Genomic DNA, 144179 nt, shown 5'->3' on the forward strand with positions numbered 1-144179 from the left:
TTTGTACATTACATGTGGACAAATGGACAAATTTTTTGTATTTTCTTTTGAAAGTAAATCAAATGAGGCCCAGAATTCTTTGAAAAATCCCTCAATAGGTATGTGATAGATGTACCGAGCTTTTTTAACCCATATAAAAAGACTGTCGATATTTTTTACTTCTCCAAGTTAAGTGTTGAAGTGCAATTTTACGTAAAATTTACTAATTTTAGAAAAGTAAAATTTTTATTGTTGAGCTTTTCATGTAAATTGTATATTTAGAAACCTTTTTCAGATCTTGAACCCATAATTAAGACGTTTCATGAAATTTTGATGTCATACACAAAATTTATGCTTCATTTACTAGAATCCTGATGTGAGTCGGCAGTCTTTTTATAGGGGTTAAAAGATCTTGGTACATCTATCAATACCTATTGAGGGATTTTTCAAAGAAGTTTGGGCCTGCTTAACAAAAGAAAATAGAAGAAATTTGTCCATATGCACAAATTAGTTGTAGAAGATGGCAATGGAAAGACACCTTCAGACCTTCATTTAACTCTATACTATTTTTTATCAACTCATATTGAGTGTTTGTCATAATTCCCTAAAACCATTTTCTATTTAGATAGCTAACATAGTGTTGAGATGTTTTTTACAAAAGCCACAAAAGTGGCTGATTTTTTATATGAATATTGCTAACCAAAATAGCCTCAGAGTCAAGAACGGATTGGGATCAGAAGTTACATTGGACACATTATGGGCCAATAGGATTTGCTTAAAAAACCTCGATAGAAACAACACCGTACAACATGGTGTTCAGTCTTAATGCTATATTGCCTATAGGATTCCTAATCCCAATGCTAAAAGCAGCCAAACAACTCAAGTGGATAGGCCATGAAATGTCTTCAAGAATAAATGACCTTGAAAAGCTAGATGAGCTTCGGTTGAGATCAGTAGCTTCCATCTATGCGCAAAAACAAAGACAAATAGAGTTTTTTGATAAGCATGTACGATCAAAGGAATTCAAAACATGCAATTATGTTCTGATTTACACCTTAAAATAACATGCTAAGAAACTTAAAAAGAGAGGGACAAGACTTATCACCAAGTGGGGCCGTCAAGCTTGCTACATTGGATGTTAAAGAAATGCCCAACTTGATTAGTGGATGTCAACTAAAAAAAATTCATCTACCACTAACCCCAAATATGTTCTAAAATACACAAGGAAAAGAAATGGACACAAGAGAAACAGCAGATTGTTGCAGAAGCACAAGGAGAGGCCAAGGAAGGAATAGCAAAATGCAGGCTTCTTTGATAGTGACAACAGCATGGACCACCTTTAAAGATCAATGCCATTCAAGTAACAGACTTTGACACAAAGAACATGCAGGATCCCAAAAAATTGTTGTCAAATTAGGACACAATCAAGTGGAGGCGAGAACAATGCTTGATTCAGGTGCTCAAGGTAACCTGATCTCCTACAACCTTTACAAGCCACTTCAAGTTGACAATCAGCAGTTAGAGGAGACAAACCAAAATCTCCATAGTTATTCAGAACACTCCATCAAGGTAATGGGATGGACAGTGCTCATGGTACAAGTTAACCAATATGTCTATCCGCATAAATTTTATGTCGTAGAAGATAAGAACAAACATCATGCCTTATTGCTAGGGCAACCTTGGCAGTGAAGGTATAATGTACAACTTGACCAGAGCTACAATACAATTAATATCCAATCTGCTTCACAAAAATAGAAAGTTCCTTTTGCCACAATAACTACAGACAAACCATCAGTAATGCCCCCGGTGGATAAAGATAAGCAACCCTTAAAAATTACCATTGTCCAACAATGGGTTCCAAAGAGACCTACAATGCAGGAAAAGCAAGTCAGTATGGAAAAAACTCTTACCCATGACGTGAGTTTGATGAGTCATAAGCAATCAATGGGAATTCATGACAGTGTGCCACAATGAACCCCCTCTACTTTGCACAACAAAGCTATCAAACAGATATGGATCAGAAAAGATAAGGTCGTAAGGTTTGAGAAAAGTCAATTCACGGACATTTCTCCAAAGACCTCCACTACAAACTGCAAGCAGAAACCAAATTTTCTCCTCAAGCGAATATGGGTATCGAAGCAATTACTTATGGCCCAAAGTAAGCTTGCAAAAATATGGATTCCAAAACAACAATCTAAGGAACTCTCCGAAGTACACGCCTTCAACAAAAAACCGAAAGCATGTTCCAATCCAACCATACCCACAGTTCAAATATGGATACCTTAACTGCAAACGACCATAGCTACAAAGCTAATGAATAGTCACATGGTTTCACCAGCTCTGTTGTCTATCAAAGAAAGAGTAAACATACTGGAGAGCTTATTGTTTCACCACTCTCACCAAGGTCATCCTTTCACAAGAAGCTTAAACATGGAATGCAAATAAGCATCATGCTTATACCTTCCTCTTGCACTGCATTAATGTCTTTATGCATTTCTTGAGTATACATATAGGGCCACATTACATGACCTGCATTAGCACCTTCTCAATTCCCAAGAAGAGCACATACCCTCGGGTGATACACCGTCGTCCAAGAGGACTTCTACTAGGATGGGGGGAATCATTCTCAATGCGGACCCAAGTGGTAAAAAGGGCACTGTTTTTCATGGCTTTGCTGGTTTTTTGTGTTTGATTACGAGTTTTTTGGTAAACTCGAGTATATATACCCTTAATTAATATGCTAAAATAAGAGACAAAGGAAAAACACCAAAGATGACCCTCTAGGTGTGTCTATATATGTAAAAATTACAGTTTTCATGCTAAAAATTTGAGAAAACGAAGTAATCCAGCCAAAAATACTACAAATAGATGTATATAGTGCTTTATTATACTATTATGTAATTATCTTGATTTATGGGTTTTTTTGGATCAAGTTAGCTATTTTCCTTTATTTTTGTTAGTTTTTCAAAAAAACAAAGAAAAATAGAAAACGTAGGTGAAATAGTGATATGGTGACCAAAGAAAAATATGGGAGTCATCAGTAAGTGAACAACTTATGGTGAAGACGGGATGCAAGTATGAGAAAAGTTGCGGAAAGCCAATTTGGCCAGTTTTTTGGACAAAATGACAAATTTTTCGAAAACAAAGCAAACGGAGTCCAAAGGAAGAGATTTTTGAACCTAAAGTACATTTTGCAACAAGATATAAGCACATGTTAATTTTGGTAACAAGTGGTCCGGAAACCCCGAGATAAGTTTATTTGGGCCACTTATTAGCTCATTTTCACTATTCACAAAAGTGAGAGAGAGCTTGAGAGACCTAGAGTGCATGGACCTTCTACGACTCTGTATGATGCACACAACACATCGATTGGCACCATACATGAGAGGTAGACTCGTTACCATGTGCTCTTATTGTTCTATACTCTCTTTGTTGCGAAAAACTTCAAAAAATGGCAATGTGGCATCGCGGGAAAGAAACCAAAACGGGGCTGTAACACTTCAACCACTGACCCGGTAGATACAAGACTTGACATTGAAGTGCGTGTGTGGGAGCGTGTGTGAGTGTGTGCAACAATGGAGAAGAGAGGAGAGGAGGAGACCTTGTGTTTGCAGAGGCTAAAACTCACTCTCTACATGTGGTCCCCCTTATTCTATTATGTACATAATGAAAAGTATAGTGGGTGGGCACATGGCCTAACCGGCCACATGGGGTTTTACCCCAACAACCTCCCACATAAAGGCCAATGTGGCCGTGAGAGAGAAAAGCAAACCGTACAAAACCTGTACAAGGCCATCACAAGTATGACCTCAGCCAACGCCCACTGGCTCACTGAATCTGTGTGCATGCAGGTCTAATTGTAGAGGAAGTATAGAGCGATCGACACCATACTCCTCACCAAAGCCGCACACATCCTACAGGTATCTCACCATACACTGCAAAGTGCCCCTATGCTCAAGCCCAATGTCAGTCACTGCACGACTAATTGTTCCCATTGCAAATGCACCTATCGCAAATGCAATCTCGGAACTCGAGATCAGTATCTCGTACATGAGACTCCCAAATGCTGATGCAATCCTAGCTATATCTGCCAATTTGACCATCTCAGTCAAATCTGGCTCAGAACTTCACTCATGGAAATCACTCTGACACCCAAACTCCGATCCTTGGAATCCATCCTTGTGTCCATCGCATGTCACATGCGTACCAAGAGCATATGTTTGTCCTGAACCCTGTGTGGTAAGAGCAATGCCTAGCTCTAACTCACTCACATCAGCCTCTAGCCTAAGCATATCCATGAATGACTAAATCACGGTTGAATCCTTAACACTTATGCCATCCATATTCGTCATCATATCCACGAATGACATGTCTTACTGCACAACTATCTACACAATTGGCTCAACATGCTCACAAACTAGAGCATCATGCAACCATTCTGTAAAGGAGACATGCCTCGTCTCTCTGCATGGCTGCGTACTCACAAAGATTGTGCCATCTTTCACATGACGTACTCATACCACATGAATCGTGCCAACACTAGCACCTTTAGCTATGACTAGCTGTCCACGATGCAATCTGAAAATGTGCTCGTCCAACACTACCTGGCATTCGTTGTCTTGTAATTGACTCTGTTAACCCTCACGGCACACGGACACCCCATCACCTACGACGGACGTGTATTATGTATTTGGTAGAGTCAGGTACCGGGCTTGTCGGTCCAATAGGGAAAGGTAGAGTGATCGTCGATGAGAGGCGCACTTTAACTTGGACATTCAAGGGATTAGTTGGTTAAGCATGGGCGCCCAAGTGTGAATGGGGTGAGCTCCTATAAAAGCCAACTAAACCTAATTTTTACTCATTCTCTCATTTGTGCAATTGAAGAGTGCTCTTGCTCCATCTCCATCTTCTTCTTCTTCACCTCCTTGTGTGTGTGTGTGTGAGAGAGAGAGAGAGAGAGAGGGAGAGTGTGTGTGCGATCGAGCATTACGAAGGCACGACGGCGGCGAAGCGGTTGAGCGCGGCACGACTGCAGCTTCTTCTTCATCGCGGCGAGGAATCCACCACGAAGGCGAGCGTAGAGCGGTGAGTGACACACCCTTTGTTTTCTTGAGCTTGCTAGTTTAGGCTTGTTGTGTGCTTGGAGCCGTTTGTGGCTCGCATACGGTGTATTGGCAAGTCCCTTGCTTCGACAGTGCGGCAAGGAGCGCACATTTTTGGCGCCGCTGCCGGGGATATGCCCTACACTAAGCTCGGTTAGCACTTTACGCTTCCTTGTGGTGCAATTTCTATCATAGGAAAGGCAGGGAAGGAGTGTGTGGAGATTTCTGTTTTTTGCGTTTTCTGCATTTGCTGTCAAGTTTTAATTTCTGTTATTGTCTGCGTTTTTTCAATTTCTGCAATTTCTGCATTTTCAAGTTCGGCGTTTTCAATTTCTGCAATTTTCTGCATTTCTGCATTTTTTTTAATTTTCTGCATATCTGCGTTTTCTACAATTTCTGCGTTTTTTCTGCAATTTCTGCAATTTCTGCATTTCTGCGTTTTTCAATTTTCTGCATATCTGCGTTTTTTCAATTTCTGCGTTTTCTGAAATTTCTGCATATCTGCGTTTTCTGCAATTTTTGCATATCTGCGTTTTCAATTTCTGTATTTTTTGCACCTAAAAAAAATAAAAAAAATCAGGGGGAAAAAAAATTAAAAAATAAAAAAAATAAAAAATCGGAAATCAAAAACGCGAGCGAGCGGCTAAATTTTTCGAAAATAAAAAACGTGACTCTTAAAACGGACGGGTTGGTTTGTATAAAAGGTAGATCGGGATCGTTTTCCCAAGCCCAAGCCCAAGCCCAAGCCCAGGCCCAGGCCCAGGCCTCAGTCCTATGATATATACTAGACTCACTCTTATATATATACCCTACTCCCTCAAGAGAGAATGAGAGCATGTGGGACAAGTCCTCCACTCTCCTCCTTTCTCTTCCCACTTGCACCCTTAGACTTTCTAGTTTGGGCCTAGTTCCCTACTGGAAATTGACAGTTTTAGGGATTCCGAGGGCATAGAGTGACCAAACGGAGGGCTGTAAAGCACGGCACGACCCTCTGACCGATACGCTCGTTTCGAGCTATCACACGGCCCATTCCACGACACGCTCTAAAAAATCTAGCAAAAAAACAAACAAAAAACACGCTAAAAACTAGTCACAAGGCCTCCTAGAGCAGCTTTTTGACACCTTAGGGTATCAAAAGCACATGCACTTACACTCTGGCGGGTGCTAGAACACGAGCATATTGAGGGTGCCTCTGTTCATACGGACACCCATTACCCATCCACGATAAGCTCTAGACCCTCAGCGGGGACACAAGGTAGCACCACCCAAGACCCTAAAATAGCCGCTAGTGATTCCTCCTCCGACTCAGAAATCATGGAAGCATACCCTACCCAAAACACTGAGAGAGAAGGCCATGCACCTCCCGAAGCTCCACAGCCTAGTACTAGTATGTTTAGCCGTTTCATGGAAACATTAGGTAGAGCTACTCGCTCGGAACCTGATGCAAATGAAGCACACGAAGGGGGTGGGGAAGTGGACTCTCCTTTCACATCGCACGTGGACCCCACACCCCCAAAGAGTGTCCATGTGGATATCCTACCAACTTCTTACCAAGAAGGCCCTGTTGAGCTGCCTCCTTCAGAAGTTCCCTCTAGAGTACCGTTGGTGACAAGTAAAACCACGGGGAGCAACATTGCTTCTACCTCACAAGAAACCATTAACACGTCGACTCTAGAAGGATTGTTCATTAATGATCATTGGACATACGACCTCCACACTGAGGTGTTGACGGATCTACACTCTGGCCACGCCTACCATGTAGGATGGATAGAGATTGTACAATCCACCTCTAGTGCCACGAGCATCGAAGATCAACAGAAAATGATCTGTAATGTTATCCATGGCATTATTCAATCAGAAAGGCAAAACCGAGGGGTAAATATACTCTCAACTGGCCCCATGAGATTTTTGGATACGAGCAAGGCTCAACAGCCTACTCTATCACAAATGGAGACTCCTCTAATGAGCCCCATGGACCCATCTTACGTCATTTCACCTGGGGTCTCTATGCAATCTGAGCCTCCGAGCGAAAACTTTAGCTTCCCTAACTTGGCTCAACCCTCTATTAAGGAAAACCCAGTGCTCACTCCAGGGATAAGCCTGACAGAGAATGTACCGATGATATCTACGGTTAGCGCAGTGCCACTACCTAGTGTCGTAGTACCTAATATGGGGCCTCGACCGTATGTGCCTCTAGCCCCTTATGCACACATGGCCCCCACACCTCCAATTGTACCACTTGCTTATGCTCCTCGAGTGCCGCTCCCTAGCTCTTATCCGAGTGGACCTATGCCCGGTTATGTTCCATATCCTGCATCATCTACACATATGCCAAGACCGGTACCCATCCCTCTCCCACATATGATTCCAAGAGTACCTCCACCGGCCCTACCTCCTCACATAGGTGACTTGGCAGCGTTTGCTCAAACCATAGGTCGATCTATCGCGGAAAATATGCGTCACGCATCTGATAGAGAGCCTAGAAGTAAGGCAGTACAAATTGCCAAACTCACGCAAAAATTCAATGGGGACGAAGATGCTAGAAAACACATTGAAGTGTTTGAACAAGTATGTGATTCCTTAGGGGAACGCAACGAACTACATAAGTGCAATGCCTTAAGCTTGACATTAAGTGGGAAGGCTGGAGATTGGTATAGGACCCTAAGGGTGGACGAGAAAACAATCTACCCTACCCTTCGAAGGTTGTTTCTAAAGGAGTACATACGAGAAGGTGTGCTTTGGGGTGTAGCATCTCAGCTACAGAAGGCCGAACGTAAGGAAGGAGAGTCAGTAAGGGACTTCATTAGTCGTCTAAAGCACTTAAACTCTCGTTGCCCTGTAAATGAGCGCTTCAACAATAACCAACTGCTTGATCGATTCATTCGAGGGTTGAGGAATGAAGGAATCTATAATGGACTAGTGATTAGAGGTATCACAACCTGGGAAGATGTCACTGCCAATGCAATCCAATTAGAGGACAACTTGATGATAGCAGGCATGAGGGTGTCTACTGACACGAGATCCACTAGCTCACAAGCCATTGAGTATGAACCCATGACTGCAAAGCCCATTGCCAATGAGCCAAAGGTATTTGAGACATTCTTGACAGACCTCACCAAGGCAATCCAAGAGTCTCTTAAGGATAATCGACCCCCTCAAAATAGTCACATGTATCCAAGAAGGGAGCAACAATGGTGTTCCATTTGCTTAGGTCCACATAGCACTAGTGAGTGCCCTACGTTTAGAGTAAAATTTAATGGAACTTGCAACGCATGTGGTAGGTATGGTCACCAAGCTAAGGATTGTTTAATGATCAAACGTATGATGGCAAATAGACCACCTGTAGCCTGGACGGATGCGCCTCGAGCTCCTGTATTGATGCCTACTCCACCTGTTGAGCAACTACCGCAACACATGGTCCCTAGATCTCAAAATGTTGTACAAGCTACACCGCTACCACCTCCTGTGCTAGGACCGCAGCCCCCGCATCCAAGAGTCGCCCCTATGAACCAAGTGGGTTGCGAGCCATCAAATGCTTATGCAGATGGCTGTGAGGAGGAAATAGACACTAGTATTGCCTACGGACTTGATACATTGGAAGAGTGTCCTATATACTACATGGAAGATTGTTGGGGACAAGTCAAGCCGGTTTATCAAGCTGCTGCTCTCGCATCCAGAGGTCAAAATATCAACACCCAGGCTAGGAGGCCACCTCTTCAATGCTACGAGTGTGGTGGACCACATCGAGTAGCGGAGTGCCCTATTAGGCTGCAAAAGAATGCTGCACAGATGCAAATGAATCAAGGGAGCACGTCTGCAATGCCAATACTCACATGTAATCGTTGTGGCATAGATCACTTGATTGCCCAATGCCCCTATAACCCAAATGCGCCTAAAATCACACCCCTGAATTTGGTCGAAATTGCTAGTGTGACATCGCCAATACCACCCGTCGCACCCGCTTATGCGATTACACGGTCCATGCTTCAAGGGCCAGGACATATCCTCGAAGAGAGAGATACCGCGTCAGTTATCCAAGCAAAGAAAAAGAAGACACGAAGGAAGAAGTCGCAGAATACGGAAAATTCAAAGCCAAGTTCCAAAACAAACATAGGAACAGGAGATGACCCCGTGTATATGAATGACCTCGAGGATGATTCAGATTCAGTCGAGACAATGGAGACTAGAACCAATACCACAAAGGGAAAGACCGACAAGGAAAACCGTAACATGGAACCAAATGAAAACCGAATAAGAGAAAACCATAAAGAGCCTCTGAAAACACCACAAGTGTTTCCAAATCCAATCCAAGACCCCCAAGATAAACCGCAGGGGCAAAAAGGGAAGAATCGTAAAAAGAAGATTGGGACGTACCCAAACCCTGTAGACGAGATTGAGCAGGTGAAACATCTAAGAGGTTTAGTGGAGGAGACTCAAAGGAAACTAGAACCAGAACCCATGCAGGTCAAAATTCATGACACAGTGTTTCCCACGCAAGTTCATCCACCCCACATGAACCATAGACCGTTAGCCATATCTAGTATCATCCAAGAAGGGAGTGAGGACAGGACATCAGAAAGTGAGCATACACCCTTCTTGTTGGAAAGGATGTTTAACGAAGGAATACCTGATCCCATTGAGGAATATGAGATTCCATCCTCACCAGTTCCTAGTCAAGGACCTACACCCTGCAAAACGCCAATGAATGTTGCCAAACTAGTGGACTTCATGTCTTCTGAGGTTCGAACCACGATCATAGCAAAGCTGTATGGAGATCCTGAGTTATTCCTTGCACTTCGAGCATTCCTTAACGGAGAGCTACGAACGGGATTACCGCAGTTTGCGCAACCAAATAGGCCTGACTCGATTATGATTGATGAGGAAAATCATGTGCAATCACTTGACTTAGATGGACACGAGTCTGTGATCGAGGTACCCATTAACGAATTAGGGCAGTATTTTGAAGGCGACGAGTCTAATGCGACCCTACCCATCACTACCAAGGGATTAACTATAAAGGGAATTCTTGATGGTGGTGCGGGAGTTAGCATCGTTACAAAAGACTGTTGGGAATCCATGGGAAAACCCCGCCTCAGTGTTACTAACATTGTGGTAAAGATGGCAAATGGTACCATAGCCAAACCTATGGGGATGCTCAAGGATCTTAAGATCAAAGTTCTAGGACACAAGGTACGACATACGTTCATTGTAATGGATTTCTCTAAACACCTTATGTCATATGAAATGATTTTAGGACGACCATTCATGAGGGAAGCACAAATGGTTCACGATTGGTCTAAAAATCATGTCTATTTGCAATTCCAAGACTCTGTCCTTAGAGTGGATTTGGTGACTGGTAAGGTACACCCCTTAGGGAGTAAAACCATTATTGATCATCGCTCTGACACCACAGTTCACTCGGCCCCACTACAATATTGTTACACTTGTAAGAAGGATACAGACATTGGCCAAGATTCTCCTTATATGGATGTGTTACCGGGTATGACGGAATCAGGCAATGTGGATTGGGTCCACCTAGCATCAACCATAGACACTTGGGGAAATAGGGGGACGACCTGGGTAACACCTGAGGGGGATGAAATGCCTATACCCTTAAATATGCTACAAGCAATGCATATCGCTTTCGACAAGACTCATCCTAATGTCACGAAAAAAACATACAAGTGGGTCCCTAAAGCTTCTTTAGTGACCATAGCTAGTGCAAAAAAACAGAAGCCTTGTAAGAAACGTACCACTCGCTCCAAGAAAAGTAAGAAAATGTTGCGATGGATCCCTAAACAACTATTGGAAGCCCAAGGCTACTATCAAGGAAATGATCAAATCTGGGTGCCAAAACGTAGATTGTGCTCTTACCTATCACCTGACCCAAGTGAGCCCAATCCCGTAGCTCCAAAACGAATCAATGATCATGGAAAGAAAAAAATCACAGAATGCTACACACCCGCTCCCGAGCTAGTTTGGGTACCAAAGAAAGAACGATTTGTTCCACCTAGCTCAGGAAGGGGGGAGTCCCATGAAGATTCTAGCTCATCATGTAATACATCCATAGAGGTAAAAGCTTCTACACAGTCTCCATCTATAGTAGTGGACCTCCATGAAGCTACAAAAGAATCCACACCTCCCAGTGTTCAAGAATCACCTAATGAACCACTTCAAGTTCGATCCTGGGAGAGTACCTTACCACCGTTGCAACTTGACAAGGCACCTAGGGTAATAGAAAACTACTGGCAAAAATCCTCACCTATTACCAACTGGAACAATTGGTTTCAAAGGGTGGCAAGCTCATTTCAAACAGTATGATCTACCCAAGGAAGGGGGGAGTGTTTGTGGACATCCATTATTCACTTGTTTCCCTCTCAACCTTTTTCCCTGACCTCTATATCTCCAATATTAGGGAATGTACATATAAAGCTTTATACTCACAAAAAACAAAAAAAAAAGAGCAAGAGAAATTAGCAAACGAGTATGCACATAAAAGTCAAAACATTGACTTAGACCTACACATGTCACATTTGGTACAGTGAAACAGAAACCTATGCCATAAAACACCTTTGATCCTCATCACTTGAGTGATGGAGGGTAGGTAAGATTAGTACGATAGAGTGTTTCTGTTTTAGAGTTGAGAGATTAGCGAAGTTCTCTTTTCCCACTGATGTGCCTCCTGGAGGTATTCCTTTTGTTTCCTAGTGTGTACAGGAGCGTGTTGCTATTGATAGGATTTGGACCTTCATGGAACCTTCAAATCAAGCACGACCATCAACACAAACAGGTGTTTCTTGTCCATTAGCATTGCCGTTATCTTTTTGCATCTATGATTGTCTGCTTTGATTGTGATTGGTAGCATAATATTCAGTGCATTTGCTTAGTATCAAACATTTAATTCAATGTAATGTTTTGTCATAGTCACTTGTCTAGGTTTAAAAATCAAGCAGTCCGACTAAGCTAGTTTGACCAAGCTAGGTATTAGAAATTTTCTCTTAATACCATGGGGAATGCCTTCCTAATAAGCAATGGTTACTTAGGTTCTTAATCCGATTTACGCAGCATTGTGTGAAATGTACTAGGGCTTTCTAGTGGGCTTAACCCTATTGACCTTTAGCTTAAGTATTATAAAGGGAGTTTACTAATGTGATGAGCCTGGGGAGGGTAACAGTGTTATATGACCCCCCAAAGTTACAAAATTAAAATGCTGAAAATGAACAAACAAAAAATCAAAGTGCCACAATGTAAAATTTTAAGCTGGAAGAGAAATCTCAGCTTGATTTGGTACTTCACTCACATGTATCGCCTATGGTACTAGAGCCCTAGAGGTTCCCAGTGTGGGCGCTTTTCCTTGAAAAGCAAAAAACCCAAGGCATACAAAATAAGCACACACATCATAATTGAATCAATGTGAAAAGACTTTGGGGGGTCAAAGAAAAAGTAATCAGTCAGGCGATGATTTCATGAGAAATTCCTTTTATGGTAGCTTAACTACAAGGTTTTCTAGATATAGCCTCTAGTCAGCCCTCGAACATGAATACTTGGCTCTCGCGATTAAACAACTTAATTGACCACAGAAAATTAAGAAGCTTACCCATGGTATTAATATTCGATCTCTAGTGCTTTTCGACCGTCAAATTAGCGACCCCAGACTTGTTTAATTTTCTACCTTTACATCTATTTATGCATTTGATTACATTGCAATTTAATGTTCATTGCTATCAAATTGTTTGAAATTCTTTTTCCAATCAATGTGTCTACCTAAAACTGCATATGCTTTTTAAGAGAATGCCATTACTGTGCCAATGTTGTTTGATTTTGCAGTGACTGAAGAAGGCTAAGGACATTCATCTCAAATGCTCTTCCACCTCGACGAACCAGCTTCAACTCAATAGCTTCCGAGGACGGAATCTACATCAGGAAGGGGGGCATGTTAACCCTCACGGCACACGGACACCCCATCACCTACGACGGACGTGTATTATGTATTTGGTAGAGTCAGGTACCGGGCTTGTCGGTCCAATAGGGAAAGGTAGAGTGATCGTCGATGAGAGGCGCACTTTAACTTGGACATTCAAGGGATTAGTTGGTTAAGCATGGGCGCCCAAGTGTGAATGGGGTGAGCTCCTATAAAAGCCAACTAAACCTAATTTTTACTCATTCTCTCATTTGTGCAATTGAAGAGTGCTCTTGCTCCATCTCCATCTTCTTCTTCTTCACCTCCTTGTGTGTGTGTGTGTGTGAGAGAGAGAGAGAGGGAGAGTGTGTGTGCGATCGAGCATTACGAAGGCACGACGGCGGCGAAGCGGTTGAGCGCGGCACGACTGCAGCTTCTTCTTCATCGCGGCGAGGAATCCACCACGAAGGCGAGCGTAGAGCGGTGAGTGACACACCCTTTGTTTTCTTGAGCTTGCTAGTTTAGGCTTGTTGTGTGCTTGGAGCCGTTTGTGGCTCGCATACGGTGTATTGGCAAGTCCCTTGCTTCGACAGTGCGGCAAGGAGCGCACAGACTCACAGAGATCAAGCTATGTGTCAAATCTGGCACATGGCGTACAACTTGCAACACGTATGATACACCACTCGACAACAATAGTCGGACATCCCCTGCACCAACTATGTCATGCATTAAACCATCAGCTAGACACACATGTCCAAGCATACCACTATCATATGTGCTAAACCACTCACTACCCGGCATGACATGAAATCTAGAACTCACATCTAGTATCCAATGCGAAGGTAATGTGTCGTCAAAAACCGACATAAGAAAGTTAAGAGTAAAAATGGAAGCAAAGTCGACATCTCCTTCATGCATAGCCACATACGCTACATCTACTCCCACATCATCCAAAGTGAAAGCATCCCTCTTGTGCTATCTCCTGTGTTGTCTCATCCGTCGAAAACAACACCTACGTACATGCCCTGTATGACCACAATGCCAACACACAACATCTCTATGTCTATGAGATCGTCCTTTGACTGTAGGCATCTCTCTAGACTCATTTGTGCCAAAAGCATTGCACAATATTTGCCATAACTCTCTAGCTATACATGCATCCAAACCAATGCAATAGACAGACTCACCAAGGTGTAATATGATCGTCGAACGTGAAAGCTCATCCAAGTCCTCCCACTCATCGTCAGTCATAGACTTTGGCCTAGCATCCATGCCTTGTAGTGCCAACACTTGGCCCAACTGAATCAATGCATCATGCATACCTGCTTTCCAATGCTCAAATTTTGAACCATCAAATTTTGTATGGAAAAGCACAAACCCTGACAATGATGTACATGCCAAATCCATGGCAATAACTTGTGACAAGACCAAGCACAAATCGATCAACTGACAGTAGCCAAAGCCTGGCTAACTCATACACCAAGTACTATCAAAATACAACATAAGCTGGCATACGCTATCTAAGAGAAGTATCAGCAAATATGGCAATAAATGTAACGAAACAAGTGAGCAAAACTGCTCAAATGATGCCAAAAACCCCGCTCTAATCCAAGAGCACTATGTGGTAATTGATGAAACTATCATCAACAATCTCCCTCCTGAAGAGATTACCACATATATGTCAAATGGCATAATCCGGTGAGCAAACACTCTCACAATGCGATGCCAAGACACTATGCTAAAGCAACCACTGAGTACCAAATGCAATCAAAACACTATTGCAAACCATGCGCATAAACAAATAAACTCGTAAGAAAAATCCAATAGAGTTTCGGTAGTATTTGGCTATCTAACCATAAGAGTCTTACCATACACCGAGCAAATGTTTTCGAGCGAACCAAAAGTCGAGCGAATTTAATGGTTGCAACATACATTTGAAAGAGAAGTCTACACAGAGAGAGAGAGAGAGAGAGAGAGAGAGAGAGAGAGAGAGAGAGAGAGAGAGAGAGAGAGAGAGAGAGAGAGAGAGAGAGAGAGAGAGAGAGAGAAAGAGAGAGAGAGAGAGAGAGAGAGAGAGAGAGAGAGAGAGAGAGAGAGAGACGCAGGAGGGAGGGAGCATTAAGACATCATGGAGCACTTGAAACATGCACTTCTAGAAACATATATAATGAATGTTTCAATGGAAAAACAATTTTGACAATAGTGACATGGGAGACAATCTTGGGCATCTTTGGTTTTGGCATGACTCTACAACATATAAGAGCGTCAACAGCTTTCGTGACAATCTTCAACCGAGAGAGAGAGAGAGAGAGAGAGAGAGAGAGAGAGAGAGAGAGAGAGAGAGAGAGAGAGAGAGAGAGAGAGAGAGAGAGAGAGAGAGAGAGAGAGAGGGGGGGGGGGGGGGAGAACATAGATTGACATGTGTAAAAGAGGAACGACATGTGAGAGATATTTAGTACATGGTTCAGGAGTGACATGCAAGAGGTTGTTTAGTACGTGGTTCGGGAACTGAGCTTCAGTGAGGAAGAGGAAGAGTGAAGTATGTGTAGCAATATCAACAAGTACTTTACCAATTTCCAAAGACCGTATCTCCCTCCTAATACACAAAATTATCCCACTAAAAGACAACAAAATGCCCAAGTCTAGAGGCAGCATGTGTGTTGTACATATTACTATGATGAGTCGCTGACCATTGATGAATAGATTGTGCCTTCATCACTCAATTTAAAGATTATAGCTCTCTCATGTCCATCGCCATATTGATCGACTCCCAAGCTTACACAGAGTGCTCTTGCTCTCCATTATAGCTCTGCAAGGTCAGAAATGCGGTGAGATGCTCTGCAAATCCCCGTAGTATGAGACACAAGGTCTACTCATAGTTGGACAATGCTTGTAGTTTTCAACACGAAAGCTAGCTCTCTCTCTCTTTCTCTCTCTCTCTCTCTCTCTCTCTCTCTCTCTCTCTCTCTCTCTCTCAAAAAGTCAGGGCTATATCTAACTATGTACAAGAGAATCCCCATCAGATGCTAAAAGCAGTTTTGCACGGGCAGGGGTGCGCACACACACACACACACACATAAATGCATACAAGCTACTAGCATAGTAGAACAGGTTTCGGGGCAAAATAGGTGAGTTACTAAGGAAAAATCACACTCAATATCATAACAAAGTTATATAACATGAGGATTTCAACACTCTTAGATGGAGTACTGTAAGATTCTTTAGAGGATCTGATGATCTTACAGCGGATGACTAGCTTGATTTAGATCTTCTCTACATAATAAAACAACCTCCTCCATTAGGAAAGAGGCCTTCATCATGTCGACTGGGTGAATTGTGCTTGCCGATTCAAGTGTTGCAGTTGCTGCTGCCTACTGATCATCCCGGCCAGCATTAATGACGACGCTATACTCAATTGCATTAATTAAATCAAGTGCATTAATTAGGAGTGAGGACGTAGTTATATAGCTTCTAATGTACAAGGAAGCTGTAGTTATCAGTAGCAGACATTAATTATATACCACGTGAGCACGTGGTACTAATTGAATTGGGTGTATTGATGAAAATATATTATTGATGATGATGAATAGCTGGGGTGATCATCGATGCAGCAACCATATTCTGCATCCTTGTTTATCATCATCCGCATGACAATATTGTTGTTTTGAGCTCTGTGTAGAGTGTGCATACTTAGCTCCATCTCGAGTGCTTTTTTCACAAACGACGCATGATCTTTACTGTTGACAGAGTTTGTCTAGAAGCCTTGCACGCAAAAAACTTACTGTCGAAGCCTCTTCAATTGGCAAGCCTCTTTGAGCCTTTTCTGCTCGCATTGGCAAGCAATGCATTAAGGGTAATTTGCCACAACCTTTGCTTGCATTGGAAACCATGCAATAAGGTTAAAACCTGTCGAAACCAATCCGCACTGGCGCGAAACGGTTTCAACAAGGTTTTTATAATTATCATAAGGTCGTCTCCAGCAAAGCAGAGAGGAGCTGGCTGCTGATTACTGGGCCAAGCACGGCAGGCGCAACAAGTAGTTGACGGGGAGTTGACGTAGGCTGTTGCACAACTGCAGCTCCCTTTCATTGCTGGGTCTACGCATCCTGCAAGGGTGATGAGGAGGGGGCTGGGGGGGTTCTCACACTACGGGAACAGACAGGCCAGGGGCCCGAGGGAGGGGAAGGGTGAAAAGGGAGCGAGCACAGGAGATTTGATTTTACACCCGCGTCCAAAGCATCTGATGAGGTCAACCCCCAACGTGGCCATGCGCGTCAACAGTACTCGAATGTAGCCTGTCCGCAAACCCCAAACACTCTTCAACCCCCAAAACTCGAACGAATTTTCCTGAACGCCGCCGCTTGAATATCAAAGTTCTTTATTAAACTCCCCCGACCCTCACGACCCTTCTCCTCCTTGTTCTGTTGTTGAAACCAGTCCGCGCCGGCGCGGACTGGTTTCAACAAAAGACTAGGGAGGGGTAGGGTCATGCGAGTAGGGTCATTTCTTTAAAAAAATGCCAAGCAGACCAGAGATCTCTTTTAGCATGCAATGCCACATGCAAAGAAAACGGTGCATCAGGCAAAGAAAGTGTCACCACAGACATATAATACAATTGCATGCCTCTTGGCCAAACAATGGTGAGGCGCCATGATATTGAGGTGTTGGCAGTGGATGACAGTAGTACAACAACACCTGCAATGTAATGGAAAGCAATGTGAGGGATTTTTTTTTGCCATGATTCAAGGGCCTAGGGCATTGGATTGTAGCCACAGACGTCAGTGTGTAGAAGAAACGATTATGCTCCTGTGATGTTGCTCTTGTTTACGTGCCACTGGAAAGGATCCTGGCAGGCTTTGGAAGCTTTAAATGGCCATTATGTGAGTTAGGCAAGCCTCAATATCCTAGTACCTTGGGTGTTTTTAACAATGAGAGCACTCACAATATAGTAGCTTTCTAGAAATTGTTGCTTCATGACTTTATCTGTGCATCTAGTAGGCAAATACACCTGAGACTTGGGCGTTTTCTATGCAAAAGAGCTTGCCTTTGTCTCTGGGTTGTATCGCTTGTGTTTAATGATGATGATAGACTCATTAGGCAAGAAATTGTCCTCACAAAAAGTGGTTCCAAAAGCATCCTTTTGGATGTCCTTACAAGACACCTCTTCAAGCTTTATTTTATCCTTGAATTTTCAATTAGAAGATCTCGAAAAATTAAGAGGTAGCTTAAAAGCCTATGCTGCACAAGCTGCAGCATTCTTAAGCGAGTTGGGTTCTTTTTGTAATTAGTAAATTTTAGCTTGCCACAACCCTTTTACTACCTCTTATCAAAATACCTTGCCACTTTGCTATTGTCTTGGACTACTCCCTTAAAATATTTCTTACGATCTCATGCATGTCAGCAGCCATATTCACAAATCCAGAGGACAACAATCAAATCCATGACAGCTAGACATGTTAACCTCTCAATCAATTTTACTTGCTTGTACAAGCACCTGCTAAATTCTTTGTTGACTTTTTTGAAAAATCTAGGTGCCACATTTTTGGTGGGCTATTTTTGAGAGGAGATATGCCACATGGCATAGAATTATATATTTTTCAAGTATGAAGAGATTGCTTGTCTCTCGAGTATTCAGTTTTCATAATGGTTTTAAAATCTCAATTACGTCAAGTTTTTTGGTAGTGAAAGTAATGTGCATGTCTTTCACCATTGTTGATCTTGTATCAATTTGCTCGGATTTATCTTCGCTCGGTCTTTTTTGCTCGGTGATTATGAACCCTCTAACCATAATAACCATACATGCCCTAAACGTGCTCAAAACCATGAGCAAATCATACGAAAAATCCGCACTCAAGCATACATGAGCTGCCCCAAAGTCTCAACTCCCTGAACTTGGAAAACAATCATGTAATCCGTAACACAAAGTGCATCAACCACACTCTATAAGCGAGGCATATACTAGCATAAACTTGGACACAAAACAACCAAAATATGGCACAAATTGATACTCAAAACATCTGAAAATCAGCCCATATATACCATTGCAAGGTGAAGAATACCATCCGCCGAAAAGCGCACATCATGTGTATCCACATGGCAATAAAGGAGCATCAAGCATGTACCAAATGTGTAGAAAATGAGCATCCAAATTAGCTGAAAATTCAGCTCATAATCATGCCAAAAATTCTTGCAAAACTCTTTGCAAATCCGTGCACCACACTTTTCGAAATATGCTCAATCGCATAAGGCAATGCACATAACCTGTGATGAAGCCTCTCTCGAATCCTGAGAGTCCACAAGAACGCATACATCCACAAAGTGTTCTCAAGGTATGTGCATAAATGTGTTCAAAATCTCAACCCACACTCCTTTCACTGAGAGCAAAACATCAATGCACAAAACAAGAGAATGACAAGCTCAGACCGAGCTCTCCGAATGTAGCAAATCACCACAATAGGCATACATAATCTTCAATTTTCCGAATACCCTGCAGTCTATCATCCCATATCTTCCAAACCGCTTAGAATTTGCAAAAACTTCCTTCTGCAAAGTTGTAGACCACGTGAAAACGCGTGAAAACGGTTGGGCTGCATAGGGAAGGGACCTAAAATGTGTTGTTTTTACAGGTCAAAATAAATCTGTAAAATTTTGCAGCTGTGTATCCTAGACGTGCAGGCAGTTCGAGTGGCGTATCTCAAAATTGGTGAAGATTTTGAGAAAACTTTCTTCTGCAAATTTGAAGAGGACAAAAAACCGAGTAGGATTAATGAGGATTGGTTTGAATGAATACATTTTGGTAGGCCAACACAGATCCACAAAAACGTGTTGTAATTTTTGCTACTTCTCCGCCTGCTTCCCTGCTGAGCTCCAATGGTGCTCCCAATCCCTGTGCTCTGATACCAGCTGAAGTGCACATGTGGGAGCATGTGTGAGTGTATGCAACAATGGAGAAGAGAGGAGAGGAGGAGACCTTGTGTTTGCAGGGGCTAAAACTCACTCTCTACATGTGATCACCCTTATTCTATTATGTACATAATGAATAAGTATAGTGAGCGGGTACCTGGCCTAACCGACCACATGGGGCTTCACCCCAACAGACAAGAGGTTAACCCTAACCTAGGAGAACACCTCTATGACCTCCAATGCGGGTTTAGGTCAACCAAAAAAACCCTAACCTCTTCGAGCATGACAGAAGCCAATCGGGAAGGGATCACTGAAACGATGCAAAACTTCATGAGAAGTTATGTCTCAAGCATGTCTATAAGCCAAGGTAACATCCTCCCAGATCTATCATCAAAAGTGGACCAAAACATCAAGTTAGGATTCGGACACACAAAGCGTCATTTGGTCCCCACGGCCAAGCAAGGTGTCTGTTTTCCACCAAACTTCACAGGCATCATCGACAAATCATCGACAACCAACATGTAAGAGAAAAATTATTGCCGATCATCTCCTCATCAAAGATGTTGTTTGAGCAACAAATCACCAAAAAGGATATCTGTGAGTTCAAACAGTACATCAAAACCATGGAAAGGTTCCCTTCTGCATCCACATGCATGGGAAATGGAGCTCAAGAAGATTCTTTGCGGGAAGACGTCCTCAAATGAAGAAATTCCTTTTGGACATTGAAATTTCAAACAGGGACTTTCTAAGATAAATATCTGACTTTTTAAGTTGAAAACTAGCTAGTGGGGCCTAGGGCACAAGCACAAAACATCCCAAGGCATCAAACTCATTTTTTATCAAGGGAAACGTCATACGCATTTGATGTCTCACCATTAGATTTTGCACAGAGATCACTCATCACTTGACTTCACAAACACATTATGCATACCCTAAATATGAAGCACATAAAATTTCATAAGATTTGGAGCCAATTAGGGTACTCAAGACCCAAAAAACACAAATTCTTAGCCTGGTCCCATAAATTTGGCTTTGGACTTACCAAAAGTGCTTCAAATCAAGTGAAATTTTACACAATGCAATCATATAGCCTAACCATCATGTGGTTATGCTCAAAAATAGCCTAACCATCATGTGCTTATGCTCAAAAATCTATTTTGCAAAAATAGACATCATACGTGTATAATGTCTATACTCGTCATAGAGGAATTTTGTCAACACTCGGAACATCCAAAATTGCAATACATATTACATATAGCCTCTACACCAAGTTTGGGAAACTTTGGTCATGTTTTGATCACCACTCACATCAATTTCCAAATCAAAGTGGCATAAACTGTTTCTATGACCTTGAACTCATGGGCACTAGTCCAATTTCATGTTTGCACATATCAGAGCCATACACACATCGTGAGCTACCTCTACCACAAGTTTAAGCCAAAAATGGCAAAGTAGACATTATACGCGTATAATGTCTAAAAGTCTTGAATTGACAGGTTGTTATGATTTTTGAAACTCTAACTCTTCATACACATCATTATGAGCTCCCAAACACATTTTCATCACTTTTGGACATCTTTTGACCTTTAATCACTCAAAAAGGCGGTATTCTCTATGAAAAAACCTCTTCAAGCTCTTTGACACCAATTCGCAAGCACAAATTCAAATCAGAGACAATGGACATCATGCACAAGCTTTACACAACCTACATATGGAGTCTCAAGTTGTTTTGCATCAGTAGACATTATACGTGTATAATGTCTCCTCTCTTACACAGATGCCAAACTCTACATTTTTCATCAAAAGCATGTTCACCATATTATATAAAAGCCATGCATTCAATTTGGACAAATTTGGGCAAGGTTGTAACCACTTGGAACCCAAAATCAAAAAATCCTGGCAAAAGAAACATTCTATGGCCCCAAACACATGACTCATCTCCAAATCAAAATCTAAGATGATCAAAGGATTTCCAATCACCTGGGGATGCTACAAATGAAGTCTGGGACAAAAATCTCAAAAGAGACATTATATGTGTATAATGTCTACAGAGGGCCAAATGATAAATCTGGGGAAATTTCTCACTTCCAATGCTTGTACCCCATTAATCTTAGCCCAAAACCCAAGTCTCATCAAGTTTTGTATCTGTATACCCATCTAAACCCAGATTTTGGAATCCAAAGCTCTATACTTGATTATTGACTCCAATCACATGAGATGAAACCCAAATCAGATTCTAACATGTTAAGGCCAAGCTACACTATAGGTTTAAGCCATTTTGAGCAAAGTAGACATCATACGTGTACGATGTCTCACTAGCTTGAAAATGAACATGGAGGCTAACTTGATCCCCTCTAAGCCCTTACCACATGATTATGAGAGCATCTACCTAGTTTCACCCCATTTGAGCCTCATTTGCTCAAAGCTAAGCCAAAATCCAGCTTCGGAGCCTATAGGGAGCTCTAATGGTCACAACTTGTCCAAATTGAAATTTAGACATATACCCATGATATACATGATAAGAGGTATGCACATATGAATATCACTAAGTTATGAGCACTTAGACATTATACATGTATATGATGTCTCACAGCATAAATATGCACCCAAAATGCAATTGTGACCACATGCATTGCACCCTAGGCCCTAAGTAGCTTGTGTTTCAATTTTGAAGTCATTTGGATAGCTAGAAAGTGACAAATGCAAGATTTTTTAAGACAACACTAACGTTTGCACTTGGACAGCCCGCAGGATCAATGGACGCCAGTAAATCATCGCAAAGAAGAAGAGGATGTCCTTGAGGACATTATCGCAGCAAGTGAGCCTTATACTCTACAAGAAGAGACACTAAAGCCAGCCCAGGCTTGGGTAGATGAGTCCATACTAGAAAGGGAAGGATTGGCAATGTACCAAGGTGCATTTAGAGACCCGGGAGGAAACACAGTGGATATCCCAATGAATCCACGAGAAATGTTGGAATATGAAAACAAGGAAGAAACCCTCACCCAGCTGGAAAGAGCAAATTTTACAATTTCTTCACAGCACCACAAGCGAGTGTGGATATGCAGAGAGTCTACGAGCTAGTCATCTCAACCCAGAAAGATGGCAAGGTAGTGATTATTGCTTTGGACGAATAGAAGACAGAGACTTTGATTACCCCTCAAACCATAGCAGATGCATTGGACCTCCACAATAAGGGTAGCTCCGTTAGAGAAAGAAGAGGCGAAGTAAAGGTCTAGTCTAAAAAGAAGCCCAATTAGACGTTTGAAGACCTGGTGGACCCAAGAGCTAAAAAGATATGCAAGCTCTACAACCAATACTTCCATGTTTGTAGAAAGCGGTCCCAAAAGTACGCAAAACCTCCCAATGCAGTGGCTACTACCATAACTTGGTCATTGAAGAGAATTATGTCCAAAGAAGTGAATTACGCCCAATATCTGCATGAGCAAGTTGTCAGCATGGGCATAGAAAAGCCAAAGTACATTGGAGGGGGAGAAACACTGACAAAGATTGCATATGAATCCATTGGTGCAAGAGGACATTGGCTTGATCCACCAGCACATAATGAGTGGTTCAAGTTAAAGAAAGATACAAAAGATGAACCAATAATTGTAGTAGCCCCACCAGTCATCACACGACTTCAGAGAAGGCTAGAGACAGTACTAGAGGAAGAGCCTAAGGAACCTCCACAGAAGAAGGGTAAAATGGAAGTGACCAAATAAATAAGGCCCAAAGAGACACACTGTCAAAAAGGCGCTCGGATTGAGGTTGATTGAGAAATTCAAGGCAGAACGTGCACTCAAAGGAGACTTTGAGGAGTACTGGGTACCAGACCCATCAGAAGTTGGCGGAATATCCTTGAGACCTCTAGAGGATCAATTCAATCACTACATTCGGGCATATGAACAATTAGAAAAGGTGCTTGAACAACAAAATTTAGAGCCCTTCACAATGCAGGAGGTACAAGACATGAAGAAGAAGCTGAAAGAAATGCCGAAGCCTCAGCTAAAAAGGGTCAAGAAGGTGACCAAGCGAAAAACAAAACCCCACCACCTTCACCACCAGGCTCCTCTACTCCTCCTCCAAGTCCAAAACCCTCTACATCCCAACCAAAACCCTCACCACCAGAAAGAACAGAAGAGGCAGCACCTCCACCAATAGACAAGGAAAAAGAAGAAAGGGACACCTATGAAGACATGTTGTACAAAACCTCCGTTGAAAAAATGACACCGCCAATATGTTAGAAACAGCTAGGACTTCAATTCAATGTCAAGCTTATACAATTCCGGTGTCGTTGTTGCAAAGCAAGCTCTACGAGATTTTGGGCGAGTTTCCTTGCAAATCGTGTGTCCGTTTGGTGATTTCTTTGTACCTATGGGTTCACAGCAAATAGAGCTATGGATTAGGACCAAACAAATCAAAAAATGGTGACTTGCATTTTGTTGCCTATCTTTATATGTGATTGTTGCACGAGGTGGTTTGAGGTAGGATATCAAATCAGAGTCCATAGGGTAATGATCTCTTTATGAGGGGAGCATTTTCTATGAGTTTTGTGACTTTTCAAATGCATTTGGTCTAGTTTTGGATAGCATGAGCATCGTAGGTAGAGTTGCTTTCACTAGTGCATAGAACGTTAGATTTAATTTCCTAGAAAAGATTGTCTCAGAAGGTCAAGAAGGTGAGTGACATCCATCTCCTTGTTTCCATGCACCTACGGGTTAAGCTTCATCCTTGGCTGACATAGATTTTCTGGTTTTGTTCTCGCTATGCTGGCGTCCGCTCGTGGAGTATTTGCCAACAGGGAAACATGCAGCGACCTGCATGTGACTTGTGGTGTAAGCACATAAATGAGAGAGGCATTCCAATAGTGAATTATACACCTGCAAATTCAGGAGCTAGTGCATCTATTTATGGCAGCATGAAAGCACCTACTCAAGTTAATGCACTACTCTTGGAAGATATTATCTCGGAAGTGGAGCATGACGAGATTCAAAAATTTCTAAGCACCACCCTCAAAAAGTCCACCCAATAGTCAGAGAAGGGGAAGGTAACACTTTACATTGTTTTCGGTGTGATTGTCCTGCATTATTAAAATTCAGGAAGTGCTAGAGAAACCCCGAGGGGTTTAGAGTTTAGCAATCATTAGATCAAAGGAAAAGTTGAAGGAAACTTAGGAAGACCAAGAGAAGGATATTAAAGGACTTACTGACTGGAAGGCCCAGGATGCAATCAAACTAGGAGTGTTTAAAGAAATACAATCAAATCAAAAAATTGAAGAAGTTCCAAGTTCATGGCAAGGAGGAAAAATGCAGGTACTATGGGAAAACATAGGTAGGAAGACTTCAGAACCTGAAATTTTGGACTCTCAAGAGAGAGCAGTTAGGTCCAAGGATGCAGATGATAAGGGTTTATCAAATGATCTTTTTGATGTCTTATTGTAAGCACCAATTTCATTGAAGGTGAGACAACTATTGAAGTTAGTCCCTGATTTCAGTCAGACTTTTTTCAGGAAAGTGTCAAACCAAACCAAAGATAAGGAGGAGAAGCAGAAGGGAGAAAATAGTTTCATTGATTTGACTCAAATTTATTGTGGAGATGTAGCTCTAGTGGATGTGGATTACAAATTACCTATGATATATATTAGCATTGGGAAGGTGTACCTTCCTGATGTGTTGGTGGATGGGGGTTCCATTAGGAAGAGAATGGGGTCTAGGAAGGCCTCTTTATTTGGTAGTTTAAAGAGTTCCAACCTTTAGTTTTAAAAAATTAATCAAAGGACAGCTTTTGAATTCAAACAGACAAAATGGCTAGGTTATTTGAATTCAAATTTTCCCCCCAAAATGGAATTGAAAATCTAGCGGGTAAAGGCATATCATGTATCATATCTATGGAAAGAGCTCGATGTGTAGATTGTAGATCTATGATCTCCGCTTAAATAGGAGATCATATATGGGAGTTATGGAAGGCCAAAAATCATAAAATTGGCCACCTCCTTTTTGGGGAGAAAAGTGCATCCTTTGACCACTCTTACACATCTCGTACACACCTACCATTCTTGCACACCTGATCTCTATGTGTAGTCGTGCCGGTACAACTCTCCATTCGCGTCAATTTTGCATGTAGTGGTGTGTAGATTCAATTTTGGTCATCTTCAAATTTCTTGCCATTCATTTTTTAATATTTCTCTCAAGATTTAAAGTTCCCCAATTAGAGTTTTCCTCTTCAGGTTATGACTAGTTCTCTGTAAGGTTATGGCTATGGTAGCCTAGTGGAAAATTGTGTGCAGACAAATTGGGAGGGCATGTATCTATGAATTGTGGAGTTGTTCAAATTGTGGGTTTGTGATGTTCAATTATCAAGGGGGAAGCCCTTGTCTTCATATGCATTGGTCGGTGTGTGCTGGAAATCTGTGCTTTGACAAGGTTCTTCTATGTGCTATGGTCCGTTGGGTGGGCATGTGCTAGTAAATTCCCAAGGGAGCATAGGCCTTTTGATTGGGGTTTACTAACAGTTTTTGGGGTATACTTTTTGGTACGAAGGTTGAAGTTTGAGCACTCTTGGGCCATATAGCTATAGAGGTGTCCCACTTTTTCTTTTGCCCAACAACATGTTTGGCATTACAGGTATTCTAGATTGAAGTCGAGGTGCCCACTGGATCATGAGCTAGTTTTTGTCTTCGTTGCTTATTTTGCTCTCACCTTTGACATCCAAAAAATTTTCTTGAACCCTAACAATCTTCCACTTGAAGGTCAACGTGGCCCAAGTGACTACATGTATGTACAAATCGTACATCTAATCATCCAAGTGGCTTCACCCTACACCCATCATCTCCATGCAATGTGCAAACTGCTCTGAGGGTAGACTCTTCATGGGAGAATTTGCAGGGTTGTCATTTGTATGAACCTTGACTAGCTCAAGGTGCTTGCTAGCCAATATGTCATGTATCACATGATAATGGACTTCTATATGTTTTAACTTGGAGGGAAACACAGGTTCTTTGCTAACAAAATTGCAATTTGGATATCACAATGCAAAACTCGAGTGTGAGTAATGCCAAGATCTCCCACTATGCAAGCTAGCAACATAACAGTGCTCTGGGATAGTGCACAACAATTTGTAAGTACTTTGATATATTGCACTGTGATGTCAACAATATAATAAATATTTTTTTTTTAATGTCTTGCCTAGTCCATTGGTCACGCACACACAGATTCGCCGATCTAGGCAGTGTGTAGATACTCATCTTGGTGCAGATCCGCCGATTTAGGCATCACATTAATAAACTTCAGATTTATGATTATTAAATAATATCGAATGCAGATCCGCCGATTTAGGCAACATTAGTGCAGATTCGCTGATTTAGGCAGCACATTTTATTGGTAAAGACCTGCCGGATGAGGCAACACCGATCTCAAAATCATGCTACAGTGGCTGGCCACCACTGCAACTGGTATGATTTTGTTACCCGGGTACATAATGAAAGTGATTTGGATTTGGACTTATATTGTGGAATTGATATTGGATTGGAAATTGGTATATGTCGACGCTTTTCTATCATGACAGTATTTATGAAATTGGATTTCAGATTGATGAGAATTGATTAATGAATGATGAGTGTGACCAATGATATCCTGATTCATCAGGGTATGACATATACTGCTTATTCTAGTGGTATGGGACACTAGAATAGGTAGTATATGGATGACGGCGGGCATAAGCAATGTTGTCTAATTTTATGGATTTTTCTTTTACTATTTGATACAGATTTCTAATCCTTGTTTTTGACAAGTATTGTGTGCAGATTTTTATCTTCGCAACTGAGGACAGTTGCTTTCCAACGGAGAGGTATGTTATGGAATTGATATTTTATTATTTATTGCATCTAACAGGTGGAAAAGACTTGACCGAGCTAGGCTATTGCAAAAGGATATTATATTTTATGTACATGTTATTATTCAAGTGCTCTTTATGATCTTTGGCCATTTATGTCCGGCCGGCCAGTTTGTACTCACATTTGACCATTCAAGAAATCTATAAAACAAATACATGCAAGAGGGAAATGGTCACTCTTGCACGGGGGGAGATTGCACCCAGTGTTTGTGTACTTCTTCTCTCCTCTCCCCTCTTCTCTCTCGCCGTGCCGACGTAGCACTCTGCTCTAGGAGGTGCGCCTGCACGTGCTCTCTCATTCAATCACGCTCTCTTTCTCTCTCTGCTCGTGTACAAATTGGATTATGTGTTGTGTGATTCGAGGTATGCAGATTTGTTCGTTTGATGGCTTGTAGTATATTGTTTTTGCTATTTTGCAGGGCTCACGGCATTTCCGTTTGTAGCAATTGAGAATATGGAACTTCTCCAGATGAACATGGAGACGGCTTTCCTTCACAAGGATCTTGATGAGTATGTCCACATGAAAGAACCAAAGGGTTTTCAAAGTCAAGCTTGAGAAACCTACGAGGGCATATTCTTTAGTAATTGGCAGTCTTATGTACGTCGTGGTAGCCATGAGACCAGATATTGCGTTTGCACTGGGAGTGGTTAATACATTTATGGAAAATCCAGGTAAAAAGCACTCGGAAACATTGAAGCATATCTTGAGATATTTGAAATGTACGATAGACAAGCGCTTACACTTTGAGAATAGTGATGCATCCATTGTTGGTTACAGATATACCGATTATGCAGGTTGTGTGGATAAAATAAGATCCACATCTAGATATAATTTTCTATTTGTTGGAGCAATTGTGTCATGGAGATCATGTCTCCAAAATTGTATGTCCACTTCCACCACAGAGGCAAAGTATGTGACACTTTCTGATTCTAACAAGGAAGCTACTGTAGCTCACATGAGTAGCTGCATAGCTTATAGACAAATCTTCTTTCAATACATTTAGAGGGCAGGACCTTAGCAGTGTTCGAGTATTCTGCGTGGAACATAATGCAGAGAGCTGAGATATGAAAAGAGGAATGACGTATGCGAGTACATACCAAGAGGGTTTGGAATGGGTGTCCTTGAGTATGCGTGTCGAGAGAGCCGTGTTGTCTCTTTGAATGGTATCAGGAAACACAGGTAGGAGTTTGGCACAATCTTGTATGACAGAGGGAGTAGCAATGTAGTTGAACATTATCTGCAAAGTATTACTAAAAGACAAGGTGCCAAAATATAATTAAATCGCACATCAATATTGTCAAAGTTGATAATGGTAAAACGGATAAAAAGTTAGGATTGAAAGTGGGAGAGTCTAACTACAAAAAGGGGAATAATGAAGGTCCTAAATGAGAATACCTAGCTGTCAATTGTTAGCGTTGCGAGCCTTATACAACGGTTGAAAAATTACAATAGGAAGAGTGACATCAATCGACCTACATATCTATAAAAGTATTGCAAACACATGATAGCATGTTAATTATTAGCTTCTTATGAAGTATCGTGTCCCGGTAAGGACTTGGAGTGAATAGAGTAGTGAATGTGGGTGCATTTTAGATGATTTCACAAAAAATATGTATTAGCTTGGACAAACCAATAATGTCGTTCAATATTTTGTGAGACATGGTGTAAATTTAGAGAATAGGGGAAAAGGTGGGACATCGTAGGAAAATGCAGAAGCGTCAACATCAAACACCCTTGGTTTTGCTTAGCCAGTTTCAAAAAATCATTCAATTTAAATAAAACACTGACCGATACTACTGAAAGAATGAGATTTTTCTTTTGTGAGCGGTATTGTTTTGATTACGCAAGAAGTAGTTGCACAAAATCGTTAGCAATAGGTTTCAGAGTGCTTATAGAAATAACTCAATTGTTAGTCAATGAACACATTCTTAAATAAGTGAAGCTGTTATGACTAGTGTATTCCACACATGGCCATTCATATCTCCAGTTGGTACATTATTTGCTAAGATACTTGCAATTCTCTCACACTGCCTTTGCAATGTACATAGCCACTGTTGAGCACCAAATCCCATACCACAGTTAACAAATGATTGGTACAAATTGTGAGCCCCTCTAGAATCAGCTTCCACATGCTCTACCCAAGTGACCTTGGAATATCCACTGGGCATCTCCTCAATAACACAGCCAGAAGGGCTCTTTCTGCATCGTGGGCGGGTTCCCACGTAGACTATCGATCAAGGCGTCTACAACAACCCATAGATGGCCTACGCGCTTAGAATATCTCAAGATGTAGTTTTCCCGAGTGGGAACCAATTGGGTAGGCCGCTGAAATTCTGAGTACATCAATTGAATGGCGCCATTAGTAGAAAGGATCTCAACAGTGTGAACTTGAGAGATAATGGAAGGGAACGTTTATGCCCAGCGTCCCACATCCATAGGGTCTCAACAAGGGAGGGAGAATTCATGATGACAAGGCCAGTGTGGCAGGTACTCTCGGAGTGTAGCCCCATAAGCATAGGGCCAATTGCCGCAAGGGAACCGCTGGACATAAACATCATGATCAATACATTTGAGAGGATCACCTGTGGTGGAATAGGAAGGATGAGGAACCCACAAGGATTCAGAAGCTTGGGCAACTTGTAAAAGTTCTTCCAGAGCAAGCTCAACAACAAAGGGCTTCTCAAAGAAAAATTTAGATCGAGCTTTGGGGCGCACGCTGCTGCATGTACAAGAAACCCTTGGAGCGCCAAGACATGCATTTTGCAGTAATAGAGAGTGGTCCAAGCCATGGTTTTACTTTCGGAGCTGTCGAACGAGCACTAGCTGCTAGTGGACGAGGCGTGCAAATCTGAGGTGCCCTGGCTTGGTGCTACGTCTCTGGTGGTCACACGTACTTAAGCAGCCTCGATCTTATAACTGATCAGTGCACGCCATGGAAGGCTTGCTGCCACACTGATAACAATATTGTAAGGAGTTCGTCTGTTTTCCGATGGTAGGAACTAGCAAAGGTGGTGTTGCCCATTCCTTGTTGCTAACAAGGAGACAAAAGAGTTCGTATGTATCCGGCTGACTGGTTGAGAGAGAGAAAAGGAGTGTCGGGTGGTTGCATCAAGTGAGGGAGAGAAGTGGGATGATAAGGGTGGGTTGGCAGACGATCACAGCCGCAATGGAGTGGTTGGAGACTGCATGCGGCCACCGAGTGATGAGAAGTGGGGCGGGGGATGAAAGAACCACTGCATGGGAGTGGTTTGCGACCGGAGAGAGAGGCAGATGTATGGTGGTGAACCTGCGAGGACAGAGAGAGATATTGAGACTGGGTGTGTGTGTGTGTGTGTCAGTTTGGTGGTTGGCCAAGCAAAAAGGGTGGCGACTGGACAGGCAGGAAGAGGGTGAGAGAGAGAGAAGGTTCAGTTGTCACAGGAGTAATGGGTGGTAGGGAGAGAGTGAGAGAGAGTTTGAGTTTGCATGGCGGCTGGGTGGTGCGCAACCTGGCATCCAGCAACTGAGGAGGGAGAGAGTAATGTGGGGTGCGGGTGTGTCCAACAACCAAGACAGAGAGAGAATGCAATGGTTACCGGCTAAGGATGCGACCAAGAGAGAGAGAGAGAGAGAGTTTGAATGCACCTATGTGTGGCTGTGAGGTGATGAGAGTTGCTCGTTAACGCACCACAGCTGCATGCTGCATGGTAACTAGTCGATGAGAGGGAAAGAGAGACCGGTTGCTAGTTGACCAGAGAGAGAGAGAGAGAGAGAGAGAGAGAGAGAGAGAGAGAGAGAGAGAGAGAGAGAGAGAGAGAGAGCTATAACTGTTCACGCGGAGTGTACCGAGAGAGAGAAATGGAAAGCATTTCCGTGCCCACACACTTTGACGGCTGGAGTTCACTCTGTGTTGCCATGCAAAAAAACTGCTACGCGCACAAGGGAGCAGCTGCCGCTTCTGTTGCTTTACAGATCAGACAATTTGGCATGATTGAAAAGTACCAAAATTGGTAGGGGACTGCGGTGGATTTTACTTGCCAACCGTGACGTCTGGTTGCTCAATGGGCCGAGATGAAGCGATGCTGCAAATGCAAACGCTGTTGGTCGAGGGTAGAGATGCGTGCTCTATGTGCTCGCACCTGGTGCTACTCGCCTTGATGATTTGTGGAGGATGTGGAGAGTCTGGCAAGGTTCAATAGCCTGATGTGAGGATTATTTGAGAGACTAAATTGGGGGTGATTCCTAATTTCCTACTATGCAATGAGTCCTTGAGATTGCTCCTTATGACGGGCGAGAGAGACGGAAAAAATAAATAAAAATCTGTTACAGCTTCATCTTCCTCGTTGGGTCTTCTCCTTCTTCTTCTACTTCTTGCTCATCGAAACTCAGGCTACCTTCCTCTTCATAAATCTATTCTTCTTCCTTTTTCCCCTTTGTCAAATTCTCTCGTGGATTTCTTATCAGCTAACAGGCAATTAAAATCTAACATTCCTCACCTGTTATCCTATACTGTGAGTCGTAAACGAACCTTGATATCATGAAAGAGATTCTATTCCTCTCTTGTTATTGCATATTTCCATAAGATTCCGAGCATAAGATTATGTTTAATCTATTCTATCAATATGTTCAATTAACATAATTATACTAATAATTACTATATCATGATAATAAAGAAAGGATTCTCTTCAATTTCTAAAGATCACTATCTATCTCATACAATTGACACTAATAATTATTATAAATTGAAGCAATTAACAAAACCTACGAGCATAAGAAAACAAAACACTTAGCTGCTATTTGTCAAAAATCTTTAGTCTTGGAGCGTAGCCTATGCTCTGATACCACTGCTACAAACGGAAATGTCGCGAGCCCTGCAAAATAGCAAAAACAATATACTACAAGCCATGAAACGAACAAATCTGCATACCTCGAATCACACAACGCATAATCCAAGTTGTACACGAGCAGAGAGAGAAAGAGAGCGTGATAGAACGAGAGAGCACGTGCAGACGCACCTCCTAGAGCGGAGTGCTACGCCGGCACGGCGAGAGAGAAGAGGGGAGAGGAGAGAAGAAATACACAGACACTGGGTGCAATCTCCCCCCGTGCAAGAGTGACCATTTCCCTCTTGCACGTATTTGTTTTATAGATTTCTTGAATGGTCAAATGTGAGTACAAACTGGCCGGCCGGACATAAATGGCTAAAGCTCATAAAGAGCACTTGAATAATAACATGTACATAAAATATAATATCCTTTTGCAATAGCCTATCTCGGTCAAGTCTTTTCCACCTGTCAGCTGCAATAAATAATAAAATATCAATTCCATAACATCAATCGCTACTACTAGTCCAAGCACAAGATGCAACATAGTCATCTTGACCATTGGAGAAAAATCTCATCAAATCCACACCTTTCTTTTTCTTGAAACCCTTAGCAACCAATCTAGCCTGGTACTTAGGCTTGGGATTCTCTACCATGTACTTCTTTGCACTGATCTCCAACAGGTGTCTTAATGCACTAAATTTACATAAAGGCAATCTCATCCAATTAGAAATATTCAATGGTTGGCACATCATAATGCAACACAAAGGCTCACACATGCATGTAGCAAGACACAAAGAACAGCCCCGTTAAGCATGTCCTTAAGACAGACAACGGTCTGCGGTATGAAGCTACTCAACAACTACCTCGTCACCCACCTTGCAACAACTAACCTAGAAAGGTCTGAGCCATGAGTCAAAAGGACTAATACAACCAAATGCTCCCCAGAGTGTAGCCTGCCTCAATTAGAGGTTCAAGAATACAACCAAACGCTTCCTAGACATTCCGATCTGCATCGTTTGAAGGTTTTACAACATAGAACAAAATGGTCCCCAGACATCCCGTTTGTGTCTTTTTGAGGTTTTCAAGCATACAACAAAATGCTCCCCAAACATCCCGTCTGCATCATTTTGAGGTTCAAACAATACCAAAATAGCATTTCTCACTACTCCACCCGGGAGTAAATCACCAAGCATTGAAACTAGTATTAGAACTAGACTCAAAGAGTTTCAATCGGCACCAAGTAAAATAGATACTTCCATTTCAAACAAGTTCTAAAAAGGATCACCTAACAATTTCTCAGCAAAATCCAAAAAAGTGCTAATTCAGTCGAGCTCGAAAGTCGACAGGGCTTTCGTCTTTAAACTTGCATCAAAATTAAGGTTATATTTCTTTTCATCCAATTGTAGTCGATTGCAGCATGGTCCATAAGCTCTTGAATAATCAAAACAAGCCTTGATAAACAATGTTCTTGTGGCGGTGATGGTAGCCCCAAGACATAGCAATCACATTGGACCTCCAAGGATATTGGTTCAAGAACAAACACTTGCTAAGAGATGTCCAAAGATTGCAAGTTGTAATCCACTAGACTTTTCATGGCAAGAATTTCAAGATACCCCACTCTACCAGAAGCTGCACTCCAAAGAAAGATGTCTAAGGCATATAACTTTGGGCACAAAGTTTTCTTGAAAGCTTGCCAAGTCCTTGGAGTGTGTGACTTCGTAGTTATATACATCCACCACTGCATGGCAATGCCTCTGAGAACAAAAAACAATTGCTCGAATTTTAATTTTTTTATCCTTTTCATGCAAGTGATCTTGAATTCCTTATTGCTTATGCCATGTAAGATAGAGCGATAAAGCGCGCCTCATGTAATGGAGTAAGGGTTGGCATGAGTGGTTGATAAGTTCGAGGCTGGCACACAAAGATACTTTCATCAACTTTCAGAAAAGCACATCCCAGAAGCTTTGATACCACTATACAAACTTCAAACGCTTCAAAAACAACTGAACTAAAAGAGATGCACGACACATGAGACACAAAGTGGTGGAGTTCCACTCAAAAAGAGAAATGGCCCCAAACCATGGTGCCCATTTCGGTATTTCTTTATATTGCTTGAACTCAGTACAATGCCGGTACTCTATTCTCTGCACCTCCACCCGAGAGAGTACTAGAGTATGAGCCCTCTACACATATTTAAAGGCCCTTGGTCTATGAAAAGCAGTCACATGAAAAGCTTCAAGTTCTAAAAGCATCTGGCTCAAAAAGCTGGTGCTGAAAATCAGCCATCACAAATTATGAAAATATGTACAGGTGCCATGTCAACACGGTTAGCATAAAGCACAAAATCTCGTACAAGCTGCCACGTCTGTGTGTCAGTGCATGTTGCAGGGGATCCGTACAATAGTTGCACGTCATTGCATGTGTGTGCATTTTTCTTGCTTTATTTATTATTTATAGGTCACTTGGGCCCCCATCGGATGGAATCCCGTAAGTTGGTGGGAACTCGTCTTTAAAAATAAGCCACTCGTCAGCAAGACTTTGCAAGACAGTAAAACTTCTTTTGCCGCTTCTTCTTCTTCTTTTGTAGCTTTTGCTTTTGCTTCTTCTAGGTTTTAAGATCCTTCGCTAGGATATGCAGGTTGGTTATGTTCTTTCGGTGGCTTCACACGTCATTAGTTTGTGACATCCCCGCTTCTTGAAAGACTTAGTAATATTCCGCGATTACAGTAGATCTGCAAAACAACTCAGGTTAGCTCAAACATTTTCAAGGGTCATTCCGAGAGAAAATCAACTTTCTCATTCCAAATTTGAGCTCTTGATATCTTGGGTCGTTGTCTTTCCAAAAAAATATTATCCAATAAGGAGTCTAGTCTCATTCCAAATCGGATCTCTTGATATTCTAGTGTAGTAAAATTAGCCATCACACCCAGACCGCACTGATCTCTAATAGGTATCTTGATGCACTAAAATTACATATCAAGGCAATCTCATTCAATTAGGAATATTCAGTGGTTGGCACATCACAATGCAACACAAATGTTCATATATGCATGCTACAAGACACAACGAACAATGCCGATGAGCACGCCCCTGAGAGAAACGGTGGTCTGGGGTATGAAGCTACTCAACAACTATCTCATCACTCACCCCACAAATAACCTAAAAAGGTCAAGCCATGAGTTTAGAGGATTGATACAACCAAATTCTCCCCAAATCATAGCCTGCATCGCTTGGAGGCTCAAGCATAGAACCAAATGCTCCCTAGACATCCCGTCTGCATCGTTCGAAGGTTTTCCAACTTACAACAAAATGCTCCCCAAACATTTTGTAAGTGTCATTCCTAGGGTTTAAAGCATACAATGAAATACTCCTCAGACATCACATATGCATTGTTCCAAGGTTCAGACAATACCAAAACAACATTTCTCAGTAATCCACCTGGGAGTAAATCACCAAGCATTGAAACTAGTATTAAAACCAAAGTCAAACAGTTCAAATTGACACCAAGACAGGTTTAAAATAGATACCATCCATTTCAGACAAATTCCAAACAGGATCACCAAATGATTTCTTAAACAAAGTTTAAAAAAGTGTTAATTTAGAGTGAAAAAGCATTCTTGACATCAGTCAAGCTCGAAACATGACAGGGCTTCCATCCTAAATCCTGCATCAAAATTAGGGTTAGATTTCTTTTCATCCGATTGTAGCCGATGGCAACATGGTCCATAAGCTCTTGAATAGTCAAAACAAGCCTCAACAGTAGACAGTGTGCCTGTGGCGGTGATGGTAGCACCAAGACATAGCAATCACATTGGACCTCTAAGGTTATTGATTCGAGAAGAGACACTTGCTGAGAGATGTCCAAATATTGCAAGTTGTAATCGGCTAGGGTTTTTGTGGCAGGCATTTCAGGATGCCCCACTCTGCTAGAGGCTGCACTCCAAATAAAGATGTTTGAGGCATATAGCTTCAGGCCATACATGGCAATGCCTCAAAGAGAGAAAAAACGGTGGCTTGAATTATTATTTTTTATCCTTCTTGTGCAAGTGATCGTTAATTCCTTATGACTTATTCTCTATAAGAGAGAGCGATGAACCGCGCCCGATATGTGATGGAGTAAGGGTCGCACATGTGGCTGATAAGTTTGAGTTCAGCACATGAAGATTCTTTGATCAACTTTTAGAAACGAGCTATCACGGGGACGGGCACCACATGCCAATGGAAAAGAACAGATAGAATAGACTTCAAACGCTTCAAAAACAACTGAACTAAAAGAAATGCGCAACACATGAGACACAGAGTGGTGTATTTCCACCTTAAGAGAGCATTGACCCCAAAGCTTGGCACCCCTTTTGGTATTTCTTTATATTGCTCGAACTCAGTACAATGCCAATACTCTATTCTTTGCACCTTCACCTGGGAGAGTGCCTGAGTATGAGCCCTCTGCACATATTTAAAGGCCCCTAGCCTATGAAGAGAAATTACATGAAGCTTCAATTTCTAAAATCATTTGGCTCAAAAATTGACACTAAAAATCAGCCAGTGGAAATTACAAAAATCCAAAGTGCAACGCCAACCAAATCAATGTAAAACGCAAAATTTCACACAAGTTTCCACATCAGCACGTAAGCACTTTTTGCAAGGGATCCATATAGCAATGCCATGTAATTACATGTGTGTGCATTGATCCTACTCTATTTACTATCTTTAGGTCACTTGGGTCCCATCGGAATGGGTCCCATAAGTTGGTGGGAACTTGTCTTTAAAAATAGGCCACTCGACAAGAGTTTGCAAGTTGGTAAAACTTCGCGTGTTGCTTCTTCTTCTTCTGCTACTTATAGGGTTTAGGCTCCTTGGCCGCAATTTGCAGGTTGGCTTCATTCTTTTAGTGGATTGATACATCACTAGTTTGGGGCATCCCCCCTTCTTGAAAGAAAGTAATCGTTTGCGATTACAACATATCTACAAAACAACTCAAGTTAGCTCAAACATTTTTGAGGGTCATACGAGGGAAATTCTGAGGGACAATCAATTTTCTCATTCCAAATTGAAGCTCTTGATATCTTGGGTCGTTGGATTCGCAAAAAAATCTCATTTAATGAGGAGTCTATTCTCATTCCAAACAGGAGCTCTTAATATTCTCGCGTAGTAAAATTAGCCATCACACCCGGACCGCTATCGAAGCGCGCGGTTCTCCAGAGTCAACCAAGAAATCACTGGGCTTCTAGTTGTAGACGAGTATCAGTGGAGGCACAAACCAAGGGGAATGAGTGCAGATCAAGTGAATTTTAGGGTTAATAAGAAGCTCTAGTGATGTGTAGAGAGCAACCACAAAGGAATCATGACTTAGAACACAAATAATAGTCAAAATGAAATTGAGACAATTTATCAACACTTAATCGATGCTAGCAATCAATAGATGCTTCCACTTTTTGATCTTTGATAACCCTATTACAACTTGACCCCATACACCAATGTCGATATGCACCTCGCTTTGTGACCCCTAATCAAAAATCCCCCAATTGTTGGAAGCAAACTGCAATTTCTAGTCATCATTCCCACCCTGAACGATTCTCTTGAATCCCCAAGATTCCCATGAAAGAGACTATAAAACTTCTCTTTTTCTCTTCCTTAATCCTCCCCAAGAGTTTTACCCTTAAGCACTTGTACGACCCAATCACTTGATCCTTCCTTTCATTGCTCATGCCATTATTCCCCAATCAAGAGCTGGTTGAGCCCTGTCTTTATCTTCACCAAGCCATTAATATCCTTTGAGTATGGGAGAGAGATGGTTATCATTGTTTGAGCATGATGAGGCAAGGTAATTGAGCTAGCAGCTTAAAGCTTGAGAGCAAGATTGAGAGTATGGGTGTTCAATAATGATGTCCAAAAGAGAGATATCCAAGTACTTTTGCATAAGGGAGAGAAATATTTATCCATGGCTTGAGCATGAGGAGGAGGAGAGCCAGCTATTGGCTTTGGAGAGAAATGGTGGTGGCTTAGGCACAAGGGAGAGAGAGATCGCTTCGAGCTTGAGGCCGCATTTGTAGAGATCAGAGACCCGAGAAAGCTCATGGGAAGCTAAAAATCAGAGAGAGCCCCATAAAATAACGTTTGCCTTTGTTTTTATAGCCCCCCCCCCCCCCCCCCTCTTCTCTGTATGTTAACTACCACTTGTTATTTTAGCCAAATTCCCTCCTCTTCTATCTCTAGCGGTTGGCATAGAAGCAGCCCCTTGATGACGTGGCACTTGGATGCTGACCTGCTCAAAAACTAGTGTGATTAGCAAATGGGGTTCCATGGTATGTGGACCGCTTCTCGCTTCTTCTACATCCTCACCCGCACCATGTATCACCCAGCCCAAGATCACCTCTCCTTCTCCCTCGCTGCTCGTTTTTCCACTGCTGCGCCATTCCCCTCATGTTCACAAATTTAAAAAAAAAACCCTTTTGCATTCTTGGCCTTGTGCTTTTTTGCCACCAGCTCCCCTTGGGCGGCCTTTAACTCGTTTATATGTCGACCAAGGCATTGCCTAGCACATCTTGTTTTGCCAATAACCCGAGCATCCAATTTAGAGCTAAGCACTGCCAAGCACGGCATCTTTTCCCATTGAGTTCTTTTCTTTAGTGTTTTTAAAACTATGGGTGGCCATTTTGTGGTGACCTTGGGCAGACTCTACCCTCCACATTTGGCATACATATCGACAAGCATTGCTAAGCACAACATGATTTGCCAATAGCTCTTGCCCCGACCAACATACATATCCAATGCTAGCACTACCGAGCATGGCACCTTTTCCCGACATTCCCTTGATCCCACCATCTAAACTAGTGCCAAGCACAAATCAAATCGCATCCACGTCAATGTTCCCTGCTCATGGATATCTGAGACTGCATAGAAAATTGAATCGATAATAAATTTAGCATTGAATGTCTACTTTAAGCATAGTAAAGCACATACTCTAGCACGTGCTCTATCATCGAGAACCCTGTCAAGTTGAAACAGATCACTCGAGCACATATCTTGATGTATTCTAAAGTGACAAGCAAGGTCGTTTCCACGTTCAAGTAGGTCCAACAGATGTTTGATTCAATTTTGAAAAAAAAACGCTTTTTTTAGCTCTTTCATGCTTTTTTGCAAAAAGTAGGGCCGGATTCTTACTCTACGAGTTCCACGAAAGCTATGGTTCAATTTTATAAAAATCTCCTTTTTGAGCGCTTTTCATGCTATTTTTAGCTTTTCATGATTTGTAGTGCTTTTTAGTGAAAAGCGAATCCGCTTTCTTATTCCAGTGTGGACGAGGACAACCCGTGGTTCAATTCTAGAAAATTTTGCCTTTTTTTCTTTTTACTCTATTTTTGCTTTTCGGCATTTTTTAAAAGAACGCGCTTTTTAGGATGACCTAAACACAAAGTATTGTTTTTAGACTCCATCAAATTAAAATTGAACATCCAGAGAAAAAACGAGACTAAGTAAAAAATTTACGGGAATCGTTTTTATAAAAAGAAGTACCGTAAATACGTCGGGGCAATACGAGAAAGACATAATTATGTCAAGCATCACGATGTGGCATAGTCTAGTCTTGGTTTCTTTAATTGTAAGAATACTAGTCGGTTAGTCAATTTTTACTGTAAAAATTGGGAGAGCTGGCCACCAAAAGCCAAGACTTGTTTTTAGAAAGGTTCCAAAAAGCATGGAGTTACTCCTAGTTGAGAAGGAGGCGCTAGTAGTAGTTGGCTTGGACATCACTCTGGCTTGCTGTAGTGCTCAGTTTTCAGTGTGGAGTTGTGTCTACTACCGCAAGGAAATATGTACCTATTATATGGAGTGGTGCAATCTCTTCATCACCATCTCCATAAGCTCATTTCTCTCGTTTACGGGAAGAAGAAGAAGAAGAAGAATACTCTCTCTCTACTTGCTTACTATCTCCTCTCTCGTTTCACGGTGTACTCGCTCTCCGAAGGCTCTCGTGGTGAAAACCTCTATGTATCTCTCATCACCGCTCTCTTGCAAAAAATCAAGAAGCCTTTTGATAGCCCCTAATCAATTGTAAAGCTCGGGGAGAAGCTCTAAACTCCATAGCCATTCTCTCTCTCTCTCTCTCTCTCTCTCTCTCTCTCTCTCTCTCTCGTTTTTTTTAGTAAATACCCTCTAGGCGGTTGCTTTTTTGTATAAGAGTGCATGCATGGACTTGTCAAATGTGTATGAAGTTTCTTCATGCTTATTTCATCATGTTTAACACGCTGATTTATGCACACTATGTGTTTACGATCACGTGTGTATATAAAAAGCGCTTTTTGTTTCTTGTCATGTAAGCGATAGAGCAATGTTTTGGTCATAACTCACAAACCAATATGAATCAGCCCGAACCCTTTAAATCAGAGATAAACCAAACCATTTAGTACATTTTCTCTCTTGGGTGTCACGAAAAAATCATTCATGAGCTAAGACTTATGGTCAATAAATAGCTTGCTTCCCACTGTACAGTCAAATTTTTGGACCCCAAGCTCCTTGGAGAACCACTATATAGATTCACCAGATAAGAAAACCCTCTTAGCCAACTACGAAATTTGATGATACTTTATGATAAATGTATTTATGTCTCCATTATCACTTCGGAAATGCGAGTTATTGACTATTCCATAATCGGGTTTACCTACGCCTATAGGGGTGCTACCAAGGGGGAGTACCATATGACGTCGGGAGTTTATTGACCTATTTATATATTATTTATAGTTTGTTTTGGTGAGTTTATTTCAAGTATTATATGTCCATAAATTTATGTGAGTGTATGTGGTTAGTCAACCCGAACCGTACAGACAAATATGAATAAAGTGGCTTTTCTTTTTGTGTTACCGTTTGTCGCATAAGTATCATATGGGCGAAGTGATGTGACAAGGTGTTAGTCTATATTATGGATCTGAACTTGATGCATTGTTTTTGAGTCCAAACACTTTCATTTGCATGGGCACCCAGAAATGGCAAGAGTTGTCTCTCGCATATATGTGAAGTTATAGTTTGTGGACGACCTAAATGTCAGAGCTTTTTTGCATCATATTTATGTTGATAGAATGATATCATATGATGTATGGAACCTCACAGATATATTTGGATGCCTCATGTGCATGTGTATGATTGCTTTCCACCTTTCTAGGTTAAAACTAGCTCTATGTGCTAGAGGCCTGAAGTGCAGATATGGTGCATCAATTATGTATGATTGGATGTTGTCAAAATTTGATGTTGATATCATGTTTAGTTGTTGGTCCGACTTATTTTATGTGTGAAAGGTTCATGTCTTAAGAGCCATGTGTGTGTGCTCAGCTGATCGCAGTGGATATGTCAAACTCCAAGTGTGGAAGTCAGTTGCGTATGGAATATGGTTTATGGTCAAGGGCTGAGATCCCCCATGGATTATGGTTGTGGTTTTGATTGTGGAAGTCGGTGTGGCTCTTGGATTTGTTTTTGGATATGGCTATGCTGCCAAAAATTTAGGAGTCGTGTTATGCTCTAAAGTGGTTATGCAGGATTGGTTGTGCCTAACCCTGAGTTGGGTGGAGTGATCACCCATGTGATGTGAATGGATTATGGTCTATGGTTTTGGGATTGGATCATGAAGTGATTTGGATGGTTTATGGTGGATGTGTAGGGGTAGAGACCCTCTACAATCTGATTACTTGGAAAAGGTTGTTTGTGAAAATGGAAGATGCTATTGTGATTGGACTCATGTGTTATGTTTCTAATGACAACGTTGCTACAAGACTAGAATCACTTACATCGCTTAGCCTGAGAGCTAGCATCTTACCTCGAGGGATATGGGCAATTATACTCTCTCACCTTATGGTGGCAGAGCATCTTCAGACGGGAGTGGAAGTGCAACGACTTGTCAAGACCACCCATGATGAGAAAGGGAAGAGAAGGTTACTATCCACGGATTGTATTGGACCTAATGCATTCCGAGCTTGGTACCATTACGCTGCAGGAAACCCCGACTTTAGACCATCCAAATATAAATCCTCATCTGTTGGAAATATTGAATGGATTCAGTACAATTTGAAAAAGAAGATCATTGCTACTAACTAAATGTTGTATATTGTTAACCGAGTCAACGTCAGTTAACAGAAGCTGCTAAAGACCAAAGACGGTACATCGAGGGTGAATGCAAAGAAGTAGTAAAGATTGGAGTTACACATTTTTCACATTTTCCCAAAATGGTCACGTATTGTAAATTCTTGATTTATTTCAAGCCATTGTAATATTTAAATGTGTTATGGGCTCAATGGGAGTTTCAAGCTGTAAAGAATAGGTTAGTTCTTGTGCCTAGGTTGCAGATTCAGTAAGTGGTTGAGCCCTAAAGGCCTTGGGCACCCGAACATTGCATATTTTTACCCTAGGTATATAAAGCAGTGTGTAAAAGAAATTAGGGTTCTCAAGCTCATTTGTTGAGAGCACTCTTTGGTGAGAGCTCTTGAGGTGTGTGGCTATGGAGTCCTTGAGCTTCTCCTTGCTCATGAGACTTGATTAACACTAATCAATGATTCATTCTCTTTCAGTATGCCTCTCTCATGCTTCTTATGATTGCCTATGATGCTTAGATTAGCTAGATCTTAACTAATTAGTGGTTAATCCGTCTCTAATCTTGTGTGATTGCCCTCTTTTTCTTGTGTGTGCACGTAGGTTTGATTGGAGTGTGGTGCTCGATAGATCTATGTGTGTGTGCTTTCCATTAGTGTGTTGCATGATAGGATTAGTGTTGTGTTCATCTTGCAATCGTAGTGTGTGTGATTGGGTTGATTGGAGGTGAAGAGAAGTGGATATGGAGATTGCCCTTCACTGTGGCTTAGCTCCTCCATAGGCCGAGAAGCTCACCTCGTAGAGTTAACCATTTGTGTTGCCACCACTAGCTCACTAACCATGTGAGTGTTTCCATGCCCTAGCCGGGTAGCTCATCCCTCCGGATTGATAATTTTGTTGGTCATTGGAGCTATTGCAACGATGGGACCCCCAACATTTGGTGCCGTTGCCGGGGACAATGGCCTATGCTAGTGTAATTGTGGCATAAACGAATGCGTTCCTTCACTAATTTCACTTGTGTGTTTATGTTTTTGTGGATTTTAAATGTGTGTGCATGAAGCATTGTGTTCATAATTCCCTAATGTGTAACCGTATCTTGCCAATTGTGTGTTTATACACTCTAATTTCTCACTAACCCTTTGCTAATTTGACTAATTTTTGCTAACTTACTAATGTGCTATGAAGGATTGGAGCATTCGACCATTCAATTGATCTTCAACGAAAAGGTAATTAAGGTGATATTCTCAACCTCCCTAGAATCTAGAGATGTGTAGAATTGTGTAGAGATCCCACCATGTTGATGCAATGTAATGCTATGCTATGTCGATACAATGTAATATAATGCAATGTGGATTGAAAATTTTACGATTTTTCGTTTTACGCCATCGTAATGCTGAAATTTTTAAAAATTAGTGGCGCATGATTTGACAAGTTTCAATTGCTAATTGGTGATTGTAGGTTGTTAATTGGATGCCTAATTGAGTTAATTGCATGCTTCGATGGTCAATTTCAAGTGTGTGTGCATTCTAATTGAGTGTTTGTATGCTAATTTTAGGTGTGTGTGCACTATTTTGCTTATGTTTGAGCACCTAGAAATCAATGTGTGCGTTATGATTTTTCAAGTGTGATGATTGATGTGTGTTGTGCTCATGCCCAACTAATGATTTGTGAAGTGACATTGCAAATCCAACAAATTCAACCCTTTTCTGTGACCACCTAAAGATTGGTAAAACCTGCCAATTTTTTAGTGTGTGTGCACCAAGAAAGTGTTTAATTTGCATGGTTAATTCAATGTTTTGATTGCATAAATGATGTGTGTAATGATCAAATGCTGCGTTTTTGTGCTCAAAACAGGGATTTACACACTCTAATTGCGTCAATGTTTTACCTAATTTTGTCGATAATTTTGCCGGTTTAATTGCGTAGTCTTGATTTTATTGATAAAATTGTTGGCAATTGAGTTGATGTGATTTGTGCAATTTTATTTGGCTGCACTATTTCTCAATGTGTGGAGAAATTCTAGAAATTTTTTGGGGTATTTTTCGGATAATTTTTGTAATTTTTGCATTAATTTTTGGATAATTCCATAAAATTTTGATTTTGCGATCTTTACGAGCTATTTTGTGTGTGCGTAATTATGGCATCATTTTGTTCGTGTTCGTGCCCTCCGTGGTCAACTTCTGAGCGTTTCGCTATTTTCGGGGAACGGGTTGACGATCGTGTCACAAATTGCATTTTCGAAAGAATCTGCTATTTTCGGTGTGCTTTTGGGTATCGGAAATGTTTGGTTGTGAATGTCGGTGATTTTATAAGATTCCTAGAATTTTTTGGACTTTTTTGGCAAATTTTAACGTTTTTGGCTAATTTTCGGCCATTTTTGCATTTTTTGGAAATTTGAAAATAAAAAATAAATAAATAAAATAAAAGAAAACTGGTTCGAGCTCAAAGCTCATGCCTTGCGGCACAGAAAACATCTTCGTCGACTAGATCCTTTGCAGTGTCGGCTTTAAAATTCTATTCCTCTTCTTTCCGTCCGCGTGAACCCTCCACACACTCTCTCTCTAACTCTCCCTTCTCTCTCTCGAGTCTCCTCGCTTCCCTGTTGCTGCAGGCGTGCACCAGTGTTAGAAAAAAAACCCGAGGTCCACTGTATTTTAACCGGCTGATATCCTGAAATTCCGGTTAGATTTTGAGCTTGAAAAAAACCGACAAATTTACTTTGTGTAAATATCGGCAAAAGCTTAAAATTTTGACCTAAAAAACCGGTAGAATTTCAAGTTGCTCTTATTTTCTTCGGCTAGAAAAATACAGGCTAGAAAAATGTATTTTTCTAGCCCTGCACCTCTCCCTTAACTCTCATTCTCTCTCTCTCTAACTCTCACTCACACACACTCACTCTCCCTCTCTCTTGGTCAGAACACGGTCTCTCTCCCTCTCTTGTCACGCTCTCTTTCTTTTGTCATTTACCGAGTCCTCTTTTCCATTAACTGCCCACGCGCGCGTCTCATACTGTGCCGCCAGGCCACGTGCCAGCTCCACGTTCAGTGCGCGCCAGAACCCAGCCCAGGAAGTGGCGCCGCCATCCGCCCTCTCAGGCGTGCTGCGCGCATCCGTCAGTCGTCCTCTACTCCGCTGCGCTCAAGGTCAACGTGCAGCCGCGTGCAGGTAAGTGACAGGTCACAGGTGAGTAATTTTTTTATTTATTTAAGAATAAAAATCAAAAATTAAAAAAACAAAATATAAAACATCAAAAAAATATAACAAAAAACATAAAAGGAATTTAAAAATTTTAAAAAAATATATGATTTTTTTTTTCAAAGGGCTGAAAACACACACACACACACACACACAAAACATTAAAAACCATAAAAAGAATAAAAAATCAAAAAATAAAATTAAAATTTTAAAACAAGGGATTAAAAAATCATTTTAAAAATTACCAAAAAAATAAAAAAACATTAAAAAAATACACAAAAAAAACTCATAAAAAATAAAAATTTCTAAACGCTAAAAAAATTGACAGAATAAATCACAAAATTAATAAAAAACTCAAAAATGGATCAAAAAACTCCAAATAATTCAAGAAAATCTCAGATAGATCATAAAAAATATTAAAAAATATAAAAGTCACAAAAAATCAGTAAAAAAATCAAAAAATGATTGGAAAAAGCCCAATAAATCATAAAATCATATAAACAAAAAAAACAAATAAATTAGAAAATTATCAGAAAAATTGTTAAAAAATCAAAACTTTCCCAAAAAAATTGTAAAAATTTATAAAAATACCAAAAAATTAGAAAATACAAAATTTCATTAATAATTATAAAAAATAAAAAGTAAGTCGCCGAATGTGTCAAAAAAAGACAAAAAAAGTCAGAACGAGCCAGAAAGCGTCAGAAAAGCAAAAAAAAAGCCGAAAAAGTACCGCACACCGATCAAATACTACAAGCCGAGAATTACACCGCGCAAAGCGAAATAGTACAACCGGAAAAAGCCAGCGGAAAGATCAACTCAAAGTAGTGAGGGGGAGACAAATTTCTAATTTTGTCAAAATCGAGCCAAAATTTGACAAATCAGAATTGTAAGCTCATCGAATCTCAAAATTTTGAGCTAAATTTTGGGATCTCCTTGGGAACTGGAATTGAATTAATTTGGCCAAGAATATTATTGTTCTAGCTAAATTCTGACAAAGTTGGCGCGATTCGATCAAGGAGCTAGAAGTGAACGTGCACGCTAGAAATTGACAAGTGCAAGCAATTGCAGTGCAAATTAGATTCCAATCGAACAAGGACACAACGCACATGCCATTGCAGATTAGGCTAGTACGAGCATCAAAATTCTGCTAATCAACACTAGAATTTGCTAGGAGACAGTTTTTACAGAACCCTTCGACATGGACTCAAACCAAGCCAAGAATTCACGTACAACAGAGCAAGCAAGTAGCAGTGGCAACACATGCACAACTGCACAAGACCAAATTTTATAGCTATATAGCTACAATAGAGATAAAGTCTTGTACACAGATTCAGAAGGCCATAGATATCTAATGAGCAATAAAAGTAGCACAGGAGTCAAGATCCTATTGATCAAAGTAAAGCCAGATTCAGAAAACTCCCAGATGTTCATAGACTTCAGTGGAGCCAGGTATTGCAAGTTCAAAGACGAAGTGAAGATAGAAGTGCAGAAAATCAACCCGAGTGTTCATCTATAAATCTGTACAAGCCCCCAAAGCATCCATTTAGTGCATATGCAATCAGGGTCACTGTACATGGATTACAGTGGTCAAATCTACAGTCGAGAGCCACAATTGCAAGATCCAACAGATCAACCAATTGAAGCCAATCTAATTGGGAACCAAACCAAAGACGATACAAAGGTCAAGATGGAGCAATCTATAGCTTGATGCTCAGTGTTTTAAAAGAAGACGCCGACAACTTGGCAAGCATAGAAGCAGAAACTTCTCAGCATGAGCTTGACATGATAGAGCTAGTTGAAATACCACCAGTCATGGCATATTGCTCAGATTGTGGACGAAAAGGTGGACATTTTTCTGAAGATTGTCCAAGAAATCCTGACAACAGGGATACATCAAATGCCAAGCAAGGTACAGAGAAAATTGGAGATGCGAATCTTGATGTAAGTGCATCCAACTCGTCACTTTTCGTGCAATCAAATGATTCTGCATTACCAATAGAAGCACCAGTAAAAACACCGCAAGTTCAAAATCAGCATAAAAATGCACTAGCACCTGAAAAGCTTAAAATTAATTCTTTGAACAACAAATTCTTGCATGAATATAATCAAGGTGTTGAGATGTTACCAAAGGTTGAAAAGACTGTTAAATTTGCAAATGATTTTGCATCCGATTCCACAAGTGTGCACAAGTCTAAGGGACACATCAAACAGAATGATGTTAGCTTTGTATGGTATACATATTTCCTATGCACACTATGTAGACCAAGAAGGGAAACTGTACGAAAAGGATCAACCAGTGTTTGAACAGCCCACATACCAGCTCATAGAAGTGAGTCCTGTAATAGATCAGAAAGGATGGTTCATTTCATAGGAAAAAATCTATTATAGCCCATCCTCTCTAGAACTGAATAATATTACCCGAGTGAACCCAAAAATCTATTTAGAGCCAAACTCTCCTCCAATGGAAATCAAACTTCGATGTTGTGACCAAACGAGCATATACTTTGACCAAAACAGTCATAGATATAGACGAGAGTCTAGCATCTATTATGCCTTGGGTTCTAAAACCACAAAAGCTCATATCATAGGAAACCCATGGGATAGACAATATCAGGGCAAAGATAATGCTATCTACAGTTTGACTGGGGAATAATTTGTCATGTTTCAAGGAGATACATAGGAAACTATGTAGAAGGTTTGCAGATGCTAAATGTCAACAGTGCTACCCAAAGTGTACCTTCACAATCCCAAAAGGTGAGACTAAATCAGAGCCAAACAGTTTTGAACTCTTACAATGAAGTAGGCTATATTGATCACCCTAGGAAGGGGGGAGCTGTAAATCCATCAAGCTTAGCTTATGTACCAGGAAATGCTACACCAGTTAGGAGCCCTAGAACTTCTAGCCAACAGACCTCTTCAAAGCAAAAACCATTGAAGGATCATATGGTTGTTGGAAGTTTCCAATTGATCCAGATTCCATCAGAATCAGCAGACAAATGCCTCTATGAAGATCATCAAGGATAGAAGTTTCAGCTGATCTCCACAAGTCAAAGTCAAAAGCAGGAAAATCCAATAGTGTTTAAACAGTTACATGTGATCAAGCTTACATATGCATATCAAGATGCACATGGTAACGAATATCAGGCAGATTGTGACCTTGTACAAACCCCTATGGATGGTAAGACTAAAGTCAAAGACTATTTGAAGATGATGCAAAGCCTCGAGCTGCCAAAACAGGTGATAGAAAAGTCAAAGTCGATGGGAGCTAAAGTCCATAAAGCTACACAGAAGTCACCACCAAAATCTCCTCCGAAGAGAAAGATTCTGCCAGAAAGTACAATGGATTTATTAAGGTCAAAGGTTACTCAGATGCAGGTAGACAATGCTCAACAATTGCAAACAAAAAGTGCAGTATCACAGCCAATGGAGTCGACATCAACGGAAGCAGATGGTCAAAGCAAAGAAAATGCAGATAAAGTCCAACCAAAGGATGCTGCCACAGCAAAAGAAGTCAATTCAAACACAAATCTTGAGACAATCAAGTGCAACATTGTTAATGAAAACAAAGAAAAGCTGTCAAGAGAAATAAAGCTAGATTTTCAGTTAGACAAGAACCTTATGTCTTTTCGCACTTGGAAAAGATGTGTCCAACCACAGCTGGAAGATGCTCCTAAATTTGTGAGCATATTAGGAGACAAACGAGCAGAATGCTGGGGAATCATCTCCACTACCATTGAAGTGAGTTGATAGATTATGACATCTCAATTTCATGTGATCACAGCAAAGGATATGCCATATGACATCATAATGGGAATGCCAATGGCCCATAAGATGTTAGAGGTACAGAATTCAAACAGGATGCAGTCATCACAGAAAACAAAGAATGAAGACCAAGACTGATCACCCATGGACAACAGCACAGAGTCCTCAAGCACAGTTCAAATGGAGACTGATATCAAAGCAGATCTTATTGAAGATGATTCATCTCCATCAATCAGAGCTTCAAAAGAGCTTAAAGAAAATCAAGTAATATCAAGTGCAAATCACATAGAACAAAGAGCAACCACGATAGCTATTGAGCAGAGAATGCCACCAAAGCCAGAAGTAAAGAAGAACAAGGTTGCAGACAACCAAGAAGCAATGGGAAGTCCAAAGATCCAGACATTGCTAGTTGAATCAGCTAATGCAAGTCAGAGTGGAAAACAAAGTCTCAAGCTACTCTCCATAGAGACACAACTAGATCAAGATGAGACTATGGAAAAATCAGGACAGAGATCTTCAATAAAACCAAAATTTCCAGATTCAAAGTTGCAAAAGTCACAAGGATCAAAGAAAAATCTTGCAAACAAAGGTAAAGCTAAAGTGGACCCTCCACCGATTAGCAAAGAAGGTGTGACAGCATATGCCTCTACATCAAAGAACCCTCATGGATTAGCTTTTTCAAGCAAGTCAGGCTTTCAAAACTTAAAGTCAGCTGCTGACCCAACTGAAACCTCTAAGGAGACACCCAGAAAATCAAAGATATTTCAGCCAAAGTACTCAAAAAATCAAAGGAAAGTCAAGCAAGTGTTTGTTTAGATCAGTTTAGTCAAAGTCAATAATCCGGTTTGGATTAAAGATAGGAAATCAACTCAGAAAGACAAACACATGGGATGGATAACATCACAATGGAGCTTAAAAGAATAAGAGTACTATGGAGATAACAGACAGATATGGTACCAAAACCGTAGGTAAGGGCATATGAAGTGATAGCCGGCTTTCGAAACCATGCCCGTGAGAACCATACCCTAAGGAAGAAAAAAAAACAAAGAAAAATGCCTTTACCATCCACCATACCCCCCCTCAAGGTTAACCACCAGTGGGGCGCCGCTAGTTTGGCCACACCCCTCCATTATCAACACAAGACGATCTCTCTCTCTCTTACTGCCCGGCCCCGCCCATATTCTCTCTCTCCTACTCTGCGGCTGCATCATCCTGCTCGGTAGGTGCCTTTGGTATCTTTGTCACACTCCAGCCCCGGCGGGCCGCCATAGATAGTGTCCTCTCTCTCTCTTCCAAATATTCCTCCCCTCTCTCTCTCTACTTGTCCAAGCACCAGCCCCGGCAGGCCGCACCCCCACCCCCTCGTCCACACTCCCTTCGGCCTTAAGCACCCCCCCCCCCCCCCCCGTTTTCTTCCTCCCCCCCAACCACGGCGAACCACTGGCCTAAAAAAACCCCCCACCCCCCCCATCTACACCTAGCCTTAGCTCTCTCTCTCTCTCTTGGAAGTAGCCTCGGTGGGCCTTAGGGCAAGCACCATCTCTCCCTCCCTCTATCTCTCTCACCCTCTCTTTCTCTATCCTCTAGACCCCCCCCCCCCCCCCACCATATCCTCTCTCTACCCCTATCCCCCTCACTACCCTTATCTCCCCTCTCTCCCTCTCTTCCCTTGGTGGGAACCACCCCTAAGCCACTTACTCCCTCTCTCTCTCTCTCTCTCTCTCTCTCTCTCTCTCTCTCTCTCTCTCTCTCTCTCTCTCTCTCTCTCTCTCTCCTCTCTCTCTCTCTCTCTCCTCTCTCTCTCTCTCTCTCTCTCTCTCTCTCCTCTCTCTCCCCTCTCTCTCTCTCTCTCGTTGACTATACACCCCCCCCCCCCCCCTTGCCTTGTCGCGCCCGTTGTCGATTACCCCCCCCCCCCCCCCCCCCCCCCTCGGACCTCGCGCTCATCCCCTCCTTGCCGCGCGCGCTTTCTGCCATACACATCCCCCCCCCCCCCCCCCCCTCCCCCCAACCCTATCCCCTCTCCCGTCCCTCACCATCTCCCCCCATCCTCATGCTCTCCCTCTTGCGCTCTGTCTTGCCCGCTTACTGCCCAGCTCCACACTGCCGCCGCTCGCGCTCTCTATACACAACCGGCTGCACGCTATCCCCATACACACACACACACACACGATACACGCACGCGCACACACACCCACACACACACCCATTCACCATCCTCACCCCCCATCTCTGCGTCGCCCACTGCACTGCCGAAAACCAAAAATTAGAAAAAATATATATATACATTATATATACACACCACACCCCCCTGTTCCCACGCACGCTCGCACACACACATTCACTTACATATATACACACATGCAGCCATACATACACACATATACAAATACACTCACGCACCCATATATACACACGACATGTGTATACGCACGCATTTAAAAAAAATTACAAAAAGAGAAGGATCTTATGCCATTGACATCGACAAAAAGGAGGAACCCAAAGCACGCACCAACAACAACAAAAAGAAGAAATGCGTCGAAGGCATGCCCCGGCCGACCCCAAAAAGAAGTACGCACTACACCGACGCACCGGCAACACACCATTCACCGGCATCACGCAACCACGACGCCAGTTTTAGTAATTTGTAGGTTATGTTCATCATTTCTTTACTTTTCACCCAAGCCTTGTAAAATTTCCCAATTTGTAAATTCCCTCTCTCTAGGTGATGGTCTCTATGTGATGGTCACAAAGGCCCACCTAGAGATTCTCATTTTAAATAATTCTCGAGACAAAGCAAGGGTCAACCACACCGGGCCCACCACTTGCTTTGTCTCCCCGATTAGCTTACCCTAATCAAATTGGGATTACCCTAATCCAAGCAGCCAACACCTATAAATTGGCACTAAGAGGTCACTATCGGGGGGGGGGAGGGCAGTTGATGAGAGGTCAGCACTTGGTAGAGTGTAGTGGGAAGATTTGACACTATTGGCATCACGGGGAAGGGGGCTTGTTGATGGCTTGTCTTGGGAATTTCACCATGTGAAGGGAGCCACGTCCACCTCTCGACTCCAATGGTCGATGAACACACATATACACGCTCTTGGTAGCAAGCTTCACAATCATTGAGTCGTCTTAGAGAACGTACCAAGTAGTTGCACCATCTTTTCTCCCTAACTCTCTATCACCACGGTGTTCCGCCTCGCTGGAAGGAAGGTCATTGTAAATACTGCAAAAATAATTCTCCCTCACACCCCCGAGGGTTTTCATCAATTGTCAATCTCTCTCTCTTTCTCTGTGTGTGTGTGTGTGTGTAAGTTTGCTGTGTTCATATCATCGTGGTCTGCATCCTAGCCGCTCAAAGCTAGGTGGTGCCCCCTATTCGCTTTACCGCGACAGGCTCGAGGCACGCCACTCGGTCCCCGGCATTTTAGAGGCTGTCGGGGTTCGGGGTTCGTTTTACTCCCGTCATTTGGTGCCCCCACGGAGGAGGGCTTCTAAGACCCTTCAGTTTACAATGCTTAAAGTGATGCACACCATCAATCATGGACGAATGGCTGAAGGAATTCTCTAACTGGAGGATGGAAGAAGAGGAGACGAAGAAGGCACTAGCCGCCTTCATTGAAGTACCACTGCCAGGCTGCAATGTCGTCAATATTCAAGAGGTAAATTCTCCATCTTTTGTTGCTCGTTCTAACCACAAATTGAGAGCACCAGGTAGTATGTCGGTGAAGTGCTCACTGTAATCAACCAAGACACACTGTCAATGAGTGCCAGCAATGAAGGCAGAGAAGGGACTGAAATCGTCTACATCGACATTCATCGTGAAGAGGTCATTCACATCAAAGGAGGAAAGAAAATGGTGAGGCCTCTCTTCCCTAAAGAAACTACAGTCAAAGTTATAACCTTTACTCCAAAGTGGTCTAAGGGGGCTGCTCGAGCCAAAGGTAAGGAAAAGATTAGCCAGTCTGGAAACACATGACCCCAAAGGGAGAAGCATCTGGCCAAGCAAGTGCTTCAAGCTCAGAAAGCCGGAGTGTACCCAGCTTGCCAAGAGGATGTCATCCGAAGCTAAGCGACGGAAGGTAGCCTACCAATTTGCACGACGCATGCGAGTGCTACCAATCCACTTCGACAATCATGAAGAAGAAGTGGTAAGAAGATTCCCATGTCCTAGGGAAGAGTGGTTCGGCTACTGCTCTCGCTCTTTTGGAAGACGGGTAGAGGATCTTCCTCCTCTCCCTGTACAACTTATCCTGAAGAAGCTCTCTACCACGGGTGAAACCCAGTGGGTTGGAGACGAGTTGCAGCTGAATGGAGTAGACTTCATGCAACACGCCGACTACGGAAATTACCTGCAATTGCTACTAGCCAAGAGGCTGGGAGTGGTCAGACGCGTCGCCATCACCTCGTACGTGCTTAGCGACGAAGGAAAGGTAGATCCCATGTAAGGCGATGACCTTCTGTGGATGTGCCGACTCATCAACACTGGAACGATAAGAGTATAAGTAAGTATACCACCCTCTGTGCATGATGGAAAACGGGCTGACAACATTCCCGTTCAGATTCCTGCAACATATGCATGTGAATATCTATGTAGATAGGAAAGTCTTCTACCAACAAAGATCGTGTACCTATTCGGTGCGGCGGTACTAGGAGAAATCCTTAATTCTCCAAACCCTATCATTCTCCCCATATTGGATTACCATCATTCCTTTAATGTTTCTATCTTTATCCTGTTTTAACCTATCCACCCAACCCTGTAAAAAGCCGCTATGAGCCGCTACTGTTGTTGATATATATAAAAAAAAGGTTTGTAATTTCCTGAGTCACTACCATGGCAAGTGTTTCTTTCCCCACATTCAGTGGAAAGAAGGGAGAAGATCTCACCACCAACTTTTTGGATGATTTCGACATTGCTTGTGTCATCTCCAACAAAGATGACGACGCTTCACGACTTCAAATTTTTCCTCTACTGATGAAAGTAGAGGCCAAGTCCTGGTATAATGCATTGCCCCAGGCTACCAAGAATGCATGGGATGTGTTAAGGGCTGCTTTTGTAAAGAGGTTTGGTGGAGGCACAACCTCGGAGAAGCTATGGCAGCTACTGGAGGAATTGAAGCAGGGAAGTCTACTAGAGTATGCCACCTACGAGTCCAAATTTGTGGACTTATGGGAGAGATGGGTTGCCTCACTGGAGGAAGGAAAAGGAGCGCCTAATTTCCTAAAGAAGGACCGTTTCATTGCTGGTCTATGGTCACCGCTTAGAGAGAAGGTGAAGGGAAGGTTTCCTACAACATATGAGTTGGCAGTCGAAGTAGCCCGCCTTAAAGACAAGAAGTTGCGCATGCAAGCAAGAGTAAACGAGTCAGAGGAAACATGCTCGGCCCGACCAACCCAAGTGACTAAAACAGCTAGTCATAGAGCCCAACAGCAAGAGGCATCAGAGGAGCAGCAAGACCTGATGAGTCGCATCACCACCCAACTAGAGAGTTTATTCGTGCATCTGGTGCAACAAGGGCATGCACCTGTCAGGAATCCAGAACAAGGAAGAGGACAACGAAGGCAGAACCAAGAGTACCACTGTTACAATTGTGGGGAAGACGGCCATGGAATGTACTACTGCCCACACCCAAGGAGGCAGAATTTCAATAGAGGGGGGAGACAGAATCAGATCTCTCCGCCAAGGGCAAGACCACCACCACCTAGGCAACCAGGGCCGATCCCACCAGTCCAAATACTTCGACCACCTATACAACAACAACCACCACCCCAACCTCTCATTCCACCACTACCCCCACCACCTGCTGTGAACCAAGCGGTGAGTGTTATTAGCTTGGAGGCTAAAGGGAAGGCAAAGGTAGAAGAATCAGTTCGAGAGAAGCACAAAGGGAAAGCGAAGGTAGAAGAAGTGGATGCTATGGGAGTGAAGCGTGCCAGGCATGAGGAGGCCTCTCAAAGAGAAGAGAAGATGAAAGGGAAGGCCGAGTCTAGCAAGCAAGCAGCTAAACCGCGATGGAAGATAGACATCGTGGACTTCTCACTAGGTGAGTATGCAAAACCCGATGACTTAGTTCAGGATGTGTTAATGCAGGGCCCGAAGATAACTTGGCCCCAATTACTCCACCTTGCACCAAGAATGAGGAGGCAATGGACAAAAATGGTGAGTACTTGGAAATCAAGACCCAGGATAGTTGGGGCTATCTCTGGAAGGGATCTCAACGACATCCTATCGACCATGGATGCTCACATCAAGGGGCAATTAATCTCAAACGTCTACATAGATGGTGGCGCGCAAATATGCGTCATGAGTGAAAAGATGATGCATCATCTAGGTCTAGAGGTAAGTAGCCGGCATCCTGCCGAGCCAAAATGGCAAACAATGGAAGAGTAAAATGCATAGGCATTGTGAATGCGGTCAAAGTAAAAGCATTCAATACATAAGTGGAGGTAGACATTTTCGTCATGCCACACAAAGGGGAGGGCTACCCCATCATTCTTGGGAGGCCTTGGCTTATGGCTATGGAGGCTAAACAAGACTGGAGCAACGGAATGATTCAGATGAAGGACGCTAAAGGGAAGTCCATATTCTACGACATGAGGACTGGGAAGCAACACAACATGATCTTGGAGGCTTCAAAAGATGCATCCACCAGCGACTATTCGTCTACCTCAGGAGAAGAGACAACCACCACCGACGGAAGTGACAGTAGCATCGAAGTGATGGGGGTCATTATTAAAGACCCAAAAATATTGACACAATCTGAAACACACCCGACAAACCAAGAGGAATCATCAGGTACGCACTCCTTGGTGGATGCAGGTATATTACAAAAAATGCTCTCAAATGAGTTAACCCATGAAGAAAGGAAGGAATATGTCTCCATGCTAGGTAACTCACTACTTTGTTCATTGATGGCTATGATAAGATCACAAGAATTATAGTAGTGCAACACCACATAAAACTCAAGGAAGGCAGTAAACCCGTAGTGCAGAAGCTCAGAAGACTTGGAGTAATCCAACAAGAGGCACTACTTAAAGAAGTGAGAAGTTTGCTACAAGAAGGTTTCATCTACCCGGTCGAAGACTCAGAATGGGTCTCCCCAGTAGTAGTCACACCAAAACAAAATGGTAAGTGGAGAGTCTGTGTGGACTATAAACCTCTCAATGCAGCCATAAAGAGGGATCACTTTCCCCTCCCATTCCAGGATGAAATTCTCAATGAAGTGGCGGGTCACGAGCAATACACAGTATGCGATGGCTACTCAGGATACTTCCAGATTAGCATTGCGGAAGAAGATCATAAGAAGACAACCTTCATCACACCTTGGGGATGATTTGCTTACAGGGTGATGCCGTTTGGCCTCACTAACGCCCCGGCCACATTTCAGCGCTATGTGACCTTTGTTTTCCAACCCTACTTTGGAACATCAATACGGGTTTTCATAGATGATTTTTGCACCTATAGTTCACGAGCCCTTCATTTAAGCAAATTTTATGATGGCTTAACCAAGCTACAAACCTTGGGTGGCCAGCTCAACGTGGATAAGTGTCACATTGGCGAAAGCAAAGTCACCCTCCTTCGCCATGTAATTTCAGCAAAAGGGATTGAGGCGGACCCTAGCAAGATCCAAGCCCTGGTATCTTTGTCGTCACCCACCACCGCTAAGCAGTTGTTTTCTTTCCTTCAGAAGGTAAGATACTTAAGCAGGTTTATTCACTTGCTATCTCAAGTGGTCCTTCCCCTACAACAACTCACCCAGAGGGATGTCTTCCCATGGAGTGAAGAGAATGAGCAGCAATTTACTGAGGTAAAGCAAATCCTAGCTAAGCTTCCCACCATTTTACCTCCTAAGTGGGACGAGCCATTTTATGTGAACCCTAGTATAGGAAGTGATACACTCGGAGCCGTGCTAATGCAAAAGGACCCCCAAAGTTCTTTATTTCATCCTATTTACTTCTCTAGTCGTGTCATGACCCCGTCAGAAAAGGGATTTACCGAAGTAGAACACATGGTTCTGGCACTAATGTTGCTACCACAAAGTTCCGCTCCTATCTCTTGCCTAGACACTTTGTAATCCTGACAATGGAGGAGGTTTTCCCATATGTAATGCGACACATGGATGTCTCATCTAGGATCTCAAAGTGGTTAATTAGATTACAAGAGTTTGACTACGCCATGCAAGTAGAAAACTGCACCAGGGCTAGTTTAGCGGGAATTCTCACTCATCGCCATTATGAGAAGAAGCTAAAGGTCAACACGGAAGCAAAGGAAGAAACACCAATAGTAGAGAGTCCTAGGCTAGAAAGAGCTCACTCTCTTTTCTTTCATGAAGCATACAAGAGAACAATGGACCAGTATGCGGCTGGCATAGTCATTTTCAATGAGCAACAAGAGAGAGTATTCTCCATCGGGCAATTATTACACTCCCACTCCAACAATGAAGTAGAATATGCAGCCCTAATTCTTGGGTTGGAGCAACGTATTTCACAAGGAATTCAGCACCTAAATGTGTTTGGCGATGCTTTGCTTTTGATAAGGCAGATATATGGCACTTGGGTTTGTAAGAATCGGGTTTTACTCGGTCAACTATGCTAAGTTAAGGATCTTCTAAGGAAGTTTGAAGCAGTGAAACTATTTCATGTCCCCATAGTGGAAAATCAAGAGGCAGATGCTCTAGCCAAAGAAAGAATACAAGACGTTCCCATAGAAGCAATCAAACTGAAGCTACCCCTCTTTCAAGGTAGTGATGCTATGCCTGATATCGTCAGCTTTCTAGATACAGGAGAATGTCCAGAAGGATACACCAAAGGTCAGAAGCAGTCAATGGTTCTACCAAGAGAGGAGTTTCTTCCTCAATCTTTCCAACATCGAGCTCCATTTGTGGTTGAAGGAGACATTGAAGCCCATTGGTATACCTTGTAGACTAAAATTTGACCACCTTCATACTTTGCATCTAGCATGGACAATAATGGTAGGCAGGGACCTTTTGAAACCTTGTAGCCTGTTTTAGCATGATTTATAACAGATCCACTAGCCAAATAGTGAATGATAAGGCAATGCCAAAAATTCTCAACAGATTGATGGTCATTCTTTACTAAAGCATTAGGGTCATCTACAAACTACTGGAACAATATGTTGGGGTATAAAGCCCAATGTGGTCGCCCAGGTAAGTGGGCGGGCCGCCAGGTATGTACACATATTCTTTTGTAAAAACCTAATAAGAACTCACTATGCTCTACACATTACAGTAGAGCGAGTTCACCATATCGTCGTGCTCTTCTTCTCGCACTCTCTCTCGCGTCGCACTTCCGCGCGTACTCCTTCAACTGGTATTAGAGCTCAGATCGAGGCTCGGGGCAGCACTGTAGGAGGCTAGAGTCACCAGCTCAGATTGGAGTGAAATTCGATAGGCAAAGACACGGCCCCAAATCTTGTGGGCAAGCCCGTAGGGCTTGGTGTTCTCAGAATTTCATACTGAGGTCATCTCGGCCACCGTTCGGCTTCAACAAAGTTTTGCGCAGGCCATTTTTTGACTACGTGGTCTTAGCGGGTGCAGATCCGACTCTGCGAATTTGGGGTTTTTGGCCTACGACTGCAGGTGCTGAGGATATCGACACTCCTAGAGTGTTGATTTGTGGCTATCTACACATCGAAGGACGGCTCACAGTTCTTGGAGGCGTGTCACATACGACACGGGCGCATCTACACACAGATTGTAGGCGACATCCACTAGCTCATCAGGTAGCTTGTGTTTGCTGCTTGATATTCCAGATTTCATCCTGACATTGCATGTACTTCCACATGGGATGTATTGTCAGAGATGATGTATGTCTGTTGAGGGTTTGATGGTTGTGAGTCACGCAGCAAACAACCGCCGCAGCGGTTACAACATACAATGGGAAATTTGTGGATGTATGACTTTGTGGGAAGTCTATGTACCGTTAGATTTACTGCAGCCTTTGTTGAGGGTCGAGTGAGGTTTTATTGAGCTGGGGGATTCTCGAATGTTGAGATCCTTTCGGTGATACAGGTCTTGGAGCAATCCCTCGAGCACAATTAGATAAGCAGCTAGGATGTATTGACTGTGAGTTAGACAGTTGGGATTGTATCTTTGCTTTACTGCCGTTGAGGCATTGTCACAGTCTATGCTTACAGGACAGTGACAGGACAATGCAGGACAGTGAGAGACAATACAGGTGCAGGACAGATTTACCCACAGCTTACAGTGTTAGAGAGATAGTGGTTTTTTGAGCTGTTTTTGGTCTGTTTTTTGAGTACACCAGAGCCATTTTACAAAGGAGACTCTGCCAAAATTTCTACAGAATCTGAAGCTTTCTTGGTTCATTTGACAAGTTGATATTGGTTCAGAGGTCATTTTACAGGGGAAACTCTGCCGAATTTTTCCCAGGAAAGTAAACTACTGTGAAGCGTAGCTATGGCTGGATCACAGGACACTGCTCTTTACAATATCAAGAAGCTGGATGGAACCAATTTCCCATTGTGGAAGAAGAAGATTTGGCACGTGTTGGTACAAAAGAAGCAGATAAAACCTATAAAGCTCAAGGGGATAAAACCAGAAGATATGGACGAAGATGAATGGAGCGAAATGGATGAATTGGCACTTTCTACCATTATGCTGACTTTGGCAAAAAGCGTTTACTTCAATGTAGCAGACGAGATGTCGGCTTATCAAGCATGGTTAAAGCTGAGTGATCTTTATGAGAAGCAGAGTGCAGCTTCACAGGTATACTGGCTTAAGAAGCTTGTTGACTTGAAGATGAAAGAAGGGACACCTATGTCCAATCATTTGAATGAATTCAACACAATCTATAGTCAGTTGTTAGCTCAAGGTGTCAAGTTTGATGAACCTGCTAGAGCTATGTTCCTGTTGATCACATTGCCGGAAAGTTGGGACACTTTTCGCACAGCTTTGAGTAATTCTGCACCTCCAGATGGTTTGAACATAGCAGGTGTAGAAGGAAGTCTGCTTACTGAAGAAACCAATAGAAAGACAATGGACAAAGGCAAAGGAACAGCCTTAGTTGTCAGGGGAAGGACCAAAGAAAAGTACAAAGGTGGAAAGAGGAATCAGTCTCGTAGCAAGTCCCGCAGTGCTAAAGGCAAGAGTGACATAGAATGCTACCATTGTGGCAAGAAGGGTCACATGAAAAGAGACTGCAGAGAATGGAAAGCAGAAAAAGGCAAAGAGAAAGCTGAAGACCATGGTGAGAAGAACAAGTCCTCAGTGAAGATTCAAGAAATAAATGTGACAAACACTGTTGCAGAGGATGACAGTCTAGTGTCAGGAGACATCTACTTCTTGAAGAATACAATGGACTCAGCTCTTCTTACAGCATCTGATGGAAATGCACTGAGTGACTGGATTATAGACTCAGGGGCATCACTTCATGTGTCTCCAAACAAGGAGTGGTTTACCTCTTATGTGACCACTAAAGATCATGTTCGGCTAGGCAATGGGCAGACATGTGAGATCTTAGGTGTTGGAGATGTTCAATTGAAGTTTCAGAATGGCTCTTCTTTCACGCTGAAGAATGTGAGACATGTTCCCGCAATTACAAAGAGCTTGATCAGCACAGGTTTACTTGATGATGCTGGCTACGTCACCACTTTTGGACAGAACATGTGGAAGATATCCAAGGGTTCTATGACAGTAGCACATGGAGTAAAGTCTGGAGGACTTTACATGATTTATGTATCAAATGTCTCTAAAAATGTAATCAATGTAACCGAGCAGCCGAACGTTTCTTTGTGGCATAGCCGGTTAGGACATATGTCCAAGAAGGGAATGGAAATCTTGTCTCGTTCTGGTTATTTGCCTGGCTTTTCATTTAATGATTTTGAATTCTGTGAACATTGTCTGTATGGTAAGCAAACACAGCAGCCACATAAGCATAGAAGCAGTAGAAGAGATACACAGTTGGCACTTGTTCATAGTGATTTGTGTGGACCTATGCCTAACCTATCTCTAGGGGGAGCTTCTTACTTTATGACATTTATAGATGATTACTCGAGGAAAGTATGGGTTTACTTTCTCAAGCACAAGGATGAAGCGTTTAGTGTTTTCAAAACGTTTGTGACACTTGTGGAGAATCAGAGTGGCAAGAAGCTTAAATGCTTACGCACTGACAATGGTGGAGAGTATGTTTCAAAGGCCTTTCAGGACTTTTGTGAGTCAAAAGGTATAAAACGTGAACTTACTGCTCCTTACAATCCTCCTCAAAATGGTGTTGCTGAGAGGATGAATAGGACCATACAAGAGAAGGTCAGAAGTATGTTGTCTAATGCACAACTGCCAAATGGGTTTTGGGCTGAAGCTGTATCAACAGCTGTTCATCTTGTAAATAGATCTCCTAGCAAGGTTTTGCAGAAGGATTCAGTGCCAGAGATGGTATGGTCAGGCAAAATGCCCTCATACAAGCATCTCAGAGTCTTTGGCTGTGAGGCATATACTCACGTTCCAAAGGAATTTAGGAACAAACTTGAGCCAAAGAGTAGAAAGTGCATCTTTCTAGGCTATGGTAATTCTGGTGAGATGGGGTACAGACTTTGGGATCCCGAATCCAGAAAGGTTATCCGCAGCAATGATGTTCACTTTAATGAATCCAAATATCATTCTAAACCAGAGAGGGTTGAGGAGATTAGAAGAGTTGTCTTCCAAGAAGATGGACCTGCACGTGCAAGACAAAATGTCAGGGCTCAAGAGGAGCAAGGACAGGATAGAGTGGAACCACAGGTTGTGGCTGAGCCTGAGCCACCTATTGTGCGTAGATCTGGACGTGTCACGCGACCTCCTGATAGGTTTTTTCCATCTATGAACTATGTCATGTTGACTGATTGCAATGAGCCTTCATGTTACAAGGAAGCAGTGCAAATGAAGGACTCCGGGAATTGGCAATTGGCCATGCAGTCAGAGATGACAGCTCTGCATAAAAACAAGACATGGAAGCTAGTTAAATTACCACAGGGCAAAAAGGCTCTACCTTGTAAATGGGTTTACAGGTATAAGATCACCGCTCATGATAGTCAGCCAAAGTACAAAGCAAGGCTTGTTGCCAAGGGCTTTAAGCAAGAACAAGGCATTGACTTTGATGAAGTCTTCTCTCCGGTGGTCAAGATGACTACATTGAGATGCTTTCTTGCATTGGTTGCCATATTAGATTTGGTGTTGCACCAAATGGATGTCAAGACAGCGTTCTTGCATGGTGATTTAGATGTGGAAATTTACATGCAGCAGCCAGAAGGGTTTGTTGAGAAAGGCAAGGAAGATTGGGTATGCCAGTTGTTAAAGAGTCTTTATGGCTTAAAACAATCACCGAGGGCATGGTACCATAAATTCCACAAGTTTATGCTTTCTCAAGGCTACAAACGTAGTGAGTTCGATCACTGTCTATATACAAAGAAGGCTAAGGATGGTAGTTGGCTGATCCTTATTTTGTATGTGGATGACATGTTGATTGCTGGCAAGCACTTGGAAGAAATTTCAGCTTTGAAGTCAAAGATGGAAAAATCGTTTGACATGAAAGACATGGGTGAGGCAAGTCATATACTTGGTATGCGCATTGAGAGAGACAGATCAAAGAAGTTGATTTGGTTATCTCAAACAGAGTATATTGACAAGGTTTTGCAACGTTTCAATATGGAGAAGGGAAAGGCATTGAGTGTTCCATTGCCACCATATGTGAAACTTAGCAAACAAGATTGTCCTGTGTCTGAGGAAGAACAGGCTAAAATGGATAAGATTCCATATGCGTCTGCAGTGGGTAGTTTGATGTATGCAATGATTGCTACTCGCCCAGACATTACATTTGCAGTGGGAGTAGTAAGTCGATATATGTCAAACCCAGGCAAGAAACATTGGGAGGCAGTGAAAGGAATATTGAGATACCTGAAAGCTACAAAAAGTATGCGCATATGCTATGGGAGTCAGGAGCTAAGTGTAAAGGGTTTTAGAGACTCAGATTATGGAGGTGACTTAGACAACCGAAGGTCTACGTCAGGGTATGTCTTTACATTGGCTGGTGGAGCAGTATCATGGCGTTCTAGATTACAAGATTGTGTTACTCAGTCTACTACAGAGGCTGAATATGTTGCAGCATCAGAGGCATGCAAAGAATCAATTTGGCTTAATCGACTAGTAACAGATTTGGGAATCAAAGAAGAGATGCCTGTGTTATATTGTGATAGTCAAAGTGCTATACAATTGGCTCGCAATCCAGTTTATCACTCAAAGACAAAGCATGTGGATGTGAAGTATCATTTCATCAGGGAAATGCTCGAGGATGAGCAACTTCAGCTTGTCAAAGTTCACACCACAAAAAATCCTACTGATCTACTTACAAAAGGACTTCCCTCAGAGAGCTTTGCGCATTTTCGCAAGCAGTTAGGTGTAGGGTAGTACATCACTTCTCTACATCTCTTGTATATTAGCTTGTATAGTAGCTTCTCTCACACTTAAAGTACCACATTGGACTTTAAGTGGGAGGTTGTTGGGGTATAAAGCCCAATGTGGTCGCCCAGGTAAGTGGGCGGGCCGCCAGGTATGTACACATATTCTTTTGTAAAAACCTAATAAGAACTCACTATGCTCTACACATTACAGTAGAGCGAGTTCACCATATCGTCGTGCTCTTCTTCTCGCACTCTCTCTCGCGTCGCACTTCCGCTCGTACTCCTTCACAATAGCCGCTGGTAAGGAAGGCTACCAGATACTGCCTTGTAAACACCCACTTGTACTGTAAGGGCAAGGATCAGATTCTCAGGCGGGTGCCAACCTCCAATGAGATCACAGAGGTAATTTCAAGTTGCCATGATGGCATCTGCGGCGGTCATTTTTCTCTAGATATCACCAGTAGGAAGATTCTACAGGCAGGATACTCTTGGCCTAGTTTGAACAGGGATGTACCCCATTGGTGTAAAACATGTAAGGCTTGTCAAGTGGCCAGTGATCGCACATTAACCTACGAACCACAAACTCCTATCATCTCATATGGTCCATTTGAGAAATGGGGAATAGATGCAATCGGTCCTTTACCAAGGGCCCAATCAGGTAAATTGTACATCATAGTGGGTCACTAGACTACATGAATCGATGGGTAGAAGCGACAGCCACCACCTGCATTACAGCCCAAGAGGTAGCAAAGTTCATTTTTGAGCACATCTGTTGCCATTTTGGCACTCCTCTTGAGATAATATCAGATAGAGGACCAGGATTCAGAGGTGATTTGGTGGGAGAAGTGATGAAGAAGTTAGGCATCACACGCCGACATTCCACACCACACTATCCACAATGCAATGGTCTGGTAGAGAAGGTAAATGGAATGATTTGTAAAATCATCACAAATCAGGTGAACAATCACACAAGGGAGTGGGATAAACATCTCATGGCAGCTCTTTGGGCCTACCGAACGACGTTCCGAACATCACTAGGTTTCACCCCTTTCCATCTAGTTTATGGGAAGGAGGCAATTCTACCCATTGAAGTACAGATAGCCAGCTTACGAGTCTTGGCTAGCCAGATACAACGTCCAATTGTAAATCTCAGAAACCATATCCTGGATCTAGAGAGACTCCAACTAGATAGGGAAGAAGCAATCAATCACTATGCAACACAAGTAGAACGACGCCAGCTCACTTTCAATCAAGGGCTTAAAGAAAAGGGACTAGAAAAAGGTATGTTAGTGCTGAGATACGACGACAGATTTGACACCAGGAAGGACAAGAAATTTCAACCCAGATGGGAAGGACCATTCATCATCAAGAAACACTATGACAACGGCAGCTATAAGCTGATGGAAGCAGATGGGAGAATTCACAAGACTAGGGTCAATGGATGGAGACTGAAAAGGTATTTTCTTAGGTTTGATCCAGAGTTCATGCTAGACATTCCAGAAGAGGGAGAACCCTCTAACTCCATAGCTAAAGATGTAGAGGAAGGGCTAGAAGCATGAATGCCTCTAGCCAGATGGGAGGGCTAATGATAGCCGGCTTTCGAAACCATGCCCGTGAGAACCATACCCTAATGGAAGGAAAGGTTTGTTACCAGAAGGAAGAAAAAAAAACCAAAAAAAAGGCCTTTACCGTCCACCATACCCCCCCTCAAGGTTAACCACCAGTGGGGCACCGCCAGTTTGGCCACACCCCTCCATTATCACCACAAGACGATCTCTCTCTCTCTTAGTGCCCGACGCCGCCCATATTCTCTCTCTCCTACTCTGACGTTGCATCATCCGGCCCTGTAGGTGCCTTTGGTATCTCTGTCACACTCCAGCCCCGGTGGGCTGCCATAGATCGTGTCCTCTCTCACTCTTCCAAATATTCCTCCCTCTCTCTCTCTGCTTGTCCACACATCAGCCCCGGTGGGCCGCACCCCCACCCCCTCGTCCACACTCCCTTCGGCCTTAAGCACCCCCCCCCCCCCCCCCCCCCCCCCCCCCCCCCCCCCCACATCTACACCTAGCCTTAGCTCTCTCTCTCTCTCTCTCTCTTGGAAGTAGCCATGGCGGGCCTTAGGGCAAGCACCATCTCTGCCTCCCTCTATCTCTCTCACCTCTCTTCCTCTATCCTCTAAACCGCCCCCCACCATATCCTCTCTCTACCCCTATCCCCCTCACTACCCCTATCTCCCCCTCTCTCCCTCTCTTCCCTTGGTGGGAACCACCCCTAAGCCACTTACTCCCTCTCTCTCTCTCTCTCTCTCTCTCTCTCTCTCTCTCTCTCTCTCTCTCTCTCTCTCTCTCTCTCTCTCTCTCTCTCTCTCTCTCTCTCTCTCTCTCGTTGACTATACACCCCCCCCCCCCCCCCCCCCCTGTCGCGTTCGCTGTCGACTACTCCCCCCCCCCTCCGCTCGCGCTCATCCCCTCCTTGTCGCGTGTGCTTTCTGCCATGCACCCCCCCCCCCCCCCCCCCCCCCCCCCCCCCCCCCCCCCCCCCCCAACCCTATACCCTCTCCCCTCCCTCACCATCCCCCCATCCTCATGCTCTCCCCCTCGTGCTTTGTCTCGCCCGCTTACTGCCCGGCTCCACACCGCCGCCGCTCACGCTCTCTGTACACAGCTGGCTACACGCCATCCCCACACACGTTGCACGCGCACACACACACACACAACCCTCCATTCACCATCCTCACCCCCCGTCTCTGCATCGCCCATTGCACTGCCAAAAACCAAAAATTAGAAAATATATATACATATATACATTATATATACACACCACACCCCCCCTTCCCACGTATGCTCGCGCACACACATTCACTTACATATATACATACACGCAGCCATACACACACACACATATATAAATACACTCATGCACCCATACACACACACACATATATAAATACACTCATGCACCCATATATATATATTAGAAAATATATATACATATATACATTATATATACACACCACACCCCCCCTTCCCACGTATGCTCGCGCACACACATTCACTTACATATATACATACACGCAGCCATACACACACACACATATATAAATACACTCATGCACCCATATATACACACGACACGTGTATACGCACGCATTTTAAAAAAAAAAACAAAAAGAGAAGGATCTTACGCCATCGACATCGACAAAAAGAAGGAGGAACCCAAAGCACGCGCCAACAACAACAAAAAGAAGAAATGCACCGAAGGCATGCCCCGGCCGACCCCGAAAAGAAGTACGCACTACACCGACGCACCGGCAACACACCATTCGCCGGCATCATGCAACCACGATGCCATTTTCAGTAATTTGTAGGTTATGTTCATCATTTATTTAGTTTTCACCCAAGCCTTGTAAAATTTCCCAATTTGTAAATTCCCTCTCTCTATGTGATGGTCACAAAGGTCCACCTAGAGATTCTCATTTTAAATAATTCTCAAGACAAACCAAGGGTCAACCACACCGGGCCCACCACTTGCTTTGTCTCCCCGATTAGCTTACCCTAGTCAAATTGGGATTACCCTAATCCAAGCAGCCAACACCTATGAATTGGCACTAAGAGGTCACTATTGGGGGGGAGGGCAGTTCATGAGAGGTCAGCACTTGGTAGAGTAGAGTGTAGTGGGAAGAGTTGACACTATTGGCATCACGGGGAAGGGGGTTTGTTGATGGCTTGTCTTGGGAATTGCACCATGTGAAGGGAGCCACGTCCACCTCTTGTTGTGGTTCATCAACACAGGAAATGCATAGTGCATCACAATTCTTTCAGCATCTCATAACTCGAAAATAATACACAGAAGTACTAACATCATACTGAAGGTAAGAGATAGAAGGAATTGATAACTCAAAATTAAGATAACAAGAGTGCTTCACTGATCAAGAAGAGCTACAACATCTTTGAATACAACTGCGCCATCACAACTCCCAGAAACCGACTTATAACCATCATACAAAACAGACTGGTAATAACAACCTCAGTCTTGATATATCATAACTGTTAAATATCCGATTTAAACAACATCCGACTAACTATGATCCGACTAACTATATCCGATGAAGCACTTCCGACTAACTACTAAATTGGTACTCTGATATGCCTGTCAACACATGGCACAGCCCGGTGGTGGATTTCTCTGAAATCTGACTCGAATCCACATATCCCTTGATCAGCAAGAGATAGACAAAAGAATTCCTGACCATCCTAAACTTCAAACATATCTTTGAGAACTGTTTTAGTATCATCTTCTTGTATTTTATTCACCACAGTCTCCTCATTCTTTGCTTCACTGATCTCTGGAACTTCAATATTTGCAGCATCTGTAATATCCTTCTGATATTCAAACTCCATTGGCAAAGCTTCTCCACTTGACTTCTGAATTTCCTCAGCAGCTTGCAGTGTTTAAATAGAAACATGCACTAGTTTTTTAAGTGCAGAACCACCTTGTACCATGAATTCTTCATCCACCTGCAACTGTTTATCCTTGAAATCCTGAAGCTGCTCCTGATAAACATCTTTTTCTTTCTTCAGAGATTCAACTGTCTCTAATAAGGCAGCTTCATGAGAATTGATGAAGCGTGATCTCACAGCCTCATAGGGATACTTGATAACTGATGTCAGCCTTTCTCTCATTGCTTTCCAAACATCCTACATCCCCTCAAGCAATTGTTGCCTTACCAGATTGAGATCCCCTTCATCCATGAGCACTCTAGAAACATTGATATCTTCTTGAGCTAATACTTGCTTTTCCAGAGCTTCCAAAAGTTTCAACCTTTGTTGTAACATTTCATTCTCCACCTGTAACTCTGTATTTCTGCTAGACACCTGATCCAGCTCAGAATTGACTCTGCCTTCCAATTCCTTAGTCCATTCTTGAAACATTCCCAACGAGAGCTTAACCTTTGCTATCTCTTGTTGATGTAGTTGCAGCTGATCCTGTATCTCTTGTTGATGTTTCTCCTTCTGATCTACCAATTCCTGCTTCAAGGATTCCACCAACTCCGACTGTTGGTGCAGCATTGCTTTAGATAGACAAGATTCAGCTATATTTTGTAACTGTTCCTTCATATTGTGCTGCTGATACCTTACAAATCCCTGTAATTCCTGCAACATCTTCAGAGTTGTTGGTACATCAGTAATAAGCAAATCAGATTTAGCAGAAGTACTAGGACCAGCTGGAGAGAAATCTAATGATTTGGCCACCTCATGCAAAGCACTATCCATCTTCCTCTTTTTAGTCCCTTAATCCCTACAGCACTATCATTAGGGATTAAGGGACTAAAAACAGGAAGATGGATAGTGCTTTGCATGAGGTGGCCAAATCATTAGATTTCTCTCCAGCTGGTCCTAGTACTTTTGCTAAATCTGATTTGCTTATTACTGATGTACCAACAGCTCTGAAGATGTTGCAGGAATTACAGGGATTTGTAAGGTATCAGCAGCACAATATGGAGGAACAGTTACAAAATATAGATGAATCTGGTCTATCTAAAGCAATGCTGCACCAACAGTCGGAGTTGGTGGAATCCTTGAAGCAGGAATTGGTAGAGCAGAAGGAGAAACATCAATGAAGCACTCTTGTTATCTTAATTATGAGTTATCAATTCCTTCTATCTCTTACCTTCAGTATGATGTTAGTACTTCTGTGTATTATTTCCAAGTTATGAGATGCTAAAAGAATTGTGATGCACTATGCATTTCCTGTGTTGATGAACCACAACACATTTGGTGATCCTGCGGGTTCAGTTCTCGTGGCTGAGGACGTATACAGTTATCAGGTATCATTCTTCGCTTCATGAATCTCATTCTGGTGATAATGCATGTCCGAGCGAGGTAGAATACACTCTCGTATATATTACACACGGGTTCAAGCCAGAGCAGGCAATATAGATCCATTCCACTATCAAGTCCCTCCCAAGAAAGAAGGCCCACAATGTATCAACATCGACAATATCCTAGGATACCTAAGAAGCAGGTATACAACAGAACAACATTGAAAGATGCTAAAGTCAACCACAACTCTCATGAGGATACAGAACAGAGACAGATCTCAAAGAATCTTCCTCTTGGACAAGGATTCTACACAGGCTATACAAAGATTTGGCTACCAATCAACCACAAGCCAACTGCACTACACCAAACCTTCATGAAGATCTCAAGAAATCAACAAGACCTAGAGCGAAGCAAAGTCAACAATGGAGATACAAAGGTCATCAAGAGATTTGGATTCCTAAGTCTTCAAATGCTCCTAGTAAAAAGTCAAATGTCAACGATCAACAGAGGCCTACAACAACATCACAGACTCCTATCAACAGGCCTAATTGGAGAATCAAACAGATAATGGAGTTTTCACAGTCAAAGAAGGACAACCCAACCAACACAAATGCAGATTCAAAGATGATAAAACAGGTATGGCAAAAGAAACCTTCAATGCCAACTTGGTCCTTCACTAATCCTCTTTTTGAGGATTCAAGCCTACTTTTACGTGAAGAAATGTTTGTAGTGAGCACAAGACCGTAAATAGTCAAGTCACCAAGGTGCAAAAAACACTCTTTGGCATAGTCAGAGTCTGGCTGTTGAGCCATAAAATGAGCAAAGCATTAGTCCCAAAGCTTCAAGTCATATTAAACTCTGTGCTAAGAGTCGTAGTTATTAGGCTTACGCTCAAGCTGGAAGAGTTTAGCATATCTAAGTCGTGTCGCTCATGTTGGATGAGATGAGCATAAGAGTCAAAGTCTATTAACTTACAATTGATGGAGTGTAGTAGAGTCCAACACTCACGCACAGTGCACAGTGAGATGAGAGCACATATCCTCGTCAACAAAAACCATTCTTAAAGGGGTGCCAGGTTGCAAATCCATGTCCTATGCTTTTATAGATACACCATCTTTTTGAATAACCCCCCAAAATCATTCTTGCACAACATATTGTTTCCCATGCATTTTTGTGTATGCATAAATTGGATGTCCCATCATTGGACATATGCATTAGGCACTCTTTTTCTGCTTCCACCTATGCACCTTGAGTGGACTACAACAGGAAAACCAATGTTCCATCATGCTACCCTCTCATATTTGCTGCCTTTTTAATTCCATATCTATCAACAAATAATCCCTTCAGTACTTTATTATATTTCCCATGCTAATAAGTCCTCCAAAAATGCATGTATCCCAAAGGCACTTTTTTCCCACTGGGTGTTTTTCCTTTGGTCATCCAGGTTATAGACCCTAATTTAGAACCTCATCATTCTACTTCTCTTGTACATAATTTTTATAAATAAACAGAAGCCTCATCATTATGCTATTACAATGGACAAATGAAACATCATCTCTCACATCAGACATATTCGGACCAATTAAGATGCTACAGCAAAGTGAACCTCATCAACAAATTCAATGACCAATGGAGACAATCAGCCCATCAACCACCAATCAAAACCTTCCACAGCCTCCACGGACACTTTGCAACAGTGCCCGAGGACGGGCACTAAAATAGGAAGGGGTGAATGTTAACCGAGTCAACCTCAGTTAACAGAAGTTGCTAAAGACCGAAGAAGGCACATCGAGGATGAAAGCAAAGAAGCAGTACAGATTGGAGTTACACATTTTTCACGTTTTCCAAAAATGGTCACGTATTGTAAATTCCCGATTTATTTCAAGCCATTGTAATATTTTAATGTGTTACAGGCTCAATGGGAGTTTCAAGCTATAAAGAATAGGTCAGTTATTGTGTCTAGGTTGCAAATTCAGTAAGTGGTGGAGCCCTAAAGGCCTTTGGCGCCTGGACATTGCATATTTTTACCTTGGGTATATAAGGCAGTGTGTAAAAGAAATTAGGGTTCTCAAGCTCATTTGTTGAGAGCACTCTTTGGTGAGAGCTCTTGAGGTTTGTGGCTATGGAGTCCTTGAGCTTCTCCTTGCTCATGAGACTTGATTAACAGTAATCAATGATTCGTTCTCTTTCACTATGCCTCTCTCATGCTTCTTATGATTGCCTATGATGCTTAGATTAGCTATATCTTAACTAATTAGTGGTTAATCCCTCTCTAATCTTGTGTGATTGCCCTCTTTTGCTTGTGTGTGCATGTAGGTTTGATTGGAGTGAGGTGCTCGATAGATCTATGCATGTGTGCTTGCGATTAGTGTGTTGCATGATAGGATTAGTCTTGTGTGCGTCTTGCAATCGTAGTGTGTGATTGGGTTGATTGGAGGTGAAGAGAAGTGGATATGGAGATTGCCCTTCATTGTGGCTTAGCTCCTCCATAGGCTAAGAAGCTCACCTCATAGAGTTAACCATTTGTGTTGCCACGATTAGCTCACCAACCGTGTGAGTGTTTCCATACCCTAGCCGGGTAGCTCATCCCTCCGGATTGATAATTTTGTTGGTCATTGGAGCTATTGCAACGATGGGACCCCCAACATATATAAATGTTTATAAACTTACTCCGAGACCGAAAAATGGTCATTGGTCTGGCATTGACGGCCCCATACATGGAACATGACAATGCTAAAACATCCCGTAGCCATTACTTGGGACACACTGGACATGTTTCCTAAAGACTCTACCTAGTTTGATGATTACTTTAATTACAAAAAGGGAATAATTCACAGTGAAATGGGAGTATTAGTAACTAATCAATCACTTACTAAGCAATGATAAGATTCACATGCCAGTGAGGAAATGTTTCAACCAAAGGTCAAGAAAGATTATTGGGATCAACCGTCTGATATACTCAAAGAATGAGATAGCTATGATTCATTGGTGAAAGGATGTTACATTGGCTACTGTGCATTATGTTTGAGCCATTAGGACTTATTAGAAACCTTCAAGACATATTGTGGCTTTTCTAACCTCAAAAATTTTGCAATGTAGTATTGATTTAATTTATTTGTTATTCTTTCTCCTGCTCTCTTGTCTTATTCTCAAATATCTATTTTATTTTGCTAAGAGGACTTTGAGCAGACTAGGATATTGTACTAACAATGATATGGTGTAGTAAGTTACCACGCCTCCTAGAGGAAATTGGATGCTGCTAATGCCAATGCACCTATTGCACCTCAACAAACCATCATTGCTAGGGACATCGATGCTAAGCTTTGCAAGCTTAGCCTGGAAACTTTGGTAGGGAAGGCAAAGATGTAGGCAAATTTCTTGAGGATTGGATTGAGCGGATGGATGATTACTTTGATTTGATTGATTCATCCATAGAGAACAAAGCTATTATTACTGAATTTAAACTAGAAAAGACAGCCAAGCATTGCTAGAGATATCATTGCACAGAGAGCGATATTGACCCTAATGTAGCAACTTGGTATTATCTCAAGACTCAGTTCAAGAAGAACTATCAAAATAAAGTATATCATTTAGATCGTATGAATGACTATCGATCAATTTCCTCAAACATGCATACAATTGTCTCCTCTTGGATCAAAATCTAGCAGAGAATCCCCTACATCATAGGGTAAGAACAAATCCCAAATAGCATCTAGTAACATTTGATATTTCCATATTCCTTTTGCAACCTACTTATCTAATTGTTGATCATCTAGCATAGGTAGGAGCATTGGTAACTCAGCTTCACCCCCTCTGCTGTTGGAATTCTGGTCCTACATATCTGAAAACATTGGTTCCGTGGAAAAGGTCTCTTCATTGGGCTCCCAAGATGCATCAAAAAACATTTCTCTATTTTGTCCATGTCGAAAATCTAGTAGAGCCTCATCATCAACCACGTTTGGATAAACTTTCTTATGCATGAAACCAAATTTCTTGGTACCCTTTGCATCTATAACTGAGAAGCCTTCCAAAGCTTCATCCAATAAGCATAAAAGCTCTAGGTTCACCGCTTTAGAAGATTCCTCTACGTTGTACATTTCAAGCTGCAAACTAGGATTTTCACATATGACATGCATATTAGGCACATATGCTATTTATTGGTTTTCAATTTTGTCTTCCTCATCCAAATATCTCTGAACTCTTGTAGCACAAATCTCAACATGCTTATGGAAAAGAGCTTCCACCGCCCTATCCATATCATCAACACAATGAACCCAATCATATGAAACACCAAGAGATTGTACTTTGTCCTGCACCCCCTCTGAATAGGCAACATCAAATTGAGGATCAATCTGCCACATTGTCACCTCCGCATCACCAAATCTTGATAAAGAAGGAGTTTGAACCCCCTCTAAATCATCACCTCCTTCAAGCATATAATCATGTTCATCCAAGCCCTTTAAATTTGGTATACCCAAACCGTGTAGATTCTCATGCACATACACACCCCATGAATCCTCATGTCTTTCTTGCCCCTGTAAGTCTTCATCTTCAATCATTAGCATGAAATCTGCAATTCCAAGCTTTGCATAGACTTCTTGAACAACTTCTTCATCATCCTTATCTTGTACTAGTATGTCATCCTCAAGCAAGCACTCATTGATAGAAGCTTCAAGCTTAGCCCAAATCTCTTTGCAAACCTCCGCACAAGTAGGCATAGTAACACAATCCTCATCATCTTCAATCTTGCTTGGATCCCATCGTTCTCACATGACAGCAGCTTTAAGCTTACTGCAGCTATGCAAACTTTGATGTTGAAGCTCCTGGACTCACTCAATAAAATCCAAGATCACAAACCTGTCAAACTTTTAAATATTTTTCTCTTCTAGCATCCCATGCAGCTCTAGTTCCTCTTCATAGCACTCCAAGTAACCTGTTGGATCATAACCATCAAAAGTTCTTCGCTGATCAAAAACTGAGCATTTGGCATTTTTGAGAGCCAATTGTTGTAACATTTCTCACTTCTAGCTTTTTGCCTCTTTAAATTTTGCCTTTACAGACTCTGATAATTAAAAAATGTTTGTGTTATTCTGCTCTTGAAATCCACCCAATTCACTCTTTGCAAACTATTGCAATTCTTGGTACTCAATGTTTGAACTAGTATCCAAATTTTGGTTCATTATCTATACTTGATTTTCATATTCTTGTTGCAAAATAGCATCCATTAGCTCCATAATCTGCTACATCTCTTTCTCTTGGCTTGTCGACATAACTGACTCCCTCTATCCTGGTCAGTTTTGTGTTGGGTTCACCAAATTGTCAGGGAGAACGGTTCTTCAAAGTCAATTGGGAAAGCACCGAGATTTTGGCTACAGACGGGTAATCAGTGGAGGCATAAACCAAGGGGAATGAGTGCAAATTGGGTCAATTTTAGGGTTAATAAGAAGCTCTAGTGATGTGTAGAGAGCGATTGCAGAATAAAACCATGCCTTAAAACACAAATAGAATCTAAAATCAAACTGAGACAAGATATTGACACTTAATTGATGCTAGAAATCAAAAGATACTTCCACGTTTTTATCTCTGATAATCCTATTACAACGCAACCGCATACGCCAACTTTGGTATGCACCTAAATTTGTGACCCCTAATAAAAAATCTCCCAATTGTTGGAAGCAAACTGCAATTGCCAGCCACCATTCCTACCCTGAATAATTCTTCTGCTCTTGATTCTCTTTTTCGCTTCCTTAATCCTCCCCTACTTCTTATGACCTTGTTCACCGATCCCCTTTGCTGCCCTTCATTGTCAAGAGAGTTTTACCCTTAAGCACTTGCATGACCCAATCTCTTGATCCTTCCTTTCATTGCTCACATCCTTCTTACCCAATCAAGAGTTGGTTGAGCCTTGTTTTTATCTTCCCCAAGCCATTAATATCGTTTGAGTATGGGAGAGAAATGGTTATCATTATTTGCACATGACGAGGCGATGTGAGCAGCGAGAAAGCAGCTTAAAGCTTGAGAGCAAGAAAAACATTGAGAGTATGGGTGTTCAATAATGATGTCCAAAAGAGAGATATCCAGGCATTTTTGCATAATAAGGGAGAGAAAGATTTCTCCATGGCTTGAGCACAAGGAGGAGAGAGCAATCTATTGTCTTTGGAGAGCAATAATGGTGGCTTAGGCACAAGGGAGAGAGAGATCGTTTCAATCTCAATGCTTATTTGCAGAGATGAAAGAACTGAGAAATCTCATGGGAAGCCAAAAATCAAGAAGAACCCTCTAAATTAAACTTCACCTTGGTTTTTATAGCCCCCCCCCCCCCCAAACCCCTTTTTGCATGCTAAGTACCACTTGTTATTTTTAGCCTAATTTCCTCCTCCCATACCACTAGCGCTAGCACTAGTGGTTGGCATAGAAGCATCCCCTTGATGACATGGCATGTGGATGGGAACCTGCCCAAAAACTAGCGTGATTAGCACCGAATGGTGAGCCATGGTACATGGAGTTCTTCTCGCTTCTTCTCCATCCTCACCTGCGCCCTGTATCGCCCGGCCCAAGCTCACCTCTCCTTCTCCCTCGCTGCTCATTTTGTCGCTACTGCGCCATTTCCCCTCATGCTCACACATTTTTAAAAAAAGCTTTTGTATCCTTGGACTTGTGCTTTGGGCGACCAATTCCCCTTGGGTGGGATTTAACTCCACATTTGGTTCATATGTCGACCAAGGCATTGCCTAGCACATCTTGTTTCGCCAGTTTCTTGAAAGCTTTCCATGTCCTTGGAGTGTGCGACTTGGTAGCTACAGACATACACCATTGCATATCTGAATGCATGAGGAAAACAAAACAGTGGCTCAATTTTTTTTTGTTTGATCCTTCTTGTGCAAGTGATCTTGAATTCCTTATGGCTTATGCCCTATAAGACAGAGCGATGAACTACGCCCAATGTGCAAAGGAGTAAGGGTCGACACGAGTGGCTCATAAGTTCGGCGTCCACACACAAAAATACTTTGATCAACTTTCAAAAAAGCACACGCGTGAAGCTCTAATATCATTGCCACAGGGATGAGCACCACATGCCCACTGAGAAGAAGAGACTAACTAATTGAGAGATACCCCACCTGGGTCCATGCACAAAATATACAATTTACACCTTTATACAATTTTCAATATACATCAGAGTTGCGGAAGCATTTGCATAGGGGAGGAGCTCTGAGCGCCCGACCAAGCATAAAGTTTAGGCCATGAGCTGGACTACATCTAGAGGCACCTAGCGACTGGTGCTACCCTTGAATAGGTGTTATGAATGAAAGCATACTCAAGAAAAAGATAAGATTGTGGAGGGTGAATATATGTGTATACCACATTGTGGGAAGAGACAAAAAGAGTATAGTGGAGGATGAAATAGAGTGCACAGAGACGTGAGAGAATGACAACAGAGAATCTTTAAGTGCTCCATCTAAATCAAACAGACAATCATGTATTACTGCAATGACAAAATCTGGGTATACCATAACATCAAAAAGTTTATGAAAAACTAACTAGCAGAGCACGGGACCCTGTGTAGGGATCGATCGGTCCACCCATCCACTTCCTCTCTACTACGAGCAAAGAGAATTTCACTTTGCCGGGAGCAAACTAGAACACCTTTAACCTACCTGCGCCAGACATAAGCTAAGGCCACTTCGCCTCCCTCCATGAACCCGAGCTCTAAAAGGATCCCAAGTACAAGTAGGTGGTAGGGTATCAACACCAACCATACCAGTTTAGGCACCATGCCTCTTTGATGCCCAGCATTGGGTGCTTAGGAAAGCCAATGCAAAATCCCCGATGCGTTATCTGTGTAGGTCATTCAACCCCCGACGCACTAACCATGTAGATGAGCCTAACAAAAGGAAAAAAGACCTAGGCAACACCCCCGATCCAGCAAAGCCCCAAGTCAACGACCCTTTAGTCTAAGGCTAAGCGATGTAGGTGATCCTAGTCTTGTAGCGATGCTACCATGAGAAACATAACACGTGAGTCCAATCACAATAGCACTTTCCATATGCACAAACAATCTTTTTCAAGCAGTGACTATACAAGATCTCTACCCTTACACGTCTACCATAAACCATCCAGATCACTTCATGATCTAACCTCAAAACCATAAACCATAATCCAATCACTTCACACGTGTGAACACTCCACCCAACTCGGGTGAGGCACAACCAATCCTGCATAACCACTTTATAACATAACATGGCTGCAAGCATTTCGGTAGCATAACCATACCGACTTCCACCATAAAATTGCAACTATAATCCATGAGGGAATCTCATCCCTTAACCACAAATCATATTCACAATGAACCAACTCCCACACTTGGAGTTTGGCATATCCACTGCAGTCAATCGGAGTCCACAACATATGACTCTTAAGAAATGAGTTTTTCATGCATGAAAGGGATCCGAACAGCTACTAAACATGATATTAAAATCCAATTTTGACTACATCCAACCATGCAAAGTTGATGCATCACATCTACACTTCACCTCTCTAGCACATAGAGCTAGTTTTGACCTAGAAAGGTGGAAAGAAATCATAACCATGCACATGAGGTCAACCTTAACCATAAACCATAACTTCACACATATGCAAAAAAACAACTTTTTGACATTTTTTGAAGCATGTATAACATGCAAATGAGAGTATTTGACCTCAAACCAATGCATCAAGCTCAACTCCATAAGATAGACTAGCACTCTATCACATCACTTTTCCCATATGATACTCACACAACAAACGATAACCCAAAAAGAAAGCCACTTGAATCATATCTGCCTATGCGGTTCGGGTTGTCTAACCATAGACCCTCACATAAGTTTATGGGCCTCTAATAACTGAAATCAACTCACCAAAACAAACCATAAATCATACATAATCAGCTCGGTTAACTCACAATGTTATATGGTACTTCCCCTTGGTAGCACCCCTACACGCATAGGTAAAACCGATTATGGAATGATTAATAACTCGCATACCTGATGTGATAACGGAGACCTAAATGCTTTTATCATCAAGTTTCATCAATATTTTCAATTGGCCAAGTGGGTTTTCCCATCCGGTGAATCTATATAGTGGTTTAGCAAGGAGCTTGGAGTCAAAACATTTGGCCGTGTAGTGGGCAGCAAGCAGTTTTTTGACCATATCTCTTAGCTCGTGCGTGGTTTTCATATGACACCAAAGAGAGAAAATATTCTAAATGATGTGTTTTATCTCTGGCATAAAGGATTCGAATTGAGTCATAACGGTTTGTGAGTTATGACCGAAACAGTGTTCCTACCGCTTTTATGACTTGAAACGAAAAGCGCTTTTTATGCACGCACATGATCATATACACATTGTGTGCATAAATCAGTGTGTTAAATGTGATGAAATAATCATGGGGAAACTTCATACGTACTCGATTAATCCAATGCACTCCTACATGAAAAACAATCACCGAGAGGGTGACTACTCAGAAAAACGACATAGAGAGAGATGATGATGGCTATGGAGTTTAGAGTTTCTCACCGTACCTTAGAATCGATTAGGGGCGGTCGAAAGGCTTCTTGCTTCGCCGCAAGAGAGCGGTGATGAGAGCTACGTAGAGGTTTTCACCACGAGAGCTTCAAGAGAGAGCACGTGCACCGTGAAACGAGAGAGGAGATAGTAAGCAAATAGAGAGAGAATATCATTCTTCTTCTTCTTCTTCTTCCCGTATACGAGAGAGAAGAGATTATGGATATGGTGATGAAGAGCTTGCACCACTCCGTATAATAGATACGTATAGCCTTGAGGTAGTAGACGCAACAGACGACACGGAAAACTGAGGCTTGCAGGTGATTTTATAGGCTCTACAAAAAGCAGAAGTGAGTCCCAAGCCAGCTAGCGCCCCTTCTCAGCTAGGAATAGCTCCATGCTTTTTGGAACTTTCCTAAAAATATGCCTTTGCTTTTGGTGGTCAACTCCCACTTACCATTCAATTTTTACATTAAAATCGATCAATTGAACAGTATCCGGCCAACTAATGGAACCTTAGCTAGACTATGCCACAACGTGATGTCATGACATAATTATGATTTTTCCGTACTGCTGCTCGATGTATTTACGGTACTGCTTTTTATAAAAATGATTCTCATAAAAATTTTGTTTGGCCTCTTTTTTCCTCCGGGTGATCATTTTTAAATCCGACAGAGACTAAATTAGTATTTTCATGCTTAGATCATCATAAAAAGCACATTGCTTTTCAAAAACGTCGAAAAGCACGAAAAGCTTAAAATAGCATAAAAAGCAAAAAAAAGTAGAATTTTGAAATTGAACCAGAGGTTCCCCTTGTCCACTGGAATAAGAAAGCGGACTCGCTTTTCACTAAAAAGCAATAAAAATCATGAAAAGCTAAAAATAGCGTAAAAAGCACTCAAAAAGCATATTTTTACAAAATTGAACCATAGCTTTCTCGGAACACGTAGATTAAGGATCCGACCTTGCTTTTTGTTAAAAAAAAACACCTAAAAGCATAAAAAGCATGAAAAAACTAAAAATAGCGGATTTTTCCAAAACTGAACCAAACGTCCGTCTAACCTACTAGAACATGGAAACGGCTTTGACTTTTACTTTAGAACCTTACAATACTACCAATCAAGCATCTTAAATTAAAATTTGACAAAATAGATATTGAGAGCTACTTTTCTTATTTTTAAAAGAGGCCCAAAAATTGAGGATCTTACATCCTCCCACATTTGAAAAACTCGAGGTGTCCTCACCTCGACATGAAATCAGGATAATCTAATCTCATTACATCATCACGTTCCCAAGTGGCATCTTCCTAAGGATACGTTGACCATTTAACAAGGTGTTCAATAATGGTTTGATTATGTAGAGGCTTAGTTCTACTTTGAAGTATCACTTCGGGATATACTTCAAAAGTTCCATCGATAGAGGTAGATAATAGAGAATCATCAAGAATATGTTGAGGATCAGGTAAGACTCGTTCGGCATTGGCGGTGTTGAAACATCTCATAGCCATTACTAAGGGAAGTATGTTCCTAGCTATCCATGTTTCCTTCGTCGGTCTCAAGGTAAGTTCATAAGCATTTACATACAACTCTTGGTTAGTGACAACAATCTCCTTTCCCAACTTGGATTGTATCCACTCAATACTCCCAATTGGCGAGGGTTTATGTTCAGGTGGTCTAAACTCAGGGTTCCCTGCAGCGTAATGGTACCAAGCTTGGAATGTATTAGGTACAATACAATCCGTGGACATTAACCTTTTCTTCTCTTCCCCATTATGTGTGGTAGTGACAAGACTTTGTACTTCCACTTCAGTTTGAAGATGCTCTTCCACCATAAGACGGAAGTGTATATACGCCCATATCCCTTGAGGTAAGATGTCAGTCATCTACACACACACCCCATCACTCAAGTTAGTTAGAATGATAAAACTAAGATTCAAACTCAAATATTATGACCTCAAAACAGTATGTGTCATATCAAAATCAAATTTTTATGATCGTAGAAAACCAAAAAAAATACATAGTATCTTCAAAGAGAAACATAAATACAAAAGGGTCTTATGAACCAATTCTTGGTTCCTACAACCGAGATTCTACCCCTATATTTGTTCACATATCAAGTTTCAAAGTTTAAAACTTCAACTTGTGCACTAAAATTCACGTCTTCCATTTTGTACCATTCCTCTCCTTGTGATACATTCGTGGGTGGTGGTAATCCATTAAAGCAGTTTACATGAGCATGTCGTTCATTTACATCATCTCTATAGAAATATCTACTCGAGTTCACTGCCATTGGTTGTGCCTAGGCAAAGTCACTAATACACATGGGCTTCTTGTAGTCATCAAAGATATTAGTGGCATTGTGAGGATTGTATTTGAGAATAGGCCCATAGGCTCTCTTGAATCAATCATGAGATACATAATAGAATTGGTTTCCGCCATTAGACTTCTTTTATACTCTGATTATGACCTTTTCACAAAAGCCATATCTTTGGTTTATCATGAGGGCCTTCTTACTAAGTATGAGCTCTCGACTCCGTATGTCCAAAAGAAAACATAGGCTAAAGTAAAGAACATATCCTTGTACTTTAATGTCCCAAATACTTCTATTCATGAAGACAAGTCAAACAAGTACCACCAACCAATGTCACTTATAGATGCATCATGAATACAATATCCTTTCCCAAACAGCATGCATGAATGCGTGCACGATGCATAATACGTAGCTCTGATACCAAGTAAGAGATACTTTTCCCCGGGGTCTATGTACAAAATATACAATTTACACCTTTATACAATGTTCAATATACATCAGAGTTGCAAAAGCGTTTGCATAGGGGAGGAGCTCTCAGAGCCCGACCAAGCATGGAGTTTAGGCCATGAGCCGGACTGCATCCAGAGGCACCTAGTGACTAGTACTACCCCTAAATGGGTGTTATAAATGAAAGTGCACTCAAGAAAAATATAACATTGTGGAGGGTGAATATATGTGTACACCGCATTGCGGGAGGGAGAGAGAGAGAGAGAGAGAGAGAGAGAGAGAGAGAGAGAGAGAGAGAGAGAGAGAGAGAGAGAGAGAGAGTATAGTGGAGGATGAAATAGAGTACACAGAGACGTGAGAGGATGACAACAAAGAATATTTAAATTCCCCATCTAAATGAAACAGGCAATCATGTATTAATGCAATGACAAAATCTAATTATACCATAACATCAAAAAGTTTATGACAAAATAACTAGCAGAGCACCGGACCCTGTGTAGGGATCGATCGGTCCACCCATCCACTTCCGCTCTACTATGGATAAAGAGAATTTCACTTTGGTGGGAGCAAGCCAGAACACCTCCAACCTACCTCAGCCAGACATAAGTTGAGGCCGCTTTGCCTCCCTCCATGAACCCGAGCTTTAAAAGGATCCCAAGTACCAGTAGGTGGTAGGGTATCAACACCAACCATACCAGTTTAGGCACCACGCCTCTTCGATGCCCAGCATCAAGTGTTAAGGCAAAATCCCCTATTCTTTAATCGTGTAGGTCATTCGAACCCCGATGCACTAACTGTGTAGATGAGCCTAACAAAGAGAAATAACAGCTAGGTAACACCCCCGATCCAGTAAAGCCCCACGTCAACGACCCTTTAGTCTAAGACTAAGCGATGTAGGTGATCCTAGTCTTGTAGCGACAATGCTATGAGAAACGTAACACATAATTCCAATCACAATAGCACTTTCCATATGCACAAACAATCTTTTCCAAGCAGTTAGACTGTACAGGGTCTGTACCCTTACACATCTACCATAAACCATCCAGATCACTTCATGATCTAATCCCAAAACCATAAACCATAATGCAATCACTTCACACGAGTGAGCACTCCACCCAACTTGGGTGAGGCACAACCAATCCTACATAACCACTTTAGAATATAACATGGGTGTAAAAATTTCGACAGCATAACCATATCCATAAAAAAACCAAGAGCCACACCGGCTTCCACCATAAAATCACAACCATAAACCATGAGGGAATCTCATCTCTTAACCACAAATCAAATTCACAATGAACCAACTCCCACACTTGGAGTTTGACATATCTATTGCAATCAATCAGAGTCCACAAACATATGACTCTTAAGACATGAGTTTTTCATGCATGACCCAAAAAGAAAGCCATTTTAATCATATCTGCCTATACGGTTCGGGTTATCTAACCATATACCCTCACATAAGTTTATGGGCATCTAATAACTGAAATCAAATCACCAAAACAAACCATAAATCATACATAATCAGCTCGATTAACTCACATCATACGGTACTTCCCCTTGGTAGCACCCCTACACGCGTAAGTAAACGATTAAGGAATGATTAATAACTCCCATACCCGGGCTGGTAACGGAGACCTAAATACATTTATCATCAAGTTTCATCAATATTTTCAATTGGTTGAGTGGGTTTTCCCATCTGGTGAATCTATATAGTGGTTCTCCAACGAGCCTCGAGTCAAAAATTTGGCTAAGTGGAGTGGGCAGCAAGCAGTTTTTTGACCATATCTCTTAGCTTTTGTGTGATTTTCACATGACCCCAAAGAAATAAAATGTTCTAAATGATGTGTTTTATCTCTGGTATAAAGAGTTCAGGCTGATTCATAACGTTTTGTGAGTTATGACCAAAACAGTGTTCCTACCGCTTCTATGACTTAAAACGAAAAGCGCTTTTTATGCACGCACATGATCATAAACACATCGCGTGCATAAATCAGCGTGTTAAACGTGATGAAATAATCATGGGAAAATTTCATGCGTACTCGGTTAATCCATACATGCACTTGTACATGAAAGACAATCACCGAGAGGGTGACTACTCAGAAAAACGACATAGAGAGAGATGATGATGGCTATGGAGTTTACAGCTTCTCACCGTGCTTTAGAATCAATTAGGTGTTGTCTAAAGACTTCTTGCTTTGCTGCAAGAGAGCGATGATGAGAGCTACGTATAGGTTTTCACCACGAGAGCCTCCGGAGAGCACATACAACGTGAAACGAGAGAGGAGATAGTAAGCAAGTAGAGAGAGAATATCATTCTTCTTCTTCTTCTTGTATATGAGAGAGAAGAGCTTATGGACATGGTGATGAACAGCTTGCACCACTCCGTATAATAGATACAAATAGCATTGCGATAGTTGACGCAACAGATGGCACTGAAAATTGAGGCTTGCAAGTGATTTTATAGGCTCTACAAAAAGAAGGAGTGATCCCCAAGCCAGCTACTAGCACCCCCTTCTCAGCTAGGAATAGCTCCATGCTTTTACTTTCCTAAAAATATATTGCCTTTGCTTTTGGTGGTCAAGTCTCCCACTTACCATTCAATTTTTACATTAAAATTGATCAATTGAACAATATATGGCCAACTAACTGAACCTTAGCTAGACTATGCTGCATGGTGATGTCCTGACATAATTATGACTTTCCCATACTGCCCAGCGTATTTACGATACTACGTTTTATAAAACCATTCTCATAAAAATCCCGTTTGGTCCCATTTTTCTTTCGGGTGATCATTTTTAAATCCGACGAAGACTAAAATTAATATTTTTATGCTTAGGTCATCATAAAAAGCACATTGCTTTTCAAAAACGTCGAAAAGCACGAAAAGCTAAAAAGAGCATTTTATAAAAAAAAAGTTTTAAAAAAATTAATTGAATCACGGATTCTCCTTATCCATTGGAATAAGAAAGCGGATTCGCTTTTCACTAAAAAGCACTAAAAATCATGAAAAGCTAAAAATCGCATGAATAGCACTCAAAAAGCAGATTTTTACAAAATTTAATCATAGCTTCCCCGGAATATGTAGATTAAGAATGAGACCTTGCTTTTCGTAAAAAAAGCACTTAAAAGCATAAAAAGCATGAAAAAACTAAAAATAGCAGATGTTTTCAAAACTGAACCAAACGTTCGTTTAACCTATTAGAACATGGGAACAGCCTTGCTTTTTACTTTAGAACCTTACAATATTGTTAATCAAACATCTTAAATTAAAATTTGACAAAATAGATATTGAAAGCTTTTTTTTTTTTTTTAAGAGACCCAAAAATTGGGGATCTTACACTAATTGTGCTTCTACCTCAGCTTCATCTCAACCATCCATTGGTACCAGATTTTGTGCCATTTGTGGGTGCAACAATCACCAGACAACGGACTGTTTCAAGAAGAATCTTTGTGTTCATTGTGATAAAATAAATCATCCTTCAAATAGATGCTTTCAAAAGGGTAAAGATCAGATTCATGTGATTGATGGTAAATCGAATCTCAAACATATTCTGTTGACAATGATGTTTTTTAGATTAACTCTTTTCATGTTTTCCTAGTCAAAATAAATTGTACGGGCTATAGACAATGCCACACATGAGTGGTAAGACCTCCCAAAGTATCAGTTTTTTTTTCAAGTCCTATTTTGTTCATCTTTTCATGAGTTTATTGGGTACACCTTAAACCCAAGGTTTGTCAATGAACCAAAAACTCCATTTATTGGTAGCTAATTTTTTAACCTACATCCTATCTATTCAAGGGGGGGTTCACTATCACAGCACCAGGTTATGGATACACCAAAATCCTTGGTTATGAGAGAGCCTAAAACTCATGGTTGCCAAGTACACCAAAAACTCAAGGTATCATGAGAATGATGTATGTAGTTCGGGCTTGAGGAGGGGATTGTTAGGTTTCAAGCCCTAGTCGGTTATCTACCCATGGGAATTAGCTCTTAGAGCATGCAAGTGCAACACGCACTGAAGACTTGTGTAGCCTCATGATGGCATGGCAACTATTGTATAGATAGAGCTTGCAAATTGCGTTGACAGGGCTGATATGGCACCTATACAAAATTTTGCATATCGTGTTGACGTGGCAAGTGTACGGATTTTTGTAGTCTGCACTGGCAGCTTTTCCATGCAATCTTTTGGACCATGTGTTTTTAGAACTTGAATCTTTTTATGTAGACCGTTTTTAGAGTCCAAGGGCCTTTAAATATGTGCCATGGGATCAGTCTCTGGAACGTCTCTGCATGGGAGTGTAGAAGACAGAGTACCAGCTTGTACTGATTTGAAGCAATATAAAGAAATATCAAAAGGGGCGCTAGGGTTTGGGGCCAGTGCTCTCTCGGAGTGGAACTCTGCCACTCCCCATCTGTGTGTCGTGCATCTCTTTCAGTTCAATTGTTATTTGAAGTGCTTAAAGTTGTTCAATGTGTTCTTTTCCGTTGGCACATGGTGCCCGTCACGTTACGTAGGCCCCCATAGATCACTATGAACCAAATCTAGGGGATTCCCTAACTTTCAATATAATGGTGAAGTGGTAATCCTAGTCTGTTTCTCGTATATGCAATGCTCACAAAAACTATTAGAATAGATTTAACACACAGGATATAGACAAAGTGTTGCAATTGCTTCAATTCCTTCTGATTCACATGACCAAGCCGGCTATGCCACAACTTTAGTAGAAGGCAACTCGACTAGATAGATAGTATTCTCTTTCACAAAAGAGACATACGTGGAATATAATGAGCCAAACTTTTGGCCTTTGATCATGAACAAGTTACTTTTTCTAATAATCCAAAAACCATTTCCAAACACTGTAGTGTATCCAAGCTCATCAAGTTGTCCTGCTGAAACCAAGCTCTTAGTTAGCTTTGGCATATGTCTAACACTTCGCAGCATGAACTCAGTACCATTGCGCATATGCAATGTCACATCTCCAATGCCACATATCTCAAGCTGATGAGAATCACCCAGCTTAAATGAACCATGCATAGAAGTATAACTAGAGAACCACTCCTTGTGAGGAACAACATGAAAAACTGGCATATGAGTCAATGATCCAATTTTGGGTAGAGCATTCATCAAGAGTTAACGACAATTTTAGATTTAAATCAAAAGTGAAGACTAGTATATCTGACAAGTGTGGCACATCAGGAATAACATCAACATGTGGAGACTCAATGACATTGAGCTCCTCTATCTTCACATTGCTCTGAGGAGGTAGAGAACTTACGACAATGGCTTTACCCTTCTCTCTTTGCAGCAAATGGAAATATGTTTTCACTTGCCCTTTCTTGTGACAATGGTAGCATTCAATGTTCCTTGTGTCACGTCCACAGCTCTTGCTACGTGCATTCTTGTGATCCTAAGAACGAGTGTGATTGCAACTACGAGCTCTCTGATTGTTTTTCTTGCTACTTTCAGTTGCCATGTATGCATCGCCATGCCCACTAGTATCAAGAGACTGACATCAAATCTCTCCAGTGAGCAAAGTACTAGTAGCATCACTAAAAACAAGATTTTCCGTAGGGACGGAGTTACTAAGGGTAGTGTTAAAGGTATCCCATGATGCATGCAAAGAGCATATTTAATTTCATCATTTGAATTAAGCCCCTTTGATGTCACCTTAGTAAACACGTCATTAAACTTGTTCAAGTGTGAGCTGACACTACTACCTTCTTTCATATTCAAATGCATGATCTTTTCCATGAGAAAAACTTTGTTTGAGATACTCTTGCCATTCCAAGGTGAGCATATTGACTCCCATAATTTCTTTGTGGCAATCTTGTCCATAATCATAAAGATAATGGACTCAGCAAGGTGCAAGCGAATGATCGACATAGCACAAGCATCAAGCTCCTCCCACTAATCATCAATGTAAACACTCTCTTTATGCTCTTTCAATGGCGTTGCAAGGCCCTTATTGACCAAGACATCAAGCTTCCATATCATGAAGTTTGTGCCATCAAACTTCTTGATATAATACTCTTCTTTCTCAGAAATTATAGCCATGACTGACAAGAGCAAACTGCAAGAAACTAATGCTAAGAACTTATGGTAAATTTTTTGAAAAAATAGTAGTCTCCTTTCTTCATAGGTGAAAATCTCTCATTGTAATGTCAATGCAAAAGAGTACTATAGGCAAACTAGAGGACTCACGAGAAAAATCTGGCAGAGTCTCCTCTATATAGAGATCAAAATCTCAAGCAAAACTAAGCAAAAACAATGCATAAACCAACAAAAAGTGTTGACAAGGCATCTGAGCGCATACATTTCTCAAAAGAAAGTATTGAACAACTTCCAACTTGGTGTCAAAGCATCGATACGTGTCTATACATATCCTATGGCGAGGCCATGAATGGGGATCTTCGACAACCTAATCCACAAAGGCTGTCACTGTCAAAGACGCTCACAGATCTATTGTGCCTAGAGAATCTATGACTCTCCATGTGCATGTAAAAATTGTATCTAAGAGTTTTTTTTGGGAAGCCATCAATAGCTATGCATGAACAATCACAAAGAACATACATCAATGCCAAGAACGCATATGGCAATCCAAAATTGCTCTCAAAAACGCATAGAGATATTGTTAACGACAATTTGTAACCTACATCCCACTGTCAACAAACTCTTTCTATGTCTCGCTCTCTACAATGCCAGAGAAGTGTGAAAATGTGTAGTCGATGGAGCCAATGCGGATGCCGGGTGTCACTCCTCTATGGAAGAGGCACCTCACCCATACATGTAGATGTCAGAGAAAGAGTTGATGCCGCAAGCCAGAAAAACGATTTGTCAATGTCAAAGAGAGAGAGAGAGAGAGAGAGAGAGAGAGAGAGAGAGAGAGAGAGAGAGAGAGAGAGAGAGAGAGAGAGAGATAAAGAGAGAGAGAGAGAGAGTGTGTGTGTGTGTGTGTGTTTGTGTGTGTGCGTGTGTGTGCGTGTGTGTGTGTGTGTGTGTTTGTGTTTGTGTGTGTGTGCGCGCACGTCTGATACCAAGAGGAGAACTTGCCAATTTCAAGAGTGTGTGTTTTCTTGAGACCTTCAATGATGAAGTTGAGATAAAGCTATCTCTTTCTCTCTCTCTCTCTCTCTCTCTCTCTCTCTCTCTCTCTCTCTCTCTCTCTCTCTCTCTCTCTACACTCTTGCTCCTCTCTCATTCGACTTGAATGCACAATCTGTACTAAGAGAAAAGCCTTTGTGTTTTTGTATTTAGGTCCATACCTGCACTCCGAACTAGGTGACAAGTTTGTCTACAAATTCGTAGAGCTCAAATAGATATCCGTTTTGATAAATGTAATGTCCCCAACCCGCCAGCACCAAAATCGGGATGGGATCCTTGACAGGTCTCTAGGTCTTATAAAAATCAGAGTCTCTAAACAAGAAAAATCCAAGGAATAGACCTTTACCATTGACAATGGCTTGGGTCTTTAGCCTTAGAAGAAGTCCTAGTCCTGTCTCGCAGTGGAAACGGGACAACGTATTAAAAGTTTAAAAAAACTATCTCGGTCCTATGACTGCCACAATTGGGCTAAGGTATCCTCAACCAACAATTTTTGCCCCCTAACAGATGTGAGGGCATAGCCGCTGGTAGACGCCTCTTCCAAGTGAAGAAGTTTTCTAAACGTTTTAGTCTATAGGGATGGATAGTTACCTGACTAATTAGGTCCACCCATCCATGATTGACAACCTTAGTCAATCCCCACTTACCACCCCGCACTCACACAAGATTCATTTATCTTATTATCACATTGTTTTAACATTTAAAATAATGGTTTCTTTTAACGTTCCATCACAGTAATTCCTTGAAGACAGCATTGAAAGCATTCTTTTAGAAAACAGACATCTTTAAACTTAAGACAGGGTACTGTCAATCAAAACATTATCCATAATAACCATGACCAGTACTCTTCTTGTCTCAAGACCACCTAAGGGTGAAAAACGGCACCCATTCCTTATTCAAATCCAGAGTGGATAAACCCCCACCCAAGGTTCTGGGTGCCCATACACCACTACTAGTTGTCCATACAACCGGGAGGCTCCCCTAGGGGGGGAAAAAAACAGTATCCTAACTTATGTAGAAACATCAAGACATGACACGGAGTAGAAACTCATCGTTCATGGGGGTAACCGACTTGTCCGTGGCTAGAAATCCAATCATTATCATCAATTTATACTAAGGAGTCGGAGGTGTCTTGAGACAAGCTGTCTTAAGGATGATCAATCATATCTTTCCTATTTCAACCAGTTTAACCCAAACAATTCTTTCCTACCTTATAAAAAATGCACGTTGGAAGTTACCTTCTGTTTTTAGCCAGTTTATCCTCCCTAACTTTATGTATGCAATGCTAACTTAAAAATGAACTTAAACTAAAAGAAGTTAATTGAATAATGCAAAACCCACCTGGGACTGCTCGGCCATTTGCTGATGGGCTGGAGCCTGCAAACTTTCCTCAGTCGGCCTATGGCTAGCGGCCTATGGCTAGGCCTAGCCTCATGGTCATTAGTGGCTTTGTTTCACTTGTTGCTAAGATCCTCTTCCTCAATAAGAGGATTTCCCTTGGTTCTCTTGGAAGCCATGTCGGCAGCCGTTTAGGTTAATCAACTAGAGATTAATCTCTAGTGATTTCTGTGTAGCGTTCTCTCTAGATGAGAGAGAGAGTGTCAAGGCTCCGAGTCTGTCGAATTTATAAAGCAAGGGGTCCTATTTATAGTTTTCTGGCACTCACAAGCTTTCTCAGGCTGTAAAAGACAATTGCTTGCAGTTCAAGCAGTCCCCAGCAAGTCAAAAAACGCCCACTGCTGCTAAATGAGTCCCTAGAAGGTCAGTGCTGACCCTCCCATTACCTGCCAGCTTTTAAAATGTCAATTCTGCTATACTTTGACTTATTTTTGCTTAATTGGTAAAATATCTTGTAAATATAAGGGAGGCCTTTAATAAAGTCTATGCTTAAATGATTATTGCAACCCTTCAATTTTTCTTAATAATTTAATTTACATTGAATCTTCCGGAAGGACTAGCGGGGTCAGTTTTTGTCCGAATTTAAATCTGAAAATTTCTAGCCCGGGGGATGTTGTGCTTAAGATTCCAAAAATACCAATATTTGCCATGGTCGAGCAATTCTACATTGCTTTTTCAATAATAATATCAGTTTGATTAAGCTTTATACAATCTTTAAGGTTTCAGAGAAACTGGAAACCTTACAATCACCCCAACTTAAGAATTTGAGATGCCCTCATCTCAACCGAAATTGGAAAATCTTTGAGAAGAGAAATTCATCCTCCCAAGTGGCATCTTCGAAAGGATAACCTTTCCACTTTACCAAATGTTACTGATTACTCTAAGAGTTCTTTCTAGTTTCTGGTTGGAGTTGCTTGTTAGTCAATTTTTCCTCAAGAAACTCTTATTGTTGAGCCCATCTTAATAACCTTTACAAACCATTCGTATCATCTCAAAAACCAGGTTAAATCAATTCCATAAAAGATCCATATATCCACCTTGTCAACATGAACGCGCTCGATCTAACTGACCATTCAAAGCAATCAGTGTTCGACAAGTATCATGTATTTCAGCTTTGCCAATCTGAACGCGCTCGGCGTGTTCTTGCCATTCTGAGAAATCTGGGTTCGGCACAAGCTTCCACCATTGCACCAGAGGTACCCCCTTTGTGCTCTAACCTGGTTGACCAACAATATGTAAAGGGTTTTAAGAAGTATCATACCAAGATTTCTTTTCGGCTTCCTATTAGTATCGTACATTAATACTTTCATATCTAGGTCATTTTTCAAGGAAAGCTATCGTGTGCACAAGGAATGTGAGTTGGTTGCTTAATAACTATCTCAATCTCAAGATTCAATTTCTTTTCATACTATCGAGAACCTCTCCCTCATTTGCTAGATCAACCCTTGATTTCTTGATTAAATGCCAGCTTAACTTTAGATTCCTTGGAAAAGAAACTCGTGTATACCCTTATATAAGTAACTCACAGTTTTACATTATCGTCTTATAATGGTTCACAAAACTGCCTATTGTTGTTGAGCTCTAGGATTACTAATTGTAGCCAAGCAAGGGGCTCTTTCATCTTCCTCGTTCATTAAGGTTGTTTTTCTCATGATCGTATAGGCTCTGGCTCCTCTTGCTCTTCCTCTACCTCGTCCTCCATTTCTAACTCCTATTAGATTATCTCCTTGAATTTGAGGAATGTCTCTAGCAGTAATTCGAGGGTTTTGTTCTTCTGGACAGTTATTTCTATAGTGCCCCATTTGATTGCATCCATAGCACCTAACCTTTGGGAAGGTCTGCTCTAAGTTCACTGCTGCAGCTACTCCACGTTGTTGATATCCTTGGTTGGAATTTTCCCTGGCTCTTCCCCTAAAGTTACTAAATCCATTATAGTTCTTAGCAGAGTTGGTTCCTTCGGCTTCAAGAGGCTTAGCCCTGAGAAGGGCATCCTGTATGGATGTATGCCTCATGGCTTTGATCCATACCTCTGCATCTCGTTCCACGGTGACCCCTTTACCTTTGAAGTTGGGAGGTTTGCGCTTGTTTGAGAGGAACAAGCACGGTATAAAGAACAAAAGCAGTTATCTACATAATTTCATAAGATCGATAGACTGACAATTTAAAGACTTATGACATGGCTAAGATTTAACTTCAGAATAGACACAAGATGAAGATACTCAATTCAAAAGACTTGGTTCTTTATTCATAAGGTGAATATTTACAAGGATAGCCTTACAAAAGAGCTTAGGGTATCTCATCCTAACTTGTTGTAAATTTTTGCAGCCTTTAAAGAATCCGCATAGCTAGCTGATTTGGAATATGGTGATACAAATGATGGGTGTTGTAGTCAGATTTTTACAATCTTCTAATTGATTGGTATAATTATTCTTATACTCATTGGAAATCGGCAAGTAAATTATAAGATCCAAATTCTTAGGGGTATTCTGAGAAAAAGTTCTGATTCTTCGATATGGAATTATCTCCACCACTTTATCCCATACCCATTCGTTCAGGGGTTTCCCCGTGCCTCTTGGATAAGTGGGAACAGTGATACTCGAGTCTGTACCCAAGAAGTAGTACAATTGAACCACTCTCAGTTCCTCAGCCCAGCGTAGTTTCTTTAAATTCGTGGTAAGAAATCCCAGCTTCCAAGCATTGATGTAATAGGTCCCGCCTTCATTGCTCCATTCGAGCTCCCAACCTTTATCTATCCGAGTCGTATGAGGAGTGTGAGCCTTCATTAGTAGCTCCATCACGCTCCGTCGGAAAAAATAGTTTGGAGAACGACAAGCACTCTCATAAATAAGCTCAAAGACTTGGAACTTGAGATATTCAACCACAGGATCTTCCTGAATTATCGACGCATAAGCGTTAGATTAGCTAATCAATTTTTCTTGTTTCTTTTTTAAATTTTCAGACAGTACGAAATTTTTCCAAACTAACCCAGGCTCTTAAACCTAGGCTCTGATACCACTTGTAATGTCCCCAACCCGCCAGCACCAAAATTGGGATGGGATCCTTGACAGGTCTCTAAGTCTTATAAAAATGAGAGTCTCTAAACAAGAAAAATCCAAGGAATAGACCTTTATCATTGACAATGTCTTGGGTCTTTCGCCTTAGAAGAAGACCTAGTCCTCTCTCGTAGCGGAAACGAGACAACGTATTAAAAGTAAATAAAAAAATTATCTCGGTCCTATAACTACCACAATTGGGCTAAGGTATCCTCAACCAATGCTTTTTTCCCCCTAATACATGTGAGGGCACAGCCGCTGGTGGACTCATCTTCCAAGTGAAGAAGTTTTCTAAACGTTTTAGTGCGTAGGGATGGATAGTTACCTAACTAATCAGGTCCACCCGTCCATGATTGACAACCTTAGTCAATCCCCACTTAGCACCCCGCACTCACACAAGATTCATTTATCTTATTATCACATTGTTTTAACATTTAAAATAATGGTTTCTTTTAACATTCCATCACAGTAATTCCTTGAAGACAGCATTGAAAGCATTCTTTTAGAAAACAAACATCTTTAAACTTAAGACAGGGTACTGTCAATCAAAACATTATCCATAATAACCATGACCAGTACTCTTCTTGTCTCAAGACCACCTAAGGGTGAAAAACGGCACCCATTCCTTATTCAAATCCGGAGTGGATAAACCCCCATCCAAGGTTCCGGGTGCCCATACACCAAACCAGTTGTCCATACAACCAGGCGGCTCCCCTACTAGGATTTAAAAAAACGGTATCCTAACTTACGTAGAAACATCAAGACATGACACGGAGTAGAAACTCATCATTCATGGGGGTAACCGACTTATCCGTGGCTAGAAAGCCAATCATTATCATCAATTTATACTAAGGAGTCGGAGGTGTCTTGAGACAAGCTGTCTTAAGGATGATCAATCATATCTTTCCTATTTCAACCAGTTTAACCCAAACAATTCTTTCCTACCTTATAAAAAATGCACGTTGGAAGTTACCTTCTGTTTTTAGCCAGTTTATCCTTCCTAACTTTATGTATGCAATGCTAACTTAAAAATGAACTTAAACTAAAAGAAGTTAATTGAATAATGCAAAACCCACCTGGGACTGCTCGGCCATTTGCTGATGGGCTGGAGCCTGCAAACTTTCCTCAGTCGGCCTATGGCTAGGCCCAGCCTCATGGTCATTAGTGGCTTTGTTTCGCTTGTTGCTAACATCCTCTTCCTCAGTCAGACGATTTCCCCTGGTTCTCTTGGGAGCCATGTCGGCAGCCGTTTAGGTTAATCAACTAGAGCTTAATCTCTAGTGATTTCTGTGTAGCGTTCTCTCTAGATGAGAGAGGGAATGGCAAGGCTCTGAGTCTGTCGAATTTGTGAAGCAAGGGTCCTATTTATAGTTTTCTGGCACTCACAAGCTCTCATAGGCTGTAAAAGGCAGTTGCTTGCAGTTCAAGTAGTCCACAGCAAGTCAAAAAATGCCCCCTGCTGCTAAATGAATCCCTGGAAGGTTAGTGATGACCCTCCCATTACCTGTCAGCTTTTAAAATGTCAATTCTGCTATATTTTGACCGATTTTTGCTTAATTGGTAAAATATCTTGTAAATATTTGGGAGGCCTTTAATAAAGTCTATGCTTAAATGATTACTGCAACCCTTCAATTTTTCTTAATAATTTAATTTACATTGAATCTTCCGGAAGGACTAGCAAGGTCAGTTTTTGTCCGAATTTAAATCTGAAAATTTCTAGCCCAGGGGATGTTGTGCTTAAGATTCCAAAAATACCAATATTTGCCATGGTCGGGCAATTCTACATTGCTTTTTCAATAATAATATCAGTTTGATTAAGCTTTATACAATCTTTAAGGTTTCAGAAACTGAAAACCTTACAATAAAAAAAAAGTTTTTGAATCCAAGTTCTATAGCTCAAGCTATGAGCAAAACAGTGGAATGTTATCAATCTTCCTAAATTGAGCTCTCTCTTTTTGAGCTCACAGAAAGCTCAATCTCTCACCTCCTGTGGCTTGTGGAGTTCATCCCCTTGTCACCTTGATACGCTCTATGTGTCAAGCTCACAATGCCTTCATAGCCATGGAAGCTTCGAGCTCCGATCTATTGCCGATGTGAAGCTCGCGAAGAACAGGGAAACGCCGGGAGAGCACTAGCACCACAACTTTGTGGTCTGATACCACATGAAGAGTGGGGGGTGTGTGCACAGTGAGAGGGAGAAGAAGATCAGACACAAAGTATCGGTGGAGCTCTCAGTGAGGATTGAAATAATGTCTCACTACTACTTATTGTTCTATATGATCAAAAGAATAGATAAGGTTAGTATGGTCAGTGTGATGGGTGTCTGGCCAGATATGATTTTTCTTTATCTTGGGCAACGAAGAAAGGTAGAGATGACGGAAAGTTGCAAGAGAAAAGGTAGGATTGTGTCTGGGTAAGTTTCTTGCCAAGTATAATTCTCCTTTACCTTGGGCAATATAGAAAGGTAAAGATGACAAAAATTTTGCAAGAGAAAATATAGGATTGTTGATGGGTAAGTTTCTACATAATTGTAACACGTGTTTGAATGCAAGCAACAGAGTGTTTTTCATTGTGGTTTTTCCAGGCATTGGTGTGCAAAATTCTTGGAACACCCCATCATGGTACAGAGAATTTCAAGATAGTGAAGCCTCCTTAGAATGGGTTAGAAGTAGGATGGCTGCAAACGTTTTGGTATCCATCTTAGAAAGGATGAATATAGTGAGGGAACAGTTAAGTGAAGTAGATTTAGTGAATGAGGCATGTCTCATCCAATGACAAATGGATAAGAGTGTCTCATTGAGAGTAAGATAATCACACGGGTTCCTGTCATCACAGGGATTGAGGGTGAGGTCAAAAGGATCCTAAATGATAGACGTGCTCTATGTGGCAGAGTGATTCTTTCATTGTTGAGTGTCTTGTACAAAGAATCCTTCCCGGTAAGAGCAACCATGTCCCAAATTGACAACTTCAAAAGCTCTAGGGGATATACATTTATTGGCAAACCCTACAAGAAAACACGATTAGATATTAGCTTCACATGAAGCATTGCAACATAAATAAAAATATGGAAAAAAAATATATCCCTTAAATTTGCAAAGTAGTAGCCAAAGGTCTGCTTCTAGTTGTGTAACTTTGTCCACACAAGCATCAACTTCTCTAGCAGTCGTCACCTCCACAATCACAGTATGCATATCCCCTCTACATCACACATTGTAGGCTCTAATCTTTCATCATCTACAACTCTTTTCATGGTCAAATTCAAGGCCCTATGATCTTTCACATGTCTAGCATCCAACAAATTTTGTTACGCTTATTCAAAGGTCGCTGAATGCAAAGCAACCTCTCGGTCTCACTCACAAAACTCTAAAACTTGCAAGCTAGAAAAGTGATTGTCTTGAGTCCATACACTCTTCTAGCTTGGAGTTTTTGAATTTTATGGGCGAGGCGCAGAGGTTGCTCTACATTCAGTGAGCTTTGATAAAGCACATCAAAAGCTGTTGGATGCTAGACATGTGAAAGATCATAGGAACCTTGAATTGGACCGTGAAAATATTCTTATTAGAATGTAAAGAGTGAGAGATGTATGAACGATTAGAGCCTACAATGTGTGAGGTGATGGGCAAAGGGGATGTGCATATTGTGATTGTGAAGGTGACGATTGCTAGGGAAGTTCATGATTGTGTGGACAAAGTTGCAAAACTGGAAGCAGACCTTTGGCTACTACATTGCAATTTAAGAGAAGTTTTTTTTTCACATTTTTATTTATGTCGCAATGCTTCGAGTGAAGCTAACGTTTATTCATGTTTTCTTGTAGGATTTGCCAATAAATTTACATCCCCTAAAGCTTTTAAAGTTGTAAGTTTGGAGAATGGTTGCTCTTAACGGGAAGTATTATATGTACAAGACACTCAACAATAAATTGAGGAGAAGGATCCATGAGCTTCCTTGTTGCAGGTTTAACTGTAGCATAAGAGTATTGAGGCGGTCCGGGGCGGGCAACAAGAAGAGCAACCTCTAGACACCCTTCAAGGCTCCCGTGGTGCTCAATGGGGCTGGGGCACAACACAACACAAACCAAAACAACAAACCCACAGCCAAATCCCAACTACACAAGGGGCACCACCTAGTTTAAGAGCGAACTAGGACGCAAAAGAGGAGAATCGTTAGAGCAACCCACAAACAAGCAAGGAATTTACACTAACTCTAACACCAATGGAACACTCTCACACACTAAAACACGAACGAGAGAGAGAGAGAGAGAGAGAGAGAGAGAGAGAGAGAGAGAGAGAGAGAGAGAGATGGTGTACAACTTAGCTGCAACTTTATATTTTGCACTGCGGAATCAAGTGACAAGATTTGGTTATAGCATCACTAGCACATTGTCTTAGGGTTATGGGAGCCCTCTCACCATCCACCCTCTTACAATGGTAGCCAAACAATAGCCAATGAATCACAAGCAACAAAACAACAACCTTCAATGAAACAAGTCACCTTATGAAGCTGAATGAGTTTGCCAAGCCAAATTGGAGGAGAAGCGTGAGCCTTTGGACATGAATTTCACCCAAAACTACCAATTCATTGATGTTGGGGTAGATACAACAATGGTAGGAAGAATATCTTCTACTCGCACTCACTCAAACTAGCTCAAGCTTTTCTATGCATCAAGGTGATGGTGTATAGAAAGCTTACTCTCTCTTTACAACCAAGATAGAACTGGCGTGTGGTACGCTCAATCTAGTGTGCAATGGTATAGTGATTCTTTTACAAGGAGGAATGGGTTCTATTTATAGGTTTTAGAAGCCTTGATTAGGATTAAGCCTAATCAATTTTATTAGGAAAGATCAAGGATTATGAATTTTTATGAATTTCAAATGAGAATGGGGTCTCTCTTTTCTCTTGAGTCACATGGATGTGGGCTCAAGTAAGAGAATTATTGATGTGGTGAAAGGAGAGAAACTTCCATGGGAGTGAGTGAATTTGGTTTACTTGTGCGGTTGCCTACTCCATATATTGATAGTGTGGGTGCAGTTTTACAAGAGAAGTTAGTTGTTAATGGTAATAATCACTAGAATTGTTAGTGATACATTTACAATGGATAGGATGAGTTGATTTGATGAAGGAAGAGGGGTGAATTAAAAGAGAATCATTGAGATGGTGAAGCTTTGAAGAAGCTTGAACTCACCCTTGTGTAGATTGTGAAAAAATGACCGCTGGTCTTCTTCTTCTTCGCTTCTTTACGCCGCCGCCACGGTTGACCACCACGATGAAAAGAGGATTTGTTGATGAAAAATCCTCAATTTGTAGAAGCTATCATGGTTAAGATTCTGAATTTTAGATATTTTTAGGAGAGGTAAATGAAATTGTAACATAGAAGCAATAGAGAGAGACATGGAGAGGGTGTATGTATGTAGAGGTTCATAACAGAACTATAGGGATGAGAGAGAAGGGTAATGGTGAAGAGGGTGGGAGAAGCCATGGAAATTGCAGGTTTGAGTGAGGGAAGGAGAGGGAGGGATGTGTAAGAGTGAGTAGGTGTGTGGAAGGGTGAGAGAAGACTAAGGGCTACTTGTGAGAAAAGTGGGCAGACTGGGGTCCACTCAAAAAATCATATCTCACCGGTGGTAGCTCCAAAAATCATGAAACATTTTGAGGTGATTATCCAGAGCGTGGGCTACAGTTTCTCTTTTGACCACTGCTCCAAATTCAGAGTGGAGATAGGTGCCAAAATTCTCACCAAAAAGCCTGTTTTTTATGCCTGCAAAAGTCTTTTAGTGGCCCCCTCCTTTGTTGAATTTGTTCAATGCATCCAAGAGTGAGCCCCTCCTTTGTCATATTATAATACAAAGCATCCAAGTTGCCCTTGACCCATGCATGGAGGAGGATTATTGGTGAATAAAGAAATATATACATGGTGGGACTAGTGTATCGACTATTCATGGACTTTAGCTCAATGAGCACATGGTGTTAGAATAATGAGTAAAAATAATAATAAAAATATGGAGGAGTTATGGATATGGAAAGATATTGGAATCATATGATATGGTCCCTCCTTGAATTATTTTGGGTGAAAGAGGAAAAGGTATGCAAGTAAATAATATAATAAAAGTAACCAATGAGTAGAAATCAATTTTTTGTTTTCACGAGGGTGAGGGTGAAAATGTGGGAGTGATTTGTATAAAGGAAAAATATGAGGTTAGAGTATGTACATATTGGCAAAAAATATCATTATGGTGTAAGAGGATGAAAGAAGGTGAACATAGGTTTAATAAAACACACACCTAAGTAGAAATATTTAAATAAAATACCAAAATAATTATAAAAAATCCCTATATTTAGGCCATATATACAATGAAATATTTACACACAAAGAGGCCATAATATTCTTTTATTTTTTTATTTTTTTGGCTCAACTAGCTCAGTGACTAGCTAGCTGAGGGTTTTTAAGAAGATATGGGAAAAGCCCCCTAACTCACACACGCCTATGTACAGGGAAATGGTAGGGATAGCCATAGCGTTTGGGTGAATTTGGTAGGGTGGAGTAACTTACTATGGCAATTATGGAGAGCCAAAAAACGGCTATCATTAGCCCTCCCCCACGATGATGGTATATTCATGTACCATCATAGAGCATCTTTTCCAAAGAGAGTGCTTCAGAGTCCTTGACGAGATCTTCATTGTTTGGCCCCTCAGAATTTTGGCTAGAGTTACACTCATGCTTCATGTAACAATACTTACATGAGACAACGGCCTTTGGACAGATCTTTGGTAGATCCTTTGGTAGAAGGCGACTCAAATAGGGCTTCAAGCGATACCCGTTTACCTTCCTGGAGTGCTCTTTCCCATTCAAGTCCATAAGTTGATAGTAACTTGAATTGAAAGCCTTCTTAACTATGTATGGCCCCTGCCATCTAGTTTCAAATTTGGCATCGAAATGATTGTCAAGTCAATTGTCATACCTTAGCACAAGCTCTCCTTCCTTGATGCCTTTGTCCTTCAGTTTCTTGTCGAGCTTTTCTTTTGCTTGTGTGGCTTTCCTCTTGTAACACTCGTAAGCTGCTTCTCTTTTCCACTCAAGCTCCACTAACGTAAGAAGTCGATCCATCCATACCTCTTGATCATCTTGTGTACCTTTGCCATGAAGCCGCATTGTTGGAATGTTGAGCTCGATAGGCTGTAAAGCCTCTTGACCATAGACCAAGTGAAATGGTGTGAACTCCGTGGCTTCCCTATATGTGGTTCGATACGCCCACAAGGCACCATCCAAGAAGTCATCCCATAATTTTGTCTTGTTTTGCACCATCTTTCTAATGATTCCTGCAATGACACCATTAGCCTTCTCCACCAAACCATTTGACTGTGGGTAGTATGGTGTGCTATGACGATGTAGAATGTGAAGCTCTTCACAAACTTCTGTGAGCAAGCCCTTCCTAAACCCTGGACCATTATCCGAAACAATCTCTAGAGGTGTGCCAAATCTACAACAAATATTAGTGTAGACAAACCTGCTCACTGTTTTCCCATTTACCCTTGCCACACATTGAGCCTCTACCCACCTAGTCATGTAGTCCACAGCCACTAGAATGTAGAGTTTACCATTTTTTGTCCTAGGCAGAGGACCCATAGCATCAATGCCCCATTTTTCAAAGGGTCCATTTGCAAGCACTATTTGCCTCGGGCCATGCACCAACCTTCTATTTCCATTTATCTGACAATTGTGACAGCTTTTACACCAATGTTGAACATCCACATGCAAGCTTGGCCAAACATACCCCGCAAGCAAAATCTTCTTCATAGTTGATTCTTGGGCAAAATGACCACCACATGCCTCTTCATGCAAACCTTTTAGAATGGCTGGAATTTCCTCCATAGTTGGTACTCTTCTGCACACTTGATCCTTCCCTCTTTGATAGAGGGAGCCTTCTAGGAAGAGATAGAAACTTGCCTTCTTCATGAGTCTCCTTTTCTGAGCTTTAGTGAAGTCTTGTGGAAACTCGCCCTCAAAAATGTAGCCAATAATGGGAGCCAATGACTCCAACCCTTGGTATCTCGGTTGCTTGACAACTGCTGCCACCATGATGACCTGCACTTCTTTCTCAACACGTGTAACTGCTTGTTGTGCAAGTAAATCGGCATCTTCATTTTGTTTCCTCGGAATATGATATAGTTGCACTTCTTCAAACTGATTAAACATCCTACGAATGGAATGAACTTTTGTCCTTAAGCTTTCACTCTTGCATGCCCAAATGCCTAAAATTTGTTTAACAATGAGAAGTGCATCTCCCTTTACCATGAGACGTTTTATCCCTTGGCCAATGCACATCTTCAAACCATGAAGTAGTGTGTCATATTCTGCTTCATTGTTGCTAGTTGAACCTGGTAGATTAACCTTCTCTTTCATGACCACCTCTCCACTTGGGTTGAGCAACACTAGCCCTCCCCCTGCTTTCCCTCTGGCTCGTCGAAAAGCTCCATCAAAGAACAAGGTAAAAGAATTGGGAATACTTTTTGGTGGTGGCAATGGTAGGGTCTTTACTTGAGGCACCTTAATTTCCTTCTCATGTACCCTATAAGTGAGAATCCCTACCAATTGTGCACGCACACTATCTTCTACCTTAAAAGAGTATTGGAACTCTTGCAACTCCATAATCCACTTTGAGATCCTAGTACTAAGATTCATTTGAGATGACACCCAAGGGAACAAATTTTCTGCTGTGAGAATTACAAAAAGTTTTGGTAGCAGGTAGGATCTAAACTTTCTCACCGCAAACATGAGAGAAAGCATCATGAGTTCTGCTTCTGTGTAGTCTCTCTCCAAAGCATTCATGACCCTACTAGCAAAGTAGATGGGTCGCATCCTTGTACTGTGGGGATCTTGTTGTAGCAACACAGCACCAATTGTTTCCCTTCCAACACTAGAGCTAACAAAGAATGTGTACTCCCAACAAGGAGGCATGAGTGTTGGTAGCTCTAACAAAATGACTTTAATGTTACAAAAATACTCTTCAAGCTCATCAGACCATGCAAATTCTACTTGTTGTGTCAACTTTTGCAAAGGATGAAGCAACTCCGAGGCTAAGTGAATGAAGCGTGACATATACTTCACCTTCTGAATGAAAGAGATGACCTCCTTAAGACTCTTCGGTGATGGGAGCTCAATAAGAGCCTTTGCCTTTGAAGGATCCACCTCAATGCCTTTATAGGAAACCTTGTGACCGAGCAAGATCACTTCATCCTCACCTATGTGGCACTTGTCGGGGTTGAGTTGACCTCCCATGTCGTAGAGCTTTTTTAAACCTTCTTCTATCCTTTGTAGATGCAATGATTTTGAGCTATAAATGCAGAAATCATCAATGAACACCCTAATTGACTTTCCAAAGAATGCTTGAAACACCATGTTCATGAAACGTTGGAATGTTGCAGGAGCATTTGTCAGACCAAATGGCATGACTCTAAAAGCATAACAACCCCAAGGAGTGATAAAGGTTGTTTTCAATTGATCTTCCAATGCGATACCTATTTGAAAGTAGCCTGAGTAGCCATCACACACAGTGTACTTCTCATGACCAGCTACCTCATTTAGTATCTCATCCTGAAATGGGAGGGGAAAGTGATCTCTTTTTGTTCCCTCATTGAGTGGACGGTAATCCACACACACCCTCCACTTTCCGTTTTTCGTAGGAGTGACAACAATGGGAGAGACCCACTCTGAATTCTCCACTGGATAAATGAAACCTGCTGCTAGAAGCTTTCTTACCTCCTTGAGTAAAGCCTGCTCCTTGATGACTCCTAGCCTTCGTAGCTTCTGATCCTTAGGTGTGGCCTCTGGCTTCAACTCAATTTTGTGTTGAACAGCATCTACTCCACGCACATCGGTGTAGTCTTTAGCAAAAAGCCTAGGAAATTTCCTTAGCACACATTTGAACTCCTCTCTTTCATCCTTTGTAAGTGTTGTAGAAAGCATACCTTCTATCATTCTTTCATCTTCCACTTTTAGGTTCTCTTGGGAACCTACCTCCTCCAAACCTTGACAAGAGATCTCTTGGTTGGTTGGCTTAAACATTACCCCCATGACTTCGATGGAAGACTCCTCTTCAGTAATGCTGCCGCTACTTTCTTCTTCTGAAGTGTTATCGGTCCAACCTTCTTCCGTCTCACTTTGAGATGATTCTTCATGGAGATCCTCTTGGCGTTGCTCCTTCTCCTTCATGTCAAAGACAACCTTCTTATGATTTTCGTTCCTGCAAATTAGCTTTCCACTCTCCCAATCTTGCAAAGCTCGCATTTTCATTAGCCATGGTCTCCCTAGGATAAATGGGTAACCATTTCCTTTGGTAGACATGACATAGAAATCCACTCCCTTCTTAATGCCAAATGCCTCCACAAAAACATTTTTACAAATGCCTACGCACCTAGCCTTGCTATTGTTTGCCATCTTGACCTTAATTTCAGGTGTCTCATGGATGTGCATGCCTAGTTTTTGCATGAGTCCCTCTGTCATGATGCAAATTTGTGCACCCCCATCCACTAGACCTTTCCTAACCAATCTCCCTTTTATGTAACAATCTAGCACAGGTGTAATGTCCTCATTCATTTCAGCTTGTGCAATTTTTACAATAGGCACACTCTCTTTTACCTTTCTCCTAGTGCTAACTGCCCTTGGAAAATCCCTCCTAACTTGTGGACATAATGCAAGAAATTGAGGCCATGAGATATCAGGACCCTTACCTCTCATGTCTTCCAACAGGTTGTATGGAGCCATTCCATGTCCAAGAGGAAAGTCTTGGAGGTTGATACGACGTCGAGTCCTCTTAGCTTCCTTGGTCTCCTTTGCCTTCTTTTCTCTTCCATGGTCACTTTGTGATGTAACTCCTTCTTTCTCCTTACCTTTCCCTCGGCCACGCTTAATGCCATTTGCTTCCATGTCAACCTCTCTTGAATTTGTCACCTCTACCACATGCACGTTTGGGTCTGGCAAAGGTGGAACTCCTTCCACTCCTTGTGGAGGTGGTCTTGCTCCATTTGTCCTTTGTATAAGCCGTGGTTGCTGACTAGTTCCTTCACCTGCATTCATCACTGGGTAATTCAAGTTAGGTCTCCCTAGCTCCCCACGGGGCCAAGGACAATTATACATCCCATGTCCAGACTCACCGCAATTCCAACATTGCACGACTCTCCTAGGTCGTGGGTCTCGCTCTTCAGACTTCTTTGCTTGTCCCTTTGGACCTACGGCTTGTGCAAGGTGAATTGACAAGCTGCTTAAAGATTCATTTAACTTCTCAATCACTTCCGCCGTTACCTCAGGAAGCTCCTTAGATGTTGATGCTTGTGACTTACCTTTGGGTTTAAGACCTTCTATTGGAACCTCCCCCCTTAAGCACTTGAGTTTTCTATATTTCTCAGCAGCCTTAGTTTCAGCTGCATCAAAGGTAGCAGGTGCACCCGCCTCAACTTTTACCTTAAGGTCAGGAAAGAGTCCGGCTATAAACCTCTCCTTCTTTATAAATTCTGCACCATCACCAGGGTTAGCAACATTTCGTATCCATAGAGCCCAAAGACGTAGGAACTCTTGCTTGTACAAGTAGTAGTTATCTAAGTCTTTTTGCTTATGAGAAACAATGTCTTGCCATAATTTCTGAGTGTTTTGGGGATCAAAGAAGTATTTCTTGAAACGATTCAAAACTTCCGTGTAATTCCCTTTAAATTTCTCAGGCAAAGAGTCAAAGCAAGTGCTAGCATCTTTCCTAAGGACCACCTCAAACATTTCTACACGTTCTTGATCAGTTACTATCCTCTTGATACGGCAAGACATCTTGAAATTCGCTAGAAATAATTCTGCATCCTCTCCACGCTCTCCAAAGAAAAGAGGATATCCAGACATTTGGCGTTGGCTCTCCATTGCATTGATTTCAAAGTGACGCGTTTTTGTTTTTTCTTTCTTTAAAAGATTTACACAATAATATTTTCTAAATTGCAATCTATTCTACAACAAAATAAAAATATTCACATCAAATGACCTATGATAATCAATAAGAGGTAGAATGACAGGGTTTGGTGATGCGAGAATTTCTCCTACTCTTTGGGCACCAAACATGAATACCATACGTTGTTGAAAATGGATTTTTCTACTAATTGCAATGTTTACTCTAATGTGTGGAGTGAAATGAAAGGGAAAACCCTGTATTCCTCGGCCATTATCCATGCATGAACTAATTCTTAAAACAAAACAAAAATATAGACGTCCAAACTAATGTCGTACCTAATGAGAGGCAAAATAAAAGGATTTACTGATGCGTTTATCTCTACCAACCTAAGAGGACGTAAAATTCTACGAATTACTCGCTGAAATTGCAACTTAGTACTAACAATAATGTGTACCTTTTGCCTTGAAATGGGAATGAAGGGATCATACAAATTCTCGTGATTCATGCAAGCTACTTGATTATGCTAAAGGTTGAGCCTTCACAAAACATACACAAGCCTGTCCTCCGTGGGGGCACCAAAATTGAGGCGGTCCGGGGCGGGCAACAAGAAGAGCAACCTCTAGACACCCTTCAAAGCTCCCGTGCTGCTCAATGGGGCTGGGGCACAACACAACACAAACCAAAACAACAAACCCACAGCCAAATCCCAACTACACAAGGGGCACCACCTAGTTTAAGAGCGAACTAGGACGCAAAAGAGGAGAATCATTAGAGCAACCCACAAACAAGCAAGGAATTTACACTAACTCTAACACCAATGGAACACTCTCACACACTATAACACGAGAGAGAGAGAGAGAGAGAGAGAGAGAGAGAGAGAGAGAGAGAGAGAGAGAGATGGTGTACAACTTAGCTTCAACTTTATATTTTGCACAAAAAGGAACTTAGAGCTTGCGGAATCAAGTGACAAGATTTGGTTATAGCATCACTAGCACATTGTCTTAGGGTTATGGGAGCCCTCTCACCATCCACCCTCTTACAATGGTAGCCAAACAATAGCCAATGAATCACAAGCAACAAAACAACAACCTTCAATGAAACAAGTCACCTTATGAAGCTGAATGAGTTTGCCAAGCCAAATTGGAGGAGAAGCGTGAGCCTTTGGACATGAATTTCACCCAAAACTACCAATTCATTGATGTTGGGGTAGATACAACAATGGTAGGAAGAATATCTTCTACTCGCACTCACTCAAACTAGCTCAAGCTTTTCTATGCATCAAGGTGATGGTGTATAGAAAGCTTACTCTCTCTTTACAACCAAGATAGAACTGGCGTGTGGTACGCTCAATCTAGTGTGCAATGGTATAGTGATTCTTTTACAAGGAGGAATGGGTTCTATTTATAGGTTTTAGAAGCCTTGATTAGGATTAAGCCTAATCAATTTTATTAGGAAAGATCAAGGATTATGAATTTTTATGAATTTCAAATGAGAATGGGGTCTCTCTTTTCTCTTGAGTCACATGGATGTGGGCTCAAGTAAGAGAATTATTGATGTGGTGAAAGGAGAGAAACTTCCATGGGAGTGAGTGAATTTGGTTTACTTGTGCGGTTGCCTACTCCATATATTGATAGTGTGGGTGCAGTTTTACAAGAGAAGTTAGTTGTTAATGGTAATAATCACTAGAATTGTTAGTGATACATTTACAATGGATAGGATGAGTTGATTTGATGAAGGAAGAGGGGTGAATTAAAAGAGAATCATTGAGATGGTGAAGCTTTGAAGAAGCTTGAACTCACCCTTGTGTAGATTGTGGAAAAAATGACCGCTGGTCTTCTTCTTCTTCGCTTCTTTACGCCGCCGCCACGGTTGACCACCACGATGAAAAGAGGATTTGTTGATGAAAAATCCTCAATTTGTAGAAGCTATCATGGTTAAGATGCTGAATTTTAGATATTTTTAGGAGAGGTAAATGAAATTGTAACATAGAAGCAATAGAGAGAGACATGGAGAGGGTGTATGTATGTAGAGGTTCATAACAGAACTATAGGGATGAGAGAGAAGGGTAATGGTGAAGAGGGTGGGAGAAGCCATGGAAATTGCAGGTTTGAGTGAGGGAAGGAGAGGGAGGGATGTGTAAGAGTGAGTAGGTGTGTGGAAGGGTGAGAGAAGACTAAGGGCTACTTGTGAGAAAAGTGGGCAGACTGGGGTCCACTCAAAAAATCATAGCTCACCGGTGGTAGCTCCAAAAATCATGAAACATTTTGAGGTGATTATTCAGAGCATGGGCTACATTTTCTCTTTTGACCAGCGCTCCAAATTCAGAGTGGAGATAGGTGCCAAAATTCTCACCAAAAAGCCTGTTTTTTATGCCTGCAAAAGTCTTTTAGTGGCCCCCTCCTTTGTTGAATTTGTTCAATGCATCCAAGAGTGAGCCCCTCCTTTGTCATATTATAATACAAAGCATCCAAGTTGCCCTTGACCCATGCATGAAGGAGGATTATTGGTGAATAATGAAATATATACATGGTGGGACTAGTGTATGGACTATTCATGGACTTTAGCTCAATGAGCACATGGTGTTAGAATAATGAGTAAAAATAATAATAAAAATATGGAGTTATGGATATGGAAAGATATTGGAATCATATGATATGGTCCCTCCTTGAATTATTTTGGGTGAAAGAGGAAAAGGTATGCAAGTAAATAATATAATAAAAGTAACCAATGAGTAGAAATCAATTTTTTATTTTCACGAGGGTGAGGGTGAAAATGTGGGAGTGATTTGTATAAAGGAAAAATATGAGGTTAGAGTATGTACATATTGGCAAAAAATATCATTATGGTGTAAGAGGATGAAAGAAGGTGTACATAGGTTTAATAAAACACACACTTAAGTAGAAATATTTAAATAAAATACCAAAATAATTATAAAAAATCCCTATATTTAGGCCATATATACAATGAAATATTTACACACAAAGAGGCCATAATATACTTTTATTTTTTTATTTTTTTGGCTCAACTAGCTCAGTGACTAGCTAGCTGAGGGTTTTTAAGAAGATATGGGAAAAGCCCCCTAACTCACACACGCCTATGTACAGGGAAATGGTAGGGATAGCCATAGCGTTTGGGTGAATTTGGTAGGGTGGAGTAACTTACTATGGAAATTATGGAGAGCTGAAAAACGGCTATCATTAGCCCTCCCCCAGGATGATGGTATATTCATGTACCATCATAGAGCATCTTTTCCAAAGAGAGTGCTTCAGAGTCCTTGACGAGATCTTCATTGTTTGGCCCCTCAGAATTTTGGCTAGAGTTACACTCATGCTTCATGTAACAATACTTACATGAGACAACGGCCTTTGGACAGATCTTTGGTAGATCCTTTGGTAGAAGGCGACTCAAATAGGGCTTCAAGCGATACCCGTTTACCTTCCTGGAGTGCTCTTTCCCATTCAAGTCCATAAGTTGATAGTAACTTGAATTGAAAGCCTTCTTAACTATGTATGGCCCCTGCCATCTAGTTTCAAATTTGGCATCGAAATGATTGTCAAGTCAATTGTCATACCTTAGCACAAGCTCTCCTTCCTTGATTCCTTTGTCCTTCAGTTTCTTGTCGAGCTTTTCTTTTGCTTGTGTGGCTTTCCTCTTGTAACACTCGTAAGTTGCTTCTCTTTTCCACTCAAGCTCCACTAACGTAAGAAGTCGATCCATCCATACCTCTTGATCATCTTGTGCACCTTTGCCATGAAGCCGCATTGTTGGAATGTTGAGCTCGATAGGCTGTAAAGCCTCTTGACCATAGACCATGTCAAATGGTGTGAACACCGTGGCTTCCCTATATGTGGTTCGATATGCCCACAAGGCACCATCCAAGAAGTCATCCCATAATTTTGTCTTGTTTTGCACCATCTTTCTAATGATTCCTGCAATGACACCATTAGCCTTCTCCACCAAACCATTTGACTGTGGGTAGTATGGTGTGCTATGACGATGTAGAATGTGAAGCTCTTCACAAACTTCTGTGAGAAAGCCCTTCCTAAACCCTGGACCATTATCCAAAACAATCTCTAGAGGTGTGCCAAATCTACAACAAATATTAGTGTAGACAAACCTGCTCACTGTTTTCCCATTTACCCTTGCCACACTTTGAGCCTCTACCCACCTAGTCATGTAGTCCACAGCCACTAGAATGTAGAGTTTACCATTTTTTGTCCTATGCAGAGGACCCATAGCATCAATGCCCCATTTTTCAAAGGGTCCATTTGCAAGCACTATTTGCCTCGGTCCATGCACCAGCCTTCTATTTCCATTTATCTGACAATTGTGACAGCTTTTACACCAATGTTAAACATCCACATGCAAGCTTGGCCAAACATACCCCGCAAGCAAAATCTTCTTCATAGTTGATTCTTGGGCAAAATGACCACCACATGCCTCATCATGCAAACCTTTTAGAATGGCTGGAATTTCCTCCATAGTTGGTACTCTTCTGCACACTTGATCCTTCCCTCTTTGATAGAGGGAGCCTTCTAGGAAGAGATAGAAACTTGCCTTCTTCATGAGTCTCCTTTTCTGAGCTTTAGTGAAGTCTTGTGGAAACTCGCCCTCAAAAATGTAGCCAATAATGGGAGCCAATGACTCCAACCCTTGGTATCTCAGTTGCTTGACAACTGCTGCCACCATGATGACCTCCACTTCTTTCTCAACACGTGTAACTGCTTGTTGTGCAAGTAAATCGGCATCTTCATTTTGTTTCCTCGGAATATGATATAGTTGCACTTCTTCAAACTGATTAAACATCCTACGAATGGCATGAACTTTTGTCCTTAAGCTTTCATTCTTGCTTGCCCAAATGCCTAAAATCTGTTTAACAATGAGAAGTGCATCTCCCTTTACCATGAGACGTTTTATCCCTTGGCCAATGCACATCTTCAAACCATGAAGTAGTGTGTCGTATTCTGCTTCATTGTTGCTAGTTGAACCTGGTAGATTGACCTTCTCTTTCATGACCACCTCTCCACTTGGGTTGAGCAACACTAGCCCTCCCCCTGCTTTCCCTCTGGCTCGTCGAAAAGCTCCATCAAAGAACAAGGTAAAAGCATTGGGAATACTTTTTGGTGGTGGCAATGGTAGGGTCTTTACTTGAGGCACCTTAATTTCCTTCTCATGTACCCTATAAGTGAGAATCCCTACCAATTGTGCACGCACACTATCTTCTACCTTAAAAGAGTATTGGAACTCTTGCAACTCCATAATCCACTTTGAGATCCTAGTACTAAGATTCATTTGAGATGACACCCAAGGGAACAAATTTTCTGCTGTGAGAATTACAAAAAGTTTTGGTAGCAGGTAGGATTTAAATTTTCTCCCCGCAAACATGAGAGAAAGCATCATGAGTTCTGCTTCTGTGTAGTCTCTCTCCAAAGCATTCATGACCCTACTAGCAAAGTAGATGGGTCGCATCCTTGTACTGTGGGGATCTTGTTGTAGCAACACAGCACCAATTGTTTCCCTTCCAACACTAGAGCTAACAAAGAATGTGTACTCCCAACAAGGAGGCATGAGTGTTGGTAGCTCTGACAAAATGACTTTAATGTTACAAAAATACTCTTCAAGCTCATCAGACCATGCAAATTCTACTTGTTGTGTCAACTTTTGCAAAGGATGAAGCAACTCCGAGGCTAAGTGAATGAAGCGTGACATATACTTCACCTTCTGAATGAAAGAGATGACCTCCTTAAGACTCTTCGGTGATGGGAGCTCAATAAGAGCCTTTGCCTTTGAAGGATCCACCTCAACGCATTTATAGGAAACCTTGTGACCGAGCAAGATCACTTCATCCTCACCTATGTGGCACTTGTCGGGGTTGAGTTGACCTCCCATGTCGTAGAGCTTCTTTAAACCTTCTTCTACCCTTTGTAGATGCAATGATTTTGAGCTATAAATGCAGAAATCATCAATGAACACCCTAATTGACTTTCCAAAGAATGCTTGAAACACCATGTTCATGAAACGTTGGAATGTTGCAGGAGCATTTGTCAGACCAAATGGCATGACTCTAAAAGCATAACAACCCCAAGGAGTGATAAAGGTTGTTTTCAATTGATCTTCCAATGCGATACCTATTTGAAAGTAGCCTGAGTAGCCATCACACACAGTGTACTTCTCATGACCAGCTACTTCATTTAGTATCTCATCCTGAAATGGGAGGGGAAAGTGATCTCTTTTTGTTGCCTCATTGAGTGGACGGTAATCCACACACACCCTCCACTTTCCGTTTTTCTTAGGAGTGACAACAATGGGAGAGACCCACTCTGAATTATCCACTGGATAAATGAAACCTGCTGCTAGAAGCTTTCTTACCTCCTTGAGTAAAGCCTGCTCCTTGATGACTCCTAGCCTTCGTAGCTTCTGAGCCTTAGGTGTGGCCTCTGGCTTCAACTCAATTTTGTGTTGATTAGCATCTACTCCACGCACATCGGTGTAGTCTTTAGCAAAAAGCCTAGGAAATTTCCTTAGCACACATTTGAACTCCTCTCTTTCATCCTTTGTAAGTGTTGTAGAAAGCATACCTTCTAGCATTCTTTCATCTTCCACTTTTAGGTTCTCTTGGGAACCTACCTCCTCCAAACCTTGACAAGAGGTCTCTTGGTTGGTTGGCTTAAACATTACCCCCATGACTTCGATGGAAGACTCCTCTTCAGTAATGCTGCCGCTACTTTCTTCTTCTGAAGTGTTATCGGTCCAACCTTCTTCCGTCTCACTTTGAGATGATTCTTCATGGAGATCCTCTTGGCGTTGCTCCTTCATGTCGAAGACAACCTTCTTATGATTTTCGTTCCTGCAAATTAGCTTTCCACTCTCCCAATCCTGCAAAGCTCGCATTTTCATTAGCCATGGTCTCCCTAGGATAAATGGGTAACCATTTCCTTTGGTAGACATGACATAGAAATCCACTGCCTTCTTAATGCCAAAGGCCTCCACAAAAACATTTTTACAAATGCCTACGCACCTAGCCTTGCTATTGTTTTCCATCTTGACCTTAATTTCAGGTGTCTCATGGATGCGCATGCCTAGTTTTTGCATGAGTCCCTCTGTCATGATGCAAATTTGTGCACCCCCATCCACTAGACCTTTCCTAACCAATCTCCCTTTTATGTAACAATCTAGCACAGGTGTAATGTCCTCATTCATTTCAGCTTGTGCAATTTTTACAACAGCCACACTCTCTTTTACCTTTCTCCTAGTGCCAACTGCCCTTGTTAAATCCCTCCTAGCTTGTGGACATAATGCAAGAAATTGAGGCCATGAGATATCAGGACCCTTACCTCTCATGTCTTCCAACAGGTTGTATGGAGCCATTCCATGTCCAAGAGGAAAGTCTTGGAGGTTGATACGACGTCGAGTCCTCTTAGCTTCCTTGGTCTCCTTTGCCTTCTTTTCTCTTCCATGGTCACTTTGTGATGTAACTCCTTCTTTCTCCTTACCTTTCCCTCGGCCACGCTTAATGCCATTTGCTTCCATGTCAACCTCTCTTGAATTTGTCACCTCTACCACATGCACGTTTGGGTCTGGCAAAGGTGGAACTCCTTCCACTCCTTGTGGAGGTGGTCTTGCTCCATTTGTCCTTTGTATAAGCCGTGGTTGCTGACTAGTTCCTTCACCTGCATTCATCACTGGGTAATTCAAGTTAGGTCTCCCTAGCTCCCCACGGGGCCAAGGACAATTATACATCCCATGTCCAGACTCACCGCAATTCCAACATTGCACGACTCTCCTAGGTCGTGGGTCTCGCTCTTCAGACTTCTTTGCTTGTCCCTTTGGACCTACGGCTTGTGCAAGGTGAATTGACAAGCTGCTTAAAGATTCATTTAACTTCTCAATCACTTCCGCCGTTACCTCAGGAAGCTCCTTAGATGTTGATGCTTGTGACTTACCTTTGGGTTTAAGACCTTCTATTGGAACCTCCCCCCTTAAGCACTTGAGTTTTCTATATTTCTCAGCAGCCTTAGTTTCAGCTGCATCAAAGGTAGCAGGTGCACCCGCCTCAACTTTTACCTTAAGGTCAGGAAAGAGTCCGGCTATAAACCTCTCCTTCTTTAGAAATTCTGCACCATCACCAGGGTTAGCAACATTTCGTATCCATAGAGCCCAAAGACGTAGGAACTCTTGCTTGTACAAGTAGTAGTTATCTAAGTCTTTTTGCTTATGAGAAACAATGTCTTGCCATAATTTCTGAGTGTTTTGGGGATCAAAGAAGTATTTCTTGAAACGATTCAAAACTTCCGTGTAATTCCCTTTAACTTCCTCAGGCAAAGAGTCAAAGCAAGTGCTAGCATCTTTCCTAAGGACCACCTCAAACATTTCTACACGTTCTTGATCAGTTACTATCCTCTTGATACGGCAAGACATCTTGAAATTCGCTAGAAATAATTCTGCATCCTCTCCAGGCTCTCCAAAGAAAAGAGGATATCCAGACATTTGGCGTTGGCTCTCCATTGAATTGATTTCAAAGTGACGCGTTTTTGGTTTTTCTTTCTTTAAAACATTTACACAATAATATTTTCTAAATTGCAATCTATTCTACAACAAAATAAAAATATTCACATCAAATGACCTATGATAATCAATAAGAGGTAGAATGACAGGGTTTGGTGACGCGAGAATTTCTCCTACTCTTTGGGCACCAAACATGAATACCATACGTTGTTGAAAATGGATTTTTCTATTAATTGCAATGTTTACTCTAATGTGTGGAGTGAAATGAAAGGGAAAAACCTGTATTTCTGGGCCATTATCCATGGTCTATGCATGACCTAATTCTTAAAACAAAACAAAAATATAGACGTCCAAACTAAGGTCGTACCTAATGAGAGGAAAAATAAAAGGATTTACTGATGCGTTATCTCTACCAACCTAAGAGGACCTAAAATTCTACGAATTACTCGCTGAAATTGCAACTTAGTACTAACAATTATGTGTACCTTTTGCCTTGCAATGGGAATGAAGGGATCGTACAAATTCTCGTGATTCATGCAAGCTACTTGATTATGCTAAAGGTTGAGCCTTCACAAAACATACACAAGCCTGTCCTCCGTGGGGGCACCAAAATTGAGGCGGTCCGGGGCGGGCAACAAGAAGAGCAACCTCTAGGAACCCTTCAAAGCTCCCGTGCTGCTCAATGGGGCTGGGGCACAACACAACACAAACCAAAACAACAAACCCACAGCCAAATCCCAACTACACAAGGGGCACCACTTAGTTTAAGAGCGAACTAAGACGCAAAAGAGGAGAATCATTAGAGCAACCCACAAACAAGCAAGGAATTTACACTAACTCTAACACCAATGGAACACTCTCACACACTAAAACACGAGAGAGAGAGAGAGAGAGAGAGAGAGAGAGAGAGAGAGAGAGAGATGGTGTACAACTTAGCTTCAACTTTATATTTTGCACAAAAAGGAACTTAGAGCTTGCGGAATCAAGTGACAAGATTTGGTTATAGCATCACTAGCACATTGTCTTAGGGTTATGGGAGCCCTCTCACCATCCACCCTCTTACAATGGTAGCCAAACAATAGCCAATGAATCACAAGCAACAAAACAACAACCTTCAATGAAACAAGTCACCTTATGAAGCTGAATGAGTTTGCCAAGCCAAATTGGAGGAGAAGCGTGAGCCTTTGGACATGAATTTCACCCAAAACTACCAATTCATTGATGTTGGGGTAGATACAACAATGGTAGGAAGAATATCTTCTACTCGCACTCACTCAAACTAGCTCAAGCTTTTCTATGCATCAAGGTGATGGTGTATAGAAAGCTTACTCTCTCTTTACAACCAAGATAGAACTGGCGTGTGGTACGCTCAATCTAGTGTGCAATGGTATAGTGATTCTTTTACAAGGAGGAATGGGTTCTATTTAAAGGTTTTAGAAGCCTTGATTAGGATTAAGCCTAATCAATTTTATTAGGAAAGATCAAGGATTATGAATTTTTATGAATTTCAAATGAGAATGGGGTCTCTCTTTTCTCTTGAGTCACATGGATGTGGGCTCAAGTAAGAGAATTATTGGTGTGGTGAAAGGAGAGAAACTTCCATGGGAGTGAGTGAATTTGGTTTACTTGTGCGGTTGCCTACTCCATATGTTGATAGTGTGGGTGCATTTTTACAAGAGAAGTTAGTTGTTAGTGGTAATAATCACTAGAATTGTTAGTGATACATTTACAATGGATAGGATGAGTTGATTTGATGAAGGAAGAGGGGTGAATTAAAAGAGAATCATTGAGATTCTGAAGCTTTGAAGAAGCTTGAACTCACCCTTGTGTAGATTGTGGAAAAAATGACCGCTGGTCTTCTTCTTCTTCGCTTCTTTACGCCGCCACCACGGTTGACCACCACGATGAAAAGAGGATTTGTTGATGAAAAATCCTCAATTTGTAGAAGCTATCATGGTTAAGATGCTGAATTTTAGATATTTTTAGGAGAGGTAAATGAAATTGTAACATAGAAGCAATAGAGAGTGACATGGAGAGGGTGTATGTACGTAGAGGTTCATAAAAGAACTATAGGGATGAGAGAGAAGGGTATTGGTGAAGAGGGTGGGAGAAGCCATGGAAATTGCAGGTTTGAGTGAGGGAAGGAGAGGGAGGGATGTGTAAGAGTGAGTAGGTGTGTGGAAGGGTGAGAGAAGACTAAGGGCTACTTGTGAGAAAAGTGGGCAGACTGGGGTCCACTCAAAAAATCATAGCTCACCGCTGGTAGCTCCAAAAATCATGAAACAATTTGAGGTGAATTTTCAGAGCGTGGGCTACATTTTCTCTTTTGACAACCGCTCCAAATTCGGAGTGGAGATAGGTGCCAAAATTCTCACCAAAAAGCCTGTTTTTTATGCCTGCAAAAGTCTTTTAGTTGCCCCCTCCTTTGTTGAATTTGTACAATGCATCCAAGAGTGAGCCCCTCCTTTGTCATATTATAATACAAAGCATCCAAGTTGCCCTTGACCCATGCATGGAGGAGGATTATTGGTGAATAAAGAAATATATACATGGTGGGACTAGTGTATGGACTATTCATGCACTTTAGCTCAATGAGCACATGGTGTTAGAATAATCAGTAAAAATAATAATAAAAATATGGAGGAGTTATGGATATGGAAAGATATTGGAATCATATGATATGGTCCCTCCTTGAATTATTTTGGGTGAAAGAGGAAAAGGTATGCAAGTAAATAATATAATAAAAGTAACCAATGAGTAGAAATCAATTTTTTGTTTTCACGAGGGTGAGGGTTAAAATGTGAGAGTGATTTGTATAAAGGAAAAATATGAGGTTAGAGTATGTACATATTGGCAGAAAATATCATTATGGTTTAAGAGGATGAAAGAAGGTGTACATAGGTTTAATAAAACACACACCTAAGTAGAAATATTTAAATAAAATACCAAAATAATTATAAAAAATCCCTATATTTAGGCCATATATACAATGAAATATTTACACACAAAGAGGCCATAATATACTTTTATTTTTTTATTTTTTTGGCTCAACTAGCCCAGTGACTAGCTAGTTGAGGGTTTTTAAGAAGATATGGGAAAAGCCCCCTAACTCACACACGCCTATGTACATGGAAATGGTAGGGATAGCCATAGCGTTTGGGTGAATTTGGTAGGGTGGAGTAACTTACTATGGCAATTATGGAGAGCCGAAAAACGGCTATCAGTACATACTTTCCATATGACATGTAGGTGGGCTAGATAGCCATGGGTACCGTATGCCCACACACACACACATAGATTGAGAGAGAGACAAAGAGTTTTGATCATATTGGGGCTTCTTCAAACTGAGAAAATTAACAGCATCTTTTCCACTATTAAAAGCTGGCGCAATGAGGTGCAAAATCTACTTGAGGCCTAAGTTTTAGTAGTAGCATGTGAAGTGTTTCTGCAGAAATAAAAAAATGTGATTGATTTACAAAGGAAATTGAGCGACGTTGATATGAAGGTGAGCAATCTTGATATGAAGGTGGGCAATCTTGCTATGAAGGTGAGCAATCTTGATACTAAGTTTACAGAAATGAGTGAGTGAGTCACTGACACATCCATTTTTGTAAGCTTTTTCTCACTGACTCACTCAAATTTGTAATCTAGACAAAAAGCTTACGAAAATGAGCAAGAAGTTCAGGAAAGTCTTGACGATGGAATCCAAGATATCTTATGGCTGAGAAAAGGAAAGCCGCGTATGAGAAGGCTATGAAAGCATATAATGCTAAGCAGGTGGTTTTTATAACTTCATATCATTCTATTAAGGTGATATCTTTGCACATAACCGCACAATTGCGTTAAGCCTTTATTGGAGTCCTATGTCATGAATTGTTTGGTTGTTTGTAGAAGGATTCTGCTAAAGCTGGTCATGAAGACTTTGATAAGTCAAAATCAAAAGTGAATGATGAGGTACGAGTTTGTATCGCTTCTTTACAAGGACTTTTCTCTCACTCTGGCTCTTGATGTAGCTCTAATGGTCTACTAGTACTAGAAGAGACCTTCCTTTGAGCTTGTCCCAACAATATTAACTTGTGAATTAGTTGTCCATATTATGTTGTGTTTTTGGATGTCTCCAGATCTGGACTTTGTGTTACCATGCGCTAGTGTAGCTCAATGGAGATGGCCTGTTTGCTAGCTTTCTAATATGTTATCGATATTGTTCTGATCTGTCTTTGAACAATGGGTTGTCTGTTAGTTGTCGTTGCCTCGGTGCATTATTGATGAGAAGTTACCTGCATTTGTTGATGGGAAGAGGTCACCATCATCCACTCATATCCTTTTTTGCTCAGTCGCTTGCTCTTATACTTGAATTGCTGATTTTAGCACTTCATTTTCCAAATATCAATGGGTTGTCTATTTAGTTGTCATTGCCTCGGTGCATTATTGATGAGAAGTTACTTGCATTGTTGATGGGAAGAGGTCACCATCATCCACTCATATCCTTTTTTGCTCAGTCGCTTGCTCTTATACTCGAATTGCTGATTTTAGCACTTCATTTTCCAAATACTAATCCATTAGGCATAGCTGTCTTAGGTCATTATTGATGAGATGAGCTATCATCTTCCACAAAACTAGCTATCATTATCCACAGTTTTACCTACTAGTTGTGATATTTATAATGTGCTTATTTTAGGCTTTCCTCTTCCAACCCTGGTCCAACCAGAAATTTTGTATGTTCACTCGAGTTGATAGGTTGCATGATTCATTGTCTTGTGTATGACTTAACATCTGCAAGATAGTAGTAAAAAGTATAGCTCCATGAATGCCCCTAATGTGAGTTAAAAGTCATAATTTTGGGGGGAGTGGATATTTTGATTTGTCATATTAGTATAATTTGTAACATACCCCCCACATGGGTGGGAGTAGTTTGTAGATTGGATAGAAGTGATGTCGATCAAACTTTGCATTCACACACAGGCACACACACATGGAGAAAGGAGGGAGCAAGAGGCCTAAAGTCTAATTGCACCCTTTTTAGGTGTAGTTACTAGAGGAGGAAGGGGGTATCCCCCCCCCCCCCCCCCCCCCCCCCCCCCCCCCCCCCCCCCCCAATACAGAGAAGCACATTTGGACTTTATTGCATGTCAATTCTAGACTCTTCACCATTGCAAACTGACACGATGATAGAGTTTGAAACGATGTTCTCAAAGAGGATCCAATATATTGGAGACACCAAGATACAAAAAATCGTTAATAAAGGGAGAATTGATGTTCTATGTGCAGCAATTAAGTGATTTGCTTACAGTTCTAAATCAAAATCATGGACATCGGTCACAATTGAGGGAGATGTTGTGCGTGATCTTTAAGATTAGTATTTGATTGGCGAGGATTACATCATGTGCACCACCATTAGTGCTTGAGAGCCAAAAAGAATGTTACAGGTCTTGCATTTTTGGATGTCAATTTTCTATTGGGCCCAAAGATAGGTATTACCATGTACGTGGATGCCCCTGTGGTTTGTCTTCATTGGTTCCACATACCTCTTGCTATATACACAATCTAATTCATGAATTGATTTGAATCTATCTTAATGTAATGGAATTTGCCTATTCAATTTGAGAGTAGCGGAATTTAATGAGAGTACTTTCAAGAAATGATTTTGTGAGCATAGCGGGTAGACATAATTGAAGATAGCAACATAATTATAGCAATTAGTTAACTTGGCATGGACAATACTTTTGCAAGAGAGATAATTTAGAGAACATGACAACAGTTGAGGACCGTATTTATGTGGAGCCGGTCCCCCCTCCAATAGGCATTTGTATTATGATTTCTCCCATAAAGAGAGACTTGTTACAATACATTCTTTGTGTTCCTTGTGACCTAGGTGAAGCAATGAAGATGGAAAGCTTCATGCATCACCATCATAGCATAACCTAAACTTGAAGAAATCTTTAACTATACCAAGCCTCAGTCCCAAGACCTCAAACACCTTCGAAGGTGGAGAGAGCTAGCAGGGAATGAGGGTAGGGAAGAGGAAGAAGAAACATTTCATACGAGAAAGAGCTTGTTCCTCACTTATCATAACTCTTGTGCTAGCATACATAATAGCATAGTAATGAAGAAGAAATAGATGGCAAGCTCAATCATTGAAGCATGGCTCTTGGATGGATTTGCACTCCATAGCCAAGAGTGTTGGTGTAGGCTCTCAACCTCTACTTGCTTGGAGAAGGAGAGGGAGCTCTTGCACTTTTCATAGTACACAATGAGATTGTTTGTGAGTGTGTGTGGGTGAGTATACCCCCTAGCTTGCTTGGGTCGACCCCCCCTTGTAGCTCATGCTTGAAGCTCATTGGACCCCTCCAGGCCTAGCCAATCACAAGCAGGAGCCATTACAAGCAACACGGGTAGCCTTGGGACAAGTGTCCCCCTTTCCCCTTTGAGAGAGAGGACTTGATAAATGCAAAATCAATTAATTAAATATCCTAAATTATCATTGGACCCCTTGGGTGGCCAACCAATAGGCTTCAGGCACACCATGAGGGCAACATGGGGAGGAACTTGACAAGTGTCCTTGCTGCCTCTTCAAGCTGGGGCTTCCCTTGTGTGTGTGTGTGTGTGTGTGTGTGTGTGTGTGTGTGTGTGTGTGTGTGTGTGTGTGTGTGTGTGTGTGTGTGTGTGCTCTCTCATCCCCCCCCCCCCCCCCCTTGTAGGCTTGCCCCCCTCCTTGTAGGGATATTTTTTACTTTGGATGAGCAAGCCCCTTAGTCATCAAGCATGACTAAGCACTTGAAGTAGGGGGTGTTCCCACAAGCATCTCAGGCAAGCTTCTCAAGGCACCTCAAGCACCTTAATCATGCACCAAGTCAAGCACCTCAAGCATGGAGCCATTCAAGCACCTCAAGCATCTTAATCAAGCACCTCAAGCATGACAAGCACCTCAAGCAGGACAAGCACAACAAGCACCTTGAGCTTGGGCCGGGTTCCCACCTCAAGCTCAGCCCTAGCTTACCTAAGGTCAAAGGACTTTTACACACATTATTGGAGGTCTTCAATGAAGCTAACCCTAAGGTCTTATGCTCCATTGGTTAGCCTTGCTCTTGATAGACCATCTCCCATTTGGTCCCCTTTACTATTGTCCCCGTGTTGAGATAGATCTATAAGCACATATCTATATCTTAACACTTGTTCCCATTTATTCTCCCACATTAGGTGATCAATTTAATATGAGAAAATCATTTGGGTTGGTTAGATATTAGATTTTATGACATTACCTCTCTCTTGAAATCATAGTCGTCCTCGACTATGAGGTAGAAGAGATAAAGCCTTAGTCATTAGTCAATCGTACTTAGCGGGTAGAGGATCCCTTTTTTACCCTACGACATCTTTCCAAGATGGATAACTAATCCATTTGCTGCTTGGGAGACATAGCTGCCGCAAGCATGTCTGCTCTTTAGTCCATTTCATTCTCCCAAAGTAGAGTGACAAATTCTACTTGGTGTTTGAGATACGTCGTCATCACAAACATGATTCTAAGCATGCATACTAGTTAAATTTGTGCACAATTAAAAAGAGGATTAGTCTTATAAGACAAAAACATGAGTCATTTAAAAGAGAGTTGTACATTTGCTTACTCTAATGTAGCATTGTAAGCATTGACAAGGTTCATACTATCCTTAAGCTGTACTCCTTGCATCCATTTAGCATCTTCAAAAGGATAATTTTTGAACTTAATAAGATACCGTCAGATTATCTTACCATGTCGTAGTACCTTGTATTCATGCCGAAGGACAGCTTCGGGTTGTAGCACCTCTTCTTGGTCTTCAACTTCGGGAGGGTCTTCAATAATTGGTTCAGTTGGTGGCTCTCCTTTGTAGGGCTTAAGTAGGCTTACATGAAAGGCATTGTGTATAAGCCAATGGTTGGGCAACTTGAGTTGATAAGCCGTCTCATTGATGGGCTTCAAGATTTGGAAAGGACCATAGTATCTTTTTGCTAGTTTAGCATAATACTTTTGATGGCCCGTAGGATTTTTGCCCGTCGTTTGCCTTAATCGAGCCTTAGGAAACTTGAGTAAGACCCAATCATTTTCTTTGAACATTAAGGCTCTTCTGTGCTTATCAGCAGCAGCTTTTTGCCTTTGTTGAGAGATGTCTATAGCCTCCCTAATCTTTTGAAAAGATTCTTGTAGGTCACGGCTATACTCATCGGCGGCGAAGATCTTCCCATGTACTTTGAGTAGCAAGGGACTTTTAGGTCTTTCCTCTATGATCTCGAAAGGTGCTTTCCCCGTAGAAGTATGTACAGTATTATTGTAGGCATACTCTACTAGAGGTAAATACTTTTCCCATTGTGAGCGTTGATCTACTTCGGTAACATAATTCTTGAGTAGATCGAGTATCGTAAGATTGGCTATCTCACTTTGGACATCCGTTTGTGGGTGATAGGCCGAAGAGAAATTCAATCTTGTTCCTAGATTTTCAAAGAGACCTTTCCAGAATTAATGGTCATTCTAGGATCTCTATCTGACACGATGGATGTGGGTAATCCATGGTGCTTGAAAATCTGAGATATGAAGAGAATTGCCATTTGATGTGCCTTAATAGTCTTTTTGACAGGAATAAAATGTGCTTGCTTGCTAAACCTGTCGACTATTGTCCATATTCCTATATTCCCATGGATACACTTGGGTAATCCAAAGATGAAATCCATGGATATACTCTCCCATGGTGAATTTGGAATAGGCAATGGCTGGAGTAATCCAAGTTGCTTCCCTCTATCATACTTGGTCTTTTGGCATACTACACATTTTGAAACATACTCTTGTATGTCCACTTTCATGGTAGGCCAATAGAAATACGTCTCTACTCCTCGGAGAGTAGGTTGAATACCTCTATGCCCTGCATATGGAGGAGCATGGGATTCATACATAACCTTCTCACGAAGGGAATGGGTAACGCATAGCCTATTGCCATGGAGAAGATAACCATCCTGCAAGGTGAATGGTTCCTCTTTCTTCCCCAAAGCAAGGGCTGACATTATGTCTCTAAAGTCAGGGTCAGTAGCATACTCATCTATCATAGAGGATAGATCATTGTGAGTAGCTATAGACACCGCATTAACTTTTGGTCGTCGTGAAAGTGCATCGGCAACTTGATTGTGCTTACCAGCTATGTGAGCAATATGGAAATTAAATTGCGAAAGAAAATTTTCCCACCTCATTTGTTTGTCGGAAAGTTTGGTTTGCTTCATGAAATACTTGAGACTTTGGTGGTCGGTTCGTAGGATAAATGGAGTCCCCAATAGGTAGTGCTTCCATGTATCTAGGGCATGTAGAACAGCTAAAAGCTCTTTCTCATAAATGCCCAAGACTCGTTCATCACTATTGAGCCTTCGGCTCTCATATGCTATGGCATGCCCTTCTTGAAGCAAAACCGCTCCAAGGCAATCACCACAAGCATCACATTGGACCTCAAATGGTTTTGAGAGATCCGGAAGCACGAGGACTGGTTGGGAAGTAAGCTTCTCTTTAAGTTTTTCAAAAGCATTTTGCTGCTTAGCAGTCCATACAAACTTAATGTTCTTCTTTGTTAAGTCGTGTAGTGGTCCTGCTACTTGAGAGAATTTTGCTATGAAGCGTCTATAGTATACACACATACCAATAAAGCTTCTTAGCTCATGTAGATTCCTTGGGTTAGGCCATGATTTTATTACCTCTAACTTTGATGGATCCATACGAATACCATCGTGAGAGATAATATGACCTAGATATTGAATCTCTTGAAGGAAGAATTCACTTTTCTTTTGGTTGAGAAAAAGTTTTTTTTCCCTCAAGGCTTGAAAAATCACTTGGAGATGTTGCTTATGTTCCTCCAAATATTTGGAGTAGATGATGATATCATCAAAGAACACTCCAGTGAATTTACGATATGGTCTAAAAATTTTCTCCATGAGATGATTGAAAGTAGCTGGTGCATTAGTCAAACCAAAAGGCATGACTAGATATTCATAAAGACCAAATGTTGTGCGAAACGCGGTCTTTAGGATATCTTCATCCACTATCCTTATTTGATGATAGCCACTCTTAAGGTCAATCCTACTGAAGTCGATAGAGCCTTGTAGCTTATCAAACAGATCTTCTACCCGAGGCACGCGAAATCTGTTTTTGATAGTGATATGGTTTAGTGCTCGATAGTCCACACACATACGGTATGTACCATCTTTCTTTTGCACTAAAAGGACTAGAGAACAAAAGGGAGAGGAACTAGGCCTCACCATCCCTTTGTCTACCAATTCCTATACTTGCCTCATAATCTCCTCTTGTTGAGCTTGTGAGACTCGATAAGGAGGTTTGTTAGGCGGTGAGCTTCCTGGAAGGAGCTCAATACGATGGTCATCATCCCCTCGTTTTGGAGGTAGGTCCATAGGGATATCATCGATGAACACATCTTGGAATCCTTTTAGAAAAGTAGACAAGTCTAACTCTTCTTGATTCCTATCATTTTCATTTGATGAAACATTATTAGCTTTTAGAGACTCTTTGACATAAATCATGTACGCAGAAACTGAGCTCTTCATTGATTTATCAAAAGAAAGAGGATTTACAAGTGGAATAGTGCGACCACGCTCACTAGAATCTATATACATGTTCTTTCCCCTGTAGGTGAAGTAAATTCTCCTTTCAGGGAACTTCATGTTGGCAGCCATGCGATCAAACCATGGTGCCCCTAGGATAACATCCTGATGTTGGAGAGGAGAGATGAAGAAGTCTTCTTTGTCGACATAGCTTTGGACATGAAGCCTCAAATTCCCAACCAAGGGAGTAACGGAGGCTTGTTGTCCCTTGAAAGCTGCATCAGCTGTTATTATATCTCCCATCTCAAAAGCTTGAATGCCCAACTTGGTGGCCAACTCTATTGATATGAAGTTGAGAGTAGATCCAAGGTCAAACAAGATGAAGGCATCATGCTCTCTTACCTTTCCCCAAGCATAGGAGAGTGATGATCCTTTGCAATGAGCATCCTCTTTTGGAGCTTCGATGGTGGAAGCCCTAGGAGTCTCGTTGCGAGTATTCTTCTTGGGGCAAGAACGATAGCCATGTCCTTGCTCCCCACACTTGAAACATTTATGGTCCTTGCGAAAAGCTTCAAGCTCTTCAGGAGAGAGTTTGTTTTTACCTTTGTAAACTCCCTTCTCCTTGGACCGATTGTTGTTGTCGTTATTGTTGTTGTTGGAAGTGCCTTGGGAATTATTTTGAGCATTGGATTTCCCCTTTGCATCATTTTTATCTTTGTTTTCCATGGGCTTGACATTACGTCTAGCCCCTTGATGGAAATTGATGCGTGAAGCAACCATGGTGTGATGGATTACTTCGGTAATAGTACCAGGCCGTTGAGAGTTGATGTATTCGGCCATCTCTTCAGGTAATCCCGCACATAATTGCTGTCTTTGCTCGGCAAAGTCTATCTTTTGAAAGACAGTAGCTTTGAGATGTAAATCCCAAAACTTGTCTACATACTTGTTGATAGACTCATGAGAGAGAAGCTTCAAGCCGCGCCATTCGGTAAGAACTTTATCTTTAGTATCGCTTGGAAGAAATTGCTTCATGATGGAAACTCGTAGAGTTTTCCATGTCTTTGGGGCTTCTCCATTGCCACGAAGGCTAGCCCACCATTGACGAGCTGATTTTTGGAAGTGCATAGCTACATGGCGTAGCTTGGAGGACTCTGTGAAGCCCTCGTCCCCAAATTGCTGGATGAAGGCCAACACTTTGTGGGTAGCACCAAAGGTGCCATCGTAGGTGAGAAAAGAGATACTCTTTCCTCCCTCCTTGAACTTCTTTAGATTTTGTGACCTTCGCCATGCAGGAAATGATTTGTGATGTCCTCCCCTCTTGTATTCTCTAGGAGAATAGCCATAACTTTCATCGGAAGAGGAGGAAGGTGAAGAAGAAGGAGAAGAGGGTGACCTCTTCCTAGCCCTTTTCTTCCTTTGTTTCCTCTCTTGCCTTTCAGAGTGATGAGGAGAAGGACTATAGGTTGCTCTTTTCCTCTTGGGAGGAGTAGGCGATCGTCTAGACCGCCGTCTTCGTGGAGCCACCTCTTCATAAGAACTTAGACTTTCATTGCTTTCTTTCTCTTTGGATTCCTCCTCTCGAATGGGAGAGAGTCTTCTTTTGGGGGTCTCTTCAAGAGGCCTCCTAAGCTCTCTCTCCTCTGGGAGAGGAAGGGAAATTCCATAAGCACGAAGTTGTTGAGTAACTTCGGCTTGCAAAGCAGGGTTTCCCATAGCTTGCTGCAACCTAGCGACGAGATAATTCACAAACATGGGAGCATCATCATTAGCACCTTCATGTGCAAAATCAAAGCTGTCAATGTTCATTCTACTCTCTTGATTATTGTCAGCCATGTTAACAAAATTTATGTTTATACTTAGTGTATGCTTTGGCAGTTCAAAACCTTAGTTGCCACTCCTCTTAGCCTTTGAAAATCGGCTCTTAAGTATCTACACCCACGGCTCAAAGTGGTTAATTATAGAGAGTAGAGGAGTAGGTCTAACATAGAAGAGTTGCCAAGGGCTAGCTCCTTTCGGACTTCTTATGGCTCAATAATGGTAAAGCCGTAGGCAAGTCTAAAAAGTAAAGTGGTTAATTATAGAGAGTAGAGGAGTAGGTCTAACATAGAAGAGTTGCCAAGGGCTAGCTCCTTTCGGACTTCTTATGGCTCAATAATGGTAAAGCCGTAGGCAAGTCTAATAGGCAAGCCGTAGGCTCCCGAGGTGTGCACCATCCCCCACATAGTGGGCTTAACAAAACCGATATTAGATCCCAGTTCCACTTACTCTATTATAATTAACAACATCAACCATTTATAGGCTACTTAAGGGCCTCTCTTCTTAAGCAAGAAAAGAGAAACCAAATGCTCTGATACCAATGTAATGGAATTTGCCTATTCAATTTGAGAGTAGCGGAATTTAATGAGATTACTTTCAAGAAATGATTTTGTGAGCATAGCGGGTAGACATAATTGAAGATAGCAACATAATTATAGCAATTAGTTAACTTGGCATGGACAATACTTTTGCAAGAGAGAGAATTTAGAGAACATGACAACAGTTGAGGACCGGATTTATGCGGAGCCGGTCCCCCCTCCAATAGGCATTTGTATTATGATTTCTCCCATAAAGAGAGACTTGTTACAATACATTCTTTGTGTTCCTTGTGACCTAGGTGAAGCAATGAAGATGGAAAGCTTCATGCATCACCATCATAGCATAACCTAAACTTGAAGAAAGCTTTAACTATACCAAGCCTCAGTCCCAAGACCTCAAACACCTTCGAAGGTGGAGAGAGCTAGCAGGGAATGAGGGTAGGGAAGAGGAAGAAGAAACATTTCATACGAGAAAGAGCTAGTTCCTCACTTATCATAACTCTTGTGCTAGCATACATAATAGCATAGTAATAAAGAAGAAATAGATGGCAAGCTCAAGCATTGAAGCATGGCTCTTGGATGGATTTGCACTCCATTGCCAAGAGTGTTGGTGTAGGCTCTCAACCTCTACTTGCTTGGAGAAGGAGAGGGAGCTCTTGCACTTTTCATAGTACACAATGAGATTGTTTGTGAGTGTGTGTGGGTGAGTATACCCCCTAGCTTGCTTGGGTTGACCCCCCCTTGTAGCTCATGCTTGAAGCTCATTGGACCCCTCCAGGCCTAGCCAATCACAAGCAGGAGCCATTACAAGCAACATGGGTAGCCTTGGGACAAGTGTCCCCCTTTCCCCTTTGAGAGAGAGGACTTGATAAATGCAAAATCAATTAATTAAATATCCTAAATTATCATTGGACCCCTTGGGTGGCCAACCAATAGGCTTCAGGCACACCATGAGGGCAACATGGGGAGGAACTTGACAAGTGTCCTTGCTGCCTCTTCAAGCTGGGGCTTCCCTTGTGTGTGTGTGTGTGTGTGTGTGTGTGTGTGTGTGTGTGTGTGTGTGTGTGTGTGTGTGTGTGTGTGTGTGTGTGTGTGTGTGTGTGTGTGTGTGTGTGTGTGTGTGCTCTCTCCCCCCCCCCCCCCCCCCCCCCCCTTGTAGGCTTGCCCCCCTCCTTGTAGGGATATTTTTTACTTTGTATGAGCAAGCCCCTTAGTCATCAAGCATGACTAAGCACTTGAAGTAGGGGGTGTGGGCCCACAAGCATCTCAGGCAAGCTTCTCAAGGCACCTCAAGCACCTTAATCATGCACCAAGTCAAGCACCTCAAGCATGGATCCAGTCAAGCACCTCAAGCATCTTAATCAAGCACCTCAAGCATGACAAGCACCTCAAGCACGACAAGCACCTTGAGCTTGGGCCAGGTTCCCACCTCAAGCTCATCCCTAGCTTACCTAAGGTCAAAGGACTTTTACACACATTATTGGAGGTCTTCAATGAAGCTAACCCTAAGGTCTTATGCTCCATTGGTTAGCCTTGCTCTTGATAGACCATCTCCCATTTGGGCCCCTTTACTATTGGCCCCGTGTTGAGATAGATCTATAAGCACATATCTATATCTTAACACTTGTTCCCATTTATTCTCCCACATTAAGTGATCAATTTAATATGAGAAAATCATTTGGGTTGGTTAGATATTAGATTTTATGACACTTAATATATAATATATAATATGTGTGGTATCAAAAGTGTTGTGACCGTAGGGGATACTAAAGCACAATTCAGATTGCACCAAAACATAAACTTGTGTGGGAGTGTGCCACAATTGTGGCATAAAGCTATTTGTTCAAAAAGCAGTATTTAAATTTTTGACTTACCACAAAGTCGGCCACTTTCTCACCCTCAAAAACATGCAATGTCTAGGCGCTTTTGAGTGCAAAATATGGGTTGACTTTGAACTCCAAACACCACAAAGATGCAACAAATCACAAGATTTTTGGCTATTCATTGATTAAGGCACTGCAGATTTCTTGTATATTAGTTGGGATTTTACCTAGGTGAATGACACAAAGCTAGAAAAGGCTCGCCCCTCTGTATAGTCTAAGTTTTCATGATGGCAACTAGACTAAGCTGCTTGGGAAGGGTTGGAAAATTTTTGTATTGCATTTTGATGAGCGGATTGGATTAGAGCCACTCCTCAAGGACAAACAATCATGGAGATTTTCCTTCCTTAGAAAGTGTGAGAGCACCTTACGATTTCCACCTCTACTTCAAAGCAATAAAGAATAGCCACACAAAATAGACAATATGGATCCACTTCCAAAACACTAAAGTAGGTCAAAAAGCTAGATATGAAAATCAACAACTATACAATATACATAAGCAATCAATAAAATAACACGTGAATTTTAAATAGGAAAGAGCTTCCTAAACACGCTACTAGAACACAATTTTTTATCCATCCTATAGCTATTAGAACTATACATCATGCACAATGGCTCACATTAAACATCTTAGCCTTGAAAAACGCACACTGACTATGCTACACTGCCCTTTTACGCTGAAATAGACCCTAAGTAAAGAGCTAACTTTTGACACCATAGTAAAGTAGAATGCTCAGTTTTACATGAGCTTCTCTATCTTCAAAATTGACAACCTATGCACCAAAACCTCCACTTTGTACCTGAGAAACACTTGATAATACAATTTCTTAATATTATATCTCCTTAAAACACTATATCAACTTAATTCATGATGATACTTGATGGTTACATACATACTTTGTACATATTACAAAATTCACATAGTAATACATTCTTTTCTCTTTGTATTAAGAGCCTCCGTCACCTTTTCAAGGAGTGCCCAACCATCTATGGCCTTGTAGGAAAGATTTGCAAATGGGTCCAAAAGACCTAAAAAATAGGATTCTCTAAGAACGATCTCTTCAGGGAAGGTGTAAATCCTTGAGGATTTGCCTTGGGAATGCGTTCTCCCTACCACCCTTCATGTAGGCCCTTGACTGTCCGTATATGGTATTCCCCTATCCACACCTTGGCAATCGACCCTTGTCTCGGTCTGTGACCCCCCAGGATTTCCCTTGGCATGGCATTATTGCTCCCTTGGTGGAGAAGTGTTTTTGTCTTCGAAAATAAAAGTGGGAAACTTCTTCTTAAAAACACTAATGTTTTTCCAAGTGGCACCTTCTTTAGGTTGATCTTTCCACTTGACTAAAGCTTATGGACATACATGATGACACGTACGTAAATCATTATAGTCTAAGATTTTCCCAAAGTCATGCGGTTGGGTAGGAGATTCAACAAAATCAACCAGAATTTGTTGGTCAATGACATTATCATCCCTATGCAAGAGTTTATGTAAACGACTTACATGAATACCGGATGAATACAAGAGTGTGTCGATAATGAGAGTTTGTAGTCTCGATCACCAATTCGCTTGAGTATCTTGAAAGGCCCATAGTATCTTGGAGATAATTTAGGTGTTGGCCCAGTCTTCAAAATTTTTGAATGCTTTGGCACGCGCAAAAATACCTCTTCCCCTTTTGTAAAAGGTTACTTGCCAACGTTTCTCATCAGCATACTTCTTATACCCATCCTGGGCTTGTCTCTGCTAGCACTTGATTGACTCTTTCAGTCGAACCATCCGTTTCAGGATGATCTGTTGTACCAAGGTTGAGTTGTGTGCTCAATCGTTTGAACACAACCCTCCAAAAATGATTGTTGAATTTGGGATCACGATCACTCACAATGTTACTTGGCAATCCATACAACCTATATAGATTGTCCACAAATAACTTAGCTAACTCTGGAGTCTTTATTGTTTACTCGATTGGAATAAACTTGCATAGTTTAGTCAATTGGTCTATGACCACCCATACCGAGTCATGACCTTGTGAGTGGTTTGTAAACCCACAATGAAATCCATAGAGATACTTTTCCATTTACCATTAGGAATCTTTAACGGATGCAAGAGACCTCCTACCTTCAGGTGCTCTACTTTATTAAATGACATTTATGGCAATGCAAGACATAGTCTTGGACATAGCCATGTAAACTTGTCCAGTAAAACTATTGTCTTACAATTGCAAAAGTTTTCTTAATTTCTGGGTGCCCTGCACTTGGACTATCGTGACATTCATAAAGAATTGGCATCGAATGTCTGCGTCCGCGTTCACACCCATTATCGATGGAAAAATTCTTTCATCTTTGCAGCTTATCACTTGAGAGAGGAGAACTAAGTGTGGAGGTTAACGACACACTACCAGCATTGGAGTGAGAAGGATCCCTCATTTTCACATGGCTCCACACTTTGGAGTATGCATCGTCATGCTCATATCTACCCTTAAGAGAGTCCAAAAACCCACTTTGAATTTTTGTGAACAAAAGATAGGTGATCTCAGGCATATCTCTAAGAACTTCAGCTACCACAGTGTATCGTCCTTTGCGATACCGGAGCTTGGCGTCATACTCCTAAAGAATCTCAGTCTACCTGGCCTTTCCACCCTTCAAATCAGTTTGTTGTGTAAACCATTTTATGGTCGAACACAATTTCAAACCGATATCCATATAATTAATTTTGCGATATCTTCAAAGAAAACACTATTTCATAGCACAGAGTTCTTGTTCATAGTTCTTGTTCATAAGCAGAGTAATTCTATTATGCTCAATCAAGCTTCTTGCTTTCAAATTCAATTGGCCTTCCCTCTTACAGAAGGACTGCTCCTATAGCACAATTTTTGGCATCCGATTCTAAACCAAATTGCATCAAAGGATCCAAAATAGCTAGAATAGGAGTTGTAGCTAATGAGTTCTTGAGAGCATCAAAACTTTGTTGTTGAGCGGCATCCCACTAAAAGGTTTTCCCCTTGGCTTTCAATTGGTCCGTCCTGGGCATAGCAATGTGATCATAGTTTTTAACGAACCTTCAATAAAAACTTGCAAATCCCAAGAAAATTTGTAACTCTTCTAGATTTCTAGGAGAAGGCCACCTGCAAATGGCATCCACTATAAATTAATCCATATGCATTCCATTAGTAGCTGAGATGACATGTCCTAGATAGTGAATTTCCTCCTTGATAAAATCACACTTCGACTCTTTGCTATATAACTTGTTTGCTTGTAGCAATTTAAACACATGCTTTAGATGTTGCAAGTGCTCTTCTTTAGAAGCATTGTACACGAGAATTTCATCGATAAAGATGATAACAAACTTGTCCAAATACGGTCTCAAGACACTATCCATGAGAGTTGCAGGTGCATTGGTTAACCCAAAGGCCATAATCAAAAACTCGTAATGTTCAAACCTTGTTTGGAATGCAGTTCTGGGTATATCAGTAAGTTGAATACGTACTTGGTGATATCCTTACTGCAAGTCTATCTTAGTAAAAATACGAGCATGAGTGAGCTTGTTGAACAACTCATCCACTTGTGGTAATAAGTACTTGTTCTTAATAGTTACTGCATTCAAACCACGGTAGTTAGCACACATGCACATGCTACCATCCTTTTTCTTCACCAATAGGATAGGAGAATCCCATGGTGAAGAACTAGGTTAAATAAACCCTCTACTAAGATAGTCAACAAGCTAACATTCCACCTCAATAGCCTCAGAATGGCTCATTCTGTAGGGTGGTTTGCTAACCAGTTTACAGCCTGCAACCACGTCTATGCCATGTTACACAGATCCTATCGACGATAATCTTGGTGGTAAATCATTGGAAAAAACATCTTAAAATTCCATTAATAATTTTTTTAATTGATTAGCAACATTTTCTTGTTGAGAAGAGAGAGTAGATGCCATTGCAAAGAGACAAGCGTGGGGCATTGAGAAATTTTCAACAGAATCAACATTTGAAAGAAAATGACACAAAGAGTAGCATAAGAAAACTTCTTCTATTGTATTATCAAAAGCAAGCTTCATAAGCTCTATTGTACATATGAGTGGTGAGGAAGTCACATCCTTCTCTCCTAACAATCACATATCTGCGCCATGGGATTCAAACATCAGACTACATGATATTCCTAGGTTGTGCAACCATTCTCAACCAAGTACCACATTTTTCCACACCATATTCATAACCTAGAAATCCAATGGCATGGAATACCCTTGAATTTACAATGGTACAGCTCTCACTTGAGTGCATGTCCCACACCTTGACATCATTGCCATTCATCATCGCTACCTTGTAAAGATGGGAACTCGAAGTCAAGGGAAACTTGAGCCATTTCACTAACCCGTAGTTAATGAAATTGTGTGAGACACCATCATCTACCAAGAGATGCACCTTGTTCCCTTGAATAGATCCATGCATATGCACTAGCTCATGTAGACCAAAGATCTATTGCCACATGGAATCCGTTATGTAGTATTCATGCACCACCTCAATGTGTGTTACCTCCACATTAGAGAAATGGGAGGAAGACTCATGAGGCAACAATTGCACCATGTGCACTACTCTCTCCTTGCCTTGGGCAGCAGATTTTCCCTTGGGACAATCCTTTTTGCCATGGTGACCGCTTTCTAAACATTAAGAGCGTAATTTTTCTTTTTTTGCCTTCTCAAACTCTTGTGTAGAGAAAGGCCATCTAGGACCCTTGGGTTTCTTGGATGCGTCTGAATTTGCTACTATAAACTTTATTTTATTGTGCCCATGTTATGTACATGTATTACCATGTGTATTGTCAGGCACATGAGTACTGTGCTTTGTCTTATCATCAGAATAATCATGGATGTGAGCTTGTCCCTATGGCCTCCTCAAACATTTTGGGATCTTGAGTCTTGACATACTTCTTAACCTCTTGTGTCAAACTACGGATAAACCCATGCACTTGTTGAAAAGTATCTAACCCTTCCAGCTTGATAATGACATCTTCGTAGTGTGAGATATATTCCAACAATGTTTTATGATGTCACATGGAACACTTATCCCAAGCTGACAAATTTTTGTCTGCTTCATTTGTGGGTAGAAATTCTTTTCTAAATACAGCCTCAAAGGCTACCCAAGTCTGTGGTATGATGCTCTTCTCCTTGAGAGACATCCAAACCAATTATAGGCCTTGCCTTCTAATGTCAAACTTGTCTGCAGTGCCCTGACTCCATTCAAAGTACGTCTCAAATTGTGAATTCCTTCCCGCTTACTGAGAAAGATATTCACCGCATCTTTATTGTGCTCTCTTTCCTCTCCCTTAAAAGTCAATAGCTTTGTATTTTTTCACTCTCTCTTTTTTTGGGTGAGAGGGTGCAGAGAATCCAGAGGAAAACCCTGTCCCTGATTGGACCCTTGCTCTTGCATGTGTGTATTGGCAGATCCCTTGACATGATGTTGCATATATTGCACTACTAAGGTGCATAATTTAGTAACATTATCATTCAAAGAAGCAAAATATTTCTCCATCACATACATGCATGCTTGAAGTGCTCAAAACTCTTGAATATCAAGCAATTCATAACTATCATCCCCTCCCGTAGCCGCACAGATACCCTCCGTGAGAGTAACCATCCACGGGACATCATTGGAAGGATTGGGTGTATGATGCTCAAAATCAAACATCATATTGATGTCAAAATCCATGGCAACTATGTGCAGTGCTAGCAAGGAAAGAAAGAGTACCTTGACTGAAGGTGCCCATAGCCATAGTAATCACCATAGTTTTTGTTGACGGCGGAATACAGAAGAGGTTCCCCAATACATTGTACTATTAGTTTTTGAATCAAAATGATACCTTTGTAATATTTGAGTAGCCATTAGACTTTGTAGGAATATGCCTCTATGGAGGAATGTATATAAGTCAATTTTTGTAACACTAAACCCAACTTTTGAATTAATCAAATCTGGTTATCACTGTGCGTGGTGTCTGAGAGAGAGAGAGAGAGAGAGAGAGAGAGAGTGAGAGTGTGATTTCTTCTCTTCCCTAAGCGCGCTACGGAAGGTCCATTGCAAAAGCAACACCACCATTGTGTTAGGAACGGCAAGGGCTTCCATTCAATGCCAAGAGTGTGCGATTCCGACTACGATGCAAAGCTAGCTCCTATGAGATTCAAGGTGAGTTTTCTTGCAAACCAGGTGTCCATTTGGTGAGTTCTTTGCACCTATGGGTTCACAGTGAGTAAGACTACACGTTAGGATCATATGCCACAAAAAATGGTAACTTTTATTTTTCTGCCTATCTTTAAACGCGATTGTCGCAAGAGGTAGTTTGAGGTGGGTTATCAAGTCACAGTCCATAGGATATTGTCCTCATAGTAAGGAGAGCATATCTTGTGAGTTTTGTGACATTTCAAATGCATTTGACCTAGATTTGGATAGCATTAGCATCAAAGGCTGGTTTGCTTTTACTTGTGCATTCTTGGATTTGATTTCCTCGATTAGAGACTGTCTTAGAAGGTTGAAAAGTAGTTTCACAACCATCTTCTTGTTTCCATGCGCCTACAGGTTAAGCTTCGCCCTCGGCTGACATAGAGTTTCTGGTTTTTTTCTCGCTATGCTAGCGTTCGCTTGCGGCGTACCCGCCAACATTGGTGCCACTACCGACGATCAAAGCCCTAGGTAGGTGACCTTAGACGAATCCTACGAGGTGAGAGTTCCTCTGGTTTACCATATTATTCTTTCTATCTTAGTTTAGTTAGGAGCTATAGAGATCTGCTAGGAAGTGTGTGTCTTGCCTTGGTCACCCATGTTGATGGTTTTAGTTTAGAATTGTATTGGTTTGGTAGCTTGAGTGTTTGAGGAGGTGATAAAAGCATTGGCTAGTCCGTGTGTGTTAGTTAAGTGCTTATCTACTCACAATTGGCAAAAGCTAGTTTTTTATGTTTAGAAGTAGCTTTAGGTAGGAGAATTGATCTTGATCTAGAGCTGTCCATCAATGAAAATTTGCTCGCGTTGAGTGGTTGCATTGAAATCTTGGAAAGAGAGTGATTCTTAGTTGAAACAGTGCAAACAAGGTTCAAAAAAATGTTTTGCATGATTGAGGATTGTTGAGGGCAAAAGAAGGCATCAAAAAGGACCCTGCATATCAAAATTTGAATTTTGTAAGGTTAGACTTCATACATGTATGAAGTCTCCAGGGCTAACAAGAGACCAAACTTGTGGAAACCGACTGTGCCAGAGTGTTCAAATGAGTAGTTGTAACCTAGGAGCACCTTGAGTGGGGAGTTTTGGCATAGATTTGGGGACCAAAAGCCAAAAGACGGAGTGGGTGTAGCAAGAAAAATCAGCAACTTGTGTTTGTAAGCACTTTTAAGCTTTAAGTGTTTATGTGAACACATGTATATGATGTTGAGGTAGAAACAGATCTGAATTTTGAGACAGGAGACTTCATACGCGTATGAAGTCTCAAGGGTAGATCAGGGCAATATCCGACATGTTGTCAGCACTAAGCCATTTGGGAGTGTTATATAAGCTTCACTACAAGAATTCATACCATTTGGTCAGCTAACTTTACATATGGAGAGAATTTTGCAAGTTCTAACCAAAAACAAAGAAAAGTGGTGAATTGGTGGATCATTAGCATCAAAACTTGATTTTGAGAACATATGCTTGGAGTACACACCAAAGAGAACCTTGGGCTAAGGTTTAAGTTTATTCAGGTCAAATAGACTTCATACGTGTATAAAGTCTAGCAGCCCAGAATAGACTCAAACTGTACAAACGTATATGCCCAAAGTTTCCTAAAGCCTTGGGGAAGTCCATAACTCATATTTTATTGCATTTGGATCAAAACTGAGATTAAAAAGATCAAGAAACAATACAAACACTATACAAACCCCTTTTTTGCCACAACTTGAACAAACTTGATTCCAAACTCAAGTCTGAGAATATATGTGAAGTCCCTGAGTGATGGACTACCTCTGGAGCAAGTTTCATGTCAATTTTCCATAGAAGACTTTATACGCATGTAAAGTCGTTTTTATTCTATTGACCATTATTTGAACTTAAGACCACATAGGGAGCATCATCACACAACTACATGCACAAACCTACAAAAATATAGTCAAGCTGGTCAAAAAGACTTCATATGCGTATAAAGTCTTTTTAACCATGTTGACTTCCAAAGTTGAACTTGGGTATATCATTGCATTCTAAGAGACCTTAGAAGCCAATAGCCAAGATTACACTCAAGCTGGAAATAATTTGAGTCTGTAAGTGCCAAAAAAAAAAAGATCCAAATTCAATCTGCATCACCTTGTAACTCACATTAAAGTGGTCCAAATATCATTTTGAATGTTTCTGTGAGTTACATGAATGGTAGAGAATATCTTGTGAAGAAATTGCCATTTTTTATTAATAGTCTTTATATGTGTATAAAGTCTCATAGCCAGATATTAGAGCAGACTAAGTAGCTTGAGCCTGCCACATAATCCACTTGGCTCTGACAACACATTTTTCCAGTCCATTCAGTGATAATAACATATACGGGGGATCAACCCTTCCAAGGGAAATTTTGGATGGGAAATACTTGCATGTTCTTCCTAATCAATACTGAATGTTACTAAAAGAGAACCATCATTGACAAATATTTGCAAAGTCTAAAGTTTTGTACAAATAGCCCAACAACAAATTCCAGCAAGCCCAAACTAATGAAAAGGGCAATCAATCAGCCAATTGGATAGTTGAAATAGCCAGAGTAAGACACGATAGAGCTAACTCTAAAGGTAAAAGGTTTAGATCTATAGTGGTGTGTTAAAGGATTGATGTATTTGAGATCAAGAAGAAACCTTCAAAGAGACCAAAAACCACCAAGAGATCAGGTCAGCATAGTGTCTACAGAGGAGAGTGTGACCCAAGCTAGAATAGATCCACTAGTACCAATCATAGAAGACGGTAGTGAAACCGAAACCTCCTCTAAACAATCCTTTTATCTTATGGAGGACCAGAACACCACGGTTAACCAACCAATCCAAGCAGAAGGATGCAGCACCTCTAGAATCCCTCCTCGGATATTAAGGTTTACAACCCTTTACTTAGAAGTACCAAGTACTCATGGGGATTTGGTCTATGCTAATGAAACGGGAAGAAAAAGCATATGTATAAAGGAAAAACTAGCAGAAGGAGTGGATGCCCTTCTAGCATATGATGATGGGGATATATTTCGTGATGAGGAGGGAACACATTACCTTCTAGTTAAGGATCCAGAGAACTACAACAAGTATGGGGATAATGTGGTAAACGGGAAGATGGTTTTTAAAATCACCAAAATACCTCCACAAAAAAGACTCTGTACTTATTCTCATATGAATTAGGTGAGGGGAGTCTCATACTATATGTTGACAAATATGAATGGGAGTATAGGCCAATAGAAAAAGCAGAGGTAGCAAGATTGATAGCCACTAGGGTAATTCCAACAGAACCCGCTTCCACTCAAGGATTAAAACCTACCCCCAATAAATCTACTAATCCGAGGATGAGGCTAGAATCCCAGCCAAGCAAGCTAGAATGGTAGAAATACCAGTTCTTCCTTCATGTCTCAATGAAAATCTAGAAACATTGCAATCATGGTTGCGACGCACAGTGATGAGGGAACAAGAGTTCTATAGAGGCAAAGTCACTATTACAAATAGTTCATATGTGACTCCTATAGTCTCACCCATTCTTATTCTTATCCCAAGGAAAGCAAGGGACCAACCACAGCAGGATTCCTCTATATGGAGAGAATCAAGATAGAAAGAGGGTTTGTAATGGAACCACTTGTTGAAAGGTCATACAGAGGATTTGGGATGGGAAGTGCAGTTGATGGGGAAGATTCAGATCTGGATTAGACCCTGTGAGGGGAGAAGGACAAGGAGATTCCACATTTTGACTGGTAGAACAAGACGTGTTAGACCGTCTCAAGTCCAAAAATGGGTACACAAGAGGTATTCAAGAGAAGGGGATCCTAGAGATCATGTGGCAACATTTTTGAGAGCGATCCAAGCAGAAGAGGTTAGAGACTTTGATACACAATTTGCAGGATTTGGACTCACCTTAGAGGAAGATGCCACCACATGGTTTGACTCTGTTGAAAGGAAAGATTTTGGGATCATTCGAGAACTTTTTGATGAGTTTGTGGAGGAATTCTCTCAAAGGGGGATAGCCCACAATATTGTCTCTCAAATCCACAAGTTTAAACAGAAATAGGGGAAATCTATTAGGAAGGAATCCCTATGGCTGAACCGATATGTAAAGTTGTGCCCAATGAAAGAACTACCTACTCAATCGAGACTGATATTGATATTTATCCAAGGATTGAGAAATGAAAATCTTCAAAAATATTTTCATATGAAGAAAAGCCCCACTCTAAATGAGTTAACCAAAGAGGATTTATTCCTTGTAGATAAATGTGAGATCTACAGAGTTGGAGATCTAAGAGATAGAGATGATGATGATTCATCTCAACAAAGTGGGTCAAAGTTTGGGAAGACAGTACAACGAAATGATCCAGGAGTAAATCAAGAGCGACTGATAGAGGAAGTGCTAAAGAGAATTAGCCCATTTGCCAAGCCACATGCTAAACCATTAAAGTGGTGTGCCATCGGAACAAAATGGACAAATCATGTTATTGAGGAATGCTACTACAATAAAGGGTATGTGAGAGAACGATGGTATGTTTCCCAACCGCAAGTAGCGCCACCTCAAGTGCCACCTGTACCTAGATATACTGCGAGAAATTTTCCAGGACCAGTTGGGGTTAAAATACCACACCCAGTGTTAGGGCAACAACCACCACTCCCAGGGACAAGACCAATAGGTGTGAGATACACGCCCGCTATGGAAGATCCATAGGAACAAGCCTTAGTGCATGTCCCTCTCTATTATAAAAAGCTGAGTGGAACAATGGCGTGCCCAACATACTACCCACAAAAGAGCCGAGAACGTTGGAAACATGGAGTATGATCGGCAATGTTGGACCACCAACTGCGGCACAGGCTGCAGGAGAAAGTAGATATATTTTGAACGAAAGAACATTGTTGTTCATAGCCAATGGAGGCTTCAATGGACCAAGACCATCTTACCAACAGAGGGGTGCCCAAGGGAGCTCCACGAAAACCATTGGGACCTTGCTATAATGTGGGGGCGACCATCTTTTTTTTTCCAAATCTCACAATTATCATCATTTGGAAATTGTATGAGTCAATGCGTATTGTCCAAATTGCGGCGGCATCACTCATTTGATTGCCGATTGCCGATTGCCCAAAAAATCCAAACAAAGCAGTGAAAGCAACCATAAACATTTTGGAGGCTATCCCTTCAAGCAATGGTTCCGGGAAGGAAACAGTAATACCTATACAAGTCATCACACGAGTTCCGGCTCAAAAAGAAAAACGGGCACTTGAAAATGAAGAATCAGGATGTAAAACACCTAGCACAAACAAAAAAGTCAACAAAACACGTGGAAAGCTAAAACAGCACGGGTAGAATTGAGGAAAGAAAGAGAACAAAAGGTCATAACAGAGGAATTATAGCGAACAAAAGATAGGCTAGAAAAACTTGAAAGACGAGCACTTCAAAAGCCAAAAACACCAATAGTATTGAGCTTGAGAAGAAAACAAAATTCAAAAGTGAGGGATCAAGCAGATATGTGCTAGTGGAAAAAGTAAATGAATATCTAAACGCACTCTTGAAAGCATACGACTCAAGGCTTAAAATCGACTTAACTAAGGAAAAAAATGGATTTCATATCCCTCTGCTGAGTTGGAAAAACAGAGACTAGAAATTTGTCTAAAGAATATCCAAACTGCACAAACCTTACTAGAACCCACTCCAAGGAAACAGATGGAGAAGGTAGAACTTCTTGTACCAATACCGAGGAACCCTCCAACACACGGATCAGAATGACTAATTGTTAGTCCCAAAATTAAATTAAAACCTGAACATTCAATAGAAAGACCTGGGATAATGTTGAGCACAACAAACTCAACATCAGAAGGGTTTCAACCTATCACACCTGAATTGTATAAAAATGATGAGGGCTTAAATGATCTTTGGAGACAGATAAGGGAAGCCAATGAAGCTAATCAACTAAGCCAAAGGGTTAACAAAACCAGTATGGGAGAAGAGGACTTCCTTCCTCCTATTAAAGAATTTGAGGCAAAACCTCAAGCAGATTTAGAGATGCACTCTTATGAGGGAGACATGGGATCCGTGAAATCTTGGGATAGCCAACCTGTACCTCTAAAAATGTTACCATCATATATGGGAGAGTATGAAGCAAAGTCAGATTTGAAAGTTGTACCATCACAACAACTCGCTACAAGGAAGGGTATAGACTCCCAGGGGTTGATAACACTCTTATCGACTCCAATAACTTGTATCATTACTCTAGCAGAGCTTCTCAGATTAAGACCTAATATGTGGACTATGGTAGAAAGATGTCTCAAAATATTTGGAGTAAGGGGAATTCACAAATGCAGGAAGGAATCAAGGAATTAGAAAAACACCAGGTAAACATGCAACCAATGCCTTTAAACAAGGTAGGAGAATACTGTGAAGGGGAAGATGGCAATACCACGCTCCCGGTTGAATTAGAAGGTGTTACCACCATGGATGTTCTTGACAGTGGAACGGGTGTGGCCATTGCGACAAAGGATGTATGGAAGAAATGGGGAAACCCGTCTTTGAAAACCACCAGAATGAAGCTACAACTGGCTGCCAATTATATGGAGAGACCCATAGGACTTTTGGAGAAAATAGTTGTTACATCTTTTGGAATCGAGTATGAGCATATATTTACTATAGTGGAGTTTGGCAAGAAAAATAACTATGATATAATACTTGGATGACCCTTCATGAGAAAATTAAAGATGGTCCAAGATTGGGGCTACAATCACATATACCTCAGACACATAGAGACTACTACAAGAATAAACCTTAAAGACCATAGCTACAAAGATGTTGACAGAACCCCGGTATAAGAATTTGATTTTGCCAGGATGGTAGGGTCGAAACTGTTTGACTGGTTAGGAAAACCGAAGGAGTTATGGATGTGTGGGGCATCCAATTGTGGAAGCCTAAAACGAGAAGAATGTATTCCAAGCAGAGCGATTGAGGATATGGAATACATTCCAGAACCTTTTCTCGAAGAGTCCTTAGAACCTTTAGAATGGACACATATCCTAGCAACCCAAGATGTGTGTGCTATTGCGGAGGGATCAACAACTAAGTTTTGTGACCAAGATGGATATGATGTAGTTCCATATTACATGGTTGCGCTAATAGAAGAAGATGATTGCCAAATCTCATATCAATCAAGAAAAATAAAAAATAAGCAAGAAATGAATGGAGAACGGTTCCATGATTCTACAAATCATCTTGAATGGGATGATGATGGAGATAATGAATGTTCTGACAACCCTAGTGAGCTAGAGGAAACGACACCTGATGTAAGGTTTTACGATTTTGCAAATCAAAAACCAAGACATCAAGCACATTACAAAAAACGGAGAGAAGCTCACAAGGCCAGAGATAACTTAATGCTGAACATTAAAAACAGAATGGAATTTTTATCTCTGGTAAAGGCAAAAGACTGTATTAAAAACAAAATATCCACTCAGTTCTCTCAAGATCGAGACCTGAGGAGAAAAGATAGTCCTAGGGATGAAAAAAAACGAACACAGAGGCTGAAGGCAGAAACTAAATCCAAAAGAGTGGAAACATAAGCAAAATTGGAAGAACCAAAATTGACAAAACTTGAACGTAAGAAAAGGTACCAAGAGCTCAAGAAGACTCTGAGGGAAGTATGGACAACCAAAAAGAACAGCAGAGAGGATGAGAAAGACAATAGCAAAAACAATAGGAGTGTACCATCCCAATATAAAAAGTTCACTATTCAAGATTGAAAAATAGTGCTGCCACAGTCCATAAGAGAGCCATAGGAGAAAGAAAGTAGAATTAACACAACCTGGAGAGACACTGCAACCTGTATACATAGGTTTGCATGGTCTTACAAGGACTTCAAGGGAGTGGATCTGACAATATGTCAGCATACTATCCCATTAAAACCTGATTTGAAACCAAGCAGACAACGGCCTTACACGTACAATGATACCTTTGCTAAGCGTATCAAGGAAGAGAATAATAATCTGAAAGATGCTGATAGCCATTTTTATCGCTCTCCATAATTTCCATAGTGAGCTACCTCACCCTATCAAAATCACTCAAACATTATGGTCATCCTCACCCTTCACTATACATAAGCGTGTGTGAGTTAGCGAATTTTTCCCATATCTCCTTAAACCCCTCATCTAGCTAGTAATTTGGGCTAGTTGAGCCAGAAAAATTAAAAAAAATAAAAGCCAAAGTATAATATGGCCCTTTTGTATATAAATATTTCATCGTATATAGGGCCTAAATATATGGATTTTTTATTATAATTATTTTTTATATTTATTTAAAAATTTCTATCTAGGTGTCTGTTATTTACCTAAGTATGCTATGTACATTTACTCACCATTACCATAATATTTCTTACCTATGTATTCTATAAAAAAACATTATATGCAAGCTTCTCTTATTTTTGTATGAATCCACTCTAGGGAAAACCTCAAAAAATATCTTTCACCATTAGTCGTTGCCTTTCACTAAATTCCTATTTCCTACATGTATTATTCTTTACCTCTTGCAAATAGATATACATCAATAAAAACAAATGAGGTCTCTCCTCATTTGATGCCCTATATTTTCATATATTTATTTTTTATATATATAGCTCACACTATTCTAGATTCACATGAATTGTTTATATACACTAGCCTATTTTTTCATCATATCCATATATTATATTTATGCATAATCCAAAACCATGCATATTTTCAAACCCTTAAGAATCAATTAGGTCATGCTCTAATGCAAGGAGGGGCTCACCTTTGGAGTCTTATGCAAATTCAACAAGAAGGGGGCCATTGAAGACTTTTTTTGTGAAGAAAAATAAGCTTTTTGGTGGGATTTTTTATATCCATCTCCACTCTGAATTTGAAGCGATAATCTCAACACAAAATATGGACCAAGAGCAGAATAATCAACTCAAACTTTTTGATAATTTTTGGAGCTACAACCGGTGAGATAGGATTTTTGAATGGACCGCAGTCTGGCCACTTCTCTCACAAGTAGCCCATAGTCTTCTCTCACCTCCTTTCCTACTTTTCCACACACACACA

General features: G+C 41.4%; 1 pseudogene; it reads right to left on the reverse strand.

Annotated features, from left to right (window-relative positions):
* Positions 1-29703: 29703 nt before the first annotated feature.
* On the reverse strand, positions 29704-30564 carry LOC147418587 (homeobox-leucine zipper protein ROC1 pseudogene; annotated as a pseudogene).
* Positions 30565-144179: the final 113615 nt, after the last annotated feature.

This window comes from Adiantum capillus-veneris, chromosome 30 (assembly GCF_014529385.1).
Source record: "Adiantum capillus-veneris isolate H3 chromosome 30, ASM1452938v2, whole genome shotgun sequence".
NCBI classification, from domain to species: Eukaryota; Viridiplantae; Streptophyta; class Polypodiopsida; order Polypodiales; family Pteridaceae; genus Adiantum; species Adiantum capillus-veneris.